Consider the following 144,179-nt stretch of genomic DNA (forward strand, 5'->3'; position numbering starts at 1 on the left):
TGTGCCTCCGACTCAGGGCTCTGACTCACGCTTCTACTCTTGTCCATACACCATGCTCTAGGCTTCACAGAGTGGATCACACCTAGAATGTATTCCAGTTGTGTTCTTCTTGCTGAATGTTTGGCTTTCCCATGAGACACAGGGAATACATCCGGTATGTCCATCAAGGTAGGCACAGCCCAGGCACTGGGCCAGACACACAGATATTCACGAAACATTCTCTCCCTCTTGATTAAATACCAGTCTACCTTGCTTGACCAGCTCACTGCCGGAACCAGCAGCTCGACCTGGCTCCTACAACTCCCTGACTAGAGATGTAGAAAAGCTGGTTGTCCTCAAGTTCATGTTTATTTAACTGAAATCAAAGTCTGATAGCTAAATAGTAAGACAGGCTCAGCAGGTGGGACATACCCAGGCAGTACGTCCTGGCATGGCTGGGAATGCCCTTCCTTTATCCTTAGCCATGGAGCTGTGCCTCTCATTTCTGTTGAGGAAACAAAATCTTCTTTATAGAACTGTTAGACAACAGGGTTTCAAATGGCAGAGAGAACCCCATTCTGATTGTTTCAGAGCTGTGGGGCATTGCTGTAATTCACACGGTATCCTCGCAACTGAGGAAGAGGAGCCAAAAAGAATCAAAAGCAAAAACAAAACCTGCAGAGGCATTCCACGAAAGCCTGGTACACACAGAAAAGGGCTGGTTGGGTCATTTCCAGTTGTGCTGTTGAGAAAAGAGCAATTTCCCCTTAACTCTTAACTACAAGGATACTACCCCATGAATATCTGATGTTTATAATTTTTTACACATTTGTTTTTAAAAGCAAAAATATTTTTAAAACTTGGCCAACAGTGTCATGATGCTCTATTGTTGGAACAGAGAGGTCTTGTGCTGAACAAGTTCATACCTAGAAATGTTCTCTATTCAATGAGAAGCTGAAACAGGTATTCTAAGGAGACTTAAAACATGCAGTGGGACAGTTTAGATGGGAGATGATGGCAGTTATTAAGAGCTTGGGTACTGTAAATACAAGGTAAAACCGCCATCCCACCCCCACCCCCAGCCTAGGACAAGTGTCTCTAAGTGATTATGGCAATTTAGCACAACAGTAGACAATGAAGGTTCTGGAATCACATTGGATTTGAATCCATTTAGCTAACCATATTGACGATCCAGATTACTCAAACAGTGCCTCAGCTCATTGATAAAGGGGGTACAGAAGAGTACCTGCCTCATGTCATGGGGTTGGCTAAATGACCAAATGATTTTATATATACAAAGCACTTAGAAGAGTGGCCCAAAGCAAGCACTCAAGAAATCTTAAGTTCTTAAGCCCAAAACTAGACATAATCCCAGTGCTCATTAAGCAAATAAATTGTGATATATGCATATGATGGAATACTACTCAGCAGTGAAAAGTAGCTTTAAAAAAACTATTAACATGCACAACAACTTGGTTGGATCTCAAAATAATTATGCTGAGCAAAAATGTACCAATGTATTTCTAGACCTCAGACAAGTCACTGATTGTTCTTCGTCAGTGATACGGAAATTACAGTAGCTACCTGCTTTTCTGTATTGTTGTGAGGGTAGAATGTAGAAATGCTCATCAGACTACCCCAGAACACTGCACGGTGTTAGGCAAATGTGAGGGATAATACCTGCCATATGCATTTTACCAGTTGACATGTTTGCCGGGACTTAGTCTATCAGCAGAACCTGATGCACATTTTAAAGCGGCCCTTTAGCAAGTATTATTCAGATTCATGAATAGCATGTTTTTATGGTTAACCATCAGGATCTGTGGAGAGGAGGGCTTCAGAGATGGCAGAGTCTGATGAGGGACTTGGGCCAGGCTGCTTAGAGGGGCCCGGCCCGCATGAGCAGGAACTGTTGAGGAGAGAACGTCCCAGGTGGGGAGTCTGCCACCTAGAGAAGCTTCTTCCTTCTGGCCTGGGCCCCATGCCCTTTGAGGAGTTAAAGCCTGGTGTGATTGGCATAGCTGGGCCTGGCTTGATCTCTTGTGTAAAAAGCAATCCTTTATGTCACTCTGCAGAGCCCAAAGGAGTGTTTGCAGGAAACAGCAAATGTGTTAAAAGACCTCATTTGGGGGGACAGGAAGAAATAAACCCAGAGTAAAAGAGACTGGAAAGATACAAACTAAAATTGTACCAAATGCATGCCAAGAGGTACAAAACAACAGTAGTTACTTTTAGTCTTGGGGTCAGGGAAGTTTTTACTTTATCTGTTGTTTTCTATAATGAATGGCTATTACTTATTACAATAAGAAAACCAAAAGGGAAAAAAGATCACAAAGCATTTCTGGTATGGAATTGCTACCTTTGTTCAGAAGGGCAAGAAGCATTCGGGTTACCTCTAAGCAGTAAAGATAGCCATCAGCCATAAACAAACACAAATAATTGAAATGCCTCAAGCCTATGCGTGTTCTGGCCAGTTCAGGCATCTGAGCCTGACAACTGGGCCACATGGTAGTTTTGGGAAAGTTCCACTGTGCTCCTTGACACCCAAATGGAGAGAACAGTGACATCCCCCAAGCCTCCTTATGTCCTTTAATTCTAGATCTTGCTCTGTAATCTATATGTAAATCTCAGTTCTTGAATTAACAGGTTTTCTGCCTATAGGACTCAGCTTGAAGTTAATTGTATTGTACCCTGAATCCCCCCCAAGTCCCCCTGAAAGCAGAGGAAGTTGGATGGTTTCATATTCCACCCCAGCCTGGATATCTGACCCCTCCAACCAGCTCTCCCCACTGAAGTCTGTCAGCCAGTTGGTCTAGAGCAGGTCCCGCCAAGAGTGATCAAACAGTGCTCACTGGGTCATGGCCTTTGCCGTCAACCAAGACCTGGATCCATTGCAAAGAACCTCTTCATGAGTATAGGATCCCCAGGAGCATCTCACACGTGCTCAAAGTTCACTCTAGCCACCGCTGTCCCACTGTTGCCCTCATGGAGTCCGCAGTGTCCTCTTGCCCTACATTCTTCAGTAGAGCCCTAACAGTTGGATTTCAAATCCTGCCAAAAGGATTACCAGCTACCTATTTTCAGGCGAGATACCTGCCCTGCATCAGTTTCCTTTTCAGTCAGATGGGTGCAATACTATCTATTTCATGGGAATTTTGTGAGGATTAAAAGAATATTGCAAAGTGCCCTGAGTTGTGCCTGGCACACAGTACGCACTCACTACATGTTAACTGGTATCGCTACAACTGGCCAACGCCTCTCCAGCTTTCATGCACCCACTCACTCTCTCTGTAGGTTCCTGGCAGCACGTGAAAGAACCTTCATTCTACAAATGGATGAAAAAGACTTTGAATAAAACCACAGGCTTCAGTTTTGTCCCAGCAAGCTGCTTGGATGAAGTTCTTAATGCAGCTTCCCAGGGAGGCATATTTCCAAGGCTAGATCTCCTCTCTCACAGGGTGAGCAGGAGCCAAAGTCAACCTTCCGAATTCTAAGAGCTGTGAGGGGCTCTGACCCTGATGGGTTCATTCATTTTCCAGTAGCTTTCACACTTAGGGAGCCCAGGCTAAGCCCTAAACCAACTATGTTGAGATGCCTGAAGGGGGGTGGGGAAACTCAGCATTATTATTTTTTAAGAGAGCGAATGGATGCAAGGGGGGTGGTGAGGCAGAAGGAGAGAGAGAGAATCTAAATCAGACTCCATGCCCAAAGCAGAGCCTGACACGGGGGTTGATCACACAACCCAGAGATCATGACCTAAGCCAAAAATCAAGATCTGGACACTTAATCGACCAAGCTGCCCAGACACCCCTAGTACAGCTTTAAAAGCTCCCCAGGTGATACCAATGTGCAGTCAAGGCTGAGATGTGCTGCCTAGGCCTAAGCCAAAGGCCAGGCTGTGAAGGTTTTCACAGGAGTAATGGGTCACAGGTGGGAGTTAGCATACGGTCCTATTTAAAGATACAAGCAGGGAAGCCAGGGTGGCTCAGCGGTTTAGCACCGCCTTTGGCCCAGGGCATGATCCTGGAGACCAGGATCGAGTCCCACATCGGGCTCCCTGCGTGGAGCCTGCTTCTCCCTCTGCCTGTGTCTCTGCCTCTCTCCAGCTCTCTTTCTCTCTCTCTCTCTCTGTATCTCTCATGAATAAATAAATTTTAAAAAAATCTTTAAAGATACAAGCAGATGTTAATAAACTGACAAGATCAGGGTTTCAGGAATGAGATCCATCAGATATCAAAGCTTCATGGTATATTCCTCGCCTTTCTTGGAAGACTTAGTTTTTGTTTTTTATTTTTTAGGTTTTATTTATTTATTCATGAGAGATACAGAGAGGTAGGTCTGTGGGAAGGACCCCTAACTACACTGTGCTGATTCTTCAAATGTCAAATGGGGACAACAGTGTGTACGTACCTCACAGTCAGCACGAAGACTGAGATAGTACAGTATATGTAAAGAAGGTAGCACTTGGCGCTGGGAAAACCCTTACAAGATTAGCTGACTCGTTATTCCTGCTATCAACATAAAGCAGCCATGGTTATTCAGACTCTTCTAGAATCCAAATGAAACTTTCCTTGATAATATTCCAATCACCTTTGAGAGGCAGCAAACCCCTTTCCATGGTAGCTTTCAGGTAATGCTTTGGGTAGACCTCAAATCCTGATATTCAAGGTCTGTGTGTTATAACAGCATGTTTTCACTTTATATCCCATTTCTTTAAGGTCATTTGTCCTTATTAAAACCAGCTACCTTTCCCAAAAGAGTTGTGCTGACCTTAGCAAGGGTCTCCTGTGGCTACCATGGACCTGCCAGAGTACCTAAAAGCAGGCAGGCTCAGAAAGGACGGAAGATCCAGGCTCACAGGACACCACTGTACTGGCTGGGCTCTGATTTGTTGAATTATCGGCAGGGAGGGAACCTCTTGATGACATGACGCCACTCCCTGGGCTCTCTAGAACACCACTACCTTATTGGCATGCCCAAAACCCAAATTAATAGAAGGCTGTTGGTGTGCCTCAAGTCAAAGCAGTGGAAGTCAGATGGTCAGGAGTCATAGCTTATTCCAGCTGGATAAAAGCCCCATGACCACTCCCTGCCCTACAACTCCAGTGATTGGAATCTCCAAAGCTACGAGATGTGTATATCATTTCTCCTGGACAGAGCTTGGAGGAGGGACAGGAGGAGAAGCCTGGGCCTCATGGCAGCCCCCACCCAGGTATTCCACTGGTGAGCAGCCAGTAGGGTTCCACATCCTTTTTCCTGACACTCAATATATAGTAGAAGTGGCTAGGTTACAGCTCGGATTTCATCCATTCCAGGGAAAGTCTTCTGGTCACCTTGACCTCACCTGGCAGGTTTTACTAAGGCTCCATGATCTGAGCCTACTCCTCTCCTTACCTTCTGTGCCTTTGCCAGGTGATTACAGCCTCCCTGTGACAGATGTCTTCCACCTGTATCCCCAGGATTCCCAGTCATCTTCCAAGATTTCATATTCTACCCCAGCCTGGATATCTGAACCCTCCACCCAGCTCTCCTTCTAGCACATCCCGCTCAGCACATCTAAACTCAGTTTGGGCTCTCTTGTCCCTACCTGCTACTTCCACACATGGTCACCCTATTACCCATCGATACTTTCCAGCCCAAACCCTGAAGCAGCCTTGAGTCTCTCTTCCTTTTTTTTTTTACTCCCAAGCCTGATCAATCCAAGTCCTGCATAACTTCCCCTAAAATTTTTAAAAGCAATTTAACAGAATGCTGATTTATTGCGAGGTATGATATATGGTGACATGCCATCCTTCAGTCTGTATGAGCTTTATTAGTGAGGAAAGCAACCGTTGAATTCTGAAGAAATAAAGGAGCATGGGCAAACATTCAATTCCTAGTTCACTTTTTCCATACACCCAGCTGCCAGATAGAACAGGGTCACATCCGGAACTCCAAGCTCCTTGGTCCAGTGGCTGCAGCCTTCAGAACCTCAGCTGCACTTCTTCTGGCCTCACCTTTATTTCCCCTATGACAAACTCCTTTGGTTTGGTTTAAATCTTCCTAGGCTTTGGCTGGCCTCTTTCCCTGGAATGCTTTTATCAGACTACCTCTACTCATCTAGAAAGAACCATAGCTTTCATCTTGAAAGCTATCAAAGCTTACCTTCTCCAGAAAACTTCTCTGCTTCCCCTGTGCCTTCCCTTCCTTCCTCCCCACCACATGTCATGCTGGCTGGTTAAATTGCATCTGTGCTATGGTTGCATGCTGGCCAGCACAGGTCCCAGAACTCACCATGCTACTGGTGTCTAGCTGTGTCTGACTGGCTCCAGGAGGCAGTGAGACCATCCATCTTTCAGTTTCCACCCCTCGGGTGGTGCCTAACAGAAGGGAGCCTCTCCCAGCAGTGCATTTACATCCCCCTCTGAGGGGGCTGCTCCTGTAACACTCGATTCCCGGTAGGGTCACTTCCATAGGGTCATCTCTCCCTGACATCAGTGCCCAGACCTGGGGCCCTAGATTTTCGAGAGTTCCTCCCATTAGCAGATACAAACTGAAATATTTTTATCTGAAGGACAGATAAGGAATCAGAGTGCTTGGGTTTGAATCCTGACTCCCATCCTAGAAGCTGTGGGACTTTGGACAAGTATTGGACTCTGTCTATTTCTGTTCTGTCTCCATCAACAGGGACAACTGTTGCATCAAGCTCCTATAGTTATTGCGAGGGCTCAAAGAGTTTGTATATATGAATATAGTCTGGCCCATAGTGAGCATTATGTGAGGGTTGGCCAGAATTGTGATGATTTCCAGAACACTGTCATTTTAGATCACAGGTCCCCCCCCTTTCCTCTGGGCTGCTTTCAGCTTGTTTCATCTCCTCAGAGGCACCCATGTGGCCTGGGGACATAGTCCTTTCTGCTCTGGCAAAGTCTCTATTTCCAATTAAGGCTACATTCTGAGTTTCTAGGTGTACATGAATATATGGAGGACACTATTCAATAGACCCCAGTCTCTAGGTTTAGGTTGTTTCAGACCAGAAAATTACCCAGTAACTCCAGACATTACAGAACTACCTATAATTTTGCAGCTCTCCCAAGTTCCAAAGGACTCTAAAGCATTCAACATAGCCCAACACAGGTAGAGTCAGGGCAGTGACAGTCACACAGCCCATGCTCTCTAGCCTTACCTTTCTGACTCAACCTTCTGCGCCTCCAGAGAATTAAAAGGATGCTGAAAATGAAGCAAGATAGATAGGGTGGGAGGATTTAACTCCATACCTCTTGCCACTCTTACACCTTCGTGTATTTGCTCAAAAAAGCTGCCCATTGGGATCCCTGGGTGGCGCAGCGGTTTGGCGCCTGCCTTTGGCCCAGGGCGCGATCCTGGAGACCCGGGATCGAATCCCACGTCGGGCTCCCGGTGCATGGAGCCTGCTTCTCCCTCTGCCTGTGTCTCTGCCTCTCTCTCTGCCTGTGTCTCTGGCTCTGTCTCTCCTTCTATCTCTCAAGAATAAATAAATAAAATCTTAAAAAAAAAAAAAAGCTGCCCATGGACAGGAATGTTTGTATGTTTGTTTGAGTCTTTGTTCAGATAGTCCATAGCTTTGACTATTGGTTCCCAAAGCCTGGGCTATAAGAGGGGCAAAGGGCACCTATGTGTACAGATGATGGGCCCCTGCAGTGTACATATGAGAGCACTAGCCATTAGGAACCACTCTGCAGGCTTTCTTGCAGACCCACTACCCTGCTCATCCAGAGGTCCAGGTGTGTGGACTCAGGAGAAGTAGAAAGCTCCACAGGTAAGACAGAGCCATACCTCACCCTTCCCACCCCTAGAGTGTGAATATCAGATATGAAAAAAGATTATATAAACTGGGTAGGCTACATGCAAATAACATTTAAAAGGCTTAAAAAGCAGTAGTGTTCTTGTTTGGTAATATTATGGATTATGCTACAGAAACAGCCTCTTTTCTTATCTGTGATCTAGGCTGTAGATTCTGTGAGGTTAGGAGACTATATGTGTCACACTGTAGTGCCCAACCCATAAGAGGCACTCAATAGTCCTTGAAGGAGGAAATGATAAGCTTTTATTTAATGACCACCATGTATCAAGCACAGAGTAAGTTAAAATCCTTGGAAATATAGAATTCAGAAATGCAACATCATAAAAATTTATGTAAAACTGCATTAAGAATTTAAAACCTATAGGGGCACCTGGGTGTCTCAAACATCTGCCTTTGGCTCAAATCATGATCCCAGGGTCCTGGGATCGAGCCCCTCATAGGGCTCCCTGCTCTGCTGGGAGCCTGCTTTTCCCTCTCCTTCTGCCTGGGGCACCCCTGCTTGTGTTCTCTTTCTCTGTGAGAGATAGATACATAGATAGATAAATAGATCAATAAATAAAATCTTAAAAAAAAAAAGAGCTAGGACCTGTAAATGACATGACTGTAAAGTAATGGTACATATTTCACAAACCATCCTAGGAAAGCAATGTAATAAAGCATGGGTTGTAGATGCAGACTGCCTGCCTGCCTGATAACCCAGCTTCACTACGTACAAATTCTGTCCATTGAAGCAAGTTTCTTAACTTCTGTGCCTCAGTTTCCCCAACCGTATATGAGAATAATGTCAGTACTTACTTCAATTTGTTGTTGTGAAATTGAGTTCATTAAAGTGTTCATAACACCTGGTAGATAATAGTTTCTTTTAGAGTGTTAGCTATTATACTGAGCTCTTAAGCATGTTTGAGCACTTTGCCTTGCACAGCATAGAGTACATGGAAGGAGCTCAATAATGTTTGTTGATAAATTATAATATCAATAAACTAAAATAGGAGGTGGGGGTAGAAGTGAAAGTACAGAATTTTTATATGCTATTCAAGTTAACTTATTAACTTAAAATAGGAGGTTATAACTATAAGACATTTTACGTAAACCTCATGGTAACCACAAAGAAATAACCTATAGTAGATACACACAACATTATGATAAAGGGATCAAAACTTACTACTACAAAAAGTAATAAAATCACAAAGACTGCCAAAGAGAAAGCAAGGGACAAAGGCACACAAAACAATCTGAAAGCAATGAACAAAGTAACAATAGTAAGTCCTTACCTATCAATAATTATTATAAATGCGAATTATCCAGTCAGAAGACAGAATGGTTGGATGGGGGGAAAAAAAACAGAACACTAGATCCAATGATAAAGAGACTCCCTTTCACTTGAAGATCACACAGGCTAAAAGTGGAAAATATGAAACAAAAAGATATTCCAAGTAAATAGTAAATCAAAGAGAGCAGGGTAGTTTAACTTTTGTCAGAAAAGAAATACTTTGTGCTACAAATGGTTACAAGTGACAAGAAGGTCATTATATAATGATAATTATATAATGATATATAATGAACCTAATGAGATCAGTTCATCAAGAAGTTACAATAATTGTAAATTTTATATGTGCAACATTAGAGTGCTGAAGTATATAAAGCAAATATTGAGAGAACTAAAAAGACATCAACAGCAATACAATAATGATAGGGAACTTAAATAGCACACACTCAACTGTGATTAGATCACCCCGACAGAGAATCTATAATGGCACAGTACATTTCAACAACACTATAGAGTAAATGGACTTAATAGACATACAGAACATTGTATCCTACAACAGCAAAATACACATTCTTCTCAAGTAGAAATGGAACAATTTTCAGGAGAGACAGGTTAGACTAGAAAACAAGTCTCAACAAATTCAAGATAGAAATTACGTCAAGTATTTTTTCTGACCACAAAGGTATGAAACTAGAAATCAGTAACAGAAGGAAAATTCACAAATATGTGGAAATTCAACATGCTCCTGATCAATATATCAAAGAAGAAATCATATGGGATATCAAAAAAAAATCTTGAGACAAATGGAAATTGAAACAACATCCCAAGACTTAAAGGATGCAGCAAAAGCAGCTCTAGGAGGAAAGCATATAACTATGAGGACCTACCTTAACAATGAGAAAAAAAAAAAAGATCTCAAATAAACACCTAACATTACATCTCAAGGAACTAGAAAAAGAACTAGATGTTTGTTGCTGAAGGAAGTAAATAAAATTAAATAAATGAAATAGAGAATATGAAAAAATAGACAAGATTAACAAAATAAGAACTGCTTCCTTAAAAATAAAATTGACAAACCTTTAGCTACACTTACCAAGAAAGAAAAAAAAAAAAGACTCCGTCAGAAATGAAAGATGAACCATTACAACTTATACATGGAAATAAGGACAAAGAACCAGAGACCACTATGAAGATTATACACCAAAAAACTGGACAACCTAGAAGAAATAGATAAATTTCTACAAACATACAACCAATCAACAGAATGAAGAACTAGAAAACCTACACAGACCAGTGGTAAGGAGATGAAGCATTAAAAATAAACAAAACCTCCCAAAAAACAAAAGTTCAGTACCAGATGGCTTCATTGGTGAATCCTACAAGACATATAGAAAAAAAAAAAAAAACTAACATCAATCCTTCTCAAACTCTTCCAAAATATTGAAAAGGTACACTCTGAAACCAATTTTAAAAGACCAGTATTACAGTGATACCAAAGCCAGATAAAGACACTACCAGAAAAGGAAACTATGGAACAATACTGCTGATGACTATAAATACAAAAACTCTCAGTGAAATAGTAGTTGAATTCAACAATGCATTACAATAATCACACACAAGGACCAAACAAGATACATCCTGGAAATGTAAGGATGGGTCAACGTACAAAAATCAATATATGTGATACATCATATTAATTGAATTAAAAAATAAAATCTTATCTCAGTAGATGCAGAGAAAGCATTTGACAAAAATTCAACATTCACTCATAAGAACTTTCAGTAAACATAGAAGGAACTTACTTCACACAAAAATGGACATATATAATAGGCCCATAGCTAATCATACTCAAAAGTGAAAGTTGGAAACTTTCTCTCTAAAGATCAGGAACTAGACAAGGATACCTACTCTCACCACTTCTATTCAATATAGTACTGGAAGTCCTAGCCAGAGCAATTAGAAAAGAAATCAAAGGCATCCAAATCATAAAGAAAGAGGTAAAGCAGTCATATGCAGATGACATGACATAATTTATATAAAATCCTAAAGACTTTATAAAAAATACTAGAATAAATTCAGCAAAGTAGAATGGTACCAAATCAATGTTCAAAAATCAGTTGCATTTCTATACACTAACGATGAAATAGCTGAATAAAAAAAAATCCCTTTTACAATAGCAAAAAAAGGAATAAAATATGTAGGAATAAATTTAACCAAGGAAGTGAAAGATCTGTACACTGAAAACTATAAACCATTGATAAAAGAAATTGAAGAAGACACAAATAAATGGAATGTTATCCCATGTTCATAGATTGGATATTGTTGAAATATCCATTTTCCTAAAGCCTTCTATAGGTTCAATAAAATTAAATTTCAAAATTCCAATGGCATTTTTCACCAAAAATAGAGAAGACAATCCTAAAATTCATATGGGAACTACAAAAGACTCTGAGAAAGAGCAAAGCTGGAAGCATAACACTTCCTGATTCAAATTGTACTACAAAGGTATAGTAATGAAAATAGTATGGTACTAGCATAAAAACAGTCCTATAGATTAACAGAACAGAACTGAGATCCTAGAAATAAACTTCTGCATATACGGTCACTAATATTCAACAAGGGAGCTAAGAATATTCAATGAGAAAAGTGTCTCTAGGGAAAACTGGATATTCACATGCCAAAAAAAAAAAAAGAAGCTGGACCCCTATTATATATTTCTCACAAAAATTAACTCACAAAAATATAAGACCTGAAACCACAAAATGCACAGTGAACACATATGGAAAAGGGCCCTTTACATTGGTAGCAATCAATTTTTATATATAGGACACCAAAAACACAAAATAAACCAGTGGGTCGACACCAAACTAAAAATCCTCTGCACAGCAGAAGAAACAAAATGAAAAAGCAGCTTATGAAATGTGAGAAAAATATTTGAAAGCCATATATATATATGAGAAAGGGTTAATATGCAAGATACATAAGATGATCACATTACTCAATGTCAAAAATGGAAATAATCTGACTAAAAAAAAAAATGGGCAAAGACAAAAAAAAGTCTTACTTTAGAAGATTGAAATCGGGGCAGCCCAGATGGCTCAGTGGTTTAGTGCCTCCTTCAGCCCAGGGCGTGATCCTGGGACCCGGGATCGAGTCCCATGTCGGGCTCCCTGCATGGAGCCTGCTTCTCCCTCTACCTGTGTCTCTGCCTCTCTCTCTCTCTCTCCTCTCTGTGCATTCTAATGAATGAATAAATAAATAAATAATCTTTTTTAAAAAAAGATTGAAATCGTATCAAATATCATTTCTAAGCATAGTAGTATAAAACTTGAAATCAATTACAAGAAGAAAAATGGGAAAATTCACAATTATGTGAGGATTAAACAACATGTTACTGAATAACCAATGGGTCAAAAGAGCTATTAAAAAGTACTTTAAGACAACTGAAAATGGAAACACAATATACCAAAATTTATGGGATGCAGCAAAAAGAATTCTAAGAGGTAAGTTCATAACAATAAATGTCTACACCAAAAAATAAGGAAAATCTCAAACTAACTTGACACCTCAAATGAGAAAAAGAACAAAGCCCAAAGCTAGTAAAAAGGAAGGAAATAAAGATCAGGAGAAAATAAATCAGAGACTAAAAAGACAATAGGAAAAAGAAAACCCAAATGATTAAGATTTGAGATTTTGTTTTTGAATAAACAAAAATCCACAAATCTTTAGCTAGATGCACCAAAATAAAAACCCCCCAAAATCAAGTAACAGAAATGAGGAAAGACATTATAGCTGATAATACAGAAATACAAAGGATCATAAGAGTACTATCCCATTTACACACTAACAAATTAGACAATGTAGAAGAAATGAGTAAATTGCTAGAACCATACAACCTACCATGGTCATACCAAAGCATGAAGAAATAGAAAATCTGAAAAGAAATAGAAAATCTGAATCTTTCTACTGAGTAGTAAGGAGATTGAATCAGTAGTCAAAAACCTCCCAAAAAACAAATGTCCGAGACCAGAGGGCTTCAGTGGTAAATTCTATAAAACATTTAAGGATTAATACCAAGATTTCTCACAATTCTTCCAAAAATAGAAAAAGAGGGAACTTCTAAACTCTCAACATTTTATGATTTTAGCATTATCCTAATACCAAAACCAGACAAGGGGAGGGAGAGAGTGAGAGACAGACAGAGAGAGCAAGTGAGCGAGCGTGAACACACTACAGGCCAATATCCCTGATGAATATAGATGCAAAAACCCTCAACGAGATATTAGCAAAAAATTCAACAATACATTAAAAGGATAACACCACGATCAAGTGATATCTATTCCAGGAATGCAAGGATGATTCAATATCCACAAAATCAATACATCACATTACAAAATAAAGGATTAAAAAAATCAAATGATCTCAATAAACACAAAAGAAGCATTTAAAGGATGACTGGGTGGCTCAGTGGTTGAGTGTCTGCCCTCAGCTCAGAGCTTGATCCCAGAGTCCCGGGATCGAGTCCTCCATCAGGCCCCCCACAGGGAGCCTGCTTCTCCCTCTGCCTAGGTCTCTGCCTCTCTCTTTGTGTCTCTCATGAAAAAAAATTTAGAAGAAAAGAAAGAAAAAGCATTTAATGAAATTCAACATCCATTTATGGCAAAAAAAAAAAGAATCTCAACAAAATGGGTGTAGGGTGATATATATAAACATAATAAAGACTATATAAGAGAAGCCCACAATTAATATATACAATAGTGAAAAGCTAAAAGCGTTTCCCCTAAGAATAGGAACAAGACAAGGATGCCTACTCTCCCCACTTTTATTCAACATAATATTGGAAGTCCTAGCCAGAGCAATTAGGCAAGAAAAATAAGTATCCAAATTGGAAAGGAAGAAGTAAAACTGTCACTATCTGCAGATGACATTATACATAGAAAACTCCAAAGACTCCATAAAAACTGTTCAAACTAATAAATCCAGTAAAGATTCATAAAGACATGAAATCTATATAATTTCTGTACACTAAAATCTGTTTTATTTCAGTTATCAGAAAAATGAATAATCATAAATTGTACCATAAAGAATAAAATATGTAGGAATGTTTAACCAAAGAGGTGAAAAACTAGTACATTGGACAGTATCAGACACTAATGAAAGAAATTGAAGAGGATGAAGAGGACACAAATAAGTGGAAAGATATTCTGTGCTCACAGATTGGAAGAATTAATGTTGTTAAAATGTCCATACCATCTAAAGCAATCTACAGAGTAAATGCAATCTCTATCAAAGTTCTATTTCTGTGAAAAATTCCATTAGAATTAACAACCCTAAAATTTGCACGGAGCCATAAAATACTTTATATAGCCAAAGCAATCTTGAGAAAGAACAAAGCCAGTGGCATCATGAGCCCTGATCAAGCTATATTACAAAGCTATAGTAATCAAGATGGTATAGTATTAGCATAAAACAGACACACAGATCAATGGAACAGAATAGATAGCCCAGAAATAAACCCATGAGGCAAGAATGTAGAATAAGGAAAGGACAATTCTTCAATAAATGGTGTTGGAAAAACTGGACAGCCACATGGAAAAGAAACTGGATCACTACCTTATACCATACACAAAAATTAACTCAAAATAGATTAAAGACTTGAACGTAAGACCTGAAACCATAAAAATCTTAAAAGAAAGTATAGGCAGTAAGTTCCTTGATATCAGTCTTGGGGATGGTTTTCTGGATTTGACACCAAATGTTAATATAACACAAGCAAAACCAAACAAGTGGGACTACATTATACTAAAAAGCTCTGCACAAAGGAAACCATCAACAAGAGAACAAGGTATCAGTGAAGTATTAGCAAACTGAATCCAATTATACATTTAAAAAAATCATTTGCCAGAATCAAATGAGATTTATTGCAGGGACACAAGGATCGTTCGATATTCACAAAATCAACCAACATGATACGTGACATCAAGAGAAAGGATAAAAACCATACACTCATTTTAATAGGTACAGAAAAAGCATTTTACAAAGTACAACATCCAGTCATGACAAATAATCTCAACAAAGTAGGCTTAGAGGGAATCTACCTCAACATAATAAAGGCCATATATTAAAAAAATAAATAAAAAAACCCACAGCTAACATCATACATAGTGGTGACAAATGGGAAGCTTTTCCTTTAAGAACAGGAACAAGACAAGGATGTCGACTCTCACAACTTCTATTCAACATAGCACAGGAAGTCCTAGCGACAATTAGGCAAGAAATAAAATGCATCTAAATTGGTAAGAAGTAAAACTTTCACAATTTGCAGATGACAAGATACCATACATAGAAAACCCAAAAGACTCCACCAAAAAGCTATTAGAATTTATAAATGAATTCAGTAAAGTTGCAGAATACAAAGTAAATATACAGAAATCTGATGCATTTCTATATACTAATAACGAAGTAGCAGAAAGAGAAATGAAGAAAATAATCACACCAAAAAATAATAAAATACCTAGGAATAAACTCAACCAAGGAGGTAAAAGACCTGTACTCTGAAAACTACAAAACGTTAGTGAAAGAAATTAAATAGGACACAAACAAATGTCCTATCTGTTTGACATTCCTAAAAGGAATGACATTTCTGCTTATGGATTAGAAGAACGAGTATTGTTAAAATAGCCATACTACCCAAAGCAGTCTACAGATTTAATTCAATCCCTATCAAAATACCAACAACATTTATCACAGAACTAGAACAAATAATATAAAAATTTACATGGAACCACCATGTTCAAACAGTCTAGAGAAAGAAAAAAGTTGGAGGTACCACAGTCTGAGATTTCAAGATACTACAGAGCTGTAGTAACCAAAACAGTATAGTACTGGAATAAAAATAGACATACAGATCAATAGAACAGAATAGAGTGCCCAGAAAATAAACCCACATTTATATGGTTAATCAATCTGTGACAAAGGAGAAAAGAATACATGATAAATAAAAGACAGTCTCCTTCAACAAATAGTGCTGGGAAAACTGGACAGCTACATGCAAAAAAAACGAAACTGGATCACTTTCTTCTATCCTATACCAACCAAATAAACACAGAACGGACTAAAGACCTAAATGTGAGACTTGCAACCATAGAACTCCTAGAATAAAATAGGCAGTAATCTCTTTGACACTATCTGTAGAAGCATTTTTCTAGAGGTCTCCTCAGGCAAAGGAAACAAAAGCTAGAATAAACTACTGGGACTACACTAACCAATAAGAGCCCAAATCAAAAAATCTATAGAGAACTTATAGAACACCCAGAAACCAAATAATCCAGTTAAAATGGACAGAGGAGCTGAATTGTCATTTTTCCAGAGAAGACATACAAATAGATATCCAACAGACACATGAAAAGATGCTCAACATCACTAATCATCAGGGAAATGCAAATCAAAACCACAATGAGCTACCACCTCACATCTTTTAGAACGGCTAAAACAAAAAAGACAAGAAATAATAAGCACTGGTGAGGATGGAGAGAAAAACGAACCCTCACGCACAATTTATGGGAATGCAAATTGGTACAGTCTCTGTGGAAAAAAATATGGAAATTCCTTAAAGAATTTAAAATAGAATAAGCATATAATCCAGTAATTCTACTACTGGGTATTTACCCAAAGAAAACAAAAACACTAAGTTGAAAGACATAAGTATCCTTAGGTTTACTGCAGCATTTTTTACAATAGCCAAGATATAGAAGCAACGTAAGTGTCTATCCATAGATGATTGGATTAAAAGAAGGTGTGGTATGTATTCACACACACACATATACAATAATATCATATGGTATGATATTATGTAATACCATCATAATATCACAATAATATCATATGGTATGATATTATGTAATACCATGTAATAAGTGTAATATCATACAGCCATAAAAAGAATGAGATTGTGCTATTTCCAACAACATGGGCGGACCTGGAGGATATAAGGCACAGCATGGCAACTATAGTTAATACTGTATTGCATATTTGAAAGTTAAGACCGTAGGTCCTAAAATTTCTTATCACGAGGAAAAAATTTTGTAAGTATATGTAGTAATGGATGTTAACTAGGCTTATTGTGATGGTCATTTCACAATATTTACAATATTTACAAATATCATTATATGCCTGAAATTAATATGTTATATGTAAATTATATCTCAATTTTTAAAAAATGGGCCAAGGGCCTGAATAGATAATTTTTCTAAAAGTTTACAAATGACCAACAGGTACATAAAAAGGTGCTCAACATCACTAATCATCAGGGAAGTACAAATCAAAACCACAGTGAGATATCACCTCACTGTTAGAATGGCTATTATCAAAAACAAAAGTGATAGCAAGTGATGGCCAAAGTGTGAAGAAAAGGGAACCCTTATGCATTCACTGTTGGTGGGTATGTAAGTTGATGCAGCCACTATGGAAAACAGTATGGAGGTTCCTCAAAATACTAAAAATAGAACTACCATCTATCCAGCAATCTTACTTCTGGGTATAAGAAAACAAAAATCACATCTCAAAGAGGTATTTGCACCTCCACGTTCATTGCAGCATTATTTACAATAGTCAAGACATGGAAACAACCTAAATGTCCAGGAGTGGATAAACTGATAAAGAAAATGGGACACAGAGAGAAACAGGAACATTATTCACACACAGAGACACACAGCAATATTTATTGGCTACAAAAAAGGCAGGCAGGCCTGACATTTGCAGTAACATGGATTGATCGTGAGGACATTATGTGAAGTCAGATAAAAACAAATAATATAGGATCTCATGTGGAATCTAAAATAACTGAACTCATAAAAACAGACTGGTGGTTGCCAGGGGGGAGAGGTAGACCAGTGATGGTCAACAGGTACCAACTTCCAGTTAGGAGATGGATAAAGTTTGGGGATCTAATGTACAGCATGGAGACTATAGTTAGCAATTTTCAAATATACAATAGAATGTTAAGTGTCGGGGGGCACTTGACGGGATGAGCACTGGGTGTTATTCTGTATGTTGGTAAATTGAACATCAATAAAAAATAAATTTATTATAAAAAAATACTAAAAAAAGAATGTTAAGTGTCAATTTTAAATGTTCTCACTACAAAAACAAAACAAATGGTAACTATGTGAGGCGATAAATACCATAATTATTTCTCAATATGCACGTATCAAATTAGAACATTGTACCCCTCAAACTTAAACATTACATGTCAATTATAGCTCAGTAAAGTTGGAAAAAATAAGATACAAATACTAAAAAAATAATGTTCATTAAATGAGTGAAAGAGAGCAGATGGTCAGGAGCTGGAGGTAGTAGACAGGGATTTGCACAAAGGCTAGTCCTGTTCCAGGTCAGCTTCAGGGCTGGCATTAGTGAAAGGAAGGAAATGGCCATTTGGACAATGCTAGGAGGCAGAGGCCGGCCCCAAACATGCGGAAGAAAGTTCCCAGGAGGATGGGCTCTGCTCTCCTGGCCTGAAGATTTGTCCAGATCCCCTGAGCCTGCATGATCCGCCTCTACCCCCAGGGGACACTCAAGGACACCGCTGGTCTTGGCGCGTAGGGTGGCCTTCCAGTTCAGAGATGGCCCCCATTGGCAGGTGGAAAAACCCTAAGGCCCATCAACCCTGGGCTGAAAAATCCCAGAGTACAGGTATGAACGCAATTTCACAAAGGAAGAAAATGCTTTTCTTCTACTACCTGCCCAAGGACCCTCAACTAAAAAGCCACTGAGCTGGGATAGGAATTCATCTTGCTGTTCTCTTAGTCTCTACACTATACTGCCTCCCTAACTTAATGGCCCCCAGTCTCCATTTCCTTTTCTGTAAGGCCGGAACCATCAGTGGTTCCTAGCTCACAGTGCTTGTGGAAACTAAGCAATAAAACATACACGAGAGCCCAGCATGCAATAAGTAGGTAAGCATGAAGAAATAATGGGTGTTTGCAAATGTTGGCTCCTGAGTCTCAGATTCCCCCATCAGGCACTCAGCTCTCTCACCTGGTAAGGATTGGTATCACAGAACAAATTGAGGGATAAGGGAGGAAGGGGGTGGGCATGGCGGGGATGAAGGAAGGCACTTGTTGTGATGAGCACTGGGTGTTATATGTAAGTGATGAATCACCAAATTCTACACTTGAAACCAATTTTACCATATATATTAACTAGAATTTAGATAAACACTAAAAACAAAAAAAAAGATAAAGGACTTTCAGTGTTATCACTGAATCCTAGAAAAACTACTCAGACCAATGTGAAAAAAAACATCACTTGTGACCTTGGAAAAGTTCCTCCATTCTGGTGGTGTCAGTGGCAGGATGTTGCTCCTGAATTTCACCCATCAGAGTTAGGAGATTAGAGGACAGGAGGTATGCGGCAGGTACAGGTAAGCGCGGCATCCCTTCACCCTGTGACCATTTTGGAGGATTCTATCTTGATTTCACTAGAGTAAGGGAATTAGGGGGGTTACTTTACACAGCTACTAAAGATGAAAGCCGGTTGAAAGACCTCGGGCTGGTTAGTCCAGAGAACACAGGGTTTACACAAACCCAGCTAACTGGGCGCTGCACCTATTTAAAACCAGGGCTTCCTGGGGATCAAGAGGGGCCCAAACCACTTCCATCTGATAAGGTTTCTGATATATTAATGAAAAAATATTGTTGAGATTTCTGGTATGTTAATGGGAAAAATGTTTCTCAAAGGAAAAATATTCGGTATTAGGAAATACTAAATCAGGGTTATAACTATTGTAGCTGACCTTACGTGTTAGATTTAACAAATATCAACACAAAAAACTCAAGCTAATACAATTGGTCTAGTCTTAGGGCAATTGCTAGATTTACGTATTTCTTGAGAATCTTAATGCGTAGCGCGCTGCAGGCCGGCACCGCCGACGGGCAAGGGGCACGTGCTTGGAGAAAACGTGAACTTGAGTTTGAGGGCGCGCCCGCCTGACCGGCCTCTTCCGCCCTCTCTGGCCCCCACGAGACGGGCCCTTCGGAAGGCGGACCGGACACCCCACAGCCACGGAGTCAGACTGCGGCGCTGGAGCCGAGGCTCGGAGGGGCGGCTTCTCCCGGCCGCGCCTTTCCCTGCCCCCCGCCCCCCGCTCCCCGCAAGCAGCCCCGCCCGACCGTGGGGGCGAGGTGGGAAGAAGTCCCCTGCCTGGCCCGTGGACAGGACATCTATGTGGCTGGAGCAACCACTTTCAACTTTTGTGGGTTTTGATGAAAATCTCAAGAAGACTTAGAGGACCTGCTCCCGAGAAGTCTACCGCCCCACCCACAAGGGCATCACTTTCCCGCCAGGGAGCCCGGTCCCGGGACCCGAGCTCGGCCGGGGCGGGGCCAGCACGCAGCCCCGCCGCCGCCCCGCCCCGCCCCCGCCGCCGCAGCCCCGCCCCCGCCCCGCCCCCGCCCCCGCCGCCCCCACAGCCCCGCCCCCGCCGCCGCCGCAGCCCCGCCCCCGCCCCCGCCGCGGGGTTCCCAGACCAGGCCCGCGCGGCTGCAGACCGCCACCCAGCTGCGCCCCGAGCCGGGCGCCCAGACTCGCCGCCGCGCGGCCGACACAGTCATGAAGATGCACTTCTGTATCCCGGTGTCCCAGCAGCGGCTGGACCGGCTGGGGGGCCGCTACGTGGTGCGCTGGGGGCCAGGGTCCCGCTGGGCTGGGAGAAGGTCGGCGAGCGGGCGGGGCGGGGGCTCACCTGCTCGCTCAGCTCATCCCTGTGTCATCTCCGTGTTGCAGCTGTACTCCGTGTACCTGGACGGGTACCTCTTCTGCAGGGTGCGCTACAGTCAGCTGCATCGTTGGAACGAACAGGTGAGCAGGTTCGAGGCAGGCGAGGAAAAGCACGCCCCGAGACACCGGCCTTCTTGAGGGCTCCAAGCTCCTGATCTGAACTTGCTCTTCCTTGGGGTTCCGTCTGTGTATGAAGGTGGCCGCTCCTCGGCAACGGCAGCGGGGACATGAGGGAGTAGGGCTCAGGTGATTCTCCCAACCCCTTTCCGGCCCAGCGATCCCCAGCAGCCCCACCTGGCAAGGTGCTGGGCGACGGTGGCCTCCGTTTCAGTACCAGCTGTTCCCCAGGACAATGTCCCCATTCAAAATGAGTAAACTCAGTCTAGACCAAGGTGTCTTAGGAATCTGGTACATAGGTATTTAATCTATCTCCCAGCGTTTGTTAGGCTTACTTCTTTAAAAAGGTGTATCTATTTTTGTTTTCAAGTTTTCAAGTTAGTGTATAGGCTTCTAGTACCGGCAGGCTGGAAACTCAGGGAATATGACTTCTCAAGACAGGAGGCCATTTCCCACTATAGTTTCTCACTCTGATGTCCTGATGCATTTTCTCTGGGAGGCAGCCTGATTTATTAGCCTGCTCTAATGGGCTTTATTGTCCTAATAAGGAAGTGTTGCAAGTCCTCAAAATTGGTTAGAGGAGTAAAAGAAAGTTTGGAAATAAACGTTGCCCTCCCTCTACCTCCATGCAGAGTATTTTCTCTTTAATTATTATTAGTAGTTAGGTTTTGTATCCTGATTTTATTTTATTTTATTTTTTTGTATCCTGATTTTAAAGAGCATATACCTGAAATTAGAAAGAAAGGGGAGACTGGGAAGAGCCTGTGAACCTTGATCTCAGGGTCATGAGTTTGAGCCCCAGATTGGGTGTAGAGTTTACTTAAACGAAACAAACAAACAAAAAACAAGAAACAAACAAACTTGCTCAGGCAAGAGCTGTGAATGTTTTTGGGAGAATCTTTCCAGGCATTCTGGGTTTCTAGTGAATAGAGATACACCTTCTGTTGAAGGACAGCTCTCAATTTCATATTTTTACTATTGGAAACATTGCAGTGAGCCTTCCTGCTCATATCAGAGGGCATTGGAAAAGTCTGTTTTCGAGGTATGATTAAGTTTCTTTGAGGTCAACAACAAACAGGTGTAATGTGCTTGTAATTTGTGTGGGCATCTTTGAATTGCTAGCACCTGCTGCAGTGCCTGTACACCACCCCCCACCCAACCCCCATCCCTGCCCAGAAGGTCCTCAGGAATGATGGGCTGACTCAGGTAGGGAGGGATGGATTCAGACTTCTGCAAGATGAGAAGCTACTTGTGACCAAAACCTGTCTGGGGATTTGGAAGGACTGCTGAGGTTGGCAAATGGAGATCTTAAGGGAAGAGAAAGTGTAAGTGTGTTAGGTATTTGGAGGAGGACATTGAGGTATCATCTCCCCAATAATCTGTTCTCTCTAATGTGAGGTGGGATTGGGGAGGTTGTCGTTCACAACGTGAAAAACAGGAGACAGCAGTGGGGAGCAAGAGGGTGTGGAATTGACTGACTACTTCCTGGCTGGCCACCTTACCTCTTCTCTGACCTTCAATTTTTTCATTGAAAATAATAAGCACATAGGTGGTCATGGGTGTCAGTGTCCCAGAGTACTTGTGAAGAGTGGGGGCCAGTTTCTCCCAGAGCCTGGGACATGGTACGTGCTCAGGAAACATTTATTGATTGAAAGGCTTGAAGAATTCCTGAATTTTGCCCTCCTTAAAAATGCTTATTTTCAGAAAAACTAAAATCTATCAAACCTTAGCAGTTTCAGAAGCAGCAACATAGGGTGAGTAAACTTTAGTTCTTCTATTTTGGAAACCATGAACAACAAACTGTTTTTCACTTCAGTGGACTCTTTTTTTCTCCCAAAGATTTATTTGAGAGAAAGGCACACCCATGGGTGGAGGGGCAGAGGGAGGGAATCTCAAGCAGATTCCCCACTGGGCATGGAGCCTGACACGGGGCTTGATCTCAGGACCCATGAGGCCATGACCTGAGCCAAAATCCAGAGTCGGATGTTTAATCAACTGAACCACCCAGGCGCCCCACTGCAGTGGATTCTTAAATATTGCATTGCCACAGCCTGGTGCCCAATGTGAGGCATAGATTAGATATTAATTAATATTTCTTATTTGTCCCAAATTTTCCAAAATCCCAAAGTGGAGATTTTTTTATCCTTTTCCAGCTACCTTACACCTTGCACTTAGCATTTTTCCTCTTTCAGTAGGAACAACTTCATTTTAAAGAAACTATTTAGAACTTAGGTGGCTATATGCATTATTAATTTAAAATAATGATAAACAGTTAAACTGTGTTAAGGTTGGTACAAAGATCTTTACATGTAATAGTATTATTATTATTATTTTTTTTATGATAGTCACACACAGAGAGAGAGAGGCAGAGACATAGGCAGAGGGAGAGGCAGGCTCCATGCACCGGGAGCCCAACGTGGGATTCGATCCCGGGTCTCCAGGATCGCCCCCTGGGCCAAAGGCAGGCGCTAAACCACTGCGCCACCCAGGGATCCCCAGTATGTTTGATTTTTACAGCAGTTCTATGAGCTGGGATTATAATAGCCTTACTTAACAGATGAGAAAACTGAGGCGCAACTTGCCCTAGATCAAACTGCTAGTTAAGTATTGGAGCCAAGATCCAATCTCCAGAAACTGCTCTGGCCCATTACATTTTGTGGTTTCTTCCTAAAGTTAACAAAACAAATTGTATCGGTAAAACAATTGGGTCCTAGAGTAACAAGCTTTTACTCTATTTTGGAATAACATAAAACTTCCCAATTTTAAAAAGGTGTTCAGTGTGGTGAGTTTTGGGAAACGTATCCAATACTACCACCATGGTCAAGATAAAGAACGGTTTTTTCACATTAAAATTTCCTTTGTCCCCTTTGCCCTTGATCCTCTCCCTCCACTTCTGACCCCAGGCAACCAAGGTCTGCTTTCCATCTGAGTGAGTTCCAGACACAGAATTTTATTCAGGCTGCCCAGCAAGCCTCTGCAGGGTCAGCAGTACAGTCATCATTACTCCCGTTTTGTAGATAGTCTGAGTCAGGTTGTGAGATTTAGCAAATAAAAACACAGTCTCCCCAGTTAAATGTGACTTTCAGATAAACAACAAAGAAGTTTTTAGATAAGAAGTTCCCTGCAGTATTTGGGAAATACTTAACTGGACAACTCATATCTTGTCTGGCAACCCTGAGTCTGAGAAAGTTTGGGGGATGTCTCTTAGGCACTTCTCAGCTAGATTTTATTCTTCCTATCCCACTGAAGACGTAAAATGGCTCAGAATTCTTAATCTGATGTAATACCACTATATAAAAAAGGAAACAATAAAAGGCCCCATCTGTGTGTGCGTTTGATGAGTAGAAGTGTATTTCCTAGGAAGTTCTGTATCTTGATAGAATAAAAATTTCATCCTAGAGAATTAGCTGATTTATTTATTAAGAAATATTGACTAAGTTCCTCTCAGATGCCATGCACTGTGGTACATCACACGCAGATGGCACTTCAGGATGTGTGATTCTTGACTTTAAGTATTGGATTTCTGTTTTGTACATTGGATAACTTTGAGATTGAGGAACGGCACTTGCCCAGGTGAAGTGGCCCCTGCTCTTTGTCTGCCAAGCTGTGCGGAGGCTAATGCCTCTAAGGTGGACCCTAGGGAGACTGAACCTGGCTGTGCTTGCAAGATGCTGGTTGTGACCAGTGCCCTCTGAAGTCCTTGCCCGCAGTCCTGTCCCACGGTGAGGTTGCCTCCAGGCCTGGCAGCTTGCCCCTCTGCTTTTGAGTGCCACTCATCTCTCTGCCATGTGAAATGCCTGACCTGACTTTTCTCTGCACCTTTAGATAAATAAAACCAGTTTGATTTGTGCTCTGCTCTTGCCTACACCACCTTCCTCTAAGGGATTTAGAGAGACCTGCAAAGGAAACATTTTACCGGCTCATTCTGACCACGTGTTAAAGATGAGGCCATCCTGTGTAAGCGACACTGGACTCTATGAAAAGGATGCATGCATTTTTGCAAACATGCTGCCAGTATCAGATATGGCAGTGGACATCAGCCGTAGAATCTCCGTAGTATCTTACAAAAGAGCCTTCAGTGGGAGTGGAAATGCTCTATGAGCCTGTATGCACTAGTTTAGTCTTCTGCTCTGCCCCCCCGCCCCCCCACCAGGTACTGACCCAGTCTAGTTCCTTCCGTATTCAGATTCTCTGTTTGTATCAGGCTGGCCTATTCATCACCTCTGACTACCTCACTTCCCCCTCCTGGGAAGACTTCTGCTTTCTGGCCCACTGGTCAGGGACCAGCCCTTTTTCAAGATCCATCTCTAGCCTCACCTCCTCTGGGAAGTCTTCCTTGATTGCGTGAGATGCTTTTCTCTGATTCCTGTGTCATTTCATGTTTAGACCTTGTCATGGTCCTCTTTTTATGTATATACTTTGCTTCCCTTGGTTATTTAGTTTCAAAAGTCAAATATTTAAATGAAGGAATGAATGAAGTCTGTAGGCATAATATACACAGCACAGAATCCTTTAGTAGATGCTTACTGGAGATTTGGTAGAGGAGAAGGAAGAGGAGAAAAGGGGAAGAAGGGAGAGAAATGAGGGAGAGAAGGAAAAAGTAATGAAAATCTGCCACTCATTGGCTTCTAGGACCTTGGTTAAAGTCACTTCATCTCTCTGATCTCCAGGTTACTGCGATTGTCATACAACTTTGATGTGAAGGTGGCAAGATGGCATGTTAATTGTGATGATGATTACCTCAAAGGGCTATTTTGAGGAACAAATGGAATAACATACAAGCTGCAGACTAATGTTCTTTGGTACCAGATGCCACAGTCTGGCTCTGAACTGTGACCCTTTATCTGGTAAACCTGGGGTTTTGATTCAAAGGACCCTTGGAGAGGTAGGATGGATAGGTCAGCTTTAGGAACTGACATTAGGAAGTACACCATTTGTGTCTGTAATTCCACCTCTCCCGGGTCATCACTTTGAGATAAGTATGGGGGGCTAGGAGTGCATAAGGTGGGGAAGGAAGTGATATTTTCCATTGGCCAGTGAAGTCCTCTTCAAGTTAAAAGGCAGAACTGTATGATGGAAAATCAGTGCAGGAGATTGTGCTGGGATTAAAAATATATATTATCTAAACATGGTCTTTCAAAAACAAAAACCCCAAACAAACAAAACATCTCATAATAAAAGAACAAAAGAGGTGTGTTTTCCTTTGGATATCTTTGAACAATTTTGGAAAGAGTCTTTGGGCTAAACTCTAATACCAGGTAATTCTTAGTATGCTATTTTAATAGCTAAACTGTGTGCTGAGACCAGTAGACAGGTTATATTCTGATGGAGTTGAAAAACTGGGGAGTCAGTGATTGATGTTTAGCAGACTTAACTACTCAGTTTATGATATGTTTATTTTCCCCCTTAGACCAGTTTTAGAGAGGGGAGGGGAAAGATTCCTTGAGAAGTCAGTTCAGGTTATAAAATCTGCTGGAAGAGTTTTTGGGCTGTGATGGGTATTAGAACCATAAGCCTTGGTGACTTTCCCCCCAGCTTTTGACTTTATGGTAGGGGCTTCCCCAAAATACTATACTCTCTTGCTTGTAGAAAACCCAGGCAGCTCTGGTGGCTCAAGGCTGCTGTGATTCAAACTAATTTGAGAGCATCTTCGACATTTGTGAATGCATGCCTAGGAAGACAAGTGCCTTTTAAAGGACACTTAATCCATTAATCAAGAAATAGTCTCATGTGAAGAAGACAATTCTCTGCTCCTATTAAATGGAATTAGCAGAGCTGGGGTACATATGTCCCAGGTTGTTTGAGCAGCCTTGTTGGTTTGATGCTCCAACTGGGGTGTCTTTGGACAGTGTTTAGCATAACAGGAAAATTACCTTGAATTAAAAAGAATTGTTGCTATAATATTTTCTATTACCAGATTTAAAGCAGGAAAGATTGCAAACTTCAATGGCTATAGGGGCCAGGCAGGTGATTTAAATGAGAGGCATGGATCAGGTCAGAGGCAATGGGGACTGGTGGGTACTGCTTAAGCTTCCTTTATAGGGGATGATTACTTGAGGAATGTAAACCCAGTGATTCCAGAACCTCTGATTTTGCAAGAAGCCAGGACATCAGGTTTTTCTTTTTTAAAATAACCTTATTTTTGTGGACCAGTTATAGATTTATAGAATAATTGCAAAGATAGTACAGAGAGTTCCCATATATCCCTGCACTCGGTTTGTCCTGTTGTTTTCCATGGAACAATTGTAACAATTAATGAGCGAATATTAATACATTAAGTATGGCCTACAATTCAGCTATATTTCTTTAGTATTAGCCTAATGTCCTATATCTTCCCTAGCATCCCATTACATTTACTTGTCTGCTTACACTCCTCTTGACTATGTCAGTTCCTCAGACTTTCCTTGTTTTTACTGGCCATTTTGAGGTGCACTAGTCAGTTATTTTGGGAGGTATCCTTCTGTTAGAATCTGATGTTTTTCACATTATTGGGTGTGGGTTATGTAAGACCTCAGAGGTCAATGTCATTCTTGTCACATCACAGGAAGAGTACCTACCATCAACATGACTTAGCACTGTGGATGCTCACCTTGATCACCTGACTGAGGCTGTGTTTGTCAGGTTGGACCACTATAAAGTTACTCTTTTTCCTCCTTTTCCAAAGTATACCCTTTGGAAGGAAGTCAGTATGTGTAGTCCACGCTTAAAGAGTAGGGATTAATGCTCCATCTCCTTGTGGGGTGAATATCTACATAAATTATAAGGATTCTTCACAGATTTGTCTCTTCTCTCATATTTATTTATTCAGTAACTTATTTTTTTTAAAGATTTATTTATTTATTCATGATAGATGCGGTGGGGGGGGCGGGGACACAGGCAGAGGGAGAAGCAGGCTCCATGCCGAGAGCCCGACGCGGGACTCGATCCCGGGACTCCAGGATCGCGCCCTGGGCCAAAGGCAGGGGCTAAACCGCTGAGCCACCCAGGGATCCCCTATTCAGTAATTTATATCTGCATAGACACCTGGATATTTACTTTATGCTTTGGGTTATACTTCAGTACTGCCTTAATTTTGTTATTTTAGTGGTTCCAGCTTTGACCCATGGGAGCTCTTTGTCTGCTCTTGTGCCTCTTTGACACACAGCCATTGTTGGGTTTTTTTTTTTAAGTACTTTCTTGTTTTCTGGTGCTACAAAATGCTCCAGACTCCTTTTATATATATCTCTTGCTTTGGTCATGGTTGCTTTAGTTGGGGAATGGTTAAGAGAAACCAAGATCTTGGACTAGGTATGGTATGCTCGTTGTTACTGTAGTATTGTTGTTTCTAGGCCCTCTTTGCTGATGGAGCAAGGAAATATGTGTATACACATACCTATAAATATTTTTATATGTAGCCATATGCATCTATGTTAAGCCAAATATGAGTTCATACCAATATCTCCAACTATAATCTGTCACCACATGGATCATTCTAGCCTACTCCTCTTGCTTATCGGAATACTCTTCAGTATTGAAAAACCTGACTCCCATCACCTGTCATCCATTTGCCTAATTATGTTACCTACAGGCAGGCATTTGCTAACCTTTCTAGATCTTAGACCAATGCTGTCCAATTTTCTGCACTGATAGAAATGCTCTATGTTTGCTTTGTCCAATTCAGTATCAATTTGCCATAAATACATATGAGTATTTGAAATGTGGCTAGTACAACTGAGGAACTGAATTGTAGATTTTATTTCATTTTAATTGATTTAAGTTTAAGTAGTCACAGGTGGCTTAGTGGACATCATATTAAGTGGCATAGCTCTCGGCCATTTTAAAGATACTGGTTTTTCCTTGAGTGAGATAGGAAGCCATGAAGGATTTTGAGCAGGGCAATAGATTGATCCAGCTTACCTTTTTTAGAATGTTACTTGAGGTGCTGTATTAAGAATAAATTGAAGAGGGTTAAGGGCAGAAGTAGAGAGATCTGTTGTAAAGCTGCTGCAATAATGGGGCAAAGAGAGGACAGTGGTTTGAACCAGGGTGATGGCAGTGGGGGTGGAGAGGATTGGTAAGATTCTTGATGTATTTTGAAGCCACGGCCTAAGCAAAGTTAATATTCACCAGATACTGTATTTGTCATAAAAGCCATGGACTTAAAATTCTTATCTCTTTCTCTTAAATCTGTTTTCATTTTCTTTAAGGCACTGACTAGGGTAATAGTAAGAGCTTTCACCCTTCTTCTCCAGGCATACCATGTTAAAACCTGATTCCTGACTAGTTTCTCCCTTTATGTATTTGTTTGTTTTTGTGTGTTTATTTATTTATTTAAAGATTTACTTATTTCAGAGAGAGTGGGAAGAGGGGCAGAGGGAGAGAGAAATCTCCAGCAGGCTGACCATGGAGCCCAGTGCGGGCTTGATCTCCGACCCTGAGATCATGACCTGAGCCAAAGTTAAGAGTCAGAGGCTTAAATGACTGAGCCATTCAGGCACCCCTCCTTTCTCATATTTTAAAGAGAATGATGCCATGCCTCATCTGCAAGCTGCTACTGTAGGTATAGGGCTGGAATGAGGGAAGATGCACTTTTGATTATCTTAATTTAAATCATATTCTTCATAAATCCACTATTTTGCTTACATAAAAATAATTACCATCTTGGTCTTGGATCAACATTTGGGTGAGTGGGAGGGTGGGAAGGGGCCTCACTGGGTTTCTACTGGCATCATATGTCAGCCTTATAGGAATTTTATATACCAGCACTGTTCAATAGAAATACAGTATGAGCCACATATGTAATTTAAAATTTTCTGGTAGCCCAATTAAAAAGCGTAAAAAGAAACAGTGAAATTAATTTTAATATACTTTATTTAATCGAGCATATAAAATATTATCATTTTAACATATCAATATAAGAAAATACTAGCAAAATATTTTACTTTTTTAAATTTTTGTACTAAGTTTGGTAGTCAGGAGTGTATTTTATACTGATGGCATATCTCAATTCGGGACTAGCCATATTCCCAGTGCTCATTAGCACTGGCTGGTGGATAACATATCAGATAGCATGCTGTAAACATCTGCTATATGTTCAGATTTGATGGTGGGGTGGAGAATTAAATTCCTAACTGTCATCATTGGTATCACAGATGCTATTGAAGAATTAATTGAATAAACATTGTATGGTGTGAGTGGTAGGCAGTCTTGCAAAAACAAGTGAAAAATTAAAATGTATCCCAGATCTACCAAACTCAGACTGGAGAGGTCAGTTTGTAGTATGTCTAGTCTAATAGTATCTTCAGAAAGCGATCCTGAAATAAACTCTTCCTTAAGAAAATCAAAGCATCACCTTTTCCTTCTTTTGGTCACCAGGAAGGGTTAATTTTCAATTAAGTACTAGAATGAGACTTGTCCCAAGAGGAGGCTTTGGTGTCTCATCAACCTTGAATTGGAGATTCTTTGTCTTAACTGTGTTTTCTGGATCTTTCAGCTGAGGCGGGTCTTTGGAAATTGCCTGCCACCCTTTCCACCAAAGTACTATCTTGCAATGACCGCCTCCATGGCTAATGAGAGAAGGGACCAGCTGGAACAATATTTGCAGAATGGTATGTATTTAGATTTTATTTTTATAGATTTCTTGAGATACGGATCACACACTGTAAAATTCACGCATTTAAAGTGTGCAATACAGGGCCACCAGGGGGCTCAGTCAGTTAAGCATCCACCTTCAGCTCAGGTCATGTTCCCCGGGTCCTGGGATCAAGACCCAGGTCAGGCTCCCTGCTTAGTGGAGAGCCTGCTTCTCTCCCCACTCCTCCTGCTTGTGCCCACTCTCTCTCTCTCTCTCTGTCAAATAAATTTTTAAAATCGTTAAAAAAATAAATTGTGCAATTCAGTGCTTTTTAGTATATTTACAGAATTGTGTAATCATCCACCATGATCTAACTTGAGAACATTTTTGTCAAAAAGAAACCTCATACCTAATATCATTCACTCCTTAGTCTTCTCCCCCACATACCTCTACCACCCCCATACTAATTTCTTCCTTTATAGATTTGCCTGTTCTGAACATTTAATATAAATGGAATCATACAAAATATGGCCTTGTATTGGTTTTAAAAATACTCTGTTTCTCAGATTTGCCCCTGGGTGTTGTATGTTGGCTTTGATTATAGAAGTCAAAGCCATATTACCTGGACTGAGACCGAAATAGAGGGATGAGATGAATTATTTTCCTGAAAGCTCTCAGCAGATACCAGAGATGTTTATCAGACATGCCAGAAATGCGTTTCTGCCTCTGTCCTTGCCAGGGACCCTCAGAGGTCTGCTGTCCCCTGGTGAGGCTTGCAGGACCATAGTCTCTGCCCATTGCCTGCATCCTATGAACACTGTGCACAGAAAAACTGTGGTTGGCAAAACTGAACCCTCTTAAAAAGAGGGGGTTTGGGAGAAATAGCAAAATTGACATTAAACTATTTAAAGATTTTGAGAAGGAGAAAATAGTATATACACAAAATATTTTAAAAATAGAACTTGTCAGAAGAGTGTACAATGAAAGGTACGTTCCCTTCCAGATCAGCCCCACAGGCCTCTAGAAGTACGCACTGTTACAAGCGGCTTATAGGTTCCATGGAAAAATTTTTTGTGTCTACTGATGTGTATGCATCCCTGTTTGTTAAATACAAATTGAAATGTACTCCATATACTTTTCAGTACCTGACTCTCAAAAACTTTATTCTGAAAGAATTTCTGACTTACAAAAAAAGATGCAGGAATAACACACAGAGTTTCTGTAGTCTTCACCCAGATTTCCCAAATGCTAACATTTTACACTTGCTTTACCACCTCTCCTCAATTTCATGAGTATGCATAGGTATATTATATATATATTTTTTGAGAGGCCTGTGTTACACAAGCCACTTTCCCCTTAAATACTTCTGTGTGTGTTCCCTAACATCAAGGACATTCTCTTCTAAACCAGTGTAGTTATCAAAATCAGGTGATTAACACTGATACATGTTAGCTAATCTAGAGACTTTTTTCAAACTATACCAGTTATCTCACTGATATCCTTCATAACTTAAGAAAAAATGGTAGTTTCTTCTGTGAGTTGATTTTTCCATCTTAAAATATATATTTTACAGACCATTCTAGATCAGCAATTATAAACTTCTTCAATTATAAACTTATTTCTCATGGCTGCACATATTTCCTTAAAGATAGTAAATAAACATTCTAGAAGTCATTTATTTCCCATTCATTTTTTGTAATGGAAAATATGCCTCTTTTGAACGTGTTAAATAAGCCTTCTCAAACTCAAAATGTAATACCTGTTGAATTTTTCTTCTCTCTTGGTTTGATTTCTCATGTCTTAGTGAAATACTCCTTTAACTATGGGCCTTTTCGCAAGGATCACAGTGCCTAAAGGGTTGCTTTTCTAGACCTGGCCTTTGTGTACTTCATGGGGGTTTAGCTCCTGCATCCTCTGGCAAGAGAGAGCAAGGGAACTCAGTGTTGTGACTGAGACCTGGGCTCCAGAGTCAGATCCAGAATCAAATCCTAGGTTTGTACTTTACTGGTTGTGTGACCTTGGTCAAGACATTTATGTTCTCTGAGCTTCAGTGTCTATCTGTAAAATGGAGATAATATTCACCTCAGGGTTTGTTGTGAAAATTAAATGAACTAAAATATACAAGTGCTTAGCATTGTAGCTGGTCCTTAACAGTTGCACAGTAAATACTAATTGGATGAACCCTTTTTTCAACAGCTTTCCTCATCTCCAAGAATCCATGCTAATAAGCATACTGTTAATTTGCATATATACCGCATATATTCCAGAAAATAAGACAAGGGCTCCCCCCACCCCCAAGCAGAAAATACCTCCCTTAAAAAAGAGAGAATACCTTTTTTTAAAAAAGGTTTTATTTATTTATTCATGAGAGACACACAGAGAGAGGCAGAGACATAGGCAGAGGGAGAAGCAGGCTCCATGCAGGGAGCCTGATGCAGGTCTCGATCCCAGGATCCTGGGATCATGACCTGAGCCAAAAGCAAATGTGCAACCACTGAACCACCCAGGCATCCCAAGAGAATTCACCTTTTATAAAAAGATTCTCATAATACAGAGACTTTCTTTTCCTTATTTTCTTTTGAAAAATGTTGCATTTGGGGGGAAAGATACAACTCCAAATGACTTCAGTAAGTACTCATTTTGAATGCTGGTAGGAGCTACATCATGAAATCAATTGAAACAGCTACCAAAACAAGAAAGGAAAGGAAAGAAGGAAGGAGGGGGAGGGAAGGAAAGAAGGATGGAAGGAAAGAAAGAAAAAAAGAGAGAAAAAGAGAAGAAAGAAAAGGAGAGGGAAGGGAAAGAGAAAGACATCTGCTACAGATTTAGTAAGTATCTAGGTTTGGCTAGAGGGCAGGTTCCAGGAGAGACATTATGGGAAGAAGGGTAAGAATTGAGGAAAGCAGGCTGGGGAGCGCCTCATGGGGGAGTCTGGACTCTTCAGGGGAAAGTCTCTGCCCCTCTTCTCTGGCCACAGCACCTGAATATTGGTATCTGAACTTTAAAAACTACGAGGGTAAATTACTCTTATAGAAGAGTAGAAAACTAAGTTTCTAGGACAGCCTTCTAATAATTTTTCTGGGGATAACCTCTTGAGAGCTTCTGGTAAGAGAGATCCTCTCAATCAGCGTTTCTTGGTTGATTTCAAATTAAGAAATTGTCTTGCCAAAGTAGAAGTCCAGGTCCAAGTTTTAAGACCTTTTTGCTTTTCACATTAAGTTCATCATCATCCTGGAAGGGCAGCACGCTGGATGGGGAGTGATATGGAGCTGTGGGACTAAAGTGAGACTCCTGGGCCTGATATGATGGGTTTATGTTGCTGTCAAGGCTGCCTTGAGGAGGCAAGCTTTGTGGCTTTTCATGTGTTTGACAGGTCATAGCATCACTGCCCAAGGAGGCAGAGTTGTACTGGCAAGGCCTTCAGCATTCCCTGGGGGATAGGCAATTTAACAGAGAAGTCAACTCAGCCCTGTGCTAACTGGATCACCATCTATATTTTTCAGTAACTGTGGACCCAAACATGTTGAGGAGTGATGTCTTCGTTGACTTTTTAAAACTCATACAGTTGGTAAGTGTGCTCTTCTTTTTTTAAGATCATGATTTTACTGCTGGACATGTCTCTTAGTTACCATGTGCATGTTTCTGGCCATTGACCCCACATGGGATAAAATCTATTCGTTCGCAGTAACTGGAGGATGGTTCCTTTTTTTTTTTTTTTTTTTTTATTTATGATAGTCATACAGAGAGAAAGAGAGAGGCAGAGACACAGGCAGAGGGAGAAGCAGGCTCCATGCGCCGGGAGCCTGATGTGGGATTCGATCCCGGGTCTCCAGGATCGCGCCCTGGGCCAAAGGCAGGCGCCAAACCGCTGCGCCACCCAGGGATCCCTGGAGGATGGTTCCTATTTTGTTTTGTTTTGGTTTTTGGAGGTTTAGATTCTTGATGGAAAATAAGCGTGTCACTCAACCTTGGAACTCATCTTAATTTTTTTTTTTGTAACTCATCTTAATTAAGCAGATATCTTTTTAATCCTGTAGCCTAAGCACTGTATATCTCTGGCCATGGGGAAGAGAACCTTTCATCAGTAAGGGCCCCCACAACAACTCTGGGACCTTCCATCTCTCGCTGGAATCAAGAGTGCCACAATAAAGACATCAAGATAGCAATAAGAGCCATCCCAACTGATACTTGTATATTCTCTGCTCCTAACTTTTTTGTAAATGGGTCACAGAGAAAAGTCAGAGATGACATCGTGCAACTCCCTTTCCTTTGTTGGTCTTCAGAACCGCCGGCCTCTTGCCCTGTAGAGGCTGGAAGTTTGCCAAGTAGGCTTGGTCAGCACACCACTTATTCTTGTTATACACAGGGGAACATGTTTATGCCTACAAGTATGTTCTTGACTGAATGGAAAGCTTTGAGAAGATTAAAGTCATAAGAATAACATGATATTATTGAACCGGATCCCTAACTAAGGGAGGAATGATACTTTGATGGAATTTGTAAGAACTGGGAGCAAATTTCATTTATTCAGTGGGTCAATTGTGTAGGTATACTAAGTGGATCATTCAACTTGAGAAGTGACCCTGGGGTCTTCCATGGTGTCACTATTCCTATTTTCACATATATTTGATGGCTTAAAAAATATGTGCTTTCTTTTTCTTTGGAAAGTTTGTTGTTGAGGTGTTGATGGTTGTAAAACTCAAACAGCACAAAAAGGCATATGATCCCACCACAAACCTCCAGCACCCCTTTTCAGAGACAACTGTTTCCAGTTTAATGTGTGTTCTTTCTACACGTTTCTGTGCATCTACATGTGTTCATGTGTATGCATATCCTTTATGTTTTACAAATAAGCACAAATTCCATGCACTTACAGAGACTGGTTTGTTTAATTCTGCATCTTGTACATTGTTCTCCATCAATACACAGAGGTGCGTTTGGCCTCAATTCTGTCATCTTTTTTGGGCACATTATGGCTTTTGCTTTCAGTGCTCTTTAAAAACCACTCATGGGCTGTCAGTGTTTTGGAGCTTTGTTCTGAGTGCCTTTTTTCTTTTTCTGATAATTTGAAAGATTTCTACCTGGTTTTAGTTCCGTTAGTGTCTTACCTTACCTTGCTTCCTCTGATGAGATATTCCCTCTTGCAAGGGCTTTATTTTTCTCTTCTGTTTCTTCTGTCAACTTTGCCAGATGACTTTTATATCTTTGCTATCTTACCTCTTTTTTTGAGGCCTCCATCTGTTCTTTGAGGTCTTAGTTCAGAGAAGCCATATTTTTACTAATACATCTGTCATTGTCATCTCCTTAGTGCCATGGTTTGGGGAATATATTTTTTACCTTTAGTTGGCCATGATTCCTCCCTCCTTCCCCACAGGAATTGTGCCAAGGGCTCTTTCTATTTCTTCTCAGGCAATCACTCAGCTTTGGAAGGGGCTGTGCTTTGTGAGCCAGCTGACACACAGTGTTAGAGCGGGGGAGCTAGGGTTGAGGCATTTGACTCTATTATACTCCTGAATCCTACCTCTTGTTTCTGAGCACTTTCTCTAGCGTTCTGCCTGGGGGCTGGGCAGTGTGTCTAGCAGTGAAGCCATAGCTATAGTTCCACACATGACAACCTAGCAATTGAACCTCCTTACTGACTAAATAGTCTCAGGACTGGCTGAGTAGTTAAGAGTGCAAGGTCAGGAGTGAGATGACCCAGATTTAAATTTGGGCTGCCCAACTTTCAATTTGTATGGCTTGGGGCAATTTACTTAGCCTCTTTGTATTTCAGTTTCCCCATCTGTAAAATGGGGAGAATTTTAAAACAACCTCTGCCTCACAGGGTTGTTTTGAGAATTCAGTAAGCCTTCAATCTCTCTTTCTTTCTCTTTTTAAGGTTTTATTTATTCATGAGAGGCACAGAGAGAGGCAGAAATAGGCAGAGGGAGAGGCAGGCTCACTGTGGGGAGCCTGATGCGGGACTTGATCCCAGGACCCCGGGATCATGACCTGAGCTAAAGGCAGACGCTCAACCACTGAGCCACCCAGGTACTCCCTTCAATATCTCTTAAATATCTCTTAAAGCACTTAAATATTATTTGGCAAACCTAACACTTAGGAAGTATGTGCTACCATTAGCACCAGTCCTTTCTTCTCTTCCCAACAATGCTGAGAGACTGCTTTCTGCAAAGATAGTGCATCTGCACATTTTTTTGGCCTCCCCTGCCACCAGGTAGTGTGAAATGGGCCTGCAGTTGGGCTCCCTAATTACACTAGGCCCTGGTGATTAACGGCTTTAAGGCAGCTTCTGTGTGACCTACATTCTCTGGCACCTCAACACCCCTGCTTCTCCCCTCCCTGGCCAGGTCTGATTTTCTTTTTTTTTCTTTTTCTTTTTTAATTTTTATTTATTTATGATAGTCACAGAGAGAGAGAGAGAGAGAGAGAGAGAGAGAGAGGCAGAGACATAGGCAGAGGGAGAAGCAGGCTCCATGCACCGGGAGCCCGACGTGGGATTCGATCCCGGGTCTCCAGGATCGCGCCCTGGGCCAAAGGCAGGCGCCAAACCGCTGCGCCACCCAGGGATCCCCAGGTCTGATTTTCACTACACTTGGCAGCCCCTCTACAAATCCCGTTAGTGGTTCAGGCTCGGGACAATTTTCAACTTCTTCAAGGATGATTTTCCTTCCACTCATTTTCTGTTTGTCTCTAGAAGAGAGCAGGACAGAAGTAACTTTACTTCTAAAGCTATTTATAAAGGACGTTGATGATTTTTAAAAAGACACTTAAGTCAGGAAGGTGGTTCTGTGTTCATTGCGTCCCTGTCCTACTTCATGCTGTCCTTTATCATTCATACGTTGAACAAATGTGTAGTGAATGCCTGCTGCGAGCCAACACTGCTCTGGAGGCTGGGGAGACACCAGTAAATAGCACCCCGTCCAGCTCACAGAGTCTGGGAAACTGTCTTGTTGGGGAAACAAACGTCACTGGGCACAGCACTAAATGTAACAAGTTCTGTGAGACAGGACCACACACCATGCGTGCTATGCTGCTGGGCATGACCCCGGGGAAGGTAGGGCTGTGTCGACCTTTCTGTCCTCTCAACCCCGGTGCAGCATTTGTGAATCCTGCCACTCTGCTTACCCCAGTGTGATGTACGAATATCATTCCGTATGTGTGCCCTGGTGAGGAAAGGGCTGGGACACACTGCCATGGATGAGAGCATGTCTGGGAGACCTTCTAATGGAAGAGACAATTGAGCTGGAAGATTTCTCGGGTGGGCAGGGAAGTAAGATTATACTCTAGATTTTTCTTCCCATTAGGGACAAAACAACAAACCACATAGATATCTGGTGGTCTAGAAGACTCAGGACTGATATTAGTAAAAGTGAAGCCAGTAGCCGCGTAGTATTGGGGGTGAGTCTACCCCAACTTCCAGCAGATCCTCCCCTGACTACCTTTCAGGGCCAGAGCGATGTATTGGCAGTAAATAGATGCAGTCAATGCAGGAGAGAGTTGGCTTATGGAGCTTGCAGCAAGATGCTCCTGCAGAACATACAGGAACTGGAGAACTGGAATGAGCAGTGGTGATGTGTAGATTTGCTGAATGTGAAAAGAACCTGAGGAACGGGGATTATTGTAAATTGAGGTAGGAACAGCAGTTGCCTACCTCAGTATACAGGCCTACATAAGTGGTTGACCTGCAGTTGCCAAGTGATTATTGCCATGTAATCACATGCTCCCAGGCCTGGCTCTCCAGGGTCAGCAGTACAAGAGCATCTTCTCTCTGGGCGAGGACATAGTTCATAAGAAATGTGAATGTGTGCAACCTCCCTGGTACCCCTCTGAGGAAAGCCTTCGTCAAGGATTATCATATGCAAGTTGCAAAAACAAGAGGAGTTTCCCTCCATAGGGTGATTTAATCTGGGGGAGGCCTGGTCTCATTTATCCTCTATAACTTGTGGAAGGAGGTGCTATTAGGATCTCTTGTTCAAGTTAAGTAATGTGTCTGAGGGCACATATCTCATAAGTAAAAGAGCTGGGATCTAAACCCAGGGAGCCTGGATACAGAGCCATTAGTTCCATTGATGTTATGCGATATTTCTAGAATGATGGTAGCTCACCCAGTCCTGCCCTAACCATGTACCGCTTGTTTTGTGTCCCTAGACTCCATTGACTTACTACATTCTATGTTTTTTTTTTTTTTTCATTCTATGTTTTTGCCCTGTGATCACCTTGGAGATAAAGGGAAGTTTGAAAAGTCTTTAAAGACTTTCTAATGTTCTCAATTCTAAAATTGTAGTGTTTTGTGTCCTTCCTTGTGTGAACAACATATTTGAGAAAAAGAAGGCTGAGAAGGTATTTGGAGTAGCTTTTGTGTGCCTGGGAAGTTGGGGCAACCTACTGACTTGGGAGGTTTGGTTCACTCTGGCTTTGTTTGGGGGATCCGGGAAGTGACTATTTCCTCACTTCCTCTTGAGAATGTTTATCAATGCCTATGTGATAAAGCTCTCTGAACCTTTGGAGCTGGTGAACATGCTGAGGTGCTGGCAGGTTAGTGTGTGCCCAGAGGGCATGGAAAGCTCAGTGCCCCTTTCCACATGCCTTGCCTTGTGCATCTTTTCCATTTGGCTGTTTCTGGGTTGTCTTCTTTATAAGAGGGTAATAGAAGGTAAAAAGAGCTTTCCTGAATCCTGTGAGCCATTCCAGAAAATTACCAATCTTGAGGAGGGTGTTGTGGGAACCTCTGATTTCTACCCAGTTGGTGAGAAGTGTGGGAGGCCTGGACTTGCTATTGGCTTCTGAAATTGGAGAGGGGCAGTTTTGTGGGATTGAGCCCTTAATTTGTGGTGTCTGTGTTAACTCCAGATAGTTAGTGTCAGAAGTGGTGTAAGTAGAGGAAAACCATGTGAGCAATGTTAAGGGCAGCGTTGGTGGTACAGTGGTGAGCATAGCTGCCTTCCATGAGCCAGGCAAGGCTTTGGAGGGTTTTAAGCAAGGGGTGGTGGGACAATTTTAGGTTTGCATTTTAAAAATATTTCTTTGGCTGCTATGAGTGCGCTGTAGTGGAGTGAGATGGAGGCCAAGAGGCCACTGCAAGAGTCGAGGGAAAGGAGATGTTAGTTGGGTCTATGGTGCTGGCAGTGGAGATGAAAAGTGGATGGATTCAAGAGATAATAGTGTAAGATGTAAAATATACGCAGCTCAACCTGATTGGATATGAATATTAAAAACATCTTCCTGAGTCTTGTCTTGAATCCTTTATTTCTTATCTGTTGGCGCTCATTCTAATCAAAGGGACATAACTTCCTCCTTATTCCTTCTGCTAACAATAACAAAGCCACATAGCCACCATTTGGGTGTTTGCAGTGAGTGCCGTTCCCAGTTCCACACATTGCTTCTTTGAGTCTTTACCACAGCCCTATGAGGTGGGCATTATTACCACCCTTATTTTCAAGCTGAAGGAGTGAAGAACACAGGGGGCAAATAACCTCTCCAGATTTGCACAAGGTCCCATGTGGTGAGTGTGGGAGCTGGGCTTGGAACCCATTTCTTCACATATTTCAGCCCAGTCCTTTGGTACCTCTGAGTGCATTGCTTATCCATCTAAAGTTTGGTTTGGGTTGAGAGTTGCACTGAGGTAATATAAATAAATGCTAAGCTTTCCTTTAGAATTTCACCAAAAAGTTGGGCACCTGGGTTGGCTCAGTGTTTGGGCGTCTGCCTTTGGCCCAGGTCGTGGTCTTGGGGCCCTGGGATAGAGTCCCACATCAGGCTCCCCATAGGGAGCCTGCTTCTCCCTCTGCCTATGTCTCCACCTCTCTCTCTCCGTGTCTCTCATGAATAAATAAATAAATAAAACCTTTAAAAATAAAAAAAGAACCTGGCCAAAAAGCAATAGCATTATTTTCATTCATTTTGAGTGTTATTCTCCTGAGTTAAGACATGTTTGTGATTATAGGTCCCAAAACTTTAAGAACCAACATCTAGGCAAAGCTGTACCTAGAAAGGGACTATTTGCAATAATTATTTGGGGGGAACCCACAGAAACTTAGTACTTGTAAGTGCACGGTAGGGGGTAGTTAAAATGTAAAGTCAAAGCTTACCCTTTGATAATAAAATTAGAAAAAATAAGCTTGTCCCTAATGTGATCGGGCTTTTGAGGTACCTGGGTAGTGCAGTTGAGTTGTTAGAGTCCCCCAGTTCCCTATAAAGCCTGATCTCTTGTATCTGTGAATGCAGTGGAGGTAAGGAAAGGGGAGGTGTTGCCTGTTGCAAGGAGAGGTCCCACTTGGTCTGTGCACCTGAACCCAGCTCTGTGATCTCCAGACAACCTTAGGATGGGTCGTTTGGTTCTTCTCTCCCCCAGTCAGATACCAGGAAGGCAGTAACCGGGGCTGGGTGTGCATTGTCTCGGTAGCTCTGTGTTACTAATATTCTAGCTTAATATAGTTGGCTTAGAATACAGAAAATGACTTGAGTGACTCTTCTCTCCGTTCTCCCCAGGATGATGCGTAACTACTGCCATTCTAAATGCCTAGGAAGGAAGTGAACTCACTGCGTACAGTGGATATGTTGGTGTATTAGAGTTTGATCCTGTCTTAGAACCTGGGCTCAGAAAGGCTGTGACCTGAATCAGCCTCCCAGAAATGCAGCAGCCCTGGGGGCTGACAGTATCCCACTTGGGAGGTGCTAGAAAGAGCCCTCCCTGCAACGCAACTGCCCGGGGAGGCTCAGCTGGGCAGCCACTGGCCATGCGTCCTCCTGGGGTCCCCCTCTCTTTGGTACCTGAGCACCAATTTCAGCTTCACGCTTTCTTAGACTCTGCAGGCCTTCCCAGTGTCTCTAACATGTCCTTGACATTGCAGAACGCTCTATCCAAGAACTTCACAGGCCCCCAGATTTGCAGTAGCCTCAAGTGCACACACATCCCCTTGCAGAGTGTATAAGTGCAAGCAAAGCAGGACTGAGCTGGGGGAGCTGGATCTCAGCTGGACACCAACTTACCAGAGAGTGACGTGCTTACTCATTCAGGCCTCATGGTTTGCACACTTCAGAGTTTTGCTATAGCAGAATCATAAATTATTGCAGATTGTGGGCTTTCAGGGATGCAAATATTCAAAATGAGAATTAAAATCTGAGATGCAGGGATCCCTGGGTGGCGCAGCGGTTTAGCACCTGCCTTTGGCCCAGGGCGCGATCCTGGAGACCCGGGATCGAATCCCACGTTGGGCTCCCAGTGCATGGAGCCTGCTTCTCCCTCCTCCTCTCTCTGTCTCTCTCTCTCTCTCTGTGACTATCATAAATAAACAAACAAACAAACAAACAAATAAAAAGAAAATCTGAGATGCCCCAAGGTCAAGTGGATAGCTCCCCCCCCCCCCCCCCCCCCCCCCCCCGCCAAAAATGGATGCCTTGTTGTTTGGAAATTATTCAGCTGCACGTCATTGCCTGGCTTTGGCCCCTCCACACCCCTCCTCACTGCACCCTGCCCCTTAGAACACCATCCCACAAATCTCTACAGTCAGCTCTGTGTGTTCCTAAAAAATTTTTTTAAAGATTTTATTTATTCATGAGAGACACAGAGAGGCAGAGACATAGGCAGAGGGAGAAGCAGGCTCCATGCAGGGAGCCTGATGCGGGACTCAACCCCAGGACTCCAGAATCACACACTGAGCCAAAGGCAGGCGCTAAACCGCTGAGCCACCCAGGGATCCCCGTTCTGTGTTTCTAAGCACCAGATGCCCCAAGGGTCCAGGTAGAGAAAGATACTGACCATTTCTGCACCATGTACCCCGCTGAAGGGCACTGTGGGGGGCTTACTATAATTTTTTTTCACTTGCAGGACACATTTAGCATCACTACCAAGACAGCCTCTCTGGATATATTTCTGCCAGATGGAAGGAATATTCAAGTCGAAATTCTAACATCAGATACTGCTGAAAGAGTCCTAGAGGTAAACTTTGTTTAAACTCCAGTTCCAGAACCAAATTTAGGAATCATTCTGTTTGCAAGCAGGGACTAGGATAAGGTTACCTTCCAGAAGCTTCCTGCCTGTCATTTGATTCTGGATGACATATCTGTTGAGATGCTGGGATTTTCTGGGACACTGAGAAAGGAATCTGAGACACAGCCAATCATCCAGAGTATCTTTAGTTTTCCTCTCCTTGCATCAACTTCCCAGACATCTTTTTGTCCCTTCCTAAGGCTGCAGTCAGTCACCTGGGACTCAGCCAAGGATGTGCCGTGGAAATATGCCAAGTGCTTTATTAGGGGATGCCTCATAGTTGGGAGCAGGAGAGGGAGTGGAGTCCACATGAGTCTGAAACAGGCCTTACCCAGGTAGGCTGGTGACAGGTTCTGGGAGAAAGTGACAGAGGATTTCTCAAAGGCTGAGAGTTGTGTCCCCTCCCCCCCACCCCCCCAGAGAAAACACTGAAACCAACACCCCAGCAGGTCTAATTCTGGGTTCAGAGGGCCAGACCTGCATTCCAGTTGGTTTTGTGAAGAGTCTGAGGACAAGACCTAGAAACTGTCCTCCCCATCTTTAGATGGCGGCTGTTATCAGCTCGGTCTCCGGGGCCTTCCCTCCCTTCCCTGGGCATCAAGGGGGCATTGGCTTCTCATACCCAGATACTGTTCCCAGGTCCTTTTCCTTTGGAGGGTTTTATTTTTTTTTTAAGATTTTATTTATTTATTCATGATAATCACACACAGAGAGAGAGGGGCAGAGACACAGGCAGAGGGAGAAGCAGGCTCCATGCACCGGGAGCCCGACGTGGGATCCGATCCCAGGTCTCCAGGATCACGCCCCGGGCCAAAGGCAGGCACTAAACCGCTGCGCCACCCAGGGATTCCCCTTTGGAGGGTTTTAGTTCTAATCTTCCAGAGAAGTATGTGAAGCTAGAATATAAAGTTATAAACAGGTGGAAGTCAGAAAGTTTCTAGGGCCTTCCAAGGACAGAATGTTTTTGTGCTGGGGACATGGTACCTGACACATTCTGGGCAGGAAACAAGCCATCCTCCCTATTGGGTTCCAGCTCTGGAGCTGAGACTATGGGGTGGGTGGGGACCTCTTCCCTGCTGAATGGCTCTTCTTTATAACCTGGAGATCTAAGCTGTCCCATGTCCTCCTGGCCTCCAAAGAGCAGCTTTGTCCCCAGGGTAGGAAATGTCCCTTCTCTAGGAACTTGGCTCAGTCCAAGAGTGATAATTTTGGACCTTCCTTCCTACAGAAGTCACTGCACACAACCTTTCTTTGGTTTTTGGACTGCTGCCCTAGTTGAAAGGGATCAGCAGCCACCTCATCGCCAAGGCCATCCATTGAGAGGTTACTCTAGGGTCCCCCCTCCTTCACCACCTCCGACTCCCTGAATCCTACTGACCTTGTATCCCAAATCTCTCCCCTAATAATTTTGTCTTCCCATTTCCTCCTTCCCATCTTCACATCCCCTAATTTGAGCCCTCATTTGTCAGCTAGATTTCTTTCTTTCTTTCTTTCTTTCTTTCTTTCTTTCTTTCTTTCCTTCCTTCCTTCCTTCCTTCCTTCCTTCCTTCCTTCCTTCCCTTTCTTTCTTTCTTTCTTTCTTTCTTTCTTTCTTTCTTTCTTTCTTTCTTTCTTTCTTTCAAGATTTGTATTTATTTATTCATGAGAGAGGCAGACATAGGCAGAGGGAGAAGCAGGCCTCATGCAGGAGCCCGATGCGGGACGCAATCCTAGGACTCCGAGCTCATGACCTGAGCCGAAGGCAGACACTCAACCACTGAGCCACCCAGGGGCCCCTCAGCCAGATTTCTGTAACAGCCCCAAAACTAGTTCCTGCTTCCAGTCTTGCCCATCTTCTATACTGACATCCAGAATGACCTTTTTGAAAAGCATCAAAGACCTTTGACATTTAATGCCTTAGGGGATTTATGCAAAAAGAAAAAAGAAAAAGCTCTCAACTACAGAGACATGGTTCCCTCAATTGCCCTCCCAGGGCCTGTGCAGTGGGAGACAGACACTAGTGAACGGGGAGGACAGTAACGGGAGGCAGACACCTGCAGGGCCAGGCACACAACCCTGGGGGCAGAGGAGGGACATGAGGTAATTTGGGAAGGGTTGGGGCCGTGGAGACCTGGAAAGCCTGCCCTGCCGGATGTTTTTCACATACTGAGCTCGCTGGCCTGACTCGACGTACCTGCAGCTGAAGGCAGCTGCCCACGGGAGTTGGGGGCCTCCTCTCTGTGGGGCGAGGGCAAGAGCTGGGGTCAAATGGCAGCACTGCCTCGCTGTAGCCGTGTGAGTTTGGGTAAGTTGCCTACCTTTCAAGTCAGTGCCTACGTAGTTATAGAAATAGCTCCCGTCCCATCAGCAGTGCGGTTACGGTTATTTCTCATTACGGGTGTTGTTATTGATACGGAGGGAATGCCCAGTCAGCACTGAGCAGAGTGATGAGTCTAGAGCTCCGAAAGCCAGCTATTTGGCCCCGTTCTCCTTGTAACCTATAGCATAGCGAGGTGCATTTGCGATCCGAAACATGTCCTTTCCCTCTCCCAATCACACCGACTTGGGAGAAATCCAAACCCCGGACCCTGACGTCATTAACTTCAGGCAGGTTTACCTGGAGGTTCTGCCCTTGAAGCGGTGGAGTTTGTGTAAAAAGCAAAGTGAGCAGGTGGCCAGGCAGACAGGTGCATTCTCTTCCAGGGCCTGGGAGCTTCTCCAGCATAAAGATGCTGGGATTTAATTTAATTTAATTTTTAATTTAAATTTTGTAATTGAAAATCATTGTTTAGGCCTCCTCAAGCCTTCTTCCCCTCATTCTCCACCTCACCACCATCCTGCTGCACTCCTTAAAGAACCAGCAACAAGCTGAAATCTCATTTTGGATTTTTATGTGTTTGCACTAATGTGGTTTTATTGGTGGCATTTGTGTTTTGAAGTATCCTTAACATTTGCTAAGAAGAAAATATTATTGTGTCTCCTTTTGTTGATGCTTACTCCTTTCAAGAGAAGGTGTGTGTGCTTATGTCTTTATAAATTATAAAAGGCTTCTCCATCCTTCCCCCCTGCTCCTTTATCAGCCCTGGCACGTAAGCTTGCTGTTTTCACTGAACAAGTCAGAGAAGAGAGAAATTGAATCTGAATGGATATGGATCACACTCTAGGAAAAGACGTCTTTGCAGTCCGTTACCTTCCAGCACACACTCACCCTGCGCACACAGGAGCGCTGTGTTTGGGCTTGGGGTCTATGCTTGGGCACGTGGTTGGGTGAGGTAGAACGGGACAAGCCTTGACTGAACATGTGAAAAGTTCCCAGGCTCTTCTTTATTTTCAAAGCTAGGCCAAGAGCACCCACTCATATCATCCACCTAGTAAGCCTGTCTCATGAGGTAGTTTACAGACCTCTGACAAGAAAAGTACCCCTTCGAGCCTCATGTTTGTACAACTGCCACCTTGAGAACTCATATTTGTACAACTGCCAAACATGTTAAATGCATCAGCTCACGCACACAGCTGCAAAGGTGAATCGAGTGTCACGGAGGTGGTCTAGTGAATTCAGAGTGTGCAAGCAAAGGAATCACTCTGGAGCCCTGTCTTCAAGAGGGAAGGTCTGGGTGGGTAAAGGCGGGGAGAACCTGTGGTAGCATGGATGTTCCTGCTAAGGGAAGGTGAGTGAGCATAAGACATAAGGTTTTAGCCTTGAGACCTGCTGGCAAAAATGAAGCCATTGGTGTTGAAATGAAAGCTGTTGGACATAAAGGACAGGGAGGAACATGAAATGAGAGTGGGCTGTGCCTGGGACCTGAGGTGTCACCGAGCAATATAAACGCCATATAAATTAGACTAGGAGACCATCACAGGAGACCCCAGACAGAAGCAGGCTGGGGGGTCAAAGCCAGACAATAGCTTGTACACTTTTATATGCCAGCAAGGAGTGGGGAACATCCCTCCTCCCAATGTCTGATAATCCAGCCCATGGGCAGGCAGATTGGCACGGGGGCCCCAGTGGCAGATACCACAGGACAGACTTGCATGGAGACTGGCTGCTGCCCTCCAGTGGACTGTGAAGACCAAATTCTCTGGGAGACACATGTGTGTCTGAGATGGGACAACCAGCCTCAGCAGACGCCAGTTCGTGTCCGTTGTGTTAGGGCTGATTTTTGCTTTCTTCACTCTAATTTTCTTAATTTTTAAATTTTGTAAAACTAGGATAATCATTTCTAGATTCAGAAGAGATTACTTTTAATGCCTGCGGCCCTTTAAAGTACTTTTTATCGATGTTTACAGGCAATTTCTAATTCTCCACATCACTGTTAGCATGGCTGACACCCCTAATTTTTCTTGTCTTTGGTTAAAGGTGGTGTCACACAAAATTGGACTGTGTCAAGAGCTCTTGGGCTACTTTGGCCTGTTTCTCATTCAGTGTTGCAAAGAGGGCAAGGTCTCTGGTAAGGAGAGAAGGGGGAGGCAGGGCAGCCAGGAGAAGGGGTGGGCTGCTGTGGGCTGGTGCTCAGATCCATGGGATGCAGGAGATATAGCTGAGTGGGGGGTGCCGTTCTCAGCCTGGGGATCGAAAGCTGGGAGAGGGAGGGGGCACCTGGGTGGCTCAGTGGTTGAGCGTCTGCCTTTGGCTCAGGTTGTGACCCCGGGGTCCTGGGATCGATTCTCCTATCAGGCTCCCTGCTTCTCCCTCTGCCTATGTCTCTGCCTCTCTCTGTGTGTCTCTCATGAATAAATAAATAAAATCTTAAGCAAAAAAGTTGGGGGAGGGGAAGTTGGGGATGAGCAACTCCAGAGAGGTAGAATGGATGGTAGCAAGATGTCAGATCCTTTCAGCAACTGCGCTTTGTCTTGTACCTGCACCAGCCCTGGGCCTAATGTCCGCCTCATTTTACGCTGGCGCCCTGGCCGCAGACCACCAGCCATCCCACAACCCCCTCAAAAATGGAGTGCTAGATCCCAGGTGTCAGGACATCCCATCACACCATCACTCCTCCTTGTTAAGGAATGTTGGTGAGAAAATGTGGATGCTCTAAGTTCTCAGATTTTTAAAGAACATGTAATGAGTTAGTGAAAGATGATAGATGATTCACATAGTTTTTGCTTTTCTCTATAGACATTCTTCTAAGACATTGTAAGTTATTTACTTGTAAAATGGTATCAATTATCTGAAGGCAGCTTACGTATGTTCTCCAGAAGCTGCAGTGATTTTGAGTTGGAAGTTAAGGGTTTGTATGATGGCTTGGACACTGAGATCTGAGGTACACTGAGCTGTCTGGAGGTACACTGAGCTGTCAGGTTCACGGTGTAAAACACCTCCTACTAAAGGCATTGATATTTTATGAGGATCAAATGCTATTTATCCTTTTTTTAAGATTTTATTCATTCATTCATTCATTCATTCATTCATTCACAGAGACAGAGAGAGAAAGGCAGAGGGAGAAGCAGGCTCCATGCAGGAAGCCCGACGCGGAACTCGATCCCGGGTCTCCAGGATCACACCCCAGGGCTGCAGGCGGCGCCAAACCACTGCGCCACCGGGGCTGCCCGCTATTTATCTTTTTTTTTTTTTTTTTAATTTTTTGCTATTTATCTTTTGAAGGAATTTCAGAAAGTTAAAAATTGTGTACAAGTGCAGGGGAATATTATCGTGATTTTAGCATTTCCAGTGGTAATGCTTTCTCACTTCAAAGCCTCTGTATGTAAACTATTTGTGCCTTTTCAACCAGTAAGACTCCCTTCTCCTTTCTCTAGTCATGAAAAAATTGGTGGACTTTGAACTGCCTTATGTGAGTCTTCAAAGTGCTAAAGTGGAAGACTGCAAAGTGGGACTCAGGAAGTGGTAAGCATTTATGGTGATGGTAGGTACTTGAGGATGTTTTAGATTCCTGTTGAGAATTTGTTGGTCTTACCCTGTTAGCTCACAACCTAACAGCTAGAGAGAGACCAAGAACTTGGGGATGGTTGTGAGGAGGGCAGTAAAGAAGAGAAAGTGGAGAATGAACCAGAATATTTGTCCTAAACAATAGGATGTTGAGGATGACTTTCACTTGTCTCCAGTAAGTACTTGAGGGATATTGTTATGAAGATGGTGGCCCATTGAGGTGGGGATGGAAGCAGGAATGATGAGAAGCTGCAGGTTGTGGGCTTGCTTTGGAATGAATTATCGACAGTATTAATTGAAGGAATTTGTTGATGATTACAAGCACGTGTGATTCATCTGTTGAGCTGTAGTATTCCCTAAAGCAAAGAGTGGATTCAGCCAACTTGCAGTGAATTTGAGTAGAATACTCTTAAGTATTCAGCTTGCATCCTAAAGGATTCCAACAATAAATGCATATAAATCAGGGCCAGCCACACTCCCAGGCTGATTGAACACCTTGCAGAAAAATACCACCCTTTCTCTCAGAAACAAGAAGCCTTATGGCAAGGATACAAACAGAGAATAACAGGAAGCACCCCACATATATCCTATAATCTGTACTTCCCAGTGTTTATTACTGCGGCTGTATTGGATTGCTTCTTGGGTTCACCCTCTCCCAGCCCAGCTCTTCTGTAATCTGAGCACAAAAGTTTTAAAGAAAGGCATTTTGTAATCTAGGAATAGTAGCTATCTTGACCTTGTGATGGTGTGCTTAGCACTCCAGTCTGTAGTTGTGAATTTTGGAAGGATATCCTAGGCAAGGCTAAAAGTTCATACACTGCTATTCAGACGTATTCTGAGAAGCTGTCAAAATCTGTGGCATGGAACCCTGAGAAGGGGAAAAGGGAAAACCCTTCAGTGTTCCATTTAAGTGTTTCTGGAAGCTGCTTAGTATAATAAGTGGCTGAACATCATTGTTCCTAGGTTTGGAGTATGTGAATCTAAATCTCAGCCCTCTCAAAATTTAGCTAAATAATCTTAGCCAAGTTACTCAAGCTCACTAAGGCTCAGCTTCTTTATCTGTAAAATGGGAATAATAGTAAGAGTCTACCTCATACAATTAGTATGAGGGTTGAATAAAGTACTTCCATATGCTCAATAAATTTTGGTCTTGTTTGTTACTGTTATATTAAGAATAATATTAATAATAGTAATAACAATAACAACAGAAATCCCTGGAGCTTGGATAGCTTGGCTCATGGGCTTTCCAGAGAACTTGACATTAAGACATGAGGATTTTGTTCCTCACCTTGAAGCCTTAACTGGAAACTGGGCTTTGCCTGCGTCTTCATTAAATAGGTATATTCTAGAGCATAAGTGCAAGAGAAAATGTCATTCGTATGTCAGCATCCTGTATGCAGGCAGATTGCCTTTACTTATGGGAACTGGGAAGAAAGGAGGTCCCACTCCACCTGTTAGGCTGAGGGTCAAGTCATGTGGGGTGGAGAGCCTGGAGGAGGACCCTGAGGGTACATGGTCTTCTTACCTGGAAAAGTCTAACAGAATGAGAGCAGGGAGGCTAGCCTGGCTGCCATGAGCTGTGGCATTCCCAGCAGGTGAAGCATCACAATGAAGCCTATAGGGCCAGAGTTTTGAGGATTTTTCTCTGTCCAAGAATTCTCTGGCCCATCTCTCCAATTTGATATGGTTCCTTCCAGACTGGAGGGAACCCTCTCAGAGCCCAGTGTGGGATGGGTCTCGGGGCTCTCTAGCTTTGACACAAGTTGCTATTCTGTGCCACAGAGAATAGGGTGCATGTGCTGCATGGCCAATTAGCTTAATAGAATATAACAGAATGCTTCAGTTGCTTCTTTCCACACCCTCCACGAGGAAGGTGATCCTCAAGTTACATTCTCATCATCTCCTAGTTCATTCCAATCCCATTATTCTATAATCATACACTTCTAAGTACAGTGATTCTGCTTACCCCTGCCTTCAGATAGGTTTAGACCAGCTGCAATGAACTCTTTCCTGACGGTTTCTATCAATTCCTAGCAGCTCCTGTGCTTATACAGGAACTATGATTTCAGTTTATCCTGGAGATTCTGAATCCTTTAGACAGACTTCAGACCCTGCCACTTGCAAATCTCTTTGCAAAAGTCCAGAGGGGCAACTCCAAATGCAGTCCCTACATTTCTGGTGTCAAGATCAACCTGATGAGAGCAGTGGTCAGGACAAGTTCAGGGTTCTAAGGAAGCACAGAATGGAGCGGAATCTTGGGGAGGTACGTGACAATGCCAGGATAGGCAGATAAGCCAGGGAGGGAGGCAGGTGAGGGCAGTGGTCTTCTAGGCAGAGGAAAGGAGAGCAAACATGGTTGGGATACAGAGTGTGAAGGGGGAGGTGGGTCATAGGTGGAATTGAACATAAAAGCTAGGTGTCCCAGGACAGGCACCATGGAAATGAGCAGGTTGGGTGATCTAACTTGTCAGACTATGAAAAACGGGACTGTGGACCATCTTCCATCAGCTTTATTGTTTGGCATCTTTACTTTTCAAGTCCACCAGGTGAGAGTTTACAGTGAAAGGAAAACAGGTGACAAAAGTGGAGGAACAAACTGAAAGCAAGGCAAGGGAAGGGGTGTTAGTGCGGCCTCAGTTTAAAGTGTAGAGGGCCACCCCTTCAGAGAGCACTCATGCCCAGGTGTGCCTGTTGGCCATGTCATTGGATGAACTCAGTGCTCCTGAATTGTGCAGGTACATGGACCCATCCCTGGACTCTGTGCTGATGGACTCTGCAGCAGCGGTAGCTTTGATCTATATGCAGGTAAGGGTGACTGAGGACTCAAACACCATATGTTACTGACCATTCAGGATTGAAGCCATTGGAAAAAATGTGTGATAGCTAAGAATCCTAGCTCCCTAGAATAGGCAAATTTACAGAGACTGGAAGTACAATATAAGTTATTAGGGGCTCAGGGGCAGGGAGTTATAGTCTAATAGGTACAGAATTTTTGCTAGAGATACTATAAAAAAAAAGTAGGTATAGACACTGTTGACAGTTAAGCAACATTCTGAATGTTTTTAGTGCCACTGAATTGTACACTTAAAAATGGTAAAAATGAGGGGCACCTGGGTGGCTCAGTCAGTTAAGTGGCCGCGTCTTGATTTTGGCTCAGGTCATGATCTCAGTGTTGTGGGATAGAGCCCTGTGTCAGGCTCCACGCTCAGCAAGGAATCTGCTTGAGATTCTCCCTCCCGCTCCCTCTGCCTTTCCCCCAGGTTGAGAGAGAGAGAGAAATATTTTTTTAAAAAACAAAGGCAAGTGACGGGATGAGCACTGGGTGTTATTCTGTATGTTGGTAAATTGAACACCAATAAAAAATAAATTTATTATAAAAAAAAAAAACAAAGGCAAGGACAGTGTGGCAGGTTTCCCTTTTATATTCAAAAAGCAAAGGCTCACCTTTGAAGAAACACGAACATTCTGTATTACCTCATAAACAACAACCAGGGGCTTGCTTTATGTACCCAGACAGGAAGCCCCTCGGTTTCTTACTAAGCTGTATCCAAAAGGACTGCCTCGCCCAGGCCAAGGGGCAGCTGAAGGCAGGAGAAATCACCAAATGCCTCAGAAGTGCAAGTACTGCTGCGTATTTCAGCAGGCGAGGTCGGCATGGCCTGGGCTTGCGCCAGGCACAACTGTCCTACAGTAGGTAGGACAGTTACCTACCTGTGCTTACCTGGCAGTGTTTTTACTTAGTGTCTTACAGAATCATGGGGTCAGAATCAGTGGTGCCTTCAGTCTGACAAAGTAGAGCGTCACTTACGCCTCTCTCCCCCGTCCCCGACTGGACTGCTGGCCTCACGCAGGGACTGTGGCTTTTCCAGTGTGGGGTGGAACACCTGGGTGTGTCGCCAAGGGGACACACGGAGCCCGGCAGCTGGTGTCGATGAGGAGTCGCAGCCCTAATGTCCACTGCTGTTCATGTTACTTTTTAAGAGACCAATGCGATCTAATAAATCGTCTTCACAAAGCTCTTCTAAATTCTAAGGAGGTAAACCAAAATATCACTTCTTAAGTGTTCAGTGTTCACTATTGTAGTTCAATGGCTAGAATATAGTTTTGAGTTCATTTCATTTTCTTTTTTCTTTTTTTTTAGATTTTATTTATTTATTCATGGAAGACACAGAGAGAAAGACACAGAGACACAGGCAGAGGAGAAATAGGCTCCTTGCAGGGAACCCAAGGTGGGACTCGATCCCAGGACCCCAGAACCACAACCTGAGCCAAAGGCAGATGCTCAACCACTGAGCCATCCAAGCGTTCCTTAGTTCATTTCTTATCATACTTTGATCCTCTGTGATTAAACCCATGTTGCATGAGTTGGGACATAATTTACCATTTTAAACGTTTGACGAGGCTCATTGCTGTTGTATCCTTGCTATTCTAGTGTGTTATTAGTTGTGTCTGGTCTATGTGATACCACGTCCTTGGTGGAGGATGCATCACCTAGTTCAACTATTGTCCTGGTGGGAAATAGTCTTTCTGGCCTGGTTTCTAGGTCCATTGTGGTGAGAAATAGGAGCCAGCATCTTCATAGGAAGTTTATCTGTCTTCATCAAGGAGCTGTAAACCAGAGAGAAATGGACTGCATTTCCTCTGCTTATAGCTGGGGGAGGGGGGCGCATGTGTGTGTGGGGGTAGATGGCTTCATGGAAAGCACGCTGAATTCAGTTTCAAAAATGTATTCTGGCCCTTGCTGTGCCGCTGGCTGCCTCTCCGCATGATCTCGGCCGGCCGCCACTTCATCCTTCTGAACCTAGAACTACAACATCCCCCTGTTAAGCGATGAGATTGAATGAACAATTTCTAAGTTTTCTCTCAGCTTGAATAGACTGTTATTCAAACTGTAGCTCTTTGTCTGGCCAAGTCTTCAAATGAGTATAGTTGGTGTTATAATAATCTGTGCCATTATCATCATTATTCTCATTGTTGGCTCTATCCAGGCAGAGAATTCAGCCCCAGGGAGTCAGAACCACAATTGCAGCCTCTTTTGAGGAAACTTTTCTCAGCTCCCCTGGAAAGAAAATGCCTCCCTCCCTCTCCGCTCCCCTGGTATTTTGTTTATACCCTCCATTGTGGTGCTTGTCACCCCATCTTGTAAATACTGTTCACATGCATATTTGCCTAGCTAGACTCTGAATGGCCCAGGGCAGAGACTGTCCTGGGAGCTTAGGATGCATGAAGGTGTGAGAAGCAACCATCCTTTTAAATAATAGTGAAAGGGAATATAAAGGAAGGGAGAAGAAATGTTGGGAAATATCAGGAAGGGAGACAGAACATAAAGACTCCTAACTCGGGGAAACGAACTAGGGGTGGTGGAAGGGGGGAGGAGGGCGGGTGTTGGAGGGGAATGGGTGACGGGCACTGAGGTGGACACTTGACGGGATGAGCACTGGGTGTTTTTCTGTATGTTGGTAAATTGAACACCAATAAAAATTAATTTAAAAAAAAATAAAAAATAAAGCAGGAAAGTGGTGGAAACCTAAAAAAAAAAAAGAAAAAGAAAAAAAAAAGTTAATGCGGAACTCTTATGAGTTCTTCTGATAAATAACGGTGCCATCATAATTAACTACTAAGGGAAACCCTTTGGATTTTTCTAAAGCAGCTGTGCCCCAGGATGTCTTAGGAGCCAGGTGGACTCCCATAACACGTTCCCTTTCTTTTTCTTTTTGAAAATTTGAGTGTTATTAACAAAATGGAAGATTGCATATAATTTTCTGAGTTTTCTCAAAAATATTGAGACTTGGTCAATTCTGGGCCTGTATTGCAGCACCACTGGCCAGTATGGTAACTTTATGCAAATTAGAACAAGGGGTCCCTTCTTTCAGGCAGACCTAACCCCGTGTCAGAGCCCATGGCTCAGTGAAGGGAGTGTTGGGTTGACCATTAACCTCCCCAGAGCTCCGTGGCCCTGGCTTTGCTTAGCCATACTTCAACCAGCTGGAGCCAAGAGGCAGATCCCTTCCTCTCCATTTCTCACTGCTGTACCTCTGCAGGGGTGACAGGGATATGTGTGATTGAAGCTCATTAAACCCACGGCTTAGGTGATCTCACTCGATTTAAAAAATTAGGTTCTACATAAGTCTCCAGCAGCCAGTCTTTGGAGAGCCATAGAACTGAGTAGAGCCATTTGTCTAAATCTGACTCTCATTGTTAGAGTGAGGTACTGTATGCCGTGTATTTGATGACTTGTGTGCCACTAATCAGGGTCAAATCTTTTCAAAGGTGGTGAAACAAAAGCGGTCTGTTCCTGCTGATGTAGGGCATTTAAATCTCTGTGTCGGAGAGCCCCGGGTCCCCTCATGCTGAATGATATATCTTCAGTGAGTCCTTACTGTTGTGACTGCCACTACCTTCTTTAGCCATGCGCTCCCTTTGATAACACTGCCCTGAGATAACAGCCCCTTTATAGGACTCTACCAAGTAGAATTCAGGAAAGAAAAAGGCGTTCCCTTTTTCACACCCATATTGATCCCATTCTGGCATGGTGTCTAGGTTCAGTTTTGAGAATAGTTGGTGATGGGAGGAAAGTCACGGGATGGGTAGTGGCCTACATGCTCAGAGTCAGTGGCTTGGGCAAGGACAGGAGGACTTGGTGCAGCAGCCAGATCATTTTTGTTGTTGTTGTTGTTTCTGAAGTTTTTATTTTTTCACGAGGGACACAGAGAGAGAAGCAGAGACCTAGGCAGAGGGAGAAGCAGGCTCCCTGTGGGGAGCGCAATGCAGGACTCAATCCCAGGACCCCAGGATCATGGCATGAGCCAAAACCAGATTCTCAACCACTGAGCCACCCAGGAGCCCCCAAATTGGGGTTTTAGGCCCACGCTTGCCATTTACACTTTGTGGGCCGTCTTGGAAGGCATAACCTCTCTGGACCTCAATTTGCCCATACTACCACACAGAATAGTTTGGAAAAACTCAATAAGAAAACCTGTCTAAAACAAGTTCTGAACAAGTATTAGTGATTTTTCTTCTCCTCTCTAAATCCTTTCCCCCCACTCTAAATACCAAAATCAAAACTTTATTCAGCTCTTCATTCATTTGGAGATAAGGCATAACCAATAGCAAACACTGAGGGGTGGAACACAAAAACTTGCATTCAGACTAAGGTGTAAATATATACTTGACAGCTGGCAAAGAATTTTTGAGTGTTTGCTCAGTTATCTTGGACAAGCTACATCGAGGTGGAAGACTCAGGGTTTTTCCCTTGAGGGGTTAACAGGCTAACTGAAGACCAATGGAAAACTTTTTAAAAAATATGATAAATGGAAGCAGCACAAGCTAATATACCAGTTCAAACCCCATCAGTTCTGGGGACACCTGGCTGGCTCAGTGGTTGAGCATCTGCCTTTGGCTCAGATTGGAATCCCAGGATCCTGGAATTGAGTCCCACATCGGGTTCCCTGCAGGGAGCCTGCTTCTCCCTCTGCCTATGTCTCTTCCTCTCTGTGTGTGTCTCATGAATAAATAAATAAAATCTTTAAAAATAAAATAAAATCCGTTCTGTATGGAACTTCCTGTTTTTCTAAACACTTGCTGGCCCCAAATATTGTATATTTTCTTTGCCAAGTGGAGAGGCAAAAGAATAAAAAATAAGAAATTATTGATTTCTAGTGAGGTTGAATATAGATTTGGAATTTGGAATTCCTTTTTGTTAATTGCTGATACATATTCCTTGTTTATATTTTTCCTCTTGCTTTACATAAATAATGCTGACTTTTTCCCACATATGATGCAGTCATTTTCTCTAGTTTGCCATTTACTTCTTAGTTTTGTTCTTGTCCGTTCTCAGGTACAGAAGTTTTATATTTTCATGTAATTAGATATGCCTTTATATCTTAAATATAATATTCCTTACCTCAAGATCAGATTGTTTTTTTTTTTTTACATCTAAACCTTTTTCTGGATTTATTTGATTGGGTGGTGTGGGGAAAGAGCTAACTTTAGCTCTCCCAAATGTGGCCAGTTGTCCTCAACCATTGAACAATTTCTTCCTACACCCACTAATTTAAAAAGTAACCTTTATAACATGCAAAACCCTTACATATGTCCACTTGGGTCGGTTGCTATAGCTTTTCATACATGAGTGTGTTTCTGCCAGATTAATTCATTTCTGCAAAGGTTGCTAATCTTACAACTTCTGTCATTTTCAGGCAGTTCAGGACATGGAAAAAGAATGGGCCAAACCCACACAGGTGCAGAGGCAGAAATTAGAGGCTCTCCAGAAAGAAGACAATCAAACAAAGGTAAATCAGATATTGCACCAAGAGAAATCCCTTGGAGGGGAGTTGAAGAAACATATTAGAACTGAGCTGTTTCTTAGTTTATAAACCCATCAACCACTAAAAATGGGCTTCTTTTAAAAAATGAGAAAAGCATCATTGATTTTTCTGATTATATTATTTAAAGATTCTGAAAAATACAATAGACTGTGGTGAACCCCTGGCCTGGTTCATGTAGACCCTCAGCGTTATTTTTAATGACCACAGAGTATTCTGTCTTAGAGTTATCATTTAGCTCACCAATTTCTGATTATTAGAAATCCAGTGGTTTCCTGCTATAAATCACTTTGGCAGTGAGCACCATGAGGCCCAGGACTGTGCCTAATTTATACACACCCTGTGTGTTCCCAACACCTGGTACAGTTCTGAGCTGAAGGTCCCTGAAGGCACAGCCAGCATCCTCCGTCTTTGAGTACATGTTTTATTGTTTCTTAGAATATATTTCTAATCCATTTTTAAAGCTTCCATAAAGATCATAGCAATTCACACTCCCCCTGTCCCCAAGCAGTGATGCAAGTCTGACGAACAAGGCACATTTTAATGAAGAAATGGACTCTGCTTCATTGCGTTGTCTTCTTTTTTTTTTTTTTTTTTTTTAATTTTTATTTATTTATGATAGTCACAGAGAGAGAGAGAGAGGCAGAGACACAGGCAGAGGGAGAAGCAGGCTCCATGCACCGGGAGCCTGACGTGGGATTCGATCCCGGGTCTCCAGGATCGCGCCCTGGGCCAAAGGCAGGCGCCAAACCGCTGCGCCACCCAGGGATCCCAATTGCGTTGTCTTCTTTGCCAGTGTTCACCACTTTGCCAATGTTCACTCATTTATCTTAAACAAAAATGCAAACAAAATTTAGAGGACTCGTTTATACCTAAATTAATATAGAAAATCATTCTTTGGAAGCTCAGATATCTTGAGAATTTTACTGATAGGCAGGATAAAAAAAGAAAAAAGCATATACAGCCATTATTTAATATTTTCCTCCTTGGTATTACGCCTCAGTGTTGTCATGAAAATTTTGGAGTTCAATTTCAATTATAGTATTTATTTTAATGGATATAATATTTGGGTATAATCAGATACATCAGCTTCTTTGGATATAATTACAGTTCCAAAGTGCATTTCTACTCCATAAACTTTTTAACTTAATAATTTAGTAAGAAGATTGCTTTTACTATGTGCTATACTCTGCCGAAATTTATATTTGTATTTTTGACACAAATTTTATTTTCTCTGATGAATTTTGTGTGTGTGTTTCTTATTTTTATTTTTAATAAATTTATTTTTTATTGGTGTTCAATTTGCCAACATATAGAATAACACCCAGTGCTCATCCCATCAAGTGCCCCCCCTCAGTGCCCGTCACCTAGTTACCCCCACCCCCTCTCATCTCCCCTTCCACCACCCCTGGTTCGTTTCCCAGAGTTAGGAGTCTCTCATGTTCTGTCTCCTTTTCTGATATTTCCCACTCATTTTTTCTCTTTTCCCCACTGATAAATGTTTTACCTGATTTTACCATACTATTTGTAATAGTCATTTAAAAAAAAATTTTACTGAGTACATGAATTAGATGAAAAAAAAAAAAAAAAGCTGAACCATGATTCAAATTAACTCTTACTCTCTTGAAGCATCTCAGGATACTGACATAAAACCAGAATTATTTAAGTGTTTATGAAGTTCTTCTCCTGATAATAGATCCAACACATTAACAAGCAATAGTGCTTTACTTTATGTACATGTGCAAGAAAACCTGGAGTTAAATGAGTGAAATTAATTTAAAGGAGCAACTAGTTGATCTAAATCACAGGCTAACTACACCCCATAGGCTGCTGTTTTTGTAATACAATTTTATTGGCACACAGCCACGCTCATTTATGTACGGTCCAAGGCTGCTTTTTGTGCTAGAATGATAGAGGTGAGTAGTTGCAATAGAGACCATATTCCCGCAAAACTGAAAATATTTACTGTATGGCTATTTATAGAAAAGTTTGCCATCCCTTGATCTAAATGAAAATGTACGAACATCCCTTCTCCAGTTATGCATGTTAAATTATCTTTTTCAGGAGAAAGTTTCTTTAAAAAACTAAAACTAATTTTCTTTAAAAAAAAAACCAACTAATCCTTGCAGATTTCTTTTAGTTTGCATATGGTCAGTAACATCGCTGCACTGCTTGTTGAATGACAAACGCCAACAAGTATTTTGAACGAGTTACTAATTTATCACTGACTTTCTAGAGAAATGGAGCTTGACTTTTTTTATTTTTTTTTATTTTTTTTATTTATGATAGTCACAGAGAGAGAGAGAGAGAGGCAGAGACATAGGCAGAGGGAGAAGCAGGCTCCATGCACCGGGAGCCCGATGTGGGATTCGATCCCGGGTCTCCAGGATCGCGCCCTGGGCCAAAGGCAGGCGCCAAACCGCTGCACCACCCAGGGATCCCCTGGAGCTTGACTTTTAAATACTCTTCTCGCTTTTAGAGCATTGCAGCCAAGTTGATTACAAAAAGTTTTTTAAAGTGTTACCAAGCGATAAGATAAAGATCTGTATCATATAGTAAATAAGAGACCATTGTAGCAAGAGCTTGAAACTGCTCTGTATGCTGTGTGGCAAAATTACTCAGCCCCTACCCCACCGCTGCATGTAGCCTAACTCAGGACCTGTCATTTCTGCTGTTTCCCATTGACCCAAAGGGAAGCCGCGCAGCTTAATGCCTTTCCAAAGTTGAATGTGTGGGCCATAGCACAATAAGCTGCTACAACGTGTGGCTTGAAGGGACAGGAGCCCTGAACACCTCTCCCACCTTGTAGTAGCAGTCAGCTGTTCCTCCCTTCTCAGGTCTCAGCACGTTTCACTTTTAAAAGAGAGTGCTTCATATAGTCTTTGAAAGGACTTGTTTTCCTTCCAAAAAGGATCTAGAAAGTGCCAGGTTGTCACTGAGTGATCTTCTTTCTGATTTAACCATGTGTTAAAGTGAGAACTCCCTTTTCTTCACGCACATCTCACACAGCAACAGGCAGGACCATGGTGAAAGCTGGAAGAACAAGGCAGACATCCAAGCTGATATCAGCTTATTAAAAGGCAATGTTAAGAATAACACTTTGTTACAAAGATGAAAAGCCTGGACTAGAAGTCAGGACAGGATGCCTGAACCACACTTGTGAACTGCAGCTGTCCTCTGTTCTTAAGCCAAGTCAGAAACAGAGCAAAAGGGGGCACCTGGGTGGTTCAGTCAGTTAGGCACCCGACTCTTGATTTCCGCTCAGATCATGATCTCAGGGTTGTGAGACTGAGTCCTGCATTGGGCTGGAGGTTGCTTAGGATTCTCTTTCTCTGCCCTTCCCTCCCTTAAAAAAAAAAAAAAAAAAAGAGGGAAAAGCTAAACCTTAACAGTCACATAAAGGTGTACCCTTGACAGTTTTGAGCTGTCTATAACTAGACTTAGAAAACAGACTCGCATAAATAAAATCTTTTAAAAAAAAAAGAGATCCCTGGGTGGCGCAGCGGTTTGGCGCCTGCCTTTGGCCCAGGGCGCGATCCTGGAGACCCGGGATCGAATCCCACGTCGGGCTCCCGGTGCATGGAGCCTGCTTCTCCCTCTGCCTGTGTCTCTGGCTCTGTCTCTCCTTCTATCTCTCAAAAATAAATAAATAAAATCTTTAAAAAAAAAAAAAAGAAAAAGAAAACAGACTCGCGCTCTCATTTCATTGCCATTTGTAAAATCTCTTCCTTTGACAATTCATACCATCATCATATAAAGCAGGCTGTAAAAATTAACTACTTTATTCCTACATAGACCTCAGCTTAGTTTTTTCAAAAGTAGCTGCTTTTTTCTCTTTCTTTCTTTCTTTCCTTTCTTTAAGGAGACTACATATCCAACATGGGGCTTGACTCACGATCCTGAGATCAAGAGTCACATGCTCTACCAACAAAGCCAGCCAGGCACCCCAGCAGCACCCCAACAGCATTTTATCTATTTATTAAAATTTTTATTTATAAAAAAATATTTATTTAGACAGTGTGCAAGGAGGAGAGAGAGAGATGGTTGGGGGACGGGGGAGCAGCAGAGAGAGGGAGAAGCAGTCTCTGTACTGAGCATGGAGCCGATGCAGAGTTCAATCCCAGGACCCTGAGATCATGACCTGACCCGAAACCAAAAATCGGATGCTTAACCAATTGAGCCACCCAGGCACCCCCCAAACAGCATTTTAAATGTACACATTTTGTTTATTTTGCTATTTTTAATCTGCTGCGATAGACTCCTATCTACTCATTTGATTCACTCTATTCTTCTCCATTTATCATTCTCTCACTGAATATTTTTGTTCCTACTGTGTACCAAGCACTGTAACAGGAGCAGAGACACAAAAGGCGCTTTGACTGTGGCTTAATTCCATGTGTTCTAGTAGAATGACAATAGCTTCTAACCTTTTTCAAGTAGTCTTTTGCTTCTTTTGCCCTACCTTTACCCCTGGAGCAGTTTTTGGAGCTATCCCAAGAGGTACGGCACTATGGGTTCTTGCAGCTGGATCCCTGTACCTGTGACTACCCGGAACCCGGCTGTGGGGCCATCCTTTCTGTTGGCAATAATGAGATCAGCTGCTGCATAACCCTGCCTGATAACCAGACCCAGGAAATCATTTTCCAGATGAACAGAGTGAAGTGCTGGCAGGTCACTTTCCTTGTGAGTATCTTGGCACTTTGGCTTACCTATGATTTAAAATCTCTACCCATAGTGTAAAAATCCTATTGACTTTGGATGACAAAGTTGGCAGTAGTGAGAGTGATCTGCCATTTGCATCACAACCTTGAGCGGACTGGCATCTAGGCCACATTAAGCATCACCTAATGGTAAAACCTGTCTATTGTCTGGTATGAGTGTCCCATCCATATCAGTAGACACCCATCTCCCCACTTTACAGCAACAGACTTCTCTACTGCTTGAAGGGTGGCTATAGTAATAGAGCACAGTGAAACAAAGACTACTGTTTACTGAGTACTTACTACATACTCAGTATTGACTAGATCTCTACCCTTGGAAACTGGACACTGAACAGTAGAGCTCTCCTTAAGGATCATACTTACATTGCCATCTCCTCCCAGAGGAAACCCCATGATCAGATGTGTTGAGTGGCTGCTTTGGATCAGACGCTGTTCTGGCACTGCCACATCTATTATTTAATTAAATTCTTGCAGTAACTCAGGGAGCTAAGTGGGATTATCCCCTTTATACAAGAAACTGAGGTTAACTAGTAGAGGACAAACTCTGTTAGAACAACCGTGACCCCCCCAGTTGCTAAATCCATGGAATCCATGGGGATTTTTTAGCTGGCACAATACTAGACCTCTCTGTGGCATTCAGTGTTGTCAACCATTTCCTCCTCAGAATTCCCTCCCCTTTCTCCCCTGTCCTTTTTGGGCTTCCTCTTCCTCTCAGCATTTCTGAAGGCTCATTTCTCCTGGGGTTCCATTTACATCTTTCCTCTACATATTCTCTTGAATCAGTAGCCTACATCCCTGTCAAAAGGTCCAGTATTTCTTAATGCTGGATTGTCTACACTGCATGTCTCACAGACATCCCAAACTTAGCCTTTTCCCAAACCAAACTCATCCTCACCCTCTCAGGATCTCCCCCACTGTGTTCCCTGATTTTGGTAAACAGGACTTCTATCACCTGCTAAATGCCAAACCAGCAATCTTGACATTATCAGCATATGACTTCAGTCTTTGAAACATATAGGAACTCGTTTTATGGCCCCAAATCTGGTCTATCTTGGTAAGTGCTCCACATACACTTGAGAAGAATGTATGTGTATTCTTCCATGATTGGGTGCAGTATTAAGTTGAGCAGTTGAGAGCATTCAGATCTCCTGAAACCTTATACATTTTCTCCTTGTTCCATCAGTTACTGAAAGAAGAGGAATGTTAAAACCCTAAAACCTAATTGTGGGTTTGTCTATTTCTTTGAGGTTCAGTTTTCCCCCTTCTTTTCCATCCTTCTTTTGATTAGGCATTTTATGAAACCATTTATTTACACGATTGTTTTTTTTTTTTCTTTTTTTTTGGTATGCCCTTTCATTTATTTTCAGTTACTTTAGACTTTATTACGTACTTCTTGTGAACTTATTACATTCCACTTTCAATTATTATATCACTTCATAAAAAAATGTAAAAACAATGTATTTCTATTTTCCCTTTTGTGATATTTATTGCCATATTTCTACATATATAAGCCTCCTGCTACATTATAATTTTTTTTAAATTTTTTTTAAATTTTTTTTTATTATTATTTATTTATGATAGTCACAGAGAGAGAGAGAGGCAGAGACACAGGCAGAGGGAGAAGCAGGCTCCATGCACCGGGAGCCCGATGCGGGATTCGATCCTGGGTCTCCAGGATCGCGCCCTGGGCCAAAGGCAGGCGCCAAACCGCTGTGCCACCCAGGGATCCCCATTATAATTATTTTTACTTTTAAACAGCTGATTATTTTTAGTTAAACTTTTAGTTTTGATGTAACTGTAGGTTCCCATGTAGTTAGAAGAAATGGTACAGAAATCCTGGGTACACATCACCCACTTCTCTCCAATTGTTATATCTTGCAAACTTATAGCACAACATCAACACCAGAATGTTGGTCTTGGTACAAGCAATGTTTTCATCATCTGAAGAACCTCTCACATCAGCCTTTATAGCTGTGCCCACTTTCTCTTGTCACACTTCTTATTAGCCCCAAGGAACCACTCCTTGTGTCATTTCAGGAGTGTTGTGTAAAATTTTTGAAAGTGATGGATATATTCATTATTTTTATTGTGGTCCTGGTGATGTAGGAAAGACATTAGGGTTTGAAGCCGATGGCTAAGAATTCTTGAGATGTCTTTGGAGCAAAAAGGTGGTTTTTATTAAAGCACCCGTGGCAGGACCCGTGGGCAGAAAGAGCTGTACTGGGGTCATGGGAAGTGGCCCATTATGTACTTTCAAGATAGGAGGGGTTAGGGAAAGCATAAGACTCTAAGGAATTTTGGAAGCAAGTTTTCCAGGACCTTGAGGGGGCTAGATATTGTTAGGAAAAGGTCATTTGTTATCATCTAATAAAACCTGGGCCATGAGACCCTTCAGACGTATATCTGTGGGTCATATACTTGGAGGATGATTGCCAACTTGTATCTTTGGGGTGGGTAGATACAAAGAAAATTTCCAAAGGAATTATTACATTTTAAAGTTGACTTACAGGAATCTGGGAATCATACTAAGATTGCCTTTTGCCCTTAGCAAAGTATTAACATCAAGGCAGTTGAGTCCCTAGAGGAAGGTCACTCTGCCTGTTTCAAGGACTGTAGGCAGTAAGGATATTTAATAATTTTTCTTCTGCCTTTGTTTCCATATCAATGATTTCATGAATGTATGCATATGTCTGAACTCATCAAATTGTATACATTAAATATGTGCAGGTTTTTTTTTTACATCAATTATACCTCAAGAAAACTGTTAAAAAAAAAACCAGAAACATTCCTAAAACAAGGTTATGTATCGATCAGTTGATGAAATATTGTGACCAGAGGTTTGCAGGAATGTAACCCTGCATTTCCCTGGAAATGTCCAGTAGTGCAGTGTTTGTAGTGACTTTACAGAACACGACTGCTGTGAATAATAAGAATTGGCTGCATTTAGGAGGCAAAAACATAAATAAAAACAAGGGATTGATTAAAAATGTTCTATAAATGAAATCAGGTGTAGCCTTTAGGATTGGCTTTTTTTACTCAGCATAATTCTCTGGTAGTTCATTCAGGTTGTTGTTTATATTAGTAGTTTGGTTCTTTTTATTGCTGAGCAGTATTCCATGGCATGGAAGGAAGATTTATTTAACCACTCACTCAATGAAAGATACCTGGTTGTTTCCAGTTTTTAGTTATTATGAATAAAGCTCCTATAAATATTTATACATATGTTTTGGAGCACAAATCTGCATTTCTCTGGCATAAATGTTCAGAAGTACAATTGCTGGGTTACATGGAAGTTGCATGCTTAGTTTTTTAAGAAACTGCTAAACAGCTTTCAAGAGTGGCTGTGCTAATTTCCGTTCCCTCCAGGGATGCATGAGTGATCTAGTTTCTCTGCATCCTCATCAGCATTTGGTGTTGTCACTGTTTTTTTAGTTTAGTCATTCTGTAAGTGTGGGATGGTATTTTTTTTAAAGATTTCATTTATTAAAAAAAAATAAAAAAGAAAAAAGAAAAAGAAAAAAAAAGATTTCATTTATTCATGAGAGACACATAGAGGCAGAGACCAGGCAGAGGGAGAACCAGGCTCCCTGTGGGAAGCCTGATGTGGAACTTGATCATAGGACCCTGGGATCAAGCCCTGAACCGAAGGCAGACAGACAGATGCTCAATCACTGAGCCATCTCTCTGAGGCATCTCTCACTCTGCAGTTTTTCATCCTCCTAACAGGATCTTGTGCAAAGCAAAAGTTTTTAATTTTGATGAATTCTAATTCCTCAGTTTTTCCTTTTATAGATTGTGCTTTAGTGTCGAGACTAAGAACTCTTTGCCAAACCCTAGATCCTAAAGATTTTTTTCTTAGAGTTTTTCCCTAAAGGTTTTACAGTTGTAGGTCATACATTTAAGTCCATGATTCATTCTGAGTTAATTTTCATGTAGGGTGTGAAAGACAGCACGACATTCCCTTTTTTGCATGTGGAAATCTACTTGCTCCAGCACTATTTGTTGCAAATCCTGTCCTTTAACTGAATTGCTTTTATACCTTTGTCAGATATCAGTTGGGCATATTTGTGTGGATTTATTTCTGGATTCTCTCTCCTATGATGTATGTATCTATCCCTTCACCAGTACTACACAGTCATTCCCTTCCTTTGTAACAGCTTTATCAAGATATAATTCACATGCCATACAATTGATTTACATAAAGCATATAATTCAGGGGCATTTAGCACATTCAGAGTTTTGCATCCATCACCACAATCAATTTTAGAATACTCTCATCACCTCAGAAAGAAGCCCCGTATCCCTTAGCTCATATGTATTCCCCCATTCCTACTAGCCCTAAGAAGCCACTAATCTGCTTGTCTTTACAGATTTATCCATGCTGAACATTTCATGATTAATGGAGTCATACATGATCTTTGTGACTTGCTTTCTTAGCATAACGTTTCCAAGGTCCACTCTTATCATAGCATGTATTAACACTTTATCTTTTTCATGGCCAAATAATATTTTGTTGTATGGATATACAAAATTTTGTTTATTCATTCATTTTTTAAATATTTTATTTATTTATTCATGAGAGAGAGAGAGAGAGAGAGAGAGGCACAGGCACAGGCACAGAGAGAAGCAGGCTCCATGCAGGGAGCCTGACGTGGGACTCGATCCTGGGTCTCCAGGATCACGCCCTGGGCTGAAGGCAGATGCTCAACCGCTGAGCCACCCAGGTGTCCCTATTTATTCATTCATTAATGAACACTTGGGTTGTTTCTATCTTTCAATTGTTGCGAGTTACGCTATGAACATTTGTATACAAGTTTTTGTGTGGACATAGGTTTTCATTTCTCTTGGGTATATGATTAGGAGTGGAATTACTGGTACCATGGTGGTAATTCTATTTTTAACTTTGTGAGGAACTTCTAGACTATTTTCCAGATAGTCTGCTCCATTTTATGTGCCCACCAGCAGCGTATGAGGGTTCTTCCCACACATGCACAGATCGTTATTCAGCCAAAGATCTGAAAAGCGCTCTCTGGAGCTCTGAACTCTACATAAAAGTCCTTGTCTGTGGTCTTCTGCCCCACAAATTCTAAACTCAACTTCCTCAAACTTTTATCTCTTTCTCTTCAACTTGGCAAGACCTCTGGGCTTTATTTGGGTTCACTGGTCCTGCACTGTATCCTGGAAACTCCTCCAGGCAGTAAACTAGGTAACTCTAGAGCTCACCTCATTTGTTTGCCTTCTCGCTCAGTGTCTGAGAACAGCTGTTTTTCAGTTCATTTTTTACTCTGATGCTGCCAGATGAAGATTTCTAAAATATAAAGCTAATTATTATTCAGCTTTTAAAATCAGTTAATGCATGCCTGTTGTTCTCAAATCGAGTTCAGACTCCTTAACTTAGCTTATAAAACCTGTAACAGCTAAGTACTCTTTGGTGGCCAGCAATAGAAAGCAACACTTCTGGCTCTAGTGAAAAAGGGATATTTATTGGAGGGGTATGGAATACCCACTGACTTAAAGGAGGGCAGAAGCAGAGGCTTCGGAAAGTCAAGAACCAAAGGAGCTCACGGTTTCTAGGAAACAAGGAATTCTTTATCAGGACCTGCTCTTTGGATCTCTCCATTCTGGAATCAAATAAGGGACATAGAGGGCATCTATCCAATTGGCCTGAACTTGGGTCGTATGCCCCACCCTCTCCAGGAGGGTAGCATTCACTGATAGTCCTACCTACCTACATGGACCCAGTGGAAGGCAGAAGGTTTTCCCAAGGGCATTTGAGACTCCATTACTGGGAAAAAGAGGGATAGCTGCTGTATAGCAAAAACCAAAGCTGCTTCCTACAGAGCCCTCAGGATCTGGCCCCATGCTGCCTTTCTGAACTTCTTCACTCACTGCCCTGCCTGACTTGCAGCCCGTGCTTTAGCCACACTCAATCCCTTGCCACATCTCCACTGTGCCAGGTCCTCTTGTACCGCAATGCATTTGCACTTGTTATATCTCCTACCAGGAACCACTTGTCACCACCCCTGCCTCCACCCCCCTCCAAAAAACCCACAACAACAAACTTGGAAAATGTCTACTCCTGCTGCTCAGATACCACCCCCCTTAGGAGGCCTGCTTTACCCTCCTAGTCTGGATTAGGTGCCCATCTTACCTCCTTCCATAGACCTGTTTGCTTCCCTTTAATACTTATCATACCAAACTGGTGACTTAATTTCATAGGCCCTCATAGACCAATAGCTTCTTGGGCATAGTAACAGGATCACTTGTTTTGGTGTTTTGCCCAGCACTTAATAGTCACTTCAATTTCTATTGGATATCAAATAATATCTTTTCTCTGTAGGGGAGTCTGCTGGATATGGATGGACCCCAGAGAACTCTCAACCAGAACTTAGAGCTCAGATTTCAGTATAATGAAGATAGCCGCTGGCAGTGGTTTGTTATTTACACCAAACAGGTGAGTTATCAGAGCAGAGCATGAGAACCAGTGCTGAAATGCCCTCTTGCTTGCTAGGATGAACATAACACATTACCCTAACCCAACAGGAGCAGAGTACTAGAATATGATATACACTTTCTTTTTTGACCTATAATACTGTGTTTTTTTTTGTTTATTTTTCATTTTGTTTTATTTGACTAGTAGTCACCACAGCCTTTGTATCAATTAGATATGAATTGAGTTACTAAATAACAGAAGACTCAATAATGACTTAGTCCAAAGGTTCTTGAACTTTTTCTCAAAGGGCCAGATGGTAAATATTTTAGTTCTGGGGTCCATGTGGTCTCTGTTGCAACCACCCAATTCTGTTGTGGTAGCGCAAAAATAGCCACAGACAATCTGTGAACAAATGATTATAGCTGTTTTCCAGTAAAAATTTGTAAAAACAAGTAAAGGGTTGGATTTATTGACCTCTAACTTAGACAATACAGATTTTTTTTTTGTTTTTTGTTTTGTTTTGTTTTGTTTTGACAATACAGATTTTTATCTCACTTAATAAGAATACTGGAAGTAGATGATTGACATCCCTTTGGTGTGGAAGGCAAAAGCTTTGCCTCAGAAGCCCCCAGTAGACTTTCCATTATGTCTCATTGGCCAAGACTGAGTCACATGACCACTCCTAGCTCAAGGCAGTCTGGGAATCAAGCATTTAGGAAAAAAGAACAGAATTCATGATCAACTTAGAGTAAGCATGAGCTGGGCACTTGGTCATCAGACAAAATCAAGGTTCTATTAGAGGAGGGATTGCTGGACACCAAACTATTTAGGTCTTCCATTGGTTTATAAAGTTGGAATAAAAGTTTTTTAAAAAAAGATTCAATTTTCTAAACACCAAATTCAGCTGAAAAATTCTATGAACGAATTCAAGCAACTTCAAATTGAAATCAAAACTGCAAATGTTCTAAAACAAAACCAAAATATCAAAGTAATCTTTGTGTCAGCATTTCATTCAGTTTAAGTCGCTGGTGATCACATTAAGTTCCTTTGAGCATTCTGGCTTCAGGTAACCAAAGCTCCCCGAAACTCTCTACTTTTAGTATAGGTACAATCATGAGGTAATAGATACCAAGGTCCTCTGAAAAACACGAAGTGCTAAACCAAATTCTAGGTGAAAGAAATGGGCCGTCAGGTTCACCTTGAATATGAAACATCCTTAGGGAAATGGTAGGATGGTTTGCAGCCACTTGGAGAGATGCAGATAGATTTTGGCAGTGAAACCACCTACCCTTGCCCAGAATGCTAAATTCAGTAGTTAAATTTTATTATGGTCCTTTAATCTAGTCTGTACCAAATGAGTTTAAGCCACTATAGAGAGTGCAATAAACATTCTTTTAAAGGATTCCTGGTAAGGTCTTATTTCCTTTGGAGTGTGGGTTTATTGATATGTACCCTAAGAGCTACTTCTGTAAAATGCAGAAGTGTGGCTTGTGTGCCTTTCAAATACAAATGAGGGCTTGGACCCCAATATTTTCTAAACCCTTTCTTTAAACAATGGCTCAGTGCCTTTATATTGAAGAAACCTTACCTGGTTCATAGCCAAGTCTTAACCTACATATCTGTGCACATTGTATAAGAATATGGATCCAGTCCACATCTTGGGGGGCATTATTAAACACCTTTCCTAGCTTTATCAATGCTGGTTATGTGGTTTAACTATTTCATACCCTGGTTTTGTGTAGGTTCTATATATGCACAGATGAACAGGGTTAGTTCTTAGCTAAACCAAGAAATCAAAATTTGTTTTTGTGTGTAAATCCCACATCTTTTATTCTTTCCCTATTGGTAGTAGTGCCTTTCTTCTACCTGCTTTCTCTCCCCTTAAGTAAAATAAATTCCTGTCAAGTCTACAGCCCTGCAAGACTTTGAGATGGCTACCTATATGTAACCGTTCTCCCTCTAGTTCTACTTTCTATGTCCTACCCTCCACAATCCCAACCTGGATTTTCTGTCTCTTTCCTTTCTCCTCCTCTCCATCACCCCTTCCCTTCAGCGTGGTATATAAGTTTATATAGTATCAATTTATGCTATAAATTTATAGTAATGTCCTATAGCCTCAAGCTTTGAGCTTTAGTTGTCTCAAATGTTAGGGTGAAAAGAGAAGAATGCAAGCCAAGAATTGAGAGCAAGACAAAGGAGAGAGAGGTTGAATGGGAAAGGAGCAAGTGGGGAAATTGTAGGAAACCTTAAACTGGGACATGGAGTGAAGATCCTGGAAAAAAGGAAACCCCAGCTTTTGTGTAATAGGGTGTCTACTGTGTATCCTGGCACCAACAGTGATGAGCCAACAAAAAGCCACAGATGATATCAGGGGCAACCATCAGTCTTAAAAGTGAATGATTAAAGATACCATAAAAACAAGAAAGTGATGAAAAACCATTTTTTTTTAGTTCAGTAAAAGCCATAAGGTGCTAATATACCCTTTCAAACAGGTTACCATTTATGCCTAGTAATAGGTCTCTCAATAATTATGCATAAAATTAAATGTAAGATCAATCATCGGTTGATTTGATTACAATAATAAGCAGGGTTTTTACAAAGTTATTTGTTGTTTGTAAAACAGCTGCTTACAAAGTAACAGGAAAAATGGGAAGTTTTAAGAGGGAAAAAGATAGTAAATGTAATGAGTTCTCTGTCTTTTTAAAAATTGACTGTAAGTACATCCATCTAATTGAGAAAATATATGGGTACTTGCTAATTGCATCTTATGCAAATTTATGGAAATTAAAGAAGACATCTAAATTCTTAAAGGCATAGGATTGGAGAGCAGAGCTCAAAATCTGCTTTATGGTGTGAGGAGGGAAGAAAGACAAGTTCTCTTTAATTAAGAGATTTCTTTATTCCTGGATTCTTTAGGCTTTTTTGCTGAGTAGCTGCCTGAAAAAGATGATCTCAGAAAAGATGGTAAAGCTAGCTGCAGAGAATCCAGAAATGGTAAGTTCTCTTTATCTGTGTATATTTTTCACCTTAAGTTCCTACCATTAGTCAACACTAACCTACATGGATAAATTCTGGTCCTCAAGGGAGGAACCCAACCTCCCAGAAGTGAGCTTCTCTGCCTTCTGCAAGCTGTCTTTAGAATTCAAGCTGTTTTTTCCAAGGAGAAGGGTCCTTATGTTACTCTGTATTCTTGAATTTCTGCTTTCCCCCAAATGGAAGATTCCAGATTTACCATAAAAACTACATCATAAAGTCAGGATCCTGAGAGGTCTTTAACACAGCAGCGATGAACTTAAATAAGCTCTATAATTTTGTCTCTAGAAAGAACTCAGTTTCTTGAAAATTCTGTGCCAAATTAAAATGCCATTAGGGGTTGAAAGAAGCTATAGAATAAAAGAAGCTCTCAAGGCTATACATTTTTCTGAGTGTAAAATAAATTTCGCCTCTCTAGTCTCTTCAATAAAGGCCTAGTAACCCATTGAAAGGGTTGGTGGCAGGCAGTAAAAAGAGACACTGAGATTTTAAACTTTTCTACTTGCCTTGTCACCATCATGATGCAAGCATATTCCAAGTAAGACAGTACACTTGGAGTTTAAAAATGGTAACAAATACTAATGCCTGGTTGACATTTATAAACATAATTTTTTTTGCAGAATGTTATACTGATATTTAAAAAATGCAACAGAACATATTTGAAAATGTTCCCTAATGTTTTCATTTAAATCGAGTCCTTTAAAAGAAGATAGGTGACATCTTTAGTTTAACGTTGTTCATTACTAGACTTTGCAGCTTTTTTCTAAGAAAATAGTTACATTTTATCCTATTTCTCTTCCTTCCAGAACTGAAAATATTTTCCTAGGGAAAATAAAATTTACTCCCTCTTGGTATTTGAACAATTCAAAAATGTACTGTAGAGTAGCAAATCAAAGCAACAAAAGAATTGTGGATGCTCTTTTTAAAAAGAGGTCATAAAATCTAACCTCTTAGGCAGAATGGACCCCCTTAGGCTCCAATTATTATATATATAAAAAGAAGAAGAAAAAGTAGTTAACTGAAGTAGCCCCATTAAAAGGGAGAAGTACTCTCAAATGTGGCTGAATAAAATATAAGCTACCTACTTTATGCAGGAGATACTTGAACAAGTGAATAGCTAGCTAGAGTTTACTAAATAATAGAAGGTAGTGACTTAAAGTTTTCAAAAAAACAAAACAAAACAGAACAACCAATCACTGTAACTACATTCTTCATATTTGCACACAAATTGAAACCTATACTTTCTCTGTGGCCGATAGTGAAATCAGCATATTAGTCGCTATTGCATTGCTTTATCCAAATACTCAACAAATTTTATTTCTGTAAGCTCTTTTTTTTTTTTTTCTTATTTTGGGTCTTAAAAAGAAAAGTTAAGACCCTTTCTCTGGAAAACTGAATTTTGGGGGCACTTGAGTGGCTCATTCGGTTAAGCATCTCTTGTTTTCAGCTCAGGTCATGATCCTTGGGGTCATGGGATGGAGCCACGCATTGCCTCGGGCTTTGCACTCAGCAAGAGCAGGAGGGGTGTTTGCTTGAGATTCTCTCCCTCTCTCTCCCTCTTGCTCTCTTTCTCTCTCTAAAACAAATAATAAAAAAATAAAAACAATTTTTTAAAAAGGAAATTAGGTTTTCAAGGAGATGTTGTAGGGATAGTCCACATTTCAACCTGAAATTTCATCTGCAAACCCCTGGGTGAAATGAAACCCTGGAAAGTGAAGAGAGCAGACAGGTCAGCTCTTTGAGTGTATACTGAGTTCCAGCTTCCTCACAAAGCACAGTTGACCAGAACAAGTCATTCTGTGGAACTCAAAGTAGCCATGTGAATGTATGACTGTGATATTCACTAGTTTTCTAGGTAAATACATAAAGTCTAAACTGACATGTATCACTTATAAAGGGGGACTAGGGACTTATAAAAGGGACAGGGATCCAGAGGTCTTTATTTTGCAAGGCAAAATAGATTCCAAGATTTTGATTATCATGAAGAATCTGGAGAGGGGGAGAGAAATTAAGGAACTTATAACCAGATAAACCCCATAAATAAAGCAGATAGTCCCTAAAAGGAGATTAAATAGTATTATTTTATCCTAGTAAGAAGAAAGGCTTTGAAGAAGAAATTTAGCGCTAATTTAACTTAGCTTTAGGCAATGCTTTCAAAGGTAAGACTTGAACCATTTCTGAAGAGATTATTAAAATTTGAAATCAAATAAATGTACTAAACAATGTAAATACACAAAATTATCTTAGTCTTTTTTAAAAAAATTTTATTTATTTATTCATGAGAGACACAGAGAGAGGCAGAGACACAGGCAGAGGGAGAAGCAGACTCCATGAAGGGAGCCTGACGTGGGTCTTGATCCCAGGTCTCCAGGATCACGCCCTAGGCTGAAGGCAGTGCTAAACTGCTAAGCTACCTGGGCTGCCCTCATCCTACAGTCTTAAAGGTAGTATTAACTGTAAAACTGAAGAGAAACAAATCATAACATTCTTTTAAGCTATGCTCCTATGCAAAAACCTTTAATAAATTTTTATTATTTGCTCCTTTTAACTAGAACAGAATTTTAAGAATTATTTTATTTGAAAATAAACTGTATGTGTTGGTAGTAGGTTTGGCTATATATAATGAAGAACAAAAAACAAGACAGAAGTGTCCTAGATAAAACAGAAGTTTGTGTCTTTCTCATCTAAAAGAAACCCAGAGCTAGTCAGTCTAAGGCTGGGATGGTGGCTCCATTATATCACCAGAGACCTTTCTGCTCAGCCATCTTCAGTTTGTGACTTTTGCCTCATGTTGAAAATGGCTGCTGGAGCTCCAGTCATTATTTCCACATTCTAGGCAGCAAGTACGAATGGATATGAATGGCTCACCTCTCTTCTTTAAGAAGGGATCTCCAAAGTCCCACAGATTTTCATCTTACGGCTCATTGGCCAAGAGTTAGTCACTCCCCAGGCCTACACCTAGCTGCAAGGGAGTCTGGTAAACATTGTTTTTTTTAGAGGGTAGTTGTCTCTCCAAATATATTTGGGTGGTATTACTGAGAAAGAAGGGCAGAATAGATATTAAAGTAGGCTACCAGCAATCTCTGCCATTGAAAGAAATCTAAAAGACATCAAGAAAAGAAAGCAGATGTATTTTATGCAATAGATGTGCTCCTATGAGTTTCTGAAAGTGTATCATTGTCATTATCTTATATATTGAACCGTAATCTAAATATATGAGAGGTATCAGGAAAAGATGGTGACTAATTTTCTGAACTGAAAAATGATTTCTATTTTTAATAATCCACACCTAGTTTATCTGTATATTTTTTCCTCAGGTTTACTCAAAAGAGGTTCTGAATATCCAAATTGGTTTTCTGGAAAATGACAAAGAACCAAATGGCTTTCTGATTCTGGCTTGCCTCATACCTCTATCCCCAATGCCAACTAACATCACCATGTGTATTTTTCTTTCCATTACTATTTCATTTGGGGCAAGATCAGACTATGAAAAAGGCCAATGGGCTCAGAAATCATGCTTTAAAGTATGTTTCTGTCACATGGTGAGGAGGGGAAACAGCAAGGGCAGTGTTATGTCCCAGGAATGTCAGCCTTTGAACCCTTGGCACTGTCTAGAAAACAGAAAAAGTACAGATATATTCCAGCCCATTTGAGAAAGATCTGAGCATAGCAGGTGGACAAAACTTTAGAGAGCTGGGAGAAATTACCATGTGGGAGTAGGTAGGCAGATTATTAAAAGAAACTACCTGTTGATGAAGAAGAACGTACAAGAATACTGCATTATGAAAAAAAAAGATTTGCTCTCTCCTCCAACAACTTTATCCCTCAGTATATAAAATATTTAAAGCCCTTCTTGATGTAAGTCAAGGATACAGATTGTATCAGAAATTGCTTACCATTCATAGTGGGTTCTATTTTATTTATTTCAACATAGGAAGGGGAGGAAGGTGAAGGAGAATAGGAGAGAGAAAAATTCTGAGCTGTTTCCACTAACTCTGTATTTCATTGCACGAGAATACTTACAGGCTGTAATGTAATATTGTAAACAATGACGGTAATATTAGCAACATACGTAAGACAACAGAGCATTAACTTCTCATTTACCAAGACTTAATAACAAATTTTTAAAAATATTTTATGTATTTATTTGAGAAAGAGAATGTGAGCGGGCAGTGGGTCAGAGGGAGAGGGAAGGGAGAGAATCTCAAACAGCCTCTGCACTGAGCACAGAGCTGATGTGGGGCTCAATCTCATAACCCTGAGATCATGACCTGAGCCAAAACCAGAGTCAGACGCTTAATGGATTGAGCCACCTGGGCATCCCTAATAACTAGTTTTTAAAAAATTATTAGTTAGGCTTCAAAGATATGAACATTTCTATTAAGAATACCAACCTTGAGGAAGTCCTTTGTGTCTTTCAAAGCAATTTTTTTTAAAGATTTTATCTGACACAGAGCACAAGCAGGGGGAGCAGCAGGCAGAGGGAGAGGGAGAAGCAGGCTTTCCCCTGAACCAGGGAGCCAGATGCAGGGCTCCATCCCAGGACCCTGTGATCATGACCTGAGCCAAAGGCAGATGCTTAGCTGACTGAGTCACCCAAGTACCCTTCCTCCAAAGCAATCTGTTTTATAACAGTATTAAGTTAACTGGAGTTTAAAGACCATGCCCTTTTGCAATGTCATGTTATTTATCCCACTTATTTTGAAATGTTCCTCTCTATATTCTCATGAATAAGAAACAGTGATAAACAACTTAATTAAGTCTCACTTCATCCTTTCATTTACAAATGCCTATATTTACCATGCAATTGTTGGAGATTTGAGGATCCAGAGTCAAGGAGTTTGTTGGAGGAGAAAGGCAATTAGTAAGGAGATAGTTATGGCCATTGAGTGGTAAGTTGAGCCATGCACATCATGCTAATTGCTTCATAAGAGTGTTCTTTTCCTGTAGGAAGAGTAGAAGAACTCTTCCTCCTGAACCCTGCCTAGATGATGCTTCCTGGCTGTGCCAGACACTACTCGCTTTTCTGGGTTCTCTGACTCTCCACCCTGCTCTGTGCTCTGATCTCTGTGTGCTGCCACCTTGCTCTTTGACCCACGGGAAAACCCAGCAAGACTGGATAGAGTGTGGAAGAAAAGTGAGATTGGGGAATTTATTTCTCCAATTCTGTCCCTGCTGGGTCTCTGTGGCTGGCGCAGCCTTCTGCTGAAGGCCAAGCTCTTGGAGGCAGCCTCTTCCTCTCTGCAGCTTTCGCTCTCCTCATTCCAGTACCAGCTGCCACCCATGACCTTTCAGGCCTAGGAATGGTAAAATTTGCCCGTGAGCCCCTCACTGCCCCCTGGGATCTCCAACATCCCTTCATGGACTCACTTTAATCCTGTCTGCACTGCCATTAAATAGTTCTCTCTCTTTTTTTTTTTTTTAAGATTTTATTTATTTGTTCATGAGAGACACAGGCAGAGGGAGAAGCAGGCTCCCTGCAGGGAGCCCAAAGTGGGATTCTATCCCAGAACCCTGGGATCAGAGGCAGACACTCAACCATGAGCCACCCAGGTGCCCCAAATAGTTTCTTTTTAAAACACTCCTCAGGAGTGTGCCATCTGTTTTCTGCTGGGTCCCTGTTATATTAAGTTTACCTTATGCATATGAGGTATATTCAAGTGTCTTAAACTTCAGTTTGATCTTCACTTAATTAGTGGTGCCTTTTGATTAATCAAAGCCCCACTTGGCTTTGATTCAGTGTATGGATTGGGGATCTGTGGATTATTTTAGGATTTAGGAGTTCATTTTGTGTGAAGTCCTTTGAGAAGCTGTGTTAAATCACAAAAGCTATAGGTAACCACCAGTGTTAAACATTAGGCTTCGCTTCACTTTTGGGGGCTCAATTTCTGCAACATTTGTACGTTTGCAAACGAAAGGGGAATGTGCCAATGGGTAGCAGGTGTGCCTGCTGACTGGCTGCCTTTGAGACCATTAAGAGGATTATTGTGGAAGGGGAAATGTGCTAGTTAAATAGATTATTTGTGTGCTTGCTTCTCCAGGCTGTGCTGACTGACATTTTACTAATCTATTTAGCAGATTGAAGTTCCAGAACAAGGCAAAAGTAAAAAAATACCACATTCAACAAAGCCAGGTCTGTGAGTAAAATTATGTAATTGATACATTATAATTTTGATAAATCTGTCCTTTTCCCCCCTTTAACCAAACTCTTTTTACTTTTAAGAATAAGCCAGAATTTTCTTTCTCAGAAGCTCCTCTGCACAGAATTGGGCCAATTGGAGGACCATCACAGAAGTACAGTATTTTTACTGTAGTACCCCATAGGGCCAAGAGACATGCTTTCCTGCATTTTTACATAGAAAATTTCCAAGAAGAACACAAAATTCTTTAGTGATTTTTTCCACACTCCATGCAGTTTTTTTGAAAATCCTCTTTCTGGTTTACATTTTAGCTTCATGAATTCTCTGCAGTGTACTCTGTATAAAACAACCTTGAAGTTTATTAAATACTATTTTGAAGCATTTAGGTCTGTTGGGCAGATAACAGTAACAGTAAATATCACAATAGAAAGCATTAGTAGGCACTTATTGCCAGGCACTGTCCTAAGCACTTTTATGTGGAATAACACATTCATTCTCACCAAAGTCTTATAAATCATTAGAAGAAATGGGCACAGAGAGGTTAGGTGACTTCCCCAGGTTGCACAGTAATCAGTAGTGGAAGGAAGTAGACAATTTGACTCCAGAGTTGTGTCCTTAATTAACCCTTCCTTTCTAGATTCAAATCCTAGGGTATGTAAATGAAATAAAAGTGACCTCCAAGTAAAATTTGAATAGAATTTATTATTGGTCTGCTCCTGTTACACAATCTGCTGTGTATATAAAGGTACTAAGTACATAAATACAGTATTTATAAAAATGAAATAAAGTCCTTTCTTGGGATGCCTGGGTGGCTCAGCAGTTGAGCGTCTGCCTTCCGCTCAGGGCGTGATCCCGGAGTGCCGGGATCGAGTCCCACATCGGGCTCCCTGCCTGCTTCTCCTTCTGCCTGTGTCTCTGCCTTTCTGTGTGTGTCTCTCATGAATAAATAAGTAAAATCTTAAAAAAAAAAAAAAAAAGTCCTTTCTTGAGTGAATAAGCTCAGTAAAAAAAATTTTAAAACAGACTAAATGCAAAGCTTACTCTCTTTCATAACACCAGCATTTTTGGCTGCTTAGATCAGAGGCAGGAGATAAGAACTCTGCCATGTACTGGCGATGTATCTTCAGGCATATCAAAAAACTAAATGTTTAAGGGACTCCTGAGGTGCTTATTAAAATGCAGATTCTTGGGCCCCACTCCAAAATATTGATTTAGCAGATCAGCATTTATAGCAAGCATCCCAGTGGGGAACATAGCACCAAGCTTCAATTTCTTGACCTTTAAAATATAGGCAGTAATTACTCCATCACTCAAATTCAGCGGCAGCATAGTGATTAGCACAGAGCTGAGGTTCTCAACCTTGGTTGCACATTGGCATCACCTGGGGAGCTCTAAAAACAAATCTTGGCTAGACCCCATCCTCAAAGACTGTGACTTAATTGGTCTAGGGGCCTGGCAACAGAATTTTTAAAAGCTCCTCAGGTGGTGTAATGTACGGTCAGGATTGAAACTATTATCCTAGAACAGGGGTTCTCAAAGTGTGGTCCCTAAAGCAACAGCATCAGCATACCTTGGGAACTTAGGAATTTATATTCTCAGGCCCCAAACCTACTTCATCAGAAACCCTAGGAATGGGGGCTAGTAATCTGTGTTTTTTTGTTTTGTTTTGTTTTGTTTATTTTTTTATTTTTATTTTTTTTTAATTTTTATTTATTCATGATAGTCACAGAGAGACAGAGAGAGAGGCAGAGACACAGGCAGAGGGAGAAGCAGGCTCCATGCAGGGAGCCTGACGTGGGACTCGATCCTGGGTCTCCAGGATCAGGCCCTGGGCTGAAGGCGGCGCTAAAGCGCTGAGCCACCTGGGCTGCCCAAATAGTTAATTTTTTTTAATATAAATTTATTTTTTTAAAGATTTTATTTATTTATTTATTCATGATAGACACACACACACACACACAGAGAGAGAGAGAGAGAGAGAGAGAGAGGCAGAGACAGGCAGAGGGAGAAGCAGGCCCCATGTAGGGAGCCCGACATAGGACTCAATCCCAGGATTCCAGGATCATGCCCTGGGATGAAGGCAGGTGCTTAAGCCGCTGAGCCACCCAGGCCCTAGTAATCTGTATTTAGCAAGCCCTCCAGATGAGTCTGATGCATGTCCAATTTTGAGAGCTACTGTTTTAGAAGAACAGATAACACATAGCACAACTATGATCAACATTGAAACTAATTCAGATATCCTCTCAGATGAGCAGCAATGCTAAAACAGGCCAACCTCCCTCATGCTCTAGGCAGGGCCAGCATGTCAAAAGTTGTCCAAGTATATTGAGTTCCAACTTATTTAGCAGACCTTTATATAGAGTTATCCTGAGCCAAGCACTGTTATAATTGCATTCCACATATAACTCATTTAATCCCCATAACAACCCAGCTGTTATTATTATCCTTGGTTTATAGCCAAAGGAACTGAAAACACAGAAAGGTTAAGTAACTTGCTCAAGTTCACACAGCAAATAAATAAATGATAGAGCCAGTATTGCAACTGAAGCAGTTTGTTGTTTAACCAATAAAGTGTGTTCCTTTAACCACGTGAGACTTCTCTATCAAGACAAATCCCTCACAGAAAAAAATTTTTTTAGCTTATCTGCCCATTGAGACACATTTATTTCACCAGGGACAAAGCCATGGCCTTGTCTTTGAGATTTCATAAATACTGAAAGCCAACTATTCAGTCACTGAAGATTTATAGCAAAAATATTAAATATTAAAATATTTTAAAATTCTTAAAATATTTTAAAATAACTATAAAGCTTGTTAAAAATTGTATTTGTGTGAGGTGTGCATGAAAGATTTGGGTGGAGTTAAAAATTGAAAGTTGCATAGCTTTAAGAGATGGGGGAAAGGAGGAAAGAGTCAGTGTTCAAATGTTACCTGGGAATGTCCCAGTGCCTGGAAAGGCCCTCTGGACAGGTCTACCTTGGCATACCAGTAGGAGGCGCCCTCAGCCCTAACACACATACACCTACCCCAAAAACTTCTACTGGGAAAACCCACTTGAAATAACTGTGGCTAAAATAAATGTAACCTTTCTGTTGCCTTTTAAATATTATTTTAACATTCTTGACTTTTAAATTATTGTTGTTGTTATGGAAATTATTTCCTCTCACATAGATTTCTGATCTCTCTGTTTATTTCACAACAGAAAGACTCTTCTTGTTTTCTACCAAGAAACAACAAGATTGAGATAATCAAAGTTGACCGTGTTTTGGGGACCATAAAGGAAGAAGACCTTTGAAGAGAAATTCTCACGTTTTAAAATGTCCTCTAGGGCTGTCTGGACAGTGAAAGAGCTTGGGGATTGAACATGGGCTGCCCACCACCAGTGGAAGAAATTTGAGCCCATTCATTTTCTTTTGATATCAAGATGGACCATATTCCCCAACACTACTTCAGGATGCTGTTAATCTTAAGATTAAAAAGAAATATGAGCCAAAGTTATACAATTTGCTTTTAATGACTCATAAGTGACAAGAGGCAAATCCAAATCAATTAGTATAAAGTTTTTATGTTTTTTGTTTGTTTTTTTTTACTCCAATAGATGTGTACCTGGATTGATGCAGTTCTCTATATGTTCTGATATTCCATGAATGAAGGCTCACCATAAAACACTATAAATGTATTTGGGGTTAAGTTCTGAAGACATGACTCATCACCTGAGGATAATGTGGCTCTAAGAAATGGAATCATTGGAAAAGAAATCTGGATTTCACTGATCCATCCATAGAACCAGAGCAAGGAGGTGATGAAATATTAATTTCTTCCCTTACATAATTCTGATCCTACCAATAGGGATATACTCAAAGTAATGGGCTGCCCGGTTCTCTATTTCTTCATGGATATAATCGTATTTTATCTTTATAATATGGAATTCAGTTTAATAATCGCATGCTATTTTGAATATTTCTAATTTGGAAAGCAGTGTGTGGGGCCTTGCACTCAATATCAGATACTTTGTAAGTCTCTTAGCTTTAGAAGTATGTGTATTTTTTCACTAGATTTTTCCTTATCTAGTTTCAGTTTATCATAATGAATGTAATTATATATGGAATTAAGACTGCAGTAACGGAGAGGGACAGAGGAATCTATGTAATGTAATTAGATAAAGTGCAATATTCTAATGTTCTTTTCTAACTGGTTTGTGTAACTAATTATGTAATAAATATGAAATATATTCTTGTGAATATAAAATTTACTGATGAAAATCCTGAGAATGATCCTTCTGAAATATAGAATCTATTAAAGCCCTGTAATGTTTTTTAAAGCAATGCCTCTAGCCATAACTTCTGATGTCATAAAATTTTATATTTATATATTAGGCAGTAGAAGGATGTTTTGCAGGGGAGGGGAGTCGTAAACATTCAAATCATCCATGGTGATGGTATTAATGGATCAGGATACATTTTCAGATTAAGATAGAAGTTTGTCTACTGTTTTGCCAGTTTAAGAATAGTTAATTTCTTTTTAATAGCAAACACCTACACAGTGTAAAAGCCTATTGGAGACACTAGAAATGCAAAGAGAATTTGTATTTGGGGTGAAAAGGTGCATATACTAGATTAAACGATCCCCAGTTGCTATTTTATAGGTCAAAAATAGTTGAATGTTGGCAGTTTCAGATATTTCAACTTGATACATGAGAGCCAGTAATCCCAGACAACATGCAGTGGGTGACCAATGTGTGGCATGAACCTGTGTGTCAGAGGAAGTCGGGAATGTGATCAGGAAGGCCTATGGGGAAGAGGGACTTTGAAGAAGCAGTGGAGAGATGGGGACACACATGGGAAAGGATAAGATAGGCCCTGATGAGAGAATGAGTAGGAAATGATGAGCAAACCTGCTCTGTTCTGGCAAAGTTTTAGGTTAGGGAGTACTTAGGAGATAAAGCTAAAAGCAAGGAGGGATCAGTAAATATGCAAACACAAATGTAGCATTCCTAAAAAACAAGCAGTTTGCCCTGTATTTGGAGATGGCAGAAACAAGATTGTATTTAATAGGTTTTTTCCCCCAAGACATTGAGATTATCCTCAATATCAGGATACAAGAAGAAACAAGTGATGGCGTGCATTCCATGGTCTATACCATGAAAAAGAAAGGAAATGGGCTAGTGGAAGACAAAACTCAAAACTTACTTTGTAAAATGACACATTCCTTAGCAGTTATGTGGGAGAAGAAAGAACTATTAGCCCCTTTGGGGATTATTGGGCCCATCTTTATCTAGGTGTTTCAGGTTTGAATTGCTTCTGAGTCAGAACACTTCATCATTGGGTGAAAAGCCTAAACTCTGCCAGAGTGGCCTTCCCTGCTGCAGGCTCTGAGAGAAGTCAGAAGTGGGAACCCATCTCTTCTGAGGGTGCTAACCTCACTCTTACCTGGTGCTGCTGGGCGGAACCTTCCCAGCAGCATAGCCCCTCCGCATGGGACAAGATGTGAGCCGGTGCAAGAGCTTTGTAAAAGGTGGGCAGCTTATGAAATCCTTCAAGTAACTTCTAAGTGGTGTGACATGGCTTTGGAAATTACCAGCATATGCTTTAGTCTATAGATTCACTCTTTTTATACCTGCAAAATGGGTTCCCCATCAGCCAAATTTTCTCCTGATTCATCTGCTTTCACCAACATCACTTCTTCCCACTTCTAGACATATGTATTTGTTTCTGTTGCTGTTCATTCTCCTCGAATTACTAGCATGAGCACTCTGGTCACAGGCAAAAACACACGAGTGTGAAAAGTTCACAAAATATAAAAAGAAAAAGGGGCAGAACTGATTTGATAGGCTCCCAGGGTGTGAGCCCCTGTGAGTCCCATGGAGAGAATCATGTGCACAGTATGTGGTGAGCCCGTGGCTTGCACGCATCCCCATGTGGACACTTGGGAAGCAAACTGTATGCTACATATGTAAATTAGAAATTACCTTAAGTTCACTCTCAAAGTGATTTTGAGAAGAGCTAAGTGATCCTAATTTGTGGAAAACTAAACAACTTCCAAGCTTCATGGGAAAATAATGGCCAAAGTGATTCTATGATACAAAAGAACTCAGCAACAGAGGCAACTCTACTTCTTCAGATGCTTTTTAGTCCTTCTCCTACAGTGTGTGGACCAGGGCTCACCAGGGCCCATGTGGACTCTGGACAGCAGGAGTTGGAGTGCAAGGTACTTCTCTCCTTCATTAGGGTGGTCTCAATCCTGTCATTAGGGATCCTAGAAGAATAGTCAAGAAAAAGACATATTTTGCTGGCTCTTATCACCTCAAAATAGTTAACCTAGAAAATGTATGGCCAGGGCGCCTGGGTGGCTCAGACGGTTGGGCAGCAGACTCTTGACCCTTGATTTTGGCTCAGGTCATGATATCGGGGTTCTGGGATCTAGCCCCTCATTGGGCTTCAGGCTCAGTGGGGGGTCTGCTTCAGGATTCTCTCTTCCTCTGCCCTTCCCCCTGCTTGCTCACTCTCTTTCTCTAAAATAAATATTTTTTAAAAAAGAAAACGTATACCTAGCACCAATAATCTCTTAGAAGATGGCTTTTCAGCCTTACCATTGTATTTTCCCCCCACTTTATTGAGATACAATTGTACTTTGCTTATAAGTTACTTTATAATAGCTATTTGTTGGGGGCACTTAGATGGCTCAGTTGGTTAAGCAGCTGCCTTTGGCTCAGGTCACAATCCCTGGGTCCTAGGATCGAGCCCTGCGTTGGGCTTCCTGTTCAGTGGGGAGTCTGCTTCTCCCTCTCCTCCCAGCTCATGCTCTCTGTTGCTATCTCTGTCTCTCTCAAATAAAATCTATTAAAAATGTGTAACAAATGTGTAATAGCTATTTGTTGTATTCTTAAGAAAGAAGTCATGTGTTGAACAGTTTTCCAGATAAGAAAAATTAGAGCTATAGAAAAAGTACATCATGGGTTTGGCTCTTGGTCTAGCTCTGTAGCCCATATACTTTTCTGTAGGGCTTTAGCTAACCAAATGGGCTTTGGTTGTATAACATCTTGGAAGAGATTAGACACTCAGTTGATTTAAAGACACTGACCCTGGTGATTTTGCACTACTCCTGCACTGAATGCGTTTTCTGTCCCGGAAATATGGGAACACAGAGTTGGCTGTACTTCCTAATGGCCTTTCCATCTGTCCACATGAGCCCTTATTTTGATGGGTTCTGCCGTGCAGAACTTGTCTGGTGTGGAGGTGCCTGGAGCAGCAGGCTGAAACTGGAAGTGTGAGTTGGCTTTTCTGTGCACATGCCTGCTCTCATTCGACTGAAAACTAGTCCCCACAGAATTTTTGGAGAGGTCCCCCCCTTTGTTTTGGGTCTAGTGTGCAGAGGAAGAGGTGACAGGAATCTACTACATCTGGGTCCCCATCGAGGGAAGTTAGAATTTGATTTTCTGCAAAAATCATGGGTAAAACAAGTGAAATGGCAGTTATGAAACATGGTGCAAAGTTAACCACTTGGAGACAGGTTTTATTCAAAAATCAACTGTACAGATTTTGCTTCACTGTAACTGGTGGAGCATGATGCATTCCAGAGGCACCACACCAACAAGTGTGCATTATTTATATGAAAAGGGAAAGTGGTTCCACTCTCCATGATTTGTATGGAACCATGTTAAGGGGGAAAATAGGAAGGCTGTTTGTCAGAGGTTTCTTTTTTTCTTTAAGATTTTATTTTATTTATTTAAGATAGAGACCAAGAGAGTGCACAGGACAGGGAGAGCAGCTGGCAGAGGGAGAAGCAGCCCCTCCGTTGAGCAGGGAGCCCCATGTGGAGTCTCCATCCCAAGATCCTGGGATCATGACCCGAGCCCAAGGCAGACGCTTAACCAACTGAGCCACCCAGGTGCCCCATCAGAGGTTTTTTTTTTTTTTTTCATGTATTGATTGAATACATACCATAGCAGGTAAATCTAAGATTTCTTACAGGTAACTGGGTTTCTATCAATTACGTATGTCAGTATTAGTTTCTCCTTTGTAATTAACTGTGGTTTCTTTGTGTCAAGATGTCTTTCCCCCTTTTTTCTTCTCTCATATCCCCTTTTCCCTTTTCATTTGTTAAAATTAAAACAAAAGTTACATGTGGTCTAAGGATGATGATGAACAGGGGCTGAGATCTTAGTGAATTCACTGTAGGAAAAAAAATCCTAAAACCTTACTGCTTGAGTGCAAACTCCCTTACCTGGGGACTTGTTTAAAAAAATCCTGCTGGGGCAGCCCAGGTGGCTCAGTGGTTTAGTGCCACCTTTGGCCTGGGGTGTGATCCTGGGTACCTGAGATGGAGTCCCGCATCGGGCTCCCTGCATAGAGCCTGCTTCTCCCTCTGCCTGTTGTCTCTGCCTCTCTCTCTCATGAATAAATAAATGAATAATTTTAAAAAAAAAATCCTGCTGGATAACATGACAAAAACACAGAAGTCAGCGAACTCCATTTATTTTTTAATGTACCATGAGTTTGGAAGATAGACACACAAAATACATTTTTGAGGTTTATAAAAAAAATAATTTGTATGTCTTTTCTGATTCTATTTGCCTTAAATGCATAGGCTAAGAGCAATTCACATTACTTATTCACCTCCCCTTTTCTTCACCCCGTAAAAATGTCACAAGTCTCCTTTCTTGTTGGTCAAGTGTTTAAGTTCAAAAGATGTATTAGTCCAGTTGTATTGGTAGAAAAGAGTTGTCAGAGCAAAATAGCCTCAGGCTTCCTCCTGACTTTGGCATCGCAGTTTTGTAAAGGTAGAAATGAAAGCACAAGCTCTGTGTTTTGAGAGGAAGAGAGCCGATCTAAGGCAAATTCTGATAAAGCTCATTCCCTGGAGTATGTTTCAGGATCTAGATAGAAGGAGAAGAGCTTTGCTTCTGTTTGATCACTAGCAGCTTATTTTGAGATGAATATGAGAGTTAAGATCCCTTGAAGCCTAAAATGTCAGTTTGGTTTGAGCCCCCAGAGTGAGCTCTAAGCACTGTTCCAGGGTTGGAGTGGACCCTTTAACAACACAGATTGCTGGAACCAGCTGCTCATTTTCTGGAATGAGCAGACATTCCAGAGCCCTCTGGCCCCAGCATGAACCCCACCCTATTTTCTCCTTTGTCCACACCTAACAAACCCTGAACTTGTGTAGTCTCTAAGGAGTGGGAATATTAGAAGGTTAGGAAGGAAATTTAGGGCCAGAAAAGAAAGTTGAAAAGGCTGGGCCAACCTGGGCTACCAGCTTTTCCATATTATCTCCTATTGGCTTTCCTTGCCCGCTTTGGAAAACATTTACAAACCTTTTGACTTCTGAGTTTCTAGTGCTTGTTTTGAAGTATAAAATAAATGATCAAATATGTGGACATCGTCATTTCTTATGGACTCCGGAGAGTTTTATGGGCTTTTCTCAACGACATACAACAGTGCTTTTTGGGAGATCATTTCTCAGGTTCGCACATAATCCCTATATGCCAAGTAAGATATGACTCTCACATCCCTAAGAGCTCATATCTCATTATTCAGTGACTGAGATCTGGTGGTCATGGGCATAATCTCACCAGTCACGTTCAAAGGCTTTGCAAAGCAATGCATTTACTTAAACCTTTGCAAAAGGTATTCCCTTACTCGTGATCAGTTCCTTAACTTTTGGAAGGGAAGCTTAATCAGAGTAAGCACTATATACGTTCCCATCACATACAGTAGTCTAACATACGTATGTGTGAAAATCCGTGTGTTTCTGGCATGCATGGATAAGTGCAAAGGAAAACAACAAATGGGTGTTGCAGCGAGGAGCCAAGTTCTTTTTTTCTTTCCAGGGATCTGACTCTTAACGTAGGTCCAGAAATTCAAGACCTAAATGTTTACTTTGCAGTTAATAAAGGGAGAGAGATCCCTTTCTGAAGCTTTTGCTGGCATACTTAATTTCTAGTTGTGTTGGTTGCTGAACAGATTATCCTCCTAGACTCCATTTTTTTCCCTCAGTGTTGCACATACAATGCCTGGCACACGTACACACTTCACTTTTTTTCTGGTGGTTTAAATGTTTAAACTGTTGGGGAACTGAAATAAATCTAACTCAAGTGTAGATATATATGCTCTACTTGTCTTATATCCTGCGACTTACTCGTTTGTTGGTTAAGGCTTGGGAATCCACAACGCTGTTAAAAACACCTGACTCTTTGCCTGGAAAGCAACACTTTCAGGAGCATGTCTCCCTCTGATGGTCATTCTTTAGAACTACAAAAAACTAACCTAGTAGTTAAGGTCAAAAACAAGTAGAAATTCCTCTTCCTTTGTAGGTATGGTATTTTTTGGTTTTGTTATTTTTTTTTAAGATTTTATTTATTCATGAGAGACAGACAGAGAGAGAGAGAGAGAGAGAGAGGCAGAGAGGAGAAGCAGGCTCCATGCAGGGAGCCCAACGTGGGTCTCAATCCCAGGTTTCTAGGATCAGGCCCTGGGCTGAAGGCGGCACTAAACCACTGAGCCACCAGGGCTGCCCTGTTGTTTAGAGAGGGAGAGGAAGAAAGAGGAAGAGGGAGAGAGAGAATCTTAAGTAGGCTCCATGGCCAGCATGGAGTCCCACATGGGGCTCCATCTCACAATCCTGAGATCATGACCTGAGCCAAAATCAAGAGTCACTTAACCAACTGAGCCACCCAGGCATTCTAGTATGGTATATTTTAAAATCATTTCCCCATTTCAACACATCTCTTTTCTGCAGGGACAGTTGGTTATAATGGGATGATTGCTAGGTCACTCTGAGTCCCTTCTGATAAGTATTCAATTCTGCCTTTGAAAGCCCTTTCTGCATTTTCTAAGATGGTATAGTAATGTCTAATCAGCCTAGCCCAAGACAGACAGAGACAGAGAGAGAGGCAGAGACACTGGCGGAGCTAGAAGCAGGCTCCATTCCATGCAGGGAGCCTGATGTGGGACTTGACCCAGGGCCTCCAGGACCACACCCAGGGCCGAAGGCAGCGCTAAACTGCTGAGCCACCCAGGTTGTCCCGGAGCAGCTTTTAAAAGTATGGATGCTGGGGCCATACTTCAAAACAATTCTTATTTGGTTTTGACCGGGACCTGGGTGTTGGTATTTTTAGGCCCCTGTGGTGACTATAATGTGTGGCCAGGACTGACAACCACTAAGCTATATTCTTGAGCACCTACTACGTGCCATTCATTGTGGTAGTGCTAAGGATTCAATGGTGGGACACAACTGGGCCATGCTGACCACCTCCTCCCCTTCCTCCCCCTCCCCCTCCTCCTTCTTAAGTAGGCTCCAAGCCCAATGTGGTCCTTGAATTCATGACCTTGAGATCAAGAATCGCATGCTCTGCTGATTTAACCAGCCAGGCACCCCCATGTTGACCTTCTGACATCACCATTCCCAGGCTATACATACTATCCTCTGTTCTAGAACACTCCCCTTGTTCATTGCATAATTAACTCTTTCTCATCTTTTGTGTCTCAAATGCATTATCACTTCTTCAAAGGCATTGTGCTGCCTTTCCACGTAAATTAGGTCCCATATTATTTGCCTGTATATAGCATCTCTTCTCTCTTCCTTCATAACACTTGGTCCAGTTGTAATTACAGGTACTCTTCCCCAGTGGAAGTCTCACAATCAGAACTCAGGACCAAATAGATTCTGGCAATGAGGAAGAACAGGCAGATTTACATGAAGGGAATAGAATTTGAGCTTCAGGACCCTGTAGGGGTCTGAATAACATCCTCAAAGATGTCCATGACCTAATCCCCAGAAACCATGTTACCTTGCAATGAGAAAAAAAAGACTTTGTAGATGTGATTAAGTTAAAGACCTTGAGGTGGAGAAATTTTGGATTATCAGGGTGTGCCCAGTGTAAGCCAAGAGTCCTAATAATGAGGCAGGAAGGTCAAAGTTAGAGAAGACACAAGAGTAGAAGCAGAGGTCAGAAGGAGAAATGACGCTACATGGCTGGTTTTGAGGATGGAGGAAGGGGCCACGAGCCGAGCCACAGAATATGGGCAGCCTCTAGAAGTTGGAGAGGGTAAGGAAATGGATCCTCTCTAGAGCCTCTAGAAGGAATGCAGCCCTGCCTACACTTTGATTTTGGCCCAGTGAAACTGATTTTGGATTTCTGACCTCCTGAACTGTAAGATGATGAATTAGTCATTAAGTTTGTGATAATCTGTTACAGTGACAATAGAGAACTAATGCAGCCCCACCCTCCCTTGTACAGGTTCCTTCCAAGACCTGGAAGGAACTCTGGAGATATGTTCACACAGTCAAAAGTTTTTGTAAAGTTTGCAAAATTAATATAGTTTAATTACAATGAAGATTGCTGTCTATTTCTACTCGGACTTCCCAAGGCTCTCCTCTCTCTTGAGTAGCACTGGAGTGAATATAGATATTTTGGGGCTTTTGCTAAGCAGAAATGCAGTTGGGATACTCTGTTTTGCATTTAATGGGATTGTCCATGTGGTTCACGGTCACATGCAGCATTATTGTCAAAGTGGAGGAAAGGCTTCTCTTAACACTCCTAAGTGACCAGAGTGATGTGCTGTAGTCCCCACATGTGCCGTGGAGGATTCACAGGACATGAATAGTGTGCATTTCACTCCCTTAATCTCACCTGAGAAAAAAAGCTGTCTGCACAGTCCCTGCATTTTTTCAGATCAAACAAAAGCATAATTCATAGAGGGGAAGAAATATATTTGAATAGAAGTAATAAATACGCTCTCAGATTGTTCAGTAAGCCAATTAATGAAGAGAAGTGCATCCTATGAACATATTGGGAAAAGGTTTAAATTCTTTATAGATTTGACAAAATTTATGGGCATCAATGAAGATATTATAAACTCAACCCAAACCACAAGGAAGACATCCATGACAAATTGGTTAATAAATGTCATCCATTCAAATAGTAATTAATACTTATGATTAGTGACTGCACATGAAAATGTGAAATGCCCCGAAGTCATAATTTTATTTTTGTTTTAAGATTTTATTGATTCATGAGAGACACGGAGAGAGAGGAGAGAGAGAGAGAGAGAGAGAGAGGCAGAGACATAGGCAGAGAGAGAAGCAGGCTCCATGCAGGGAGCCCGATGTGGGACTCCATCCCAGGACTCCAAGACCACGCCCTGGGCCCAAGGCAGGCGCTAAACCGCTGAGTCATCCAGGGATCCCCCATAACTTTTTTAAAAGTGGGCTCCATGCCCAATGTGGGGCTTTAACACATGACCCTGAGGTCAAGAGTCAAATGCTCTATTGACTGAGCCACCCAGGCACCCCCTGAAATCATAATTCTTATATGAAAGAAATTTGAAAGAGATTCTCTCAAATTTGACCATGATCCTAAACATTTACATGACTTTACCAAGAACACACTGTTAGACTGAATAATAGCTCTTGAGTGGATGGACATGAGACATCCCAGAAGGTGGCCTGGTTGGGCAAGTGGTGCTAGAATTCAGAGAAGGGATGATCACTTTGCAGAGGAAGTCTGTAGGAACAGAGCTGGGAAACTTAAATGTTGTATATGTATAAATGAACTTCCACCACCCTACTGTCCACCACATTTTCAGTGAGATTTGGCTGTATACATCTTGCATTTAGTCCAGGAATCCTAAAAAGTAGGATGTAAATATTCAATTTTTGACAAAAAAAAGCGTCATATTTTAGAATTATGGCAGTCAGCTGCTATTATAAATATATCCATTTGAGTTATTAGCCTTACCTAGAGGTCGGTGACTATGGACGCTTACAGCTTTTAATAAAAGTATCCTTGCTTTGAAGCCTTCATTTAGCTGAGGGGTTGGGATGTTAAATATTTAGAAAAAGGACGTGAATAGTGCAAAATGCTCCTGAACTCAGGCTGGAAAAGCTTCCTAGGCGGTCATTGTCTTCTGCCCACGCGCAGGCTCCGTCCTTTCCCTAATTCAGAGCAGGCGCCTTCGGAGCGTCCAGTTCTGGGGAAGCCGAGTCGCCGCGCGGGCCTCCCGCCTCCAGGGGGCGCACCGTGCGGCGCGGCGTGAGGCCGCTCTAGCCCCGGGGCAGCGCCGCCTGCTCTATGGCCCGCCCCTCTCCTCTCAACCTGCAGCCGCCGCTGCCGCCGCCGTCGCTCCGCGGGGTCGCAGGTACGTGGGCCGGGGCCCGTCGGCGGCCCCAGGACCGAGCCAGTGGCACCTCCCCTGCCGGCCTGGAGCCCGCGGAGAGCCCCGGGCCGGGGCCTGGCCGAGGGGCCCGGGTGCCCTCGCCCCTACGCGGCGGCCCTGAGGGAGCCCGAGCGGGCGTCGCGGGTCCGGCGGGCAGCCCCGGGGCTGTGCCGCTCGTGAGGGCCGGGGCGAGGCGGGCCGGGGCGCTCGTGTCGTCGCGGGGAGAGGCTGCGGTCGTCCGCGGAGGGGCGGCCGGGCTTTGCGGGCCGCGGCGGCGGGCCCGGGGCGTGCCGGGGCGCGCTCGCGTGACGCGGGAGGTCTGAGGCTCCCGGTGGTCGCGGCAGGACGCGGCGGGCGTGAGGAGCCCGCGGCCCGGCGTCAGCGCTGTCGCCGCGTGATCGCAGCGTCCCGGGGGGTGCGCGGCTCCGCGGGCCGAGGACGGCATCTGCCTCTTCGCGTGCAGCGCTAGGAAGCGGGTGTTTACCCTCCAGGTTTTCCGGTACCTGCTCTGCCTTGAGGAAAAGGGACGCTCATTCTTTAAACTTGGCTCCTGAACGTCGGTACAAAGCAGCCCGCCGGCAGTGGTGGTTCCCACTCTTCAGAACGTGACGGTGGAGGGAGGAGCCCCTGGCGTAAACAGCCGTAAGATCAGTGGTGCGGGAATGGGCGGCAATCTCCATCTTCGGTGCCTGCTAAGTGTCGGGCGTGGTGCTTGCTCAGTGTTCGAAATACCTAGTACCTCTGATCAATCCTCGCAGCGGTCCTGTGAGGTACCATTTCCATTTTACAGATGAGGAAACTGAGCCCGGAGAGTCTGAGCAAACTTGTCGAGGGTCAGGAGCAGCAGAGGGGGAGCTGGGTTTTGAGCCTCCTCTGCCGTACTGCAGTGCTCTTGCTTCTGTTCCCCGTCCAAACATGTTCCAGAGGGTTTTGCTTGCTTGTTTGTTTAATTTGATTCGTAGCCTGAGCTGACTTCTCTCGGCCTTAATTTTCGTGGCTATCTGCAAAAGCCCTATCCCAACTCCTTTTTGGTTTTTAAGGAGTTTAATGAGAAAAATGTTTGCTCTTTGAAGATTATAGTGGATAATAAGTTAAGCTCGGTCGAAGGCCTTCACCCCTATCAATGCACTTTGATGTGAAATAGACGTGGGTTCATTTGGCTGTTTACATGCTTCATTACTTTTCTTCATTACTTGTGTTTTGATACCGTTTTTAGTGAGTTCACTTTGCCTTTGCAATGTTAGGACAGTAGTGCTGAAGGAAAATGAAGATTTTTTGATGACCGTAAGTTAATACCTCCCTGGATATAGGAAGGATTTTGGAGAGCCTGAAGAGGGGTGGCGAGACTTTTGGAATGTTGCTTAGAGCATATTGAGTCACTAGGAAGGATAAAGAATTTCCACAGTTCCATGAACGTCAGAAGTGAAGTCCTATTTCCCTTAAGGAGAGATTGGATACTGTAGTCTCTCAAATCTCTTAGCCTTATCAGGATTTAAAAGTTTGCATATTCAGTATTCTTGTAGCAAATGTATATTGAGTGCCTTCCATCGCTGGACATTGTTCTACACACTGGGGATGGAAGCCTGGAAAAAACAAAAAACGTGTCTTTGTCTTCATGGAGCTTACTTTCCACTGGAGGAAGTGAGAGTGGGTACAATAAACAAAATAATTTGAGAAAATTAAAGTAAAATATATCCAGTCAGAAGGTAACTGTTGCTAAGAAGAAAAATAAAGCAGCAGAGGGGGATAGGAAGAAGCAGATACAGTTTTAAAATAAGAAGCAGATACAATTTAAAAATGAGGAAGATTCTTGAACAAAACAAATACAATAACCATGGGGCTGTCTAGGGGAGGAGTATACCAGAGATTGCCAGCCTTACTGGAGGACCAGCAAGAAGGCGGGTGCATTTGAATGGAGTAAGGGAGGGCAGGATGGGGTCTGAGAGCTAACTGGTCCTATAAAGATCTTGGCTTTTTCTCTGAATAAGGAGGGGAGTGGGTGGAAGGTTTTGAGCAGAGGAGTTGGAGGATCTGACTTAATGTTTTTAAAGAGTCGTCGCTCTGTCTGCTGTGTTCAGAATTGACGGGGGCAGGGGGTGGTGGGCAAGGATGGGAGAGGAGAGACTGGTTGGAAGTTGGTTCAGGAATCTAAACGAAAGGTGATCGGGGCTTAGACCAGGTGGTAGTTGCCAGGATTTACTATTGATGGATTGGAGGTGCAGTGTAGGGGTAAAAGAATGAAACCTAACTCTAAGGCCTTTGGCCTGCTGTTGGAAGGTTGCTGTTTACCGAGATGGGGAAAATTTAAGGGCAGAAGAGATAAGGGGAGGTGGATAGAGTGGGAATTAAGAGTTTTAGATATGTCAGGTTTGAGATGCCTGTTCACATGGGATTATATGAGGCTGGAGTTTATGGAAAGATTGGGACTCGAAATAGAAATTTGGGAGTTATTAACAGGTGGTAGTATTTAAAACCATGAGATTGAAAAACAAGGCAAAACAAAACGAGATTGTATGAGGTCTGTTCTAAAGAAATGAAGATTGAGCTTTGGGCTTTCCATATTCAGTGGTTGGGGAGATTAAGAACCTCAAAGAAAGCCTTTGAAGGTAGGAATGTGGAGTGCCAGAAGCCAAGTGAAGAGAGTGTTCCAGGAAGGAGAAAGTGATCATCTGTGTCTCCTCTTGCTCAGTGGACAAGTTATGTAAGATGAGGACTGTGAAACAGCCGTTGGATTTAGCAATGCAAGGGTCCTTGGTGACCACGCAAGAGCATTTTCAGAATAGTGGGGGAGAGACCCTGGGCTAAAACCTGGTTTATAGAGAGAATGGGAGAGGAATTGGAGTCTATAAGTAATAGACAACTCTTTAGAAGAAGTTAGCTATAAGTTTCTCATATATAAATTATTAGAAAGCACTGTAGTCATTTCCATGGTAAATAATTTTACTTCCAGCTTCACCTACTTAGCAGCTAGACTTGGATTATTTTATTAATGACTGGTAGAATTAAATAACTATACTACTACTGATAATAACGTATTATTAACCTTCAAAATCAATACACCTAGAAGCTTATCCTTCGTATATAACACATTTCAGGACTCATGGAAATGCTTAGGTGGAGTGTGTTCTTTTGCCACTTTGTCCTTACCTTATGTTAAAAAATTAACTTACAAGTGTTATAAGCTGTGCATTTAAAAATAAACATACATGCATCCAGAAATTGGATTTATTTTGAAGTGTGCTATCTCAATAGTAGTAAGAACTGACTGTGCTGATATACATCCATTCTCTTATAAAAATTAATTCCTACAGTAACAAAATAAAACTACACCTCTGTTTACTTGAAAAGTGTGAAGACTAATACTTCATTGCAACTAAATAATAATATAAGGCAGCATGGTTTAAAAAGGAAGTAAATGTAGAAAAACAGTGCAATTTTTATTTGAAGTCATGAGTTCAGGTTCTTATGTTTGCCCTGAGTTAGTTAATGCCCAAAATACAGAGTAATCAGTAAGATATACAACATATAGCAGATTTACAGGATCTTAGCTGTGGATATAAACTCTTTCTTTGATCTTGTGTACTATTTCCATAGTAGGTACAACATTTGTTGCATTGTAAAGATTTGAAGTGATTAAAATATTTCAAAGGTTAGGGTTATATCTACTGATTTTTTTCAATCCTTTAATCTTATCTGGAAGATTTCAGGTCCTTCAATCCCTTTTTTTCAGTTGAGGGAAGTATTTTCTTAATTTTATACCTATTGTTTTGGGTTTTCATTTTTTTTCTGTGAGAATTTTTCATGGGTTGGCTCTGGTTTCTAGTTGTATTAATTGTGTCACACATTCTTTTTTCTTCTCTTTTGCATCACTTTGTAAGTAGGCCTTTCTGTCTGGATTTGATTTTCTGTGATATATATTCTGTTTCTTACTGCTCACCATTTGGATTTTAAATTTATGCTTTTATTTACCTAACAGTTTTGTTTTATCCCAGTCTCCTAATACTATTTTTCCCCAACCTACATTCTTAATTTTTTTGCATATTCCTAAGAACACATTTTTTTTTCCTTGGATTTTTTTTTCTCAATTTCTTATTATAAATAACTTTCAGTGGTATGCTTTTCTTCATGTAGATCTAACGAACCTCTTCTGGTTCAGAATTTTTCATTTACTCCATGTTGACTTTCTTTTGTTATTCATCCTTTAAAAATGGAAGAACTTTTGAGATTGTCACTATACTGTGAAATGTCATGCCAAGTTTGTTTAGTACCATTCTACTAAAGACTTTTGCTAGATTTCTTATAAGGAAAATAATTATGGAATTGGATTGTATGTAGGCATTTTATAAAGAACTCTGTTGTGGTGTTTGTAAAAGATTTACCTATTTAAAATAATTTTCACTATTATTAAAACTCAAGTTTATAGTTAGAGCTTTGTAATAAAGTCCTTTTTCTCAAACCAGTAAGTAGACTTAAGAATGATCAACTTAACTTAAAATATAAAAATAAAATCAGTGAAAAAGGAACAGCTAATTTCCAGATTAAAAACATGCTTGTTCCTTTTTCTTCCAGCTTTATTAAGGTATTAGTGACAAATAAAATTGTACTTATTTAGGTTACATGACATGATTTTTTTAAAGGGGTACAATGTGTTGATTTAGTAGTATTCTACACTGTAAATGATTACCGCAATCAGGTTATTATAACACATCCATTACCTCACATAGTTACCATTGTGTGTGTGTGTGTGTGTGGAAATACTTAAGATCTACTCAGCAAATTTCAGGTGTACAATAAAGTATACTAAGTATAATCACCATACTGTACGTTAGAACTTCAGAACTTAGCCATCTTCTGATTGAAAATTTGTACATTTTGACCAACATCTTTTCCTCCACCCTTCAGTCCCAGGTAACTACTATTAATATTTTCTGGTTCTATGAGTTAAGCTTTTTAAAAATTCCGCATATAAATAAGAGCATACAGTATTTATCTTTCTGTGTCTGGCTTATTTCACTTAGCATAATGCCCTCCATGTTTAATCATGGTATTGTAAACAGCTCTCTTTCATGCAACCATAAACACATATATACCAAAGGAATTCTGACATTTGTGTGTATTTGATAAGCTATCCAGTAAGTAGTACTTTTTTCCCCCAAGAAGTTTGTGCCTCTTAATCTCCTTCACCTATTTTACCCTCCTCCCGACAGGCAATTTGCAGTTTGTTTTCTGTATTTATGAGTCTGTTTCTGTTTGTTTTAGATTCCACATAAAAGTGAAATCATATGGTATTTGTCTTTATTTATTTCACTTTGCATATAATACCTTCTAGGTCCATCCATGTTGTCACAAATGACAAGATCTCATTCTTTTTAATAGCTGAGTGATACTCCATTGTGTGTATATGTGTGTGTGTGTGTGTGTATATATACACACACACACACACTCCATATCCTCTTTATCCATTCATCTATGGATAAATACTTGGGTTGCTTCCATAACTTGGCTATTGTAAATAATGCTGTCATAAGCATAGGGGCATATATTCTCTTTTCAAATTAGTGTTTTTATTTTCTTTGAGTCAGTACCAGTAGTGAGTGGAATTACTGGTTCGTATGGTTTTCCTATTTCTAATATTTTGAGGAACCTCCATACTATTCTCCATAGTGGCTGCACCAGTTTACAGTCCTACCAACAGTGCAGGAGTGTTCTCTTTATATCCTTGACGACCCTTGTTATTTCTTCTTTTTTGTGACTAGCCATTCTGACTGGTGTGAGGTAATATCTCATTGTTTTGATTTACATTTCCCTGATGATTAATGATATTGAACAGCTTTTTCAGTATTTTTCTTTGGCCATCTGTATGTCTTTGGAAAAATGACAGCTTTGGGAAAAAATCAGCTTCTTTGCCCATTTTTAAGTTGGATTATTTGTCTTTTTTGTTGTTGAGTTCTGTAAGTTTACATATATTCTGTATATTAACCCCTTATCAGATATATCATTCACAGATATCCTCTCCCATTCGGTAGGTTGCCTTTTGTTTTGTTGATGGTTTCTTGTGCAAAAGCTTTATATTTTGGTGTAATCCCAGTAGTTTGGTTTTGTTTTTGTTTTCCTTGCCTGGGGAGACATATCCATAAATATGTTGCTAGGTACTAATAAGTAGTACTTTTCACAAATTTCTGAATATAATCAATGAAAAGATATGTGACAGTGTTACGTAGGGATGGTAGTAAGTCAGAAATAACTGCAAGAAAACATAGTTTACTTAGCTGTCTTTTCCACAGTAGGTCTTTATGAGACTAGATACTTTGATTAAAACTAATCAAATAACATATGTATTTTCTCTTACTAATTATGTCTTTTTTTCCTTTAACCCAGGTTTGTTTGTTTGTTTGTTTGTTTACTTATTTATTTGAGTAGGCTCCACACCTAGTGTGGAGCCCAGTGTGGGGCTAAAATTCACAACCCTGAGATTAAGACCTGAGCTGAAGTCGAGTCAGACACTTCCCACTGAGCCACACAGGTGCCCCAACCTAAGTTTAATTTTAAAATAAAATGTCCTGAGTGTGACATTGTTGGAAGAGTTTAGGCATTTGTAACTTTGGTGGCATTTTTAGTTCTAAAGTCAGTCACTTTTTCCCCAATTACCAAATGGCACTGCTTCTTTCATTTAAATCTTTCTCTACCCTTTCCCGATCTTTTGGCTATGTTTTGCCTATTACTTTGTCTTAAAAAAAAAAAAAAACAAAAAAAACCTTACATTGCCTGTGTTTTGCCTGCTGTTACGTTGATTTTGTCTTAAAAAACAAAAACTCGTAATGTCTATAAAAAGGCTTTTCCCACAGTGAGCTTATTTTTATCTTAGTTGTTTATTCAGAGTATCTTTTCTGCTTGTTCTCTGGGTTATCTCCTTGGTCAATTCCTAGAATTTACCCAGCTTTCAGTCAGCATCCAATTCCTTATCCCGTTTAGATGTGGGATTTCTAGGCTTCATTCATCTCCTTCTTGAAGCAAGTAATATATCCTTACACTCCACCCTTCCTTTGACCTGAGTCTTTTGCTGAAACATGTAATACAAAAAATATCTTTTCCTTTTTAGAAAACAGTGACAGACGCATATAGCAGTAGGTTAGGTATCAGTAGTAATGACCACTTTAGGTTCTGTGTTATTTAAGCATCTGGCTCTAAGTAACAAACTTAAATTAAACTGTCAGTAAAGAAACATTACTTATGCCTGTATTTTTAAAGTCCAGAGTTAATATGTGCCTCAAACGAGGTTTAATCAAGGCTTGATTCTATTTTTCTGTTTATTTTGTATGCTTCCTGTAGTATGTGTGTGTGCATGCATGCATATGTGTGTGTACATGTGCACACGTATATAAAATATATGTCAAGATGACCAAAGCAATTTTAGGTGCTGTTTACATACCATATTTTCAGGATAAAAGGAGAATATATCACTCTAGCATTCCAAGCAGAGTCTTATTGGATTGGTCACATATCTACCTCTAAATAAACCACTACAGCCAGGGGAATGTAATTATTACATGGCTTAATATAATCAGTGCTGACCCCTTCAGAGCATATCAGCAGTGAAGAAGTAGGCTGTTGGGTCCTGTGGGGCAGAAAAACATAGGACTAGATACTAGGTAGGCAGCCGATGTGTCCACTACAGTGGCAGTAGGCTTCTGAGGATAGAAAAATTTATATAGTTGGTTTTAGATCAAAATAGTACATTAAGTTCATGTTTCAGTACATGGCAATAATTGATCAAACATAAAAAGAGGGAACCAGGAAGATGTAGTCAGAACAATAAATAAACATCTCTATAGAGTGTGGTGAGTGGAGCTGCAGCTAGCTGTTCTGAAAGTGGGTAGTGGTGGGCAAATATTTGGCTTCTGCTGGGTGGTGAGGATTAAAAGTGCTCCACAGACAGGAGTGGAGTAAGGTTATGGCTTAAAGTCAAGGCTTTGGGTAAAGATTCCCTAAGCATGAAAGGAGTCTAAATAAAACTGTTCTTGACTGCTGCTTGAATCAGAGGGCTTAAAGAAGCTGGACCTAGCAAGGCAGAAGGACATGGCAGTCTTACAGCTAGGAACTGAACCAGACTTTGGCTCAGTGATTAAATCTGTAATAGCCAACTATTACTGAGAGACAGAAGTTCATCTTACCTTGTATAAGACCTGGCTCTGAACTACATTCCCAGGTGGCAGGGTGGATGGAGGCAGCTATCTGAAGGAGTCAGCATGGGGGAGAAGGAATGGAGAACAAAACAAACAAATAAACCTTTCTCTCAAAATAAGCTTGCTGCACAAATTCCAAAAGGAATAAAGATGCTAAGTGCTAAGACCTCATCCAGTAACATTAGCACTGGCACACAAATTCAGTCCTGAAGTAAACAATTTTAGGGCACAATCCAGCAAAGACTTTTAATTAAGTGTCTATATGCTCAAAGAGAAAAAGGACTCACATTTATTAAAAATGAATAGTAAATTATGAAACAAAAAGGAACAACAGGTGAATGTGAAGAATTAATTAGAACTCTTAGGAATGAAAACTTAGAGTATGAGTTGTTTTTTGTTTTTTTGTTTTTGTTTTTGTTTTTTTTTTAAGTGTAGTAAACTTTTAGGCTCAAACCAGCCTGAGCATAAGTGAACTAGAAGATGGTGCTAAAACTGCACCTAGAATGTAGCACAGAAAAACCTTTTTTGTTGGTTTGTTTTTAAAGAAAAGGATAAATTGATCATTGAGTTTCCAACATATATCTAAAAGGAAGGTATGGTTGAAAAGCACTATTTGAAGAGAATTTGCCAGAATTCAAGAAAGGCATGAGTCCTTGGAATTCAGAATGTATTTGTAATCTAAGCTGGATAAATAAATCCTCCTAAATAGAGAATCCCAGTAAAACTGTAGTACATTAAGGATAAAGTGAAAAATTTTAAACCAGACAAGGAAAAATACATTCCTACACAAGAACAACAACCAAACTGAGGCAGTAATGATGCCTAGAATCATCAGCGAGAGCTTCAAGGTAGTGAGGGAAAGTAACTGACTGCTTTAATAACCTCATGATCACCTGAATTGTTATTCAAGAATAAAGTCAAGTTAAGCCAAATTTGCGAAGACTGAAAGAGGCTACTTCTCATAGATCCTCACTAAAAGAAGTGGAGAGTGAACTTCAGAAGAGTGAATCCAGAGGGAGGCAGTGGGATTTTTTGAAAAAGAATGATCTGATTGATAAAAAGTTGACAAATTTAACCTTTTTTTGGGGGGGGGGGGGAGGTGGGGTTTGGGAGAGGTTTTTTAAAACATAAAGCTAAAACTTTGCAATCATGGAGTGGTCTATGGTGGTTAAAGTATATTCTGGTCATTGTGTTCAGAATAAAATTCTAGATATTTTTAGACTTCAAGAAACATTATTAACCTGTATGTCAAAATTTTTAAATAACTGGTTGAAGAAAAGAAATATATTCAGTGGTTTCTAAGAGAATATGGGGGGGGGGGAATAATAATGCAAGAGATGGTAGGAAAGAAGCAAATTTTTTTTAAAAGATGATAAACAGAAAGCATACAAAATAGGTGGAAATCACTTCAAACAGGTTAGAAATCATAAAAATATATAAGTTGGTTAAATTCACCTATGGGGAAAAAAATCTTTAAAAAACAATCTAGTTTCCTGTTTACCAGACATACACCAAAAACAAAACTATACGTAAAGGTTGACATAAGAAAATATCCCCCCAAAGTTATAACTGTAGAAAGCTGATGTAATAATGTTAATATCATTAATATCAAATGTTGAAGAAACATTAATAGGAATAAAGAAGCACACTAAAAACAAAACAAAACAAAACAAAACAATCTTCCAGGAAGATAGAGCAGTGATGCATGTAATTAAACATAGTCTCAAAATGTAACCCCAGATTAGATGGGATTACAGAAAGAATTGATAAATCCATTGTCATGGGGAAAAATTGTAACACTACTTTCAGAAACCAGTATATCAGATAGAAAAAATTGGAAAAATATAGAATATTTCCATAACTACATTAACAAGATTGACAAATTGTATGTATATCAAGAGTAGAATCCTGTCTTCAACTAATACTTCATACATTCTTTTTAGATACACATGGCAGATTAACCAAAAGAAAAGTCTTATAAATTTTAATAAATTCTTACCCCAAAGACCATTTTCTTTTACCACAATGCAAATACATTAGAAATTAACAAAAAGGTTTTCAAATCCCATGCTTGAATATTTTTTTATTTTAAGATTTTTATTCATGTATTCATGAGAGACACACAGAGAGAGGCAGAGACATAGGTAGAGGGAGAAGCAAGCTCCCTGAGGGGAGCCTGATGCAGGACTCAATCCCAGGATCCCAAGATCACAACCTGAGCCAAAGGTACATCCTCAACCACTGAGTCACCCAGGTGCCCCCCATGTTTGAGTATTTAAAGTGCATTTCTATATAATTAATAGGTTTAAAGAGGGCATCGCAGAAATTATATAATATTTAAACAACAATATGAAAACCAATGGGGTCCAGTTGCCAGTTGACAATTAAATGTAAATGTATAGATTTTTTTTTAATTTAGAGATATAAGTACATTTGTTAAAAGATAGATTAAAGGTGAGTAAAGGAAAGGTGCCTGTGTGGCTCAGTTGGTTAAGTGGCTGTCTTTGGCTCACATCATGATCCCAGGGTCCTGGAAGAGGGAGAGAGAACCCTCAAGCAGACTCCTCAGTGAGTGTGAAGCCAGAGTGAAAAAACTTTTAAGTATTTATGTCTTGGGACATACCAAGGGAATTATATGAAGATCCAGGTAGCTAAAAACATAAGATCCTTAGTCACTAACCACTTTTTCTCATTGGTCACAATGACCTGGTAGGTCTCTGAACAGTAAAATAGTTCCTTGGAAAACTGGTAAGAGGGATTTGCCAGCCCTATTTCCATTTCTAAAAAATTCCCTAGAACTCTGAGTACATAGGCTCAAATTGAGCCAACTCTTAGATCTGCCATTTTAACAGGAGAGGTTTGTAGGGGCCACGTTTCAGTTGGAAAGAAGATTGCCATACTTATTGTCCTTTAACTCAATTACTATTCATAGACAAAGCTATCAGGACTGCCAATTCAGCTCTGTCTTAGAATACTGGTGTTTCCCACTTTGTGCCCCACATCTTAGGTTCCTAAGTGGCAGCATGAGGAAAGCTCAAGTCAAAATATACAGCTTTTCCCTGTAATCCTTATTTTTATCCTCCTAAAATGGACTAAGAAATTTAGGGTAAAAAAATCCCTATTTTTCTTTCCTTGAACGTAGAGTCATTTCTAAGTATGTCGATCTCTATTTTCTTTTCTCTGGATATCAGAAGATGCCTGCCCAGTCCAAAGGGGGGGTGCAGGAAAGGAAACAAAGTCTCCCTTTAAAGTCTCAGACCATCCTTTACTCCCTTCCTACCAAAGGGCTTATCCTTAATTCTTACTTCCAGTAGGGAAAAAGAGGAAATGTCTCCAATGGTGGTCCTTCTGTAGCTATATATAACCATGCCATTTTTAGAGGCTGTTTTGTTAAATTCATTCCTTAGTCCTCTGTTTAGTTGGTTTTTTTTTTTTCATGGTATATCCTTATTTAGGCCCCTAGAGGTTGGAATGTGTGAAGTAGGATGTGGGTCTAATAATGATGTGTCAGGAATTCTTGAATTTTAAGGGTCTACATAGGCCATCACTGTAAGCAATATGGAGCTCTAGACCACAGTGATTCACATAGCTTCACATGCAATCAGAACACATCTCAAGTCTACTAGATCCTCTGCAGGCTTGTCTAGCCTAGGGAGGGTCCTTGTCCACCCTATGTCACTAGAATGGATGTTCTGCGTGAAGGATGCAGTACATGCTAACATTCATCTGGTGCACAAATTAAAGCATTAGATGGGGACAGATTACAATAGAATTGTGACAGACTTATGTTGAAGATTATGTACGGTGAATCATGAATGGAGCTAGAATCTTGGGGGTAAGGGGTAGTTTGCTTGTAAAATAGCATGTAAAGTTACAGCTTTTTTGGTTCTCACTATCCTTTTTTTTTCTTTTTTAAATTTTATTTATTTATTCATGAGAGAGAGGCAGAGACACAGGCAGAGTGAGAAGCAGACTCCCTGTGGGGAGCCTAATGTGGAACTGGATCCTAGCACCCCAGGATCACGCCCTGACTGAAGGCAGATGCTCAACCACTGAGCTACCCAGGCACCCCTCTCAGTATCTTTATATGTAAGATAAGGAGATTGGGTTGGATGATCCTGAATGGCCCTCCTGGCTGTATAAACTTCATGGAAGTGTTCCAGTTTCTCCTAGAACAGAGTCTTGTGCCTTCAGACTATTTGAGGTGAATCTGGTTTACATTTTCTGAACTATTTAGAAAATGAGGAATAATTTACAAATATTGTAGTTCCTCTATTTTTAAATAACACCAAATAAATAAGTAGGGATGTCATTTTTTTTGAGGGGGGGAGAGGGAGATGGAGAAAGAGAATCTCCATTTCACAACCCTGAAATCATGACCTGAGCTGAAATCAAGAGTCAGATGTTTAACTGAGCACCCAGGTGCCCCCAGGAATGTCTTTTTTTTAGCACTTTAATTTTGTATAAATGAAGTCTGCTAAGGTGGGTTTAATGAGATTTGGATTTCCAGATAATCCTGGAATCATATTTATGCCATTAATTTGCTTGGTAAACTTTTTTTTAAACTGAGGTATAATTGGCATACAACATTATGTTAGGTAAACTTTTTTTTTTTTTAAGGAAAAGTGAGTTTCATCTCAACTCTGAATTTTCACTGATTATAAAAATTATTGAGAATTATAATAATAAGTAAGTGTAAGGTAAAATGAAGAGAAGAGGGAGTGCCTGGCTAGTCAGTAGATCGTGGGACTGTTGTTACCAGGATAGTGAGTTCAAGCCCCACATTGAGTGTGGAAGTTACACACATACATACACACATACATAAACAAACTTTAAAAACAAAAACAAAACAAACATCAAAGGCGCTCCCTCCTTTTGCTCTATTCTTGTCCTAGATGGTAAAGTTGCACTTGAAGCCCAGGTAGGCCACAAGGTGGCACCATTAGGTCATCAATAAAGTACTGCCGTTTTCAAAAAAAAATTTTTTTTTAAATCACTATTACAAAAATAATCCATGCTCATGAAAGACTTCAGATTGACCTTCCAATGCTTATTTATTATATAATTACAAACTATAAACTGAAGACTTCCTATGGGGGAAAGTCCCCTGCTAAGAATTTTAAACATGTTAAAATTACATTGTAAAGATTTTGGAAAATCCTGAAAAATATTAGAATAAAGTAAAATATCCATAATACCAGTAATCCATTTGTGAACAATTTTTATTTTAAGCCAATATTTTTCCAAAAGTTGAATTGAACTAAATTTCAATAATGCAAAAATATAAGTAGTACAAACATTGGAGGAAGTATATGTCAGAAATCCTTGGTTGGGGTTATTTGATTTTCTGATGGAGAAAGAAAAATTTAGACAAGTGTTTTCTCACTATCCGAAGGAGTAAGAAATACTTGAGAATAATGAGTCCAGGAATTTAGTCACTTTCAATAAAGTAGAAAATATTTCCAAATATTTTATTGTTGTTTTCTCACACTTAAAAAAAGACCACTTTGGGGATCCCTGGGTGGCGCAGTGGTTTGGCGCCTGCCTTTGGCCCAGGGCGCAATCCTGGAGACCCGGGATCGAATCCCACATCAGGCTCCCAGTGCATGGAGCCTGCTTCTCCCTCTGCCTATGTCTCTGCCTCTCTCTCTCTCTCTCTCTGTGACTATCATAAATAAATAAAAATTTAAAAAAATTAAAAAAAAAAAGACCACTTTGAGAATATTGCAAAGAGTTAATTCAGAATATATGGCTGAATGTTTCCTGTAACCATGTGACTGATGTTTCCTGTAAAGTAAGAAACATTTCCAGATATTTATTGTTTTTTTTCCTGCAGTTTGAAAATTTTACTCTGATTGAAATGATTATAAGGAGTTAATTTGGAGTGTGTGGGTAGACTAATGTTTCCCTTTATGTAATCTTTGATGAAAAGTTTCCTAAACTAGTTCATTATATGAAAAAGAATCTTAACAAACCAAAGTTAGTGCCATCCTTTTTTTTTTTTTTCCCTATGAGGATAATGATAATGCTTAACCTTATAGGGGTTTATAAGAGGATTACATCAGTCATTCCAGGAAAACCACATAAATAGTGCCTGGAATATAATAACTTAATAAATGTTAAATATTATGTATCCCATGTTGCTAAGCAGTTGTTGCATAGTAATAGCAGATATATAAATAAATCCTTGTTTCTTTTTTCATTAAGCTTTGTTTCCTGAGGACATCTGCTAAGTAATACTTGATTAGCCTACTTTCAATATTATATGGACTTAAACATACTGAACTGGCCTTTAGTAGCATTTTGTAATTCATACATTTCAAATTAACCTCACCTTTATTGCTTTAATAAAGTTATAATTATGAAATAATTGATAACATATCATTGAAGAAATCACAAAATTAAGAATTTTAAACAAATCAGACTTGAAAATACCACAAAATTAGATATAAAGTAAAAATGTATCTGTAGTAGATCCAGATCTATCTAAAAATTACTTTTTGAACTTCTCTTAATTATTCTTGAGACTTGGAAGTAAAATTCAGAAGGTTCTACTTAAAAACTTCCTGCTTCACATGCTCTTCATGATGCTGGAATATCCTGAAAGGATAATATTCTCAATTTTTTAAATTTACTTGCGTATTTTCAAAACGGGGGCTACCCTTTTTCTTTCTTAGGAACTCAAAATAAATATCCACATATTTTGGCTTTATTTTGGGCAGATATCTCAAAAGTTAAGAACTGAGATCCTAGCTGTATGATCTATGAGAATTTATTTCCCAGGGCCTTCCAAAACAATCTTCCAAAAAATGGGTAAATAGGGATTCTTAAAGAGATTCTAATAAAAGTAAACTGTATAGTTTAAGATGAATGATACACCAGAATCTTTGAAGTTTTATTGTGAGCAAAGCAAGTGTTGTATTATAATTGCTGTCAAAGTAAAATTATTTGTCCATAAAGAAATAAGACAAGGGGTACCTGGGTGGCTCAGTCGGTTGAGCTTTCATCTTGGTTTCCGCTCAAGTCCAGTCATAATCTCAGGATTCTGGGATCGAGCCCCATGTGGGGCTCCAGGTTCAGCAGGGAGTCTGCTGGAGATTCTCTCATCTCCCTCTGTCCCTCCCCCCATGCACACAAGGGCTCATGCACACCCTCTCTCAAATAAATAAGTAAATCTTTAAAAAAAGGGGGGTGGGACTACTTCCACATTTTAGTGGGATCCATCTGTGTCATATCTTTTAAATATATTGCCTGAAAATTAATTATGATAGATTTTGACCAAAAATGTGATTTTAAAACTCTCGTGGACTATGTTTTGTTTTGTTTTTTTTAAAAGATTTATTTATTTTCTTGGGGGGGGGGTAATGGAAGGCAGGGGGCAGAGAGAGGAGGAGATAAGCAGACTCCCCGCTGAGTGGAGAGCCCCAGGCAGGGCTCAGTCCCAGGACCTTGAGATCATGACCTGAGCCAAAACCAAGAATCTGTTGCTTAACCAACAGAGCCACGCAGGTGCCCCTCTTAGATTATAATTGACTTAAAATGTTAATGAATTTAAATTCATGTAATAAGAAAAATGCAAAGCAAATTTTTTTAATGTGCTAAGGGATTTAACAAGAAAATTTTGAAAAATTATAGAATATTATAGAATACAACCATTAAAAATTATTTTGGAAGACTGATAACATGGATGTTCATGATACAGTAAGTAAAAAGTTTAACATTTGTATTAATAGTATGAATTAAAAATACATTCATACAGAGAAAAAAAGCTAGAGGACTATAGCACCAAAATAGTAATAAGTTATTTTTAGTTGGTAGGATAATGGGTAACTTTTATTTTCTTCTCTTTGTTCCTATTTATTAATAAATTTACAGTAAGTTATAGAATTAGTTGTAAAAATATTATGTTAAAATCCTGTTAATAAGATGAATTTGAGTATATAATCCACAAAGAATTATTGGGTTCTCTCATGTCTAGATTTCAAAAAAAAAAATGTGCCAGGCAGTATATAATCTGCAAGGATACACAGACATCTCAGACCCATCTCTTGGCATTTTGGAGACAAGGTCTGGCAGGAATTTTCACAAACAGTTATAAACAAGCGACCGAGCTTTGTATGAACCATTTCCTAGTGATCATCTTGATAACTGTATAGAGGTGGCATGGCATATTAGAAATATTGTGGACTAAATTTGAAGCCCGCTCTGCCATTTAAAGCAGTGTGGCCTTAGGTTCATTAACTTCTCTAAGCCTTGATAATTTTTAGGAGACTTTATTAGAGAAATACGACTATTGAAGATAAGCAGCCTGAAGAAATATTAATGTTTCGAAGGAATTAAATTGTTAACATTTTTACTTGTGCAGAGCTAGATTTCTTTTAGATACAGCTTTTTTCTTTGCCTAATATCTGTGGATCTGTGCAGCACTTGGATTTTAAGAACAGTAACTCTCAAGTGCTAGCAGTTAGTCCACATAACTGGACCAGCTGCTCCCAAAAGGCCTGATCAAGTATAAATTCCTTAATTTAGCATTCAAGATTTGACATCAAACTATCAAACCAATCTTTCAAGAATCTCTGCTGCTCATTAACAGTTCTCCAGGGTGATCCTTCAGTAACCCTGCTTATAATGACTTCATTGGAAGTTCTTATTTTATGGTTCTTTGAGGTTATTTTTATATTTTAAAACAACTGTATCCTTTTAAAAGTTTAAGAATAACCACATGAGGTATAAGAATCCAGATTTGGGCTTCCATTTACTATATAGCTCTCTCAGTTTTAATACTTCTCTGTGACATTAGAAAATGTAGGCAGTCTGATCTGATAATGTGTCTCTCCAGGTATGCCATTTTTCCCTTGCATTTTGCTGAAGTGTGTCTGATCAAAGTTGCTATGCAGGCATAATGTCAGTCCACTTGAACCAAGAATTTAGCACTTAGTTTTACCTTTCCCAGTGGCCTTTCAAAATGAAAAATAAATTATACATTATGTATGGTTGGTAATATTCAATATAGAAGACCAATTTATTTTTTTTTAAGATTTTATTTATTAATTCATGAGAGACGGAGAGAGAGAGAGGTCAAGACACAGGCAGAGGAAGAAGCAGGCTCCATGCAGGGAGCCTGACTTGGGACTCGATCCGGGGTCTCCAGGATCATGCCCTGGGCTGAAGGCAGCACTAAACCGCTGAGCCACCCAGGCTGCCCTAGTAGACCAATTTAAAGTTAGGTTTAATGAGTATATATTAAAATACAACAGGTTTTCTCCATTAGTTCTTAACCATCAAGGAGATACTATCTTAAAGTTATGTAGATATGACCCAATATTAACATAAAAGAAAAATATAAAAAAAATATTAACTGGAACTTTCCATCAATCATGCTTCCACTAAAACCTTCTTATTGTTTTGTCATTTGGATTGAGACAAGTGCTGTGTGGTGTTAGGACCTCTCGGTCCTAACAAGGTGACTGCTTCATTCTAAAGGATGAGTGGCTTCATCCTCATGAAGTCTCAGGCAGTGCCACAGGGCATGGAGTGAGGAGTTTTAAATGCTAAGCTGTGCCAGCCCTTCAAGACATGACCCTCAGAGTCTTCCTTTTAACAGTCCCAGGAAATTGGCCTCCAAAATAGTCACTGCACCTCATGGACACTGTCCCTTAGGAACCAGGCAGGCTATGGTGAACAAGGAGAGGATTTTCTGGGACTCAACAGTGCCACAATTTGTGGATTTTCTTCTGCCAGGAACCAGTTTTTTCCTTTCTTGGAGGTCTTTACTCCCCACTAGAGGTCACTCCATTGCTAGATGCTGCTCTGTTTACCAGGGGCTCAAAGCTCAATGTTCCATGCAGGCTATCTTCAGTACAGTAGAGAGCTGTCCCCGCCCAGAGCTGTGCCCATCCTCAGGAAGGTGTAACTATTGTTTTTTGAGTCTTTAAGTCACTCAACTAGTAAGTACCTGAACCGGGGTTCTGGCAGTCTAGCTCCAGATACATTCTGGGTGAGGTAGCCAAGCTCTTTTAACAACCTCTGACACTAGAAAAACTGCCTTTCTAGAGTATTATACACTCCTAAAAATAGTCCCTCAGGAAAATCAGACCACATTTTATCTTTTTCCTTCCTGTTTTTTCTACCTTGAAAAGCAGTCTTCACTATGCTTAGCTTTTATGTTCATTTATAGGGGAACAGACCCAGCCCTCTGTGAATCTTGAAAGATACTAGTTCAGTGTTCATACTCATACATTAGTGTTTATAACTCTGTGGAATGGTTTTTACTACACAGTACCTTTGGTAAATGCTTGGGGCCCTTATTAATGCATGGTCCAACAAACTCTTCTGTAAATAACTTCTCACTGTCCTGATTGCCTGAGCCACCCAGACAGATGATCCCAAGGAAGATCTTACTTTTTTTTTTTTAATGGGAACATTAGGCATCTTCAGACTTGACTGTCTTTTAGTCCAAATCTTTAAGCCTCCATACCAGTAGTTGCACTCCTGGCCATTTGTCCTAGAGAAATGAAGATGTTAAAAAAAAAAAAAAAAAAAAAGAACACTATAAGAATATACATTAAAAAATAAATAAGTAAATCTAAAAAAAAAAAAAAAAAGAAATGAAGATGTTTGTTCACTTAAAAATATGTACCAGAATGTTTTAGAAGCTTTAACATAACACCCCCAAACTGGAGACAACCAGATGTCCTTCAAAAGGTAAATGGCTTAACAAGCTGTGGTAGACCCATACCATAGAATACTACTAGAATAGAAAAGAGTGATACTATTGATATACATAACAACCTGAATCTTCAGAGAATTATGTTGAGTGAAAAAAAGAAAACCAACCCCAAAAGGCTGCATACTGTATGGTTCCATTTATGTAACATTCTTGAAATGACAGGTCTAGAAATGGAAGATAGGATAGTGGTTTCCAGGAGATGAAGTGGGGTGGAGGTGGGAGGGAAGTAGGTGTGGCTGTAAAAGGGCAATATGAGAGAGCTTTGTGGTGATGGAAATGTTCTGTATCTTGACAATCAATGTCAGTATCCTAGTTGTGATACTTTAGTTTTGTAAGATATTAACATCAGGGGAAACTGGGTAAAAGTACACAGGATCTCTTTGTACTATTTCTTTCAACTTCATGTGAATCTCCAATTATCTCAAAAAGTTTAATTAAAAAATCTTTAGTCTTCTTCACCCCTTGAACCATAGTTATGTGTTCTGAGTTACTTTCATAACTTCTTGAGAAGCTATTAATAGATTTCTAGTGATTAAGTTCTAATTTGGGTCTTAGACACTTTCTTGGCAGGTTTCAAGTATAATTAGGTCTAATGCATTTGTATAATATTAAGTTTGAAATCACATAAATAAATCTGTAATTTGATCAAATGTACTTTCATATGGGGCTTGTCATCAAAAGAGAATGGCAGAAGCATTATATTTCTTGTGAATTTTTTTAAGTTTTTATTTAAATTCCAGTTAACATACAGTATAATACTAATTTCAGGTGTACACTAATAGTGATTCAGCAATTCCGTCCAATACCCAGTGCTCATCACAAGTGCACTCCTTAATCCTCATCACCTGTTTAATCCATTCCCCCCACCCACTGACCTTCTGGGAACCATCAGTTGAGGAACTATCTTACGAATTTAACAGGTCATTTGAAGAGGTAACTATGTAATCTATAATTCTATCTCCAAATGAGAAGCAAAGCTTGTCCTTTTCATAATGTGAACCGTACTCTCTTCAAAGTAACACCTGCACCATTTTAAGATTGAAAATCATATATCAGAGGTAGGCCTTAGTCATGGAGATTCAACCCCAAGTGGTCAGTATAAAGGTACTATGCTTTGGGTGAACTAAGAATATTTGTGCAAGGAAATTGATTAAGTGGCTCAGTAATTTGAAGTGTGTCTAAATTGGTACATATAATTTGTCAGCCCTCATCTTCCAGTTTAGCACTGATAACCCTTATGATTCAACTTGACTTACATATTTAAATGGAGCCTCATAAAATAAGATTATTTCCCATACAAGGTTTTTTAAAAAGGGATTTGATAATATTGAGCATGAATGACCAGTAAAAGTTTAACCTAAATCTCATCCTGAGCTACAAATTCAGGTTGTAATCTTTATATCCTACCACTTCACATAGTATCTGTCACATTTTGAGCACATAGTAACTGTTTTATGAATTAATACTGATTTTTTTTGGTGGTCCCCTGCTGCCTGTGCATGACCCTACTTCCATGATTCCTCACAAGAGTATGGTGGGGCAGACAAAGTCCTTGAGGTGTCTCTGAGTGCAGAGGGGAGTTTTGAAGGGGTCCCAGCAAGAGCATAAAGGTGGGGCAGCAGCACGTTTCAGGAGGAGCAAGACTGGCATGTGGAAAAGATGGCAAATAGACTTGAGCTGATTTTTCTTTCACATTGAAGAGCAAAAGGGGCAGAAGAACAGTCTCATAAGGAGATTTAAGTTCTAGCATTCAAGATGGATTAGAAATACTTTTCCTTAAATGTATCCTGCTTGGTTTAAATATAAGTATTGGTTGTTTTTACTTTTCCTCCCATGCAGATAGCATTTTAATTCTAAAAATGCTTTTGTGGGCTACTCTGAGACCTAGCCACCATTTATAATGTGAAAAGTATGCATTCTGAATCCCAGTCATTTAGAGTCTATTTTCAGAGTCCAGTTTGTCTTCTACTGATGGCACATAATTTGATTCTTTTTCTTTTGTCTTTCTGACCATGCTTTCTTGTTTGTGGATAACAGAACCACTCCTTAGTTCTGTTCTCCCTTTTCACTGCCTCATTATTTGTCAGTTACTACTAGCCTCACAAATTGGTGCCTTACTCATAGATTTTCTGGAGAATATTCACAGGCCCTACCAGCTTCTCTATGTTTTAATAGAACAGCTAGACTTTCTTCATGTTACACCCTTGCTATAACTCAAGTTTCTTTTTACTATAGATCCTTGCCATCACATTTCTGGATATTCTGTTGAACCTACTTAAAAATTCAGAGAAACTGCTGGGTGACCACGGAAAGAAAGATCTAATCTTCACGCTTACGTGAGTATTTTTCTACTTTCAACTTCCTCACACTATGTGAAAGCTTAGATGCTTTGTTTTATGGCACATTCAGTTCTGTGATCAAGATAAAAATGTTATCTATCATTGGCCTTATTAAATTTTAATGTAAAGTTAGTTTCTCAAGGACACAATGAAAATCACAAAATACACCACACTTATTCCCACTTAAAAAAATAAATAAGCAAGAAACGCATTTTTTTCCTCCACTGAGCCAACATTCAGAAGAATCCCAAATCCTCAAACCACAAGAATTCTTTCTGTGTTAGAACCAAAACTATCAAGTAGCTTGTTTTTCATTATCTATTCTTAAGAGAATTTAACAAAACAGGTTATCTCTTGAAAAGCACTTGATATGTGACATTTTATTTTTTAAAATGCTTCTGATAACTTTGTCCTTTTTTTAATGACTGAATCCTGTGAATACTGTAGGGGAAAATTGGGAGGTTACCCTCGAAAGAGAATTCTTAACTATTTTAATGAGTAATTTCTCCTCAATGGGTTAATTTCTTTAAAAAGCATTAAATAGTGTCATAATCTGAAGTCTTTTCTCTTGATCTCTGTAATTCTTAATCATTAGCAGATCTCCCAATTTTGGAATTATCCTTAATAACTCCTTCTCACCCATCATATGCACCAGGTCATTAAGTTACGCTAATTCTATCTTCTTTGTCCCTCTCCAGTGTACTCCCTTCTCTCTGCCACTGCTTTAGATCAGGCTGTCATCATTTCTTGCCTGGATTTCAACAGTGACCTCCATCTCCCAGTCTCTAGCCTTGACCCACTCTAATCTAACCTTTCCCTATTGCCGACAGAGTAATCTTTCTGAAAGACTAACCTAATAAGACCATGCCATTTCCTTGGCTTGACATCTTTCAGTGTCTCCTTACTAAAATTCAGTATAATAACCCTTATCATAGAGTTGTTAGGAAGATTAAGTAGAAGTCATTTGGTGCCCTGGGTGCGATGCCGGTCTTAGAACAGGCCTAGTGTGTGTTAATGTTTCTCCTTTGCACAGAGAACCCTTGGAGGCAGCAGAGCTCTCATGGAAAGTAGCCCACCTCTAGAGGGCCTGTGGCTCTGCTGGGAAAACCAGGCTAAAAGGAGTTGTGGCCAAGAATCTCACCAAACTCCATAGCCATGCTTTCCTGAATCCCTTTGAGGTTAGACACAAGAATAGATTAGTCTAGCATCCGGTTCCATCAGTGTTCCAGAAAGAAAGGCTTTGCTGACAGATTACAAGCCAACCCTGTCTGTGACTCAGCTTTTGTAACTGTAGAGTCAGGGAGTCATCTCTATAAACATATTGGTCTCTGCTTTTGTGTTTTCTTCTTTTGGTTTGTTTTCTCTTCAGTTTTTTAGGTTTGTTTTGTCAGGCTTTAATTTTTCCTTAAATGGACCAAGAGGGTGTCAGGGAGACATACACACAAACCAAGAGACTGCTGGGGCAGGGAGGAATCAGTGAAAGAGGTATGGACACACTGGTGAAGCTAGGTTACTCGGATGTATGAAATTTGGAGTAGGCACATTTCAGATTGCTGCCTTTGTGCTGCCTCTGTATTCCCAGACCTGTTTTTCTTCATGTCTCAGGCTTTAGACAATGGGGGTTTGGCAAAATCTGATATTTAGATAATCACAGAATAGCAGAATAGAATTAATACTGTAAAAAAGACAGTCTGAGTTGATTTCATGGTATTTCCAATTTTAAAATTCAATTTGTTGCTTTTCTTAGCTTTTCTCTATGAAAATTGGAAGTTTGTGCTATAGACAGAACATTCAGCAGGTCTTTATTGAATATGAATTATTTCATTGTTTTTTTCATGCTGATTTAGTTAACTTTTGAGCAGGTAGTTCTGTTTACCATGTAGAATATCTCAAATATAATGAAAGGCAAATATGTGAAAAATATGCTTTGTTTTAAGTTAGAATCTCTACCAGCAATAGCATGTGTTTGAAGTTTAAGGATCATGTTCTATATGTCTTCTGATAATGCAGTAAACTTAAACTTAAGCAATTATATCTTGCTTACCTTTAACGATCTCTCTTAATCTTTTTACATAATGAAAAGCAAAATAGAGCCTTATAGTAATTTAATTGCAATTTTGATCAAGCAGATACGAAGAAAATAAGACATTTTAATGGGAAATAAAATACAATTGATAACTTTGTTGTTTCTTTTTGGTGAGGTAATTTATTAGAGGCAGGAGGCTAAGAAGGAAGAGAAATAGTGCTTCTCTAAATGACTTCATTGTGGTGATTTAGTTTGGCTTTCCCAAATCTCACTCACCTCATGTTTCATTACAGGCATATTCCATCCACTTCACCAGAATAATGTCCTACGTTTTTGTAAATGATTCGTCTCAGACTAATGTGCCCTTGCTACAAGCCTGTATTGATGGAGACTTTAACTATTCCAAGCGGCTTTTGGAAAGCGGCTTTGACCCAAATATTCGTGACAGCAGGGGCAGAACAGGCCTTCACCTCGCAGCAGCCAGAGGGAATGTAGACATCTGCCAGCTGTTGCATAAATTTGGTGCTGATCTTCTGGCCACAGATTATCAAGGAAACACAGCTCTCCATCTCTGTGGCCACGTGGATACTATTCAATTCTTAGTTTCCAATGGACTCAAAATTGATATTTGGTAAGTTCTCTGTGGTTTCTGAAGTCTAGTCATTTCCTCCCATTAGTTTGTCAACCAGTGGTCCAATCTGAGTCTATCAGTTTTGCTTTCTCATTGATCAGCTGCAGTGACAAGTTCAACAAGGAATGGAGGACAAGGTAATCTCATTAGAGGAGTGAGGAAACAAGAGGCTGACTTCTAGATTTATGCTGAAGTAGCACAAGTTTTTCTATGAAGACTGGTGAAGTTCTGCTACTAATTAATCATGTATTGTCAGACAAGGGAAAAAGAAGAAAGGAACTAACATTTTTTGAAAATCTGTGCTGTGTTTACTTACATTCGCTCATTTAATCCTTAGAATGAATAGCTCTTGAGGTTGGTGTTATCTTCATTTTACAGATGTAGTAGTTGAGACAAGGGTTTAAACAAAGAGGCCACACAGCTGGAATTTGAACCTCGTTCTGCCTGATTCCAAATTGTTAGTCTTCTATCATGTAATATACCATGCTAGCTTTGTAACCTCTCTGGGTCTCAGAGTCCTTTTTATAGTGAGTAGTTTCAACAAGCAGTGTTTTAGTGATACCTTGTCTCTAGAGTGGAAAAGGTTTCAGACCATCTTTAAAACTGAGCTTGACCTTTAAACTACACTTACATGTTGCCTTGATTATTGGTTCTATACTGTACCTAAATCTGAAAAAGACGGCAGATATAATGGATAGATGTAGTGGGAATTGGCTATGGGATTCACTGCTCTTTGGCTATCTTCTCTTATTAGTGTTAAATACCTAGGTGAATCAAAGTAGCTTATTTAGTTGCTTTGGGCTTTTATTTATTTTTAATCCTTAGACTGTTTAAAAATATGTATGCTCTATTGCCATAAAATGTAAATGTCAGATAAGAATGAATCTAGAATCTAGAATTTTCCAATTAATTTTTAAGAAATTGCCCTCTTTTTCTTTTATTTATTCTCAGCTATTTACTCTTTTGCCTCTGTGTTTTCTTTCCTTTTTCCCTATAAGGAAAAAAATAGGTTAATTCAGAATTCAAGTTCCAATTCAGTCATTGGTTCTGCTCTGGGCTTTGAGTCAATTCAGCCCATGCCTTTATCACTGAGATCTACACAAATGGGTACTAACAATATAATCCAGGTGTATAATGACCTCTTTATATTTATGAACTTTTTTAGCAATCATCAAGGTGCTACACCCTTGGTTCTGGCAAAGCGCAGAGGAGTGAATAAAGATGTCATCCGATTGCTAGAATCTTTGGAAGAACAGGAGGTGAAAGGATTTAACAGAGGAGCTCACTCAAAACTGGAGACCATGCAGACAGCTGAGAGTGAAAGGTACTTAACAATTTAATTTTTTAAGGGGCAAGTCACTTTAAGTCCTTGGATCTTTTATGACAACTCTGTGAGCTTTCTATTTATTTGCTTTCAAGTACGGAGCTTTGATACACTTTCTTTGAACTTTATATAGACCCGTATGGCTCCAGATTACAATTGAGAGGCTATTAACAGAAAGTACTACGTGCCCACATGCATGTACTGTTCTGTCTTCCCTTGTGCAAGGAAGCCTGCAGTATTGTCAGCGCCAGGGACAAGAGGTGGTTAAGAGCTGAATATGAGGGAAGGACCCAAAAGTTTGAGAATTTTAAGTGCAGGTCACAAACAGAATGGACTTCAGAAAAGAAGGAGAAAGATAAGTAAGGCTAGGAACTTAGACAACATTAGAAGACCAGAAAGGCCATTTGAAAGGCAGGCAAGTGGAGTGCTGGGGAAAAGTAAAACAAGAAGAGAAATGAAGACTTAACACACAGTTCAGTAATGTGAAAGTGAAAGTAACTTTCCCATGAGTTGGAACAAATGACATTTGGGCTCCTGTCAGTAACTGAAGCTAAGATGTAGCAATGGATAGGGCCTTCAGTATCTCATTTCTCATGTAGGGGCAGTTTACAACACAGTTCAGGGAGCTCTGAAAAGGTGACAGACTGTCTTTCCTCCTGGCCCCACTGGCTCACCAGGTCAAGTGCATAGGTCAGACTGAGTTGTGCTAGCATGGAGTCTGTTGGCTGCCATGGAGTTTCAGCCTTCCACAAACTACAAGGTAGGAAGGATGATCAACCTACTATTGTTTCCTCCCAAAATTTTCAGTGGAATATATTTCAAGGGCCTTCATCAGCTGTTGACCCAGGAGCTTGACTGATCAGGACTTAGAAATAGGATCATATAGTCCATTCCGACTGTTGGGATCCTGGTTTCTGTGAGCTCTAATTGAAATCCTATTTTTAATAGTTGACCCTTAATTTGATTCCATTGTACCAGTGATTGCTTTCCTTCCTCTTCATGTGCTGGCTGGCATACTCTTTGCGAACCATTAACTCCACTCTCACACTTAGGACTGTCTGTTTAGATACTTTCAAGAACTTACTACTGTCCAAAGAAATTAGAGTTTTACTTGTAGAACAGTGCATGCTGCTTGTGACGTATGATTGAGAGCTGACAAGTAGATAAAATAATCAAGATGTCTAAGATACATTGACAAGCCCCTTGCTCTCATCCATGTACTCTGGATTGACAGATGCCAGAAGCAATATGACAGCATTGAGTTTTCTATTTGTAAAAGATCATATTCTTCCAAGACAACTTGAAATTTATTTTCATGAATACTTTAAGCTTCTTTATCATGAAAACGTCCAAGAACGTGTTTTTGCTTAGTATGTTTTTAGCACTTCTCTTGCTATATTTTGTTAATAGCCAGTTTCTTGGCACCTCCTTATCAGAAATATACTTTTAACTTTCTTTTGCCTAGGTTGTGATTAGTTACTAAGCAATAGAAATAGTCATCTGAGCTGCTCTATATGAAATATTTACTCCTGCTTCTTTCACATCCCTGTTACTTCCTTTAGCATAAAAATTTGTATTATTTATAGCATTATGTAAATCCAGTTCTTAAAAAAATTGAACCACTAATACTCATACTACCTAGTTGCCCTGTCTTACTCCTGCCGCTCAGTATCATGGTAGATATGTGGTGGTTGAAGTTTAAATTAAAAAACTTACAGACAACATCATTGGTCATTAGGCAAATGCAGAGCAAAGCCATAGCAAGTTACCACTTCATACCAGTAGAATGGCTATAATCAAAAAGATGGAGCAACAACAAGTATTGGGGAGGATGTGGAGAAACTGGAACCCTCATACATTGCTGGTGGGAACATAGAGTAGCTGCTTTGGAAAACAGTCTGGCAGTTCTCAAAAAGCTATACAGTTACTATATGACCCAATAATTCCACTTTAGGTATGTACCCAAGAAAATTGAAAACATGGGTTCATGCAAAAACTTGTACATGAATGTTCATGGAAGTATTATTTATAATAGCCCAAAGGTGGAAACTACCCAAAAGTCCATCACCTGATAAGGGGATAAACAAAATGTCATCTGTGCATCTAGTGGAATATTCCACCATAAAAAGAAATGAACTACTGATATGTGCTATGACATATATGTGCTATGGATGAGCTTTAAAAGCATGCTCCATAAAAGAAGCTGGTCAAAAAAGCCACATATTGTATAATTCTGTTTATACGAAATGTTCAGAATCAGCAAAAAGAAAGTAGATTAGTGTTTGCCAGGGGCTTGTGGAAGGGGCAATGGGAAGTGATGGTTAAAAGGTACAGAGTTTATTATAGATGTGATTAAAATGTTCTAAAATCAGTGGAGATGGTTGTATAACTTTGTCAATATAGAAACCACTGAATTGTACAACATGAATGTTATATGTGAATTATACTAATAGAAAAGGGGAATAAAGCCTAGTGGGATTGGCTAGCATGTGGCATTGTGGCAAAGCTATGTGATGATTAGCAGAACATAAAGCAAGTTTTGAGAATACTTACTTCTATCACCCTTAGGATTCTCTGAGATATAGCATAACTTAAGGTCCTATAAATCAAGATGATGAAAAATATTTTCCCACTCCCCCATATATCCTAAATTTAATTATTTTTAAATTTGTGGCTATAGGATGACAAAGCAGTGTAGATGACACATGTACAAAAAAATATTGCACACACACATTATATATTTTAATATACAAAGAAAAGTTGGATGTCAAGGAGAGTGCCGCATTAGGAAGTCCACTTCCTATGACTAGAGAAGACCTCTAATACCAGTAAATGCTAAAGGACCTCTGGTTAATTGTCAAGAAGTAAAGTAAAGTTGTAGGTTAAATAAAAATGCTAGTTTTTGCATGGTGAACCAGACTGTTAAGAGAGTGTTTTATTCTGTTTTTATTGTTCTATGCTCAGATGGTTGGAAGAATATGAAGAGAAGTGATTTAGGAAGGGTGGTAAATGACCTTTTATAAGCAATAGATAGTTGATGCATATGATTATGGTCATTGTGGCTTTCCCCTAAATGATAGCCCGTTATTGGACCTGTGTGTTGTGACATAATTCTGGGTGCTAATCCCTCAGAGCTTTGAATTCATCAAAATGTGGCCTTCCAAATACCAAAGTCAGATATCCTCATTTCTACTTGTAGGGGTCATATTTCTCGTTGATAGAGTTCTGAAAACCAGAATCAAGAATCATTGTTTTTATGGAACTTGTATTGCCTTATTTTCAACTAGATTCAGCCTTTATGCAGAAGCAAAATAAACTTATTTTGTATTTTTGTACAAGATATAACTACAACCAGCTGGAGGAAGCTATTAGGAAGAATTCCTAATGACTAGGCCTGTTCATATGTGCAACAGACTGAGTGTCCATTTTTAGAGGATTACAGTTAAAAGAAGGAATTCCTTCATTGGTCAAGTAACTGAACTAAGTGAAAATTCCTTTAAACCTTAAGATTCACACACTGTATAAAAGTGAATCTAAAAATCTATTTTAGATTTACCCATTTTTGTTTATTTTCATCAATATGCATTCTCAAATTATGAATCTTTGTTTCAAATTCTTCTAAATTTAAAGTAACCAAAATTTGGTTACTTAGGTACTATGAGTTTGAAACCACTCATTTGACCCACAGTCAAGACTTCTGCTTCGGACTTTTTCATTAGAAGAGGATGTTTAACTCTGACTCTGCTGGATACTAAACCAAGAAACATAATCATCAGGGCTGAATTTATAGTTGAAGGTAGATTGTCCAGATACACACAGATGCATACTTCAGTACGAGAATGTATGGGAGCACACGTAGATCAGTTTTCTTCTTATAAGTATTGCGGCTTGTCTTTTCTGAGTAAGTCTGTTGCTGTTGCATCTTTCTGAAATGGGTGGAATGTGTTGTTCATGCCCCTTTCCTTTTTCTCTGCTCCATTCACAGCGCCATGGAAAGCCATTCTCTCCTCAACCCCAACCTGCAGCAAGGGGAAGGAGTCCTGTCCAGCTTCCGAACCACATGGCAGGAGTTTGTCGAGGATCTGGGCTTCTGGAGGGTGTTGCTCTTGATCTTTGTCATCGCTTTGCTGTCTCTTGGCATTGCCTACTATGTGAGCGGGGTGCTCCCCTTCGTGGAGAACCAACCTGAACTGGTGCATTAAACAAGCTCATGGGGGTGAGGCCAATGCCTCTTTCCTGGCTTCTACTGTTTGCTCTGAGTTTCTCAAGTTTTCTCTTAGTGCAAGGCAGTGAGGGCTATATGTTTTTCTTTGTGCATTTTTATGTATTGAAATCCTTTTCAAACAACATGTTCATTTGAACTAACCACATATCATAGTCAAGTATACTTCATCCTAAAGCTACCTCTGACTCAGCCCAACTTGTTAGGAAAGCCTTCACAAAGCCTTGTTTGATGACAACGTGGAGGTAACTGAAGAATGATAGATAAAGGAAGAGATGAGGAGGGTCCTTGCTATGGAAACTTTCCCCTAATGTGGGACCAACTAAAGTGAAGTGTTGAAAATGAGAAAGGTTTTCTTATATGATTTTACTTTTTGTTAGTTGGCCGGTTTTGGGTTTTGTTTATTTTTGCAAGAGCCCCTTTTTTCTTTTCCTTTTTCTTTTCTGGGAATAGGGGAAAGAATGAAACATGAAGCTTAAAACTTGAAGTGCTTTTTTCACGTCCTGTATAGCAAATCAATATTGTGGGAATCTGTTTGGTTGATTTTAATATTTTCGAGTCTAGTTACAAACCAAACAGAACTTTTGAAAATGAGCTATATTTTCTTCAAAAATGATTGATTTGATCTTGTATTTATTTGTTTATAGGATAATTTTGGTTTTCTTTTTTGTAAACTGCTTTGCCTGTTGTTAATATCTGTGAAAAAAGAACTTGAGTTCATTTTGTTCACTTTTCAGTTTCCCCTAGTGTTTATGTCAAAGGTCTCCTGTTCCTCAAAAATACAGTCAGAAAACTCTTTCTACTCAGTAGTTATCAGGGAAAGATAATTCTGACATCTGTCATTGTCACTGTAATTCTGTAGTCTATTATTATAGTGAAAAATTCAGTTCTATAGGCTAGCTGTATTGTCACAATTGTATCACAGTTCATAATTATTTTACATGCAGTCCTGTTTAGAGGCCCTGTTAGAATTGTCATAACAGTCCCATCTGTGTCAGTAATTCTCTGATGCAAGAACGGTTGGAGCATTTTTGAGGTAACAGTGCTGAGCACTACTGTACTGGGTGCCATAAACTCTTTACAAATGGTAATATTATGTAAATTGAAATCTGGTCCTGAAACTATATTGCAGCTTTCAACAGTGTGTTTGAAGGCTTCCTTTGTTAGTGACTCTGTTATGTGTAAATCATATTCTTGAGTTTTTAAAAAGTATATGAAGAGTTGATAATTATTCATGGAGTATAGGCATAAAATTGTAGTGAAAGAACTAATGGTTTTATTTTTTAGAACAAAGTCATCTAAGCTACTGTTAATTGAATTGTTGCTAGAAGTAGAAACTATAGAATAGGATTGGCATTTCTGTGATTCTTGTTGCTTCTTGATATTTTCTCTTGTATTTATATATGTAGGATTGAGGCATTTTCTTTCATGTAGCTTTACCCTCTCTTAAAGAGCTGTTTAAAAATTCCTGATTTAACTGACTGCTTCAGGATCAGCTTACAGAGTCTTGTTTTTAGGATAGAAACAAAGTAAGTCATACTTGGTAAAACACAGCAAAATAAAAGACAGCGTTAGAATGGAGAACACTAGAACTCAAAATCAGTATGTTCAGAATGAAAGCTTTGGAATTCATTTCCTGTTTGTAAATCTAGATTGAGAAGCAGAATTGGTTAACATTTATGTAAAGATACTGCATTTTTTAAAGATTTTAAGTGCTGGTTTCTTTGTATTTTAATCTTTGCATTCAGCATTCAGTAATACTACCAATAAATGTATTTATAGTCTCTTAATCACAACCCATTTTCTTAGTGTGTCATTATTCTCTTTCAGTTTAGGGCTCTTTTTAATAGGTTGCAATTGCCTGTTTAAAAAAAGTTTTTTTCAAACCTGATATAACAGGTATATAGAATTTCACATATGTTTGCCTTGTAAGTGCTCTGAAACTAAATTGGGTGAATTGCTTGTGGATTCAAGAGTGATAATAACTACCATGATCAGGTACCTTTCTATTGCATATTTTACGTGACATGTCTCATCTCATGCCATCAGTAGGTACCCCAAGCCAAGCTATATTCTCCCATTTTCTAAAGTGAGAAAACTGACACATGGGGGTTTGTTACTGATCCAAAGTCGACAGAGAAGACAGAATGGAACAGGGATTCCAAGCTGAAGCTGTATCCCCAAATATAAGTTTCTTTTTTTCATCTGCCCCACTGTCTGTCATGCACTTGACAGTGGAGTCATCTAGAACCCTGCCTGCTGCCATCATAGCTATACATTACTAAATTTTCCACCCACGTTCCTAAATATGTAACTTTTCCTCCTCGTGTTTCCCACATCCTCTCAGTATTACCAACCTTTAAAATTAAAGGTCTAACTGGGGCATGTTCAGAAGACCTTCCCTGGTTAACCTTGACAGTCCACTTCTCTGCCTCTTATTTCCTCATCGATTACCATACTTTTTTTTTTTTTTTTACTTTTTTTTTTTTTTCATTTGTCTCTGATTACAAGCTTCACGAAAGCAGGAGCTTAACCCATGTTACTATCCTGTCTGTCCACAGTGCCTCCTGTGTTGTATAGAACTCTTTTATACACATGGTGACAGCATTACTTTTTCACCTGTAGCTATATTTTTTCTTTTCCCATGAAACAGCTTTTTACGTTTCACATGTTCTAACAGGCTGTGTGTGTGAACCATGTTGGTCATTCTTCCACAGTATGCCTGCCACTTGACAGAACCAGTCACGAATGCTGTAGCTCCTTTACATAAGAGCATGAAGGCTCGTTTACCACAGGTTAAAAAAAAAAAAAAGCATAACTGGTATATACTTGATATAGAAGTCCAGGAACAATATTCACCTGTTATTGTTATTTTGGTTCAGCTTTTTTTTTTTTTTTCCAACCAGCCCTTATTCTTTTTGTCTTATGAAGTTGTTCATGTATGTATTAAAGTGCTTTCAGCTGCTGGAAACCAAATCCAAATTGAAAATGGTTTAAACCATAGGAAATTACTGATTTATATAACTGGAAGTCTAGAGGTAGAGTAGACCCCAAGAGTGACAATCCAGATTTACCTCAGTTCTCCTGTGCTTCTGGCTCTGCCCTTCTGCTTGTTGACCTCATCCTCCAGCTGGTTCTGAGATGAGTTTAGAATTTCCAGGCCTCACATCCATTTGTAACCATGAAGAGAAAAAGAAACTCTTTCCTGTGGTTTTCTCTTAGGAAACTCCCTGCCTGGCCCCCAGCAACCTTCCTCTACATTTCATTGGCTGACATTATATCATGTTACCTATTCTCATGCCTACCGAGGCCATGCCTGGACAGTGAAGCCTAGATTGACGAACCAGTTGTTGGTGGGGGTGGGAGTGACTGAATTCACATGATTGGCTTGGACCAATCGTTTAGAAATGATTGGAGTGTTACTGCTGGCAATTAGTCAGCAGGGACCATAGAAGTTTTATGTCCTCCAGCACATACGAAGTTTTAGCACAACAAAGAATTGCTCCATATGTCACGATTCTTAAATGTTCTGTTGAACATTAAAAAAAAAAAAAAAAACTTCGTTACCTGAGCCTTAAACCCAACTCCATTTTTCATTTTTTAGTAGCATTTTAACATACACTGTATTTTCCAAGAATACAACCATGAGATTGGTGAGGGAGGATTCTACTTTATTTTGTTAAAACTTGACAAAGAACTGTACCTGTTTCAAAAAATCTTGTTAACAACAGCAGTTACTGGTGATAATTGAGTCACCAATATAATTCTCTGTATATTATGGTACTGATGACTTTATTGCTTCTTCTTGTATGTCTATTCCTAAGCATTTATATATTGAAATACAGTTTTATTATCAATTACTTTCCCTTTATTTTGCCTTTATGTTACGTGACTTACATGAAATCATTTTCTTGATTTTAGCAAGTGTTACTTTTATCTGGGACTTAACATTCATACTACAGCTTCTCTTATTTAGTTGTTTTGGTATACCTTTTCCAAATCATTTATTTTAGGGGATACACCAAGAAATAGCATTTCTCAAAGTTGATAGAACACTGGGGGTGGGGGGAAGAGGCCAGTATCTGGTTAAAATACCCTTTAAAATTTTTCAGGTCCAAACAATTCCAACTGTGCTGAGTAAAGTAGAACTTTGGGTCAGGCCATTCCTTTGCACTCTGAAGTAGCTTCAAAGCAGTTTTCTAGGGGTGATCTTGGCCTTGCCACAAATACCTCCTTGCCTTCCCTCACAGCACAGATAGGCTGGTATTCTATTCAGTCACCTTGGACTTTGCACATCAAAAACAGACAAGTCCACAGCCCAAGGCATAGGGGCTGTATTTACCGGGCAGTAGAGGTGGTCACACTCCAGTTAGATGTCAAGGAATACAATCCAGAGTCCTTGTTGCCAAATACTCATCAAAAACTTACAATGGGGGGATCCCTGAGTGGCTCATGGGTTTAGTGCCTGCCTTTGGCCCAGGGCATGATCCTGAAGTCCTGGGATCGAATCCCACATTGGGCTCCTTGCATAGAGCCTGTTTCTCCCTCTGCCTGTGTCTCTGCCTCTCTCTCTCGTGAAAAAATAAATAAAATCTTAAAAAAAAAAACTTATGATGGTATTAACAGAATATTGCTTAGAAAATGTTTATAGATCAGTACTATTCAAACTTTCTGGAATTTCTGTATCCATGCTGTCCAGTGCAGTAACCACTTATTGTGGTTATTTAAATTTTTTTAAAGATTTTATTTATTCATGAGAGACAGAGAGATTTTTGCTAAACACTGTGCTAAAGACAGCACTGTTCTAAAATCTATGGGATTGAGTCAGAGCAGTGTAGAGCTACATACTGAATTGTGTTATGACAGTGCACACCCCAATTACTTTTACTAAGCTCTTCATTAATAATTGCTAACATTATACAATGCTTATTAACTTGCTTGATCTTTGCAAATTGCTGTTGTCATCCCCACCTCACAGTTAAACAAGTAGGAATTTGAGCTAGGTCAGAGTAACCTGCCCAAGGTCACACAGCAGAGCTGGGATTTGTACTCCGGCAGTATAGGACTGGAGTCTCGCTACAATGCTTCCCTCTGCTTAGCTGGGATGCCATCATTTTCGAGTAAGAATCATCTTGAGGACCAGCCCTGTGTACCCACCCACTGCATCTGTGTAAGGAAAGTTACTAAAGTTACTGTTGGCACAGTTCTTTATGAAGACCCCTGAACAGAAGATTTTGCTTCTTCCAACTGCAAGTGACTGCATTTCTGAGCTTTTGCTTTCATCTTATTTTCTCTATGGATTATGTAATTGTCAGGTAGACACCCTCATTCACATTGGTCACTGGAAGGTCTGATGCCACACTTGGGTTCGCCTTAGAAGCAGGTATAATGCAGGATCTTATGGTGATTTACTAGGACCGCCTTTCAGGTTTATTTTGTGTGCTCTTTAATTTCATTTTCCTGTTCTCAATGTTCACTTTTTATTTATGCAATTCCATATTATGTAAGCCCCCTTAATTTATTTTTGGATCCTGATAGGGGATGATAGATAGTTATTTTTATTAGTATGATATAGGACTACAACAAAATTGTTTCTGGAAACAACAGAAAATGCACTGACCTTTTGCAAACAGAAACAATAGGTTGTTGCCTCCTATTCAAAATACAGTTCTAGGGGATCCCTGGGTGGCTCAGGGGTTTGGCGCCTGCCTTCAGCCCAGTGTTTGATCCTGGAGACCCGGGATCAAGTCCCACATCCAGCTTTTTGCATGGAGCCTGCTTCTCCCTCTGCCTGTGTCCCTCTGCCTGTCTCTCTCTCTCTGTCTCTCATGAATAAATGAATAAAATCTTAAAACACACACACAAAATGCAGATATGGTTTCTGGTATAGCTGCAGTTGTCAGTTTACTTTATTCATATGTCTCTCTGTTCCAAAAAAGGATTTAAGTTCTGCTGAATAAGCAGGTATTATTCCAAACTGTGGAAATCGAATGTCCTGGTTCTCTTCTAGCATTCTGATGAATCATGTGTGAATGAAGCCTGAAAAATGAACATTATAACAAGTCACTATAATCACAGAATTTGAGAGATGAAGGGACATTAGGAGTCATCTAGGAAGGGGGGAAAAGGCCAAGAGGATCCCACAAGAAAGAAAGGATGCTGTTGGGCAGCCCGGGTGGCTCAGCGGTTTAGCGCTGCCTTCGGCTCGGGGCGTGATCCTGGAGACTTGGGATCGGGTCCCACGTCGGGCTCCCTGCATGGACCCAGCTCTCCCTCTGCCTGTGTCTCTGCCTCTCTCTCCTCTCTGTGTATTCTCATGAATAAATAAAAATAAAATCTTTAAAAAAAAAAAAAAGGATGCTGTTGGCACAGTTACGTGGATCCAGATAATATATTATTACTCTTAACCAACCTTCCCTTTTTTCACATCTCCAGCCTCCCCATAGGCTATCAGAAATGTTATTCAAAAACACAAGGATCTGGTGTTAGGTACATAAATATAAACTTTCTTGCCATTGTGTTTTGTATACTTTTATAGTTAACCAAAATACTGATCTAATCAGTAAGTTGATCATGTCCTAACCCAAGAATGTATTTTTCTGTAACCCCAGTTTATGGGAGAATCACCATAAACCTATTATCTTCTCATGATAAACACTTTGAGAAATTTTTCACTTCTCAAAAAAAAAAAAAAAAATCCACATCAGATAATGCACGTTCTCTGTTAAAGCACCTTACACCGTGGAAATGCTGTGGGGAAGCAAAGCAGAAGGCCTCAGAATTTCCATCAGAGGCCCATTTGTTGCCAAATTTTCACTGGTCAGCCACAGCACTTTTTCTTATTAGAATAACTGTTTCTTCAATCCCATTGTCTGCTGTATACTTTTATTTTTTTAAGATTTTATTTATTTATTCATGAATGACAGAGAGAGAGAGAGACAGGCAGAGGGAGAGAAGCAGGCTCCATGCAGGGAGCCCGATGTGGGACTCGATCCTGGGTCTCCAGGATCACACCCTGGGCTGAAGGCGGCGCTAAACCGCTGCGCCACCAGGACTGCCCACTGTATACTTTTAATTCAAGGTAGGGAGTTGATGGCAGGACTATGAACATGAGCCCCAGCTTATAAAATGCCCGCCTGACGGCACCTCACACAGCCTTTTACTGCTTACTTTTGTCACGTGTCAGACGTGTCTTGTGCGTGTCAAGTGAGCTCTTTGGTACATGTTCCCATGTGTCCTTTCCCACATCTTTGGTAGTATTTTTTAAAAAGCAGTGAGAAATGAGGGAAGATAGAATAACCCACAGTCAGAATAAAGCCGTCATTTTATCTGCTTAGGAATCACTCACTTAGGGATGTTCAGTAGTCTTCTTGCCCCCCTTTTTTTTCCTTAAAGGTTTTGTTTTGTTTTTAATCTGGGTTATTTTTTCACATTTAAATTAGTCTAAGGATCAATTTAATAATAAGCTCTGACTTAGGGTACTTTTAACTTGAGATGTACAGTAGTTAATCTACTCTTGAGAAGAAAAAAAATACTAAGTAGATAATTTTTTGTTTTTAGGAATCCTCACAAGTTAACGTGTGCATATATTATTTTACGAACAAATGTATTTCAGCAAATTTGTTTCTCTTTTTTACAGTATTATTTTATGTGCTTTTTAAATTGTATGGCATACAATGTGTCCATAAGCCAAAAAACCTTTTTGGAGATTAAAGAATAACTAAAGAAAGCCTACTTCTCTTGTATCTTCATGCTATAAATTGCAAGTATTTAGATGTATGGCATTGCAGAGTTAGTTATTTTTTCCTATAATTGGGCTAAGAGAAGGTTATTCTCTGTCACAATAAAAATTAATATTCCCTTTCTTTGGGGACTAATTTCTAAATTTGAAGAGTCTGGGTCAGAGTTGGCTGGGCTGTTTCACTGAAATTTCAGCCCCTAAGAAACAAAAATAGGTTTTGGAATAGTTTCTAGGTCACTGGCACAGAAAGCTGGCAAAAAGCTATAACTTACTCTGGATAGTCCTAGTTAGTACAATTCCATTAGTTCAGGCTGTTCTTTTAGCCTGTGACTCAAGTTTAAGAGAAAATAAAATGTAGGGATCCCCAAATTTTTACCATGTAGTAAACACTTAGGCTTGGATTCTTCTATATTTTAGTAGAGCCCCTGACTTGGGGAAAGGGAGATCTATTTAATCAAATAGATTAAAATCAAATCAAATCAAATCAGTTCTGTATTTCACCTTATTGAACTATTCACATTCATCTATTATTTTACCTTCTATTCCAGTTCTGGATCATGACAATAGAGGAGGCAGTGGTTATACTAAAAAACATGCAGACTTGGGAGGTGATAGATCTTAGCTGTACTTAGTGTGGACTGACCTTGATCAAATAATGTAAGCTTTCTAAGCCTCTGTCGTCATCCGTAAAACAACAAACCTACCCCACAGACTTAACAATGAAAAAAAAATAACTTATTTGGGTGCTGTGTGTATGTGTGGCTGGCCCTATAAAGGTTGATGGTGGTGTTATTCCTACAAAGAAAACAAGGCTTTAAAAAATTTAGTATGTTTCCTGAAGTCATTGAGTAGACCAAACCAAGAGTCTGTCTAATTCTGGCAATTTTGTGTGTGGCCATTAGAACATGGTGCTTCTCCCATTAAGTGAGTCCCCACATCCGAAAGTACTTGATACTCAATATAGGGACTCAATATAAGTTCTTCTCTCTTGGCAGAATAAATTGCGTAGTTTATTGACTGAACTCTCGCTTTTTATGTGCGAATGATCTACACATTATCACACAATTTCGGATTCACTGAGGAATCTTTAATAACTGCTTTGTTAATTAAAACTCCTGTCCATGATTTTTCATACCAGAGCTCATAGAACCTTCCAGGCATCATCTCAATAGTTCTGGCTGCCCCTTTTCAATAAAGGAACTTCTCAGCCACAAAGAGAAATCACAGAGATCTCCCCAGTGACAGGGAAGAGGAAAATGCTCAGGCTCATGACTGCTAGACTGTCCAATCTCAAGTTTACATTGAGAAGGGAAGTGTACCTTTTAGACCAACTGTGAAGTTGTAGAATGCCAAATGCACAACACCATGTAAGACTGAAGGGGATGATTTCCATTGAGTTGCATGAAAAAAGAGTTTCACTGAAATTTCAAATTTCAAATTTCAATTTCAATACCCATATCCAATATGGGTAGTCACACTGACTATATTCTTTTAAAAGGGATTTTTCTCATGGAACTACTTTTGAAGATGACAGAGTAAATGAGAATTATGGAAGCTTATATTTTCTTTATAGAGTTCTTTTTTCTGTTTGAGAAGCATGATATTTTCTCTCATGATTTTTGTATCTGCGATTATGTTGGCGGTATCAGATCCCCAGAGATGTGGTGACATCATCTTGCCTAATTACAAAAATGTTTTAATTGCTGAGCTTAGAAACCCACTATAATTCTTATGAACTTCAAAAAGTATGTGTTGGTCACATGAACTGGGAATCACTAGATCTTCAATTAAACTTTCTGCAATACTGGAATTCCCGTTCTGGAAATTGGCAGTCCCTGGCCCCAACACAAAGGAGCTCTACCCTATCTTATTTCCTCTTTGACAAACCTCACACCTTTCCAAGGCCTGCCCTGCCCTAGTCTTGAGCTGCATTTGGAAGAGAGAGAGATTTGAAAAGCAAGGAGTTCTTGTTCTTTTGATCCTCATTCAAAGAGTGCTATAAATAGAATGGGCCTGGAACTCCCATCCTGCAAAATTACGATTCTCTTTGGACAGACTAAGCATGTATTCTGACCCTCCTCAGAATACAACTTCTATTTAATCAGAAATCTTACTAGAAAAAAAAAAAATTTCAATTCCAGAGTGAACTGGAGTTGAAATTCCCCTTTTCTCCTGCTGATTGAGATTCTTTGTAGTTGTTAATAGAGCCCCAATTACTCAGACTGTGGCCTAACTTTGGTTCACTGGCTTACAACTGTTCAAATAACATTTCCAGCTGTGGAATAAATATAGGCGGTCAACTCATTTCACATGTCAGCTTTTTAAAGTATGTATAGATGTATGATGTTTCTTGATAATTTTTATTTTAGTTGTTAACAGACTGTTGCCTCTGGGGCACCTGAGTTGCAAGAATAGATATGAAGGAATGAGATAGGATGCCCTACCTCCAGCATTCCAAGCACACAACTTGGTCTGTCTACCTCATTATTTGCCAGGTTTACATGAAAACAAAATAAACAAGACACACCTTTCCACAGACACCCTCTATTTGTGATTGGGAGACAGAGCAGCTTAGTGGGTAAGCACATGGGCCTTGGAATAAGACCTGGCTTTGGATCCCAAGCCTGCCACTCTAGTGGAGTGGCCTTGGGCAGGTCATCTACTCTTCTTCCGTGGCCTCAGCTTCACCATCCACTAGATGAAAACAGTAACACTAACCAGAGGCTCGGATGAGATAGAGTATATAAAATGCTGGATGCAGGGTCTGGTAACTCTCAATTATTAGTATATTTATGATTACTTTCCTTTAGGCCAACCACGACCTAGAACTGTGCCAGCCCACAATGCTACACTTTAGGAAGCATTTATTTGCAGAAAGGACTTCTGTTCTCCTATAATTGGTCAGGCCCTCAGGCATTGGCTGATTGGATTCCCTGGTGGCTGGATGGCTTCCTCTCTTCTTTGAGGTTTCTTTAAATAATACTTTAATTATTAGCTCAAGAGATTGACTACAGTCTGCCTTTCTCCCTGAACCTTCCCTGCAGGAAGCCCAGGACGTTTGAAGAGCTACAGAACCCTTCCCTCTGAATGTTGAGAGATCTAAGGGCAAGAACTGGTGAAGCAAAGCTTCCTGTGCTTGCCAGTTCCCAACATTTATTCTCCTACTTGGTCCCGGTGCATCTCTATAGGGTGGCAGAATTGGGATTTTTTTTTTTCTTTTTCTTTTTTTTTTTTTAGCCGTCCTCACTTCTACAGAGCAGGAAACTGAGGCCTAGAAGCTTTGCAAGACGGTAGCCGGACTAACCTCCAGGTCAGCGCTCTCTGTACCTGGCTGTTATCACCTGAGCACTGGAGGCTAAGAAAGGAGGGACCCAGACAGCCATATCCCTGTGCCCATGTCCTCTGTGCCAGAGATGCCCCAGAGCGGCATCTCTGAAGCTCTGCAGTTAGAGAAGAAGCAGAGAGACCTCGCCACCAGCCCTCTCCAGTCCATCCTGCCCCTGCCGTCTGCCTGGCACACCTGCCACCCTCCCAGTTCCTCCAGCTGAGCCCAGAGGACCATCCCCTCTGAGGGGAGGGGGCAGGATGCGACCTCCACGAGGCAAATCACATCTATTTGATCTTGAACAAAAGGCTGTGACCATGTCTGAGATGACAACTCCCGATAGGGTGATGTCATGCTGTTATGTCTCCATGAACTGTGGGGATCCGATTTCAGTTGTGAAGAAAAATGGTCTGGGGAGAAAAGTTACTTCATTCGGAAAATTCCGAGAAGCCATAAATACAGTTTGCATCTGATGAAAGCACATTTGCAGGCAGACAATGGCTTTGGGAGAGAAGAAGTGCCCTCGAGAGGCCAAGTCCTTTATTCCCACCCCCTGCCACCAGTGGCCCTGCTTCTCTCGGGCTTCTGGCAGGATTGAGAGCCATCCCTCTGTCTGCCCAGGAGACTCTCTATACCCTGGTGGCAAGTTGGCTAGGGACAGATTTTCCCTGGTTCTCATCCTAAATTGCCTCCTCCCCAGTTCATCCCTGGAGCATCTGGCACAGTTGTGTCTACATCCTTGCCCTAATTGGTTGACCTGCATTTCTGAGTTCTGAAAGCAAATTAAAAATAACATTTTGTTTTGTTGTTTTCATTTCTACTAGTCTTGTAATCTTTCTTGAATCTTTTTCACTTTGCATATTCTTTTCTTTTTCCTACAGTTGGCATAGTGAAAAAGAGGGGAGAAAACAGAGGATGAAATCCTATTTTGCTTTTCATAAGAAATTTACGAGTATATTTTCTAGTCCAGATCCTCGCCCTGAGTCAGGAAGGAATAAGCACTGCCAGGAAAGACCAGATACAGAGAGCTTAGAACTGGGGGCAAGTTTTCAAGAGAAGTCGCATCCTCCTGCCTCCCCCACCCCAATAATATAAAAGCAGTATGGCAAGATTATAGAATTTGGGGAGTCAGAAAGTTTTCCCAATCCAGCCCTTCCTTCCATCATTGTGTCTTCCTGGTACCAGGTCCCTAGGTCACTGATCCCCTCATTCTGTCTTCCCTGTTCCTGCAACCCCCAGCTTTGGAGCACCCTTCTCTTTGGACCCAGCCTCTAAGAACTCCATGGTGTTCCCAAACTGTGGGAGCTGGTTTTTCTTGAAACTCACCCACAGCCTCTGATTTCCATCCCAAAATTGGTTTCTAGAGACAATAAGCCCCTTGCGTTTAGTCCTGAGCAGAGGAATCCCTTTCCCTTGGGCCCTTAGTCGGGGTGCCTCCCACACAATCTGCCTTATTACCCCCAGCCCCACCAGCTGTCCACCTGCGGATCTGAGCTGGGCCATCGGGGTGCCATCCTCAAGCATGGCAGGAACCGATCAGTGCCTCAGTGACCTGCCAGGATGCAGGTTCAGGCTCTTGGGAGGAGAGCCCAGTTCCTGGAGCAGGTGCAAATACAGTGTCAGAGGGACCTTGGGAGGAGACCAGTGTGTCTTTTGAGGGGGCTTTCAGCCCATCAGGCACAACATCACCAGATGATAGAATAGAATAAGAAAAAAGCCAAAGCTTCTTTAAAAGTCCCCATTAACACAATCAAATCCTGAAGGGGCTTTTGTCTTAGTGGAATTTGACTGTATCTCAATAGTACTTGAAATTAAAAAAAACAAAAACAAAAAAAACATCGATTCACATTTAGGAAATGTGGATTTCAAGCTCCTGGGATTTGATTTCTAGACATGAGTAGTTTTACCTCATAGTGGCCCAGTAGAAATATAATCCAAGCCAACTGAGTAATTTTAAGTCATCTAGTAGCCACAGTTTTAAAAGACAGAAAGAAACAAGTGAACTTAATTTTTTTAAGTATATTTTATTTAACCCAATATATACATTTTGTAACATGGAGTCAATATTAAAAATTATTAACGAGATATTATTTATTCTTTTTGGTACTAAGGCTTTGAAACTTTACCCTTCCAACATAGCTCATTTTGGACTGGCCATGTTTCAAGCACTCAGTAGCCACGTGGGGCTAGTGGCTACTGTGCTGGATCATAGAGTAACAGGCAACTGTCATCTGTCCTGGGAAGGCTCCTCGTGAGAGATGATCCTGGCAAGTGGGCAGTGGCTCCAAGGAAAACAGCTGCAGCCCAGCAAACCAGAGGCTCACATCTGTTAGAAATCATAGCAATGCAAGAGTCCATTAGAAAGTAAGTGCTATGGGAACAAGGAAAAATAGAGCAAGGTAAAGAAGTAAGTGTTGAGGTGGGTCAGGCGGTAGTATTAAAAAGAGTAGTTCTCTGAGAAGGTGAGATTTGAGCAAGTCTGTATGTTAAGAGTTGAAGGAGATGAAGAAGTTGGCCAGTAGAGCATCCTGACAGGACAGCTAGAGCAAAGGCCCTCAGGTGATCAGGTGAACAGGCATACAACTGCCATGTTTGTGAAATAGCAAAAACAAAAAACAAAAAACAAAACAAAACAAAAACAGTATGTCTAGAGAAGAATGAGTAAGGAAGAGTGGTGTATTAGGAGATGAAATCACAGAGGTAAGGTAGTGGGGGGCTAGACCACATAGGGCTTTTATTCTGAGAGAGAACCACTATAGAATTTTGAATGACCTGAGCTTACTTTCATTTTAACAGGGTCATTCTGGTTGCTGTGTTGAGGATAGAGTGTAGGAGGGCAAGAATGGAAATAGGAGGACCATTTAGGAGTTTAGTCCAAGATGAGAGCAGTTGGACCAAGGTAGCAGTAGTGAAAATGACAAAGAATATGCGCCTTATGGTTATATTTTCAAGGTAGAGCCAGCAGAATGTGAGAAAAAGAATAGTCCAGGGTGACTCCTAGGGTTTTGATATGCATAAATGGTAATCTGTCAGGGCCATCTGGGAGTTAAAAAAGACTGCAGATGGGCAGGTTTATGGACGATCAGGAGTTTGGTTTTGAACATGTTTAGTGTGAGATGTCTGTTCGACATCCAAATGGAAATGTCAAGTAGGCAGTTGGAATTATAAAGCTAGAATTTAGGAGAGAGTCCTGGGCTTGAGAAACAGATTTGGGAGTTCTCAGCATATGCATGTAATTTAAAGCCCTGAGATTTGATGAAATTGAATCATCTAAATGCAAGAAGAGCACCCTGAGGAACTCCCAACAGTAGATGGTTGGGAAGGTCAGGCGAACCAGTGAAGGATACTAAGAGTAATCAGAGATGGAAGGAAAACCAAGAGACTATTGTGTCCTGGAAACCAAAGGAAAAAAGAGCTTCGAGGAGGAAATGGTGAACTGTATGGGATGTCCCGACAGGTCAGGCCAGGGGTGAGAAATAAGAATTGATCATTGGATCTAGCAACACGGAGGTCACTGCAGTCCTGGTGAGAGGAGTTCCATGTGTGATGGCACAAAACTGGTGTGGACTTAAGACAGAATCTGTGGGGCAGAACTGCACACAACTTAGGAGCCTTACAAAACAGCTGGCAGGGTAAGTGAGAGCAAGTGAAAGCTTTTTAAAAAATCAACCTTATTGAGGCATACTTTAAATTTATATCTGAAGTATACAGTTCAATGTGTTTGCACAAATGTATACACCCCTGTAAGCACCACAACAATCAAGATATGCAACACTTCCACACCCCAGAAATTCCCTTGTGCCCCTTTATAGTCAATCTCTCCCACCTCTTCCTTCCAATCCCCAGCCCCAGGCAACCACTGTTCTGCTTTTTGTTGCTGAGCTTTGTTTCACCTTTTCTAGAATTTCGTATAACTTGAATCATACAGGATGTACTCCTATGCCTGGCTTCTTTTGTTCAGCATGTATCAGTAGTTCCTTCCTTTGTATCATTGAGTGGTATCCTGTGGTACAAATATACCACAATTGATTACCCATTCACTTGTTAGACATTTAAGTTGTTTCTAGTTTGGGGCCATTATGATTCAAGATGCCAAGAACATTTGTACACAGGTCTTTGTGCAGGCATAAATTTCACTTCTTTTGGGTAGATATTGCTGGGTCATACAGTACTGTATGTTTAACTTTATCAAAAACAACAAAAATGTTTTCTAGAATGACTGTATAATTTTACATTTCATCAGCAATGTGTGAGTTCCAGTTGCTTCAGGAATCTATCGGCATTTGGTATCATCAGTCTTTAAATTGTAGATGAAATTTGTTTTTGTTTTTGCCTTTGTTTTTGGAATAGACTTTTGATTTTGGAATAGCTTTCAGTTCATAAACAAGTTGCAGAGACAGAACAGATCACTCTGTTACACCCTTTCCCAGCTTTACCCACTGTTACCTTCTTACGAAGCCATAGTATATCTGTCAGAAGAGACTGACATTGGTACAGTACGAGTAGCCCTGCCACCCGCATCTCACCAGTTTTCACACTAATGACCTTTCTCTGGCCCAGGAGACCACACTAGAGACCCCATTGGATCTGGCTTAGTCTCTCCAGTCTGTGACCCTTTCTGTCTTTCCTTGGTTTTCGTGACCTTGAGAGTTTTGAAGAGTACTGGTCAGGTATTTTGTGGAATGTCCATCAGTTTGAGTTTATCTGAGATTTTCTTATGATTCAGCTGAGGTAAAAGGTTTGAGGGAAGAATGCCCCAGAGATGAAGTGCCCTTCTCATTAGGTCACATCAGGGACACGTGACAGCAACAAGTCTTATCACTGGTGATGTTAACCCTCATCACTTGGTTAACATGGTGTCTGCCAGGCATCTTCCCTATAAAATTTCTGTTTTCCCCTTTGTATATTCTACATCCTGGATCAGGGTAGTATCTACATGTGTTATTTGGAATTTGCCTCTAGGGGAGATTTCTCCTTCTCCTTTATTTGAAGGATAAGGATACTTTGTAGAATCATTTATCACAGAAAAAAACTTTCTTTTTTAAAAGATGGGAAAATAACAGCACATTTGTAGGTTGATGGAAATGATCCAACAGAGAGCAAAATATTACAAGAGTTTATTTTGTTTAGCAACTGTTGAAAATTTTGTTCACTGTTAAGAGTTTCCACTGGGCCTTTTCTCATGTCATTTTATTTTTTTTTTTCTCATGTCATTTTAAACATAACTTTTACCCATAATTCAGTTTCCATGGGCCTCATTGAAGGTTAGAGGACCTGTGGAGGTCAGGGCAGGGTTTTTATAGAGATGGCCCAGGAGTCAGCTCTGTTCATCAAGCAGAACTCCTCTGTGCTTGTAGGAAGGATGGCCACTCTCCACACCTCTGTCCTCAGCCCATGGGAGCCCAGGCGGGATGGGGAACTCCAGAGCTGAGGAAGAACCTCTGTTTCCCTTGGGTGGGAAGGAGTCAGACCTCTGTCATGGGGCACTGTGGCAGCTGGAGTCCTCTCAAGGGGACCCTGGGGGCCAATGGTGATGGAGGGGGACAATTCTAGGAGAAGGAGGAAGCAGATGGAACTGTGTGGCTCCGAATCAGAATCCGCAACAGTGGGCTCTGTTTTTTCTGTCCCCTCATTGGGAGGATGGAGCTCTGAGGACAATAGCCATGCCTCTGAGCCCTGGGAGGGTGAGGGGGGGGCTCCAAGAGAGCCAAGTCTGAGCACCCCAGGGCAGGAGAGATGAGATATGAAGGACCTTGGTTGTTCAGGTTAGAAACTCAGTGGTGGAAGAGACATCCCAGGAGAGACAGGCCCAATGGGCCCTGGAAGGAACTTGGGCCACTGCCAGCCAGCTTACTGGCCCTCACTTCCCCACCCCCACTCCCCAATCTCTACACACAGAGACTCTCATCTGGCCTCCAACTGGGGAACCCCAGGCCCACATGCCTGGGCCCACAGGGTGTGGGGGTGGTGGAGAGAGAGTGGTTGTGACAGAGGTGACGTATTCTGAGCTGCAGAAATGTCTCTGGGTATGTATTTTGCAGAGGCTAGCAGTATAGTGTCTACACAGATGTATATATTTGCAGATGAATCAATCCATACCCTGCTGTGACACCAGAAGCACTGCCACCATAAAAGAAGAGAGGGTAAATTCCCTCTCATTCAGAGAATGCCTCTCTCTTCTCAACCAGCTGCCCACGGGTTTCTCATCAAGATAGTAATTCATTGTACAGGGAAGGGAACTTACCGCGTGGAAATTCCCGCTTCCTCCCAAGAACAGGGTGCCCAGTGCTAACCTTGGTGGGTAAGAATCTCCCTGCCCCCCACAGCCCCAGTGGCAGCTTTCCTCTTTGGAAGGAAATTAGGTCTTATCCAGACCCTTTGTGCAAGTCTGAAAAACGCCCAGGGCAGACCTGGAAGTAAGTTCAAAAGCACTGATAACTGGATCGATAGGAGCAAATATGATAAGGTTCTTCCTTCCCAGCATCTACTTCTGACGGCTGCACTTGAGTTTTCCTTTAGGGCAGCAGCTCTTCTCTCCTGTCTCTTCATGTGCTTCCACAGACCCAGGCTGCAGGGGTGGGCACAGGCTGAGGCGGTCAGAGCCTTGGGCAGGCAGACTGGCGTCCAGGTCAGAGAGAGGGAAAGCCTACGGGTGGACAGACTCCTGACCACAGCCGCCTCGGAGCATCTGGCTCCACCTGGTCTTTCAAATCAGGCAAAATTTCTTTCCTCTGTTCGTCCTCCTTCTCTTCCTCCTTCCACTCTCTCTCTCTCTCTCTCCCTACCCCCCACCTTTATTTTCACTCAGTACATTTTGTGGTTTTCTCTCTTGCACTAAAATTGTTCCAACAAATACCCTAATGGCATTGCCACCTCACATGCCTGCCCATGCCACCTCCTACCCCCCGCCCCACACTGAGAAGTGCTTAAGCTCTGCTGCTTCTCAGGTGCCATAGGACTGCTGTGGGAACCATCCCACCGCCCAACCCATATCTCCTTTTGTCTCCTACGGCATAAAATGAGAATGTATTTTTAAAACTGAATACATGTATCTTTCTATTATACAAGGACTTATTGTTTTAATTAGAGAAAAGAGGGAAATTATTCATAATCCAGCTGCCATGAGGACTTTAGCTTATTTCCTTACAAATGTTTCCCCAATCCACATACACAGAATTGTAGCCACGGTACACATAAAATGCACACCGCCAGCAGCAGCAGCTGGCATCATCAGTAGCATTTCTCTTTCTGTGGCTTTTCGCCACCTCTGTTTTCAACAGCTTCTCTCTTCAAAGGTCCAGTTGTGAGACTGGAAAGTAAGGAACTCATCTAGAACAAGTTGAACCCACTTGTTCAGGTGGGAGCTATTGCCGTAACTCTTTCTGGGAATCTGGCTATCATCACCCAGAGTTTGACACTGACACCTGGGTCGCACCCCTAGACAGTCTGCTTCAGTAGCTCTGGGGTGGACTCCAAGAATTTGCATTTCTGAGCAGTTGCCAGATGATACCAATGCTGCAGATCTCCATATACAGGACTCACTTGGGAGCTAAAATGCACTTGCTATTCAGATGACTCGTAGGCCCATTCAAGTTTGAGAAACCCAGATAGAGGTGAGCCCTAACATTCAACTTAATAGTCACTTACTAAACACTAACTCATGCCTCTGTGGCTTTTCAGAAGCTTACCTTTTTCTTGGGGGCCAAGTATCCGAGTGGGGTAGGACCTACAGCTTCACACCTAAAGCCCCTGGAAACCCCCAATGTCACATAACCTAAAAAGGGAGGGTTATGTGAGGGTTTCTTTCACTGATCTCTTATAATCTTCCTCCAGTTGCTTAGAGATGAAGGGGTAGGCTGTGGGGGATTAGAGCCCTCAGGTCAGTTTCATATTTAGTGAGTGTTGAGGGCTTTGTCAGGGGATTCAAAAATAAATGAAGCATGGTCCTCTCCTCTAGGAGCTGATGGATAATGAAGAGTGAACACAAAATAAATAAATGCTCATAAGCTGATAAAATGCAGGGCAGAGGAAGGCAGTGTTCCCTGGGAGCACAGAGAAGGGGCACTCAGGGGCCTTACAGGATAGGGAAGCTGAGCCAAGTAGAACTTTGCAGTTAGCCAGTGAAGGAATGGGGGAAGGGCATCCATAGCCAAAGGAGCAGTGAAAGCCCAGATGTGGGATGTGGAATGGTGAGAAATGGAGCTGGGGAAGGAGGTGGGTGAGGTATAGACCACCTAAGCTGAAAGGACACTTCAGAACCTCCCAGATCTCTGGTCCTCCAGCCCAAGAGCCTGACATGGAGCCAGCATAAAACTATTGGTGGCTTAGCAGTTTGGCACCTGCCTTTGGCCCAGGGTGCGATCCTGGAGTCCCGGGATCGAGTCCCGCATCAGGCTCCCAGCATGGAGTCTGCTTCTCCCTCTGCCTGTGTCTCTGCCTCTCTCTCTCTCTCTCTCTCTCTCTCTCTCTGTCTCTGTCTCTCTCTATGTCTATCATGAATAAATAAATAAAATCTTTAAAAAATAAAATAAAATAAAAAATAAAACTATTGGAGTATTTTCAACCAATCCACTGAGTGGAATGATTTGGTTACTCTTACTGCTTATAATTTTACCTCAAAGGTAGCAAGTTTGATCATTAATTGCCCAAGTGTCATTAATGCCTTCACATACCTTAGCCACCACAAGGCCTCACCAATGGCTCCTACAGCTGAAACCACATTTCTGTCTAAGGATGAGGACAATGGGTTGGGTTGGGTTGCTGATAATAAAGAACCAAATAGTAGTGAATTCATTGAAAACCAGTCATATTTTCTCTAGAAAACAGTCCAAGATTCATATGGGGGTCCTGTGGTCAAACTCAAGCACTTCTGGCATTTGAATCCATCATTCTTGACTGCCTTGCTATGTGAGGACTTGTTAGAAATACAGGAAAGGGCCTACTCCAGACCTGCCAAACCACAGCCTGCCTTATAATCAAGTTCCAAGTGATATAAATACCTGCAGTTGAACAAGCTGGGCGTATCCTCACTGCGGTGAGGGAGATAGCACACTTTGGTCAGTGGTGGACCATCTCAGTAGGAACTTGCAAGACTTGGGCTTTGGTTGGGCAAATTCAGGGAGGACCCAAGAAAGTAGGCATTTTTTCAGGCCCAGTATTGGGTTTTGTCAGGAAATGGGACAATTCTATGGCCAAGTATCTTAGTAAATCTTATCCATAAGGAGGGTAGACCAGATCCAAGCTAAATGTGTAGTTGGTAAAGAAGCAGTCATCACACCTATTAGCAAGACAAGGAAGACATTTATATTTTGTGGTTGTTTCTGTCTGTCCTTAAATAAAATTATGAGATAGTCCATTTTGACTCCACTTCAATTGCAGAGAGACCTTGACTGATCATTTATGTCCAACAAGAAAACATCTAGGCCAGCTTCAGACAAGAGTAAGGCTTAGCTGAAAGTGTCAGGCTAGTTCCCACAAGTCAGGAGCTGCTTTCTCCTTTCTCGTCATTAAAGACAGAGAGTCAATGTTTTAGAATGTGGCTTTCTTTTTCAAGGTTGTCTCATGGTCCAATATGGTTGCTAGAGCATCAGCAATCATATTAGTGTTCCAGGGACAGGGAGGGGAGAGTTGAGAGCACATTTCCCAGCTCCCTTTAAAAAGAAACTTTTAGGAAGCCTCATCTAGCTCCTTGCATTTATACCTCATTGGCTATCTCTAGTTTCAAGAACACTGGGAAATACAGACTGTTAGCTGGCTGTGTTGCTGCCCCTCCCCAAATTAGGTACTTTTTGGTAAGGCAGAAGGGGAAATTGGGTACAGAGTAAGCTACTGGCAGTCTCTCTCTCTCAGACAAGGAAGATTGGGCTCAGGAATGGGGAAATTCTGGGCCCGAGAGGGTAGCAAGATTTTATCTTCTCCTCTTTATCAGTAGTTAACATTCCAGCCACCAGAGCTGACCAGTCATAGTGAAAAAAGAATCTGTGTGTCCCCAGTGTCTTCAAGAAATTCTTATTAAAGGTAGAATTTGCCTCTCAAGATTTCCATACCACTGGCTGGGAGAGCAAGAGTGATCTCAGTATACAAGCCAGAACTGTCCCCACAGCCCCAGGTGGGAGAGCTATTGGAAGGAGAATGACATCTGTGAGAAGTCAGTCTTCTGTGTTAGGTTTGATCCCATCCCTAGGGAGATGAACAGTGGGAGGAGGAGAGGAGGACTACTTAAAACAAGTTACCAGAGCTAATAAGATGGAGGTGTGCCTTTGCTTTTATTCTGTAAACTAGCCCAATGGCCAGGACCCCCAAAGTTTAGCAGCCTATACATACAGTAGGGTCACACTGATGCCCAGGCCCTACCCTACCCAGCTCACTACATACAGAACTACCACCCAAAGTAGAATTTTGCTCCCTTCAGTGTGGCCCCAGTCATTTCTCAGAAGCCCCACAGGGACCCCTCACATGCAAACCTGGCAGCGTGCCAGCTGCTCGCTTCATCACATCATTTAACACACATTTGCTGAGCACCTTGGAGACCCCAAGCCCCGTGCTAGACACAAATGACTCAGGTGTCAGTGAGAGACCATTGTTACCATAGACAGCTGACAACTCATTGCAGAAAACACACAAGAATTTAATAGACATAAACTACAAATTGTGCAAACACTGTGTTATAGGAGAAAACATGGTAATGACCAACAGGAGATAGGGTATTCCTTAAAAACACCCCGAGCAGCTGGGGATGTTCCCACGCCAGGGCACAGCTGCTATTGTTTCTGCAGGAACAAGTTTTCCCCTACAATCCCCATGACTCACCCCCTCGCTTCCTCCAGGTTTTTGTTCAAATGTCACCTTCTCAAAGACACCTTCCCCAATGCCTACCCCATCCCCTGCTCTCCCTACTTCGTGGCCTTACTCTGTTTTCTCCACAGTTTTGCCACTACCATCTTATATATTGGTTTACTGACTGCCACCCCTCCACTAACAATTTGTTCCATGAGTTCGGGGGTTTTGTCTGTTTTGTCGCTGTCCCCCATGTCCATAAACAGTATGTGACCAGGCTTTGGTGAAGGTGCATTGAATGAACAAGTGAGTGAATGAATGAGTCAGCATAAGAATGGGGCAGTCCAGGAGGGTCCCTCATGCCCTGCTGACCGGGAAGCTGAAAAGCATGTGAGATGGTGATTTGATTTCTGTTTTATCACCAGTCCTTGGGCTTTTTGGGGCAGAATGGCTTAGAACTAAATGTGGCAGTGGAGAGGCAAACAAGGTAGGCGGCCCCTGCAGTGGCCGAGGCAGAGAAATCCGCTGGATGGGGCCCTGCAGGAAAGTGGGCAGTCAAGGGCCATTTTGGAGGTGGATGGGATAAGACTTTGAGTTGTGCCCCCCGAGTCCCAGGGTGCTGGCCTATGCTGCTTGAGATGGGGCAGGTGGGAGGAAGAACAGGTGTGGAGGAAGTCAAGCGTTTCCCTCTCCTGCCCTGCCCCCACTGTGGACCTCTGTAGTCCTGAAGCAGCTTGCAGAGGGTCCAAGCACTGCTGCTAGGACAGTGCCATCGGCAAGGCCGATGGCCCTGTGAAGTTGGGTCCTGATCCCTGCTGAGGCAGCCAGTTCTTGGGGAGCCCGGGTGATGCTGGTGCCACAAAGAGCAGAAGGTGTGCCCACTCCCACCTCTGGGGCACTTGTGTGCAAGCCCTGCTGGCCTTCGGCCCTCCAGGGTGCATGGGGATGAGAAGGGAGCAGATCTGCACCTTCCCACTCCCTCTCGCCTCTACGGCACCCACTGCTCCACCTGACCCATCTGGTTCAGCTGACTGAAAAGCCCTGCTGCACACATCAATGTCCAAGGAGGTGATACGAATACCTAATAGCAGTACAGCAAGCACCACGGCCAGTCAAGACAGGTGCCGGGCCCATCCACTCTGAAGGTGCCCAGATAACCATCAGCCCCCCAGACACCCCCATCAAACCCCACCTGCAGAGTTGGAAGGAGCAGGAGGGTCAGACTCCAGAACCCTGAACCCAGAGGGTGACGGACACCCAAGGGCCAGCCCAGCAGCCTTTTCCAAGGGCTCAGTCCCTGCTTCCAAGGTGACTAAAAGTGGCTTCTGACAAGCCCACGTGTCCCCACACTGAGTCAAGTGTCCTCCAGGTTTGCACCTTCTCCCTTTCTCCACTTGCCTTCCTGCATCTACCTGCCCACCCCAGTCTGCCTCCTCCATGAAGTCACCCTTGGCTGCCTTTCCTTCTTTGTGATTCTTGCCTAGGTTCTTTGGCATCGGCATCCTTTTTTTTTTTTTTTTTTTTTTTTAAGATTTTATTTACTTGCTCATGAGAGACACAGAGAGAGGCAGAGACACAGGTAGAGGGAGAAGCAGGCGCCTGTGGGGAGCCTGATAAGGGACTCGATCCCAGGACCCTGGGATCACAACCTGAGCCAAAGACAGATGCTCTACTGCTGAGCCACTCAGGTCCCTCGGCATCTGCATCC

The 144,179-nt window shown here is 41.0% G+C and overlaps 2 protein-coding genes across 7 annotated transcripts; both read left to right on the forward strand.

The window, feature by feature from the left end:
* The first annotated feature begins 20,578 nt into the window (after positions 1–20,578).
* Positions 20,579–81,340, forward strand: SNX31 (sorting nexin 31). Of its 5 annotated transcripts, none has more exons than XM_025994776.2 (14): positions 20,579–20,744; positions 20,853–20,927; positions 30,436–30,550; positions 34,020–34,084; positions 42,344–42,454; positions 46,842–46,932; positions 48,239–48,326; positions 51,104–51,173; positions 56,567–56,659; positions 61,172–61,375; positions 67,754–67,867; positions 70,763–70,840; positions 76,955–77,012; positions 80,222–81,340. In XM_025994776.2, exons 1-14 carry the CDS (start codon positions 20,679–20,681, stop codon positions 80,260–80,262), a joined length of 1,269 nt encoding a protein of 422 aa, XP_025850561.2. In that variant the 5' UTR covers positions 20,579–20,678; the 3' UTR covers positions 80,263–81,340. The 5 variants fall into 5 exon arrangements, with proteins under 5 accessions (XP_025850561.2, XP_072590263.1, XP_072590261.1 ...); XM_072734162.1 differs by having other exon boundaries at positions 61,217–61,375; XM_072734160.1 differs by having other exon boundaries at positions 76,958–77,012; positions 80,222–80,396.
* Positions 81,341–90,981: 9,641 nt separating this feature from the next.
* On the forward strand, positions 90,982–122,425 carry ANKRD46 (ankyrin repeat domain 46). 2 transcript variants are annotated; one of them, XM_025994774.2, is made up of 5 exons: positions 90,982–91,157; positions 112,323–112,423; positions 114,746–115,083; positions 116,249–116,407; positions 120,393–122,425. In XM_025994774.2, exons 3-5 carry the CDS (start codon positions 114,773–114,775, stop codon positions 120,607–120,609), a joined length of 687 nt encoding a protein of 228 aa, XP_025850559.1. In that variant the 5' UTR covers positions 90,982–91,157; positions 112,323–112,423; positions 114,746–114,772; the 3' UTR covers positions 120,610–122,425. The 2 variants fall into 2 exon arrangements, with proteins under 2 accessions (XP_025850559.1, XP_025850560.1); XM_025994775.2 differs by lacking the exon at positions 90,982–91,157 and adding an exon at positions 91,458–91,817.
* The last annotated feature ends 21,754 nt before the right edge of the window (positions 122,426–144,179 follow it).

This window comes from Vulpes vulpes, chromosome 13, assembly GCF_048418805.1.
Source record: "Vulpes vulpes isolate BD-2025 chromosome 13, VulVul3, whole genome shotgun sequence".
Lineage (NCBI taxonomy): Eukaryota > Metazoa > Chordata > Mammalia > Carnivora > Canidae > Vulpes > Vulpes vulpes.

Bases quoted from the DNA above. Each gene is read 5' to 3' on its own strand.
- SNX31 (XM_025994776.2), top strand. From the start codon at position 20,679: ATGAAGATGCACTTCTGTATCCCGGTGTCCCAGCAGCGGCTGGACCGG. The intron at 67,868-70,762 runs GTGAGTTATCAG...TGGATTCTTTAG, and splicing joins TTGTTATTTACACCAAACAG to GCTTTTTTGCTGAGTAGCTG. The intron at 70,841-76,954 runs GTAAGTTCTCTT...TAATCTATTTAG, and splicing joins CTGCAGAGAATCCAGAAATG to CAGATTGAAGTTCCAGAACA.
- ANKRD46 (XM_025994774.2), top strand. From the start codon at position 114,773: ATGTCCTACGTTTTTGTAAATGATTCGTCTCAGACTAATGTGCCCTTG. The intron at 115,084-116,248 runs GTAAGTTCTCTG...GAACTTTTTTAG, and splicing joins GGACTCAAAATTGATATTTG to CAATCATCAAGGTGCTACAC. The intron at 116,408-120,392 runs GTACTTAACAAT...CTCCATTCACAG, and splicing joins CAGACAGCTGAGAGTGAAAG to CGCCATGGAAAGCCATTCTC.